Below are 138,989 nucleotides of genomic sequence, written 5' to 3'. Positions count from 1 at the left end.
AGAGTGTGAGATCTTCTCTGAACTGTGTTGAACTGCTGGAACACATAACAACTCTGGAGATTCATTCAATTCATTCTTTCATCAGTTCGGTCCACTTCATAACCCTCTTTTACTTAATTAATCGGATCACATATTACGTAATCCTTCTGTTCAATTTTACGTTCAACCTTTCACAAACACTCTAACTCTGAAATGTTCTGTCTCACCGCAAAGTTCTTTACACACATATCTCCCCTACATTTTTTAAACTTATCGTCTGACACCTTCCTGCAAGTGGTTGGGCTCCAGTGAGACTCCCCAAAACATCTACAAGGTTGAGCTTTTTGATGTTTGATGTCTCCCAGGCTGTTTAGGAGGCGGGTCACCTTGAGGAGAATATCCCCGAACAGGAGAAACACCTCTCTCAGCAATTATTTCAACTGACAAGTCAGAGAGCAAGAAATGTTTTATCGCTTGAAATACAAAATAAAACTAGAAAAAAGTAACAAACAAAAAGAAAAACCCTGACACAACAATATTCCCCCAAAAATACAGTTATTTATTTTTCTGATAGGAAGCTAAAACTTTGGTGGCAACTTTTCTCTAGCCGGACCACAATGTACAATACACACAGTACAAGACTAAACCCTGAGTGCAAGTGCAACTACAAACCAGTGCATCCACTTCTCTGTACAGCATGATGATATCTCCACAACAGTTGAGGAGTGGAGAGGAAAGGGGAGGGGAGGGGAGAGGAGGAGGAAAGGAGATGAGAAGACAGGAGAGAAGGGATTAACGGAGAGAAGATAGGAGAGAAGCAGAGAAGAGGAGAGAAGACGAGAGACTAGAAAGGAGGAGAGAGGAGAGGACACAGCCACTGAGGGCATTGCGTCTCCCCAGCAGGCAATCAGAAGGCTGAGCTGCTTAATTGAAATGCCTGAAATAGAGTCCCTCCATTAAGGCTAGGAGGCTGGGAGCCCCAGCCCCAGCCTCACACTCTACTGCGTCAAGAAAACAAGACGACGAGTATTGTCCTAAACCAAGCACAGATGCCACACAATCATAAAACTGAATAATATAAGGGTTTTGACAGAAGGATCTATGTAAAGTCATCAATCTTGTCTTTGTTGATTTAATGATACTTGCTGTAACACTAACAGGACGGTTATTTGATTGGGAATGACAGTTAAAAAAAAAAAAGACAGACAATAGGCCTATATGTCTCACGACGTTCAGAAATGCAGTGTTATTATGTATGGTTAGTGTCGGACTCTGTCTCTCCAGCCACCCTCAAGCACTGCGCTGACCAGCTGTCTCCGGTGTTTACCTACATCTTTAACACCTCCCTTGAGACATGCCATGTGCCAGCCTGTCTCAAGTCCTCCACCATCATCCCTGTGCCCAAAAAGCCAAGGCCAACAGGACATAATGACTACAGACCCGTCGCCCTGACCTCTGTGGTAATGAAGTCTTTCGAGCGCCTGGTGCTGGCACACCTTAAATCCATCACTGACCCTCTACTGGACCCCCTGCAGTTTGTCTACAGAGCCAACAGGTCTGTGGACGATGCAGTTAACATGGCCCTCCACTTCACCCTACAGCACCTGGACTCCCCAGCATCCTATGCCAGGATCCTGTTTGTGGACTTCAGCTCTGCCTTCAATACCATCATCCCCGCCCTGCTTCAGGACAAGCTCTCCCAGCTGAACGTGCCTGATTCCACCTGCAGGTGGATCACAGACTTCCTGTCTGACAGTCTCTGACTCCCAGTCCATCAGCACCGGATCACCTCAGGGCTGCGTCCTTTCTCCTCTGCTCTTCTCCCTGTACACCAACAGTTGCACGTCCAGTCATCCGTCCGTCAAACTCCTGAAGTTTGCGGACGACACCACCCTTATTGGGCTCATCTCTGGTGGAGACGAGTCTGATTATAGGTGGGAAGCGGCCAACCTGGTGACCTGGTGCAGCCAGAACAACTTAGAGCTCAATGCTCTTAAGACAGTGGATATGGTTGTGGACTTCAGGAGGAACACAGCCCCACTCACCCCCATCACCCTGTGTGACTCCCCAGTCAACACTGTGGAGTCCTTCCGCTTCCTGGGCACTATCCTCTCCCAGGACCTCAAGTGGGAACTGAACATCAGCTCCCTCATCAAGAAAGCACAACAGAGGATGTACTTCCTTCGGCAGCTGAAGAAGTTCAACCTGCCAAAGACAATGATGGTGCACTTCTACTCAGCCATCATTGAGTCCATCCTCACCTCCTCCATCACCGTCTGGTACGCTGCTGCCACTGCCAAGGACAAGAGCAGACTGCAGCGTATCATCCGCACTGCTGAGAAGGTGATTGGCTGCAATCTGCCTACTCTCGAGGACATGCACACCTCGAGGACCCTAAGGCGAGCGAGGAAGATTGTGGCCGACTCCTCCCACCCTGGACACTCCCTGTTTCAGTCACTCCCCTCCGGCAGAAGGCTGCGGTCCATCAGGACCAATACCTCACGCCACAAAAACTGTTTCTTCCCTTCCGCTGTTGGCCTCTTCAACAAGGCCAAGGAACCACACTGACTCTAATGACTTCTTGCTTAAAACACACTGCTTTTTGCACTTCATTACAATAATGGTATCTTGTACATTTGTATTTTTTTTTATATTTGTATTTTTGTATTTTATATTGTAATTTACGGCAATTTATATTTTATTTTATATTTAATTCTATTCTAATCCCACTTAGTACTGCTAGTTTATGTACCCTTAGTATAGATAGTCCACATATTTAAATTTTAGGTATATGTTTATTGTATGCACCTTCCTGCCAAAGCAAATTCCTTGTCTGTGCAAACTTTCATGGCGAATAAATCCCATTCTGATTCTGATCTTCGCTGAGGATATACGAAGCAAGCTTGAGAAACACGACGCTGCCATCTACTGGCGGGGTGATGTATCGCGGGCAGGTTTCGCATTTCTAGACGAGAAAACTGTTTTGAGTGTTCAGCTAGGATACTACTCAAAGAATTGTCGACCATTGACTGATATTGTAGGAAAACTGCACTGTAGGAAAACCTATTCACAATATATGCACTGTGCTGCTTTATGTGTGTCTGGTGGGGTGCAAGTGTTCAAAATGTGTTTAACATGTTATTTAAAAGCTTAAAAGTAAATGCAAATGTTTAACTGAGAAGTTTTGTATCATGTTTTCAGTGTCATTTCCTTTGCACTTTCACATTGGCTGTAAATTTAAGACGTTCGAAATCAAAACAATAAACCAAATCACTGTCTGGTTTTAAAATATGTTGACATAGTCACACTATGTCACACTTCTGACACACTTTGTCAAATTCAGAGTCTGAAAGAGTTGGTGAAACCTTCTACCTAGTAACAAATGACAGTGCATGATAGTGGCGGCTAATTGGTTACACTGATTTACCGACGTTGGTTTGTATAAGAACGCAAAAAGTTAGTCATTTCCTGGTCTAGTGTTAAATTAGCCATTGTAACCATAATGATTGTAACAAGCTGGTAGCATACAGTTTATGCTGTATGGTAACAGCCAACGAAGAAACCATGTAGGCCTAACCCCGTAAGTATTTTATTGTCCAAATAGCTTTATGAAGTCCGACTATGCGAAATAGCTTCTGAAAAAATGTGAAGTAAATAACTTGATATAGCCTAGTCCTAGCCTAAGTACACTTAACTAAAAATGTTGAATTGAATCTTAACTCTTGTTCGTTTACCGTTTAGGTTTACGATTATTTATAGTTAATCACTGGATTTTAATTGCTTAAATAAAAAAACTGTAGAAATGAGTATTCTACAACTTTTGACTGATGTTGTACCTGTAGTAGTAGTAGTAGTAGTAGTAGTAGTAGTAGTCCTAGTAGAGGCCTGGTCCGTGTACCTGGTGGCCATTGTTTTTTATATATTTTACAACCCGTTTTGACAAATGCAAAATAGGGCCGTAATATCGTTGTCACTTTAGTACCTCAAACCCACATTTAAGTATAATGTCTTGTTTTTGATTGTTTAGTTTTTGGGGGAATACTGAAATGATCATATAACACAAATGGTATAAGCAATTAATCGTTGGTTAGATAAAAAATAAATAAAAATAGGCTTGTTTTGTCCATTTCGGATGTCAGAACCAGATTATGGGGAAATGCTTGGTTTCCGTTGTCTTGTTTTATTTTGGAATAACCATGTAACACAAATGGTTTAACGAGCCATTTAGGCCTACTCGTTTGTTTGTTTGGTTCGCCGTACTATGCATACTGGCACTAGTGAAAAAGTGAAAGGGGGGGGGGGGGGGTGTAAGTGCAATGATTGGAGGTGTTATTACCTCCCAACTAGCTTTTTTTTTAACCTGTGATCTGTAGGCCTACTATCTTGACGATACAGCAGCAGGTTCTTTAGTAGAAGACACACACCAAGCTGGATGCACATGTTGACCGAGTTTGTTTATAACTTTATACCTCTCAACTGACTCCCAATATGTGGTCACAACAATGTGTTTCACAAGAAGAAGTTATTAATGGGACATGAAGCTGAATGAGACAAGCTAGTGGACATGTCTACCAGACAATGACAATATACTTGTGTTTGTGTGTCTCCAGGGTCAGCGATGTTGGTTCTACTCCTGTGTCTCCTAGTGCTCCTCATCCCTGGAGGCACAACTGCTGGTGAGTCTTTGTTTGCCATCAAGATGGAGAGAAACACCTGTGTTGACCAAACACATGTTGCTGAAAATATTATGTCTTCAGTGCATGTGTGTATACATGTTATTTACTGTTCAATTCTCAGGAAAGCTTTTTTACATTTGTGAAACGATGTCAATTGCTAGAAGACTGAATCGCGATTTAAATGTGAATCTGATTTCCCCCCCACCCCTACATACCATATTTAAATACTATGTAAATAGCTGTACATAACTTGTAGGCTACATATCTTGTAGCCTTTGACCTTGAAGAAAGTAATGAAAAATTCTCTAAAATATTCTCTTTCTCATTATTGTGATATTTAGCAAAAGTTAAATAATTTTAGTAATCCTAACGGACCTGAAACAGGAGAGGTTTAGTCTGATTTAACTTCAGACAGTGAGAAAAAAGTTATGTGTCTTTTTGCACAGTATATGTAAACTTCTGGTTTCAACTGTAAGTGTTTCAGACCTTCTGAGACAAAACAGTGAATAGTAAGGCTTGGTAGTTTTTTCCTTAAGATGTATTTATTTTTCTTAGACATCCCATCATGCATAGACAAGACTTTTATTAAACTCCCCTTGATATTCCCTTCTGTCTTGGTGTCTGTTCTTCCAGGAGAGTTTGAGCTGATTGGTTCACCTGACCCCATCGTTGCTGTAGTTGGTGATAAAATCATCCTGCCGTGTTCCCTGCAACCTCCCATCAATGCACAGTTCCTGACAGTGAAGTGGACCAGACCTGACCAGGAACATATACCGGTTCTGGTACATTTATACAGTAAAGGCCGTAACTTAAATTCCCTCCAGAATGCGTCTTACAAAGACCGGACAATGCTGTTTGAAGGAGAACTGGTCCAAGGCAACGTCTCCCTGAAACTCCTCGAAGTGAAGCTGGAGGATGAGGGCAGCTACACCTGTCGTGTTGTTAAGGACAGCCAGGAGAAGGAGACTGTTATCCATCTCAGTGTTGGTACGTTAGATAAAATAGAGAATATGTTAATGTTGAAGAGTTCCTGATTTCTCTGATGGTCGCATGTCTGTCTCTGTAGGCATGGTTTCTATACCAGTGGTATCCATCCTGGCAGTTTACGACACTGGGCTGGTTCTCCAGTGTGTGGCAAAAAGCTGGTACCCAGAACCTGAGGTGGAGTGGAGGGAGAGTAAGGGACAACTCCTCCATGCTGATGTCACACAGACAGACAAAGACCCTGACGGACGCTACACTGTGAGAAGCAAGGTGACTGTACAGAAGACAGACACCAACATGTTCACTTGCAGAGTTGAGCTGCAGGGACTCAACCAGACCAGGGAGACAGAGATCCTTGTTCCTGGTGAGGTTCTTTATTGTTATTCTTAAATTGTGCTTCATCGTTTTCTTTCTGTCTGGCAACTGTATCATGTTGACCTCCTGTGTCTTATAGATCAACTATTTCTGCTGAAAGGTGGCTCCTATGATTCAATAGTTCTAACAATAGCCATTGTTGCTGCAATCATTGTCATCTGCATCGTATTATTCTGCTACTTTCAGAAGAAATGTACATCATCAGGTATTACAATTAGCAAGACACAATCAAGTGTGTGTAGTTATGTCTTATGGTAGACATGGTATTTCCCCCTGTATTTCTAACAAATGTTTATGACTCTAAAGGGAAACAAGTTGACCGTGATGAGCCACAGAGCAGTGTCCAAATGCTTCCAGGTAGTGTGTGTGTGTGTGTGTACAGTATATTTGAGTTTGTGTGTTGAGGTTGAAGAGGGCCTCCTATTGGTAGAGTTCTTGAATGAGTTCTACTATCAGACTGGTGTGGTGCTCCTCTCCTCACCCCAGCCAGCCTCACTCACAACACCCACTATTCACCCCAGCCTCACTCACACCACCTACTATCCACCCCAGCCTCACTCACACCACCTACTATTCACCCCAGCCTCACTCACAACACCTACTATTCACCCCAGCCTCACTCACACCACCTACTATCCACCCCAGCCTCACTCACAACACCTACTATCCACCCTAGCCTCACTCACAGCACCTACTATTCACCCCAGCCTCACTCACAACACCTACTATCCACCCCAGCCTCACTCACAACACCCACTATCCACCCCAGCCAGCCAGCCAGCCTCATTCACAATAACTATTATTCAGACACTTTCGGAAGAAACCTACATCATCAGGTATTACAATTAGTAAGACAGTCAAGTGTGTGTAGTTATGTCTTATGGTAGACATGGTATTTCCCCCTGTATTTCTAACAAATGTTTATGACTCTAAAGGGAAACAAGTTGACCGTGATGAGCCACAGAGCAGTGTCCAAATGCCTCCAGGTATGTGTGTGTGTGTGTGTATATTTTGTATTTTTGTATTGTATTTTTATATATTTGTGTTTGTGTGTTGAGGTTGAGTAGGGCCTCCTATTGGTTGAGTCCTTGAATGAGTTCTACTATCAGACTGGTGTGGTGCTCCTCTCCTCACCCCAGCCAGCCAGCCTCACTCACAACACCCACTATCCACCCCAGCCTCACTCACAACACCTACTATCCACCCCAGCCTCACTCACAACACCCACTATTCACCCCAGCCTCACTCACAACACCCACTATCCACCCCAGCCTCACTCACAACACCCACTATCCACCCCAGCCTCACTCACAACACCTACCTTTCACACCTGCCGTTATTAGTATTGTTGGTGTTGTTGCAGATGAGTGGGGATGCTAATACAGACACTCTTTTGTCATCAGAGAGAGAAAGTCAAGTCAGCAATGGTCGTCGTGGTAGTGATAGTGGAGCCGGTTCAGAATGTGATGAAGACTCGTTTGATTGAAGACCATGCCAGAAGCCTACTCCCCACTACATATTATGGAACCTACTAGGACTGTCCTATCATGTGAGATCTATGAGAATATTTGTACAAATATCTTCCATCTCTCTTACATCCATCTCTGTTAAACCTGACAAATGTGCAGGTGTTTACGTGACGAGTGCAGTAGCACGTCTTTTACTACTTGAGCACATTTCATACAAGAATTGTATGAAATTCTTGTATGCTAGCGAGGCCAATGTAAAATGTTACATTTTACATTGTCACTATTATTGTTTTTATTGATTTTATGTAAAGCACCTTGAGCTACAATTCTTGTATGAAATGTGCTATATAAATAAAGTCTTACTTACTTACTTACTTACTTGTTTTGCTGTTGACTGTTTTGTATTTTGTTTTTACTATGTTCTTTTTAAATGTATTTGTATTATTATTGAGTGTACTTTATAAATCAAATTTACTTACTTACCTAATGCCCATTTATTTTTGTATCTATTTACGCCACACATTGTAGGGGGGGGGGGGGGGGGGGGTGAAGCTTGCCCGGGGGGGGGGGGGGGAGGGGGAGGGGGGGGCGACACCAGGGCTGCCCTGTATATATATACTGTATATAAGTCTATGCTAATGAGGTAAGCTGTCAATCAATGTAGGCTATGTCACAGTGTCATCGTACTCCCATTGGTTGATCGATATCAGAGTGCAAAGATTGACTTTCCATGCCTGGGGTTGGTTGCTATAACTACCTTAGTAAACAAATGGCTGCACACGCAGAGAATGTCTATGGGTATGTGTATGGAAGCCGTAGCCCACATCACGACTCCCTATTTGGAGCATGCAATACATCCCCATGCATCACACCCAACCATTATGAAATCAAAGATGCTAGGTGCAAGCCCAAGACAGCGCAGTGTAGACAAAGGCGTTAACTTCATTGTGTCAACCTTTATACTCGTTATAGCAGAGACTAAAATAACATGAGTACATATTTTAATAGTCATGTTGACTTTGTACAGTACTGTAGCCTTTCACAACCCAGTCCTAACCTATAACCTACCTATGGTAACATAATTTCAAGGTTTGCTTGTCACATTGTTATTAAGTGTAGCTAATTACAGTGGTGGTGAAATGCAAGGCACTAATTGGTCATCGCCGACCACAAATCCATTTGGTCGTTCCTGTGATGCAATCTCAAGCATGCCGTCATGTGATGTCAAGCATGCTGTTGTGGCGCTGGATGGTTACCAAGTGTTGATGATAAACAAAGATAAAAAGGGGGGTTGCGTGTGAAAGGATGTGGGAAGTTAAAGAGGACCAGAGAGGCAAGTTATTACCTGTAGCTGGGTAAATTCCGACTTACTTTCCCTCGTTAGGGATAGGTATTAGCTAAGGGGCGGTTGTGGAGCATGACGGCAGATCAAGGGACCGCAGGTTCAAAATCCCCGGTGTAAATCGCTTTGGATAGAAGTCTGCTGAATGAATCGGCTTTAGGCTATTATTGTTAGGCTAAGTTCTTCTTTCTCAGGGGGGAGGATGACGTACAAAACATTGACTACAGCCATGATGAGACGTGCAACAACACAAAACGACACTGGAATGGCTAGCGTGTGTGAGAATTTATGTAATTTGTTATCGATGTTTTGAGCTAAGTGACGGTTCCTAACCTTGTCTACTTAGTCGTTCAACAGTTTTAATCCACCAGGGGGCAGTCGGCCACTATTGACTGATTTACTGTGTCAATTGCTCGGGTAATCTCCAGTAATCCTGTTAATAAATTAGTTTTTGTGTGTCATACGTGTTGGTTTAACTGAAAAAATGCTGATGAGAAATGGTCTGTATCGTAGTAAGTAGTGAGTAGTAAGTAGGCTATCTTACTATTAGCGCAGTGAAGTTTTTCTCTTAAAAGTGCCTTGTTTCAGTGACGATCATCTACGAGTTTTAGGACTTTAATCAGTTTCGTGGATTTCTGAGTCTACCTCTGCTAACGCACAACTTGCAATTGTTAAATGATATGCGATGTTATAAGTTTTTTTTGTAAAAGGGTAAAATGCAGAAAACGTCTAAACAAAGAAATCCATCCAAATTCCACGCGACTACCTCCTCTCCCCGCCCCCTTCATCTGAGCCTTGTTTCTCATAGGTCAGTCCATCTAACTCGGCCTTGCTGATAGGCCGGCCTACGTGTCAAACGTCGCAGAGTCCATCCCTTCCGTTATCGGAATCTGGAAGACACAAGGAGCTAGTCTTTGACAACAGTTAAAAAGTTCATGTTGGACTTTTTAAAGGCATCAAACGGACATATGAAGGTAAATTGTTTAGTCGAAAACGATTTATTGTCTCTAGATTTATGTATTTAATTACGCGTGGTAGCCATCGCGATATCCGTAGGATATCTTAGGCATCTATTATCTATTAAATCTTTACAGTTGACAATTGAATTTATCATCATCTTTAAATTAAGTTTTTTTTATTGCGTTGGTGTAACGTTAACATGTAGGCTATACATTGTTCCAAAAAAATTGTTTCATTGAATTATGCGCATCTATATCGTAAAACTTGTTCATTATTAACTCTGAAGTGTTAACACATATACTCACATCCAGCTTTTGGAATCCGCGAATGATTTTATGATGGTACCTAATGTTCTAATCTAATTCCGCTATTCCCGAGTAGACTATTATCCCAGTTTGATAGGCTACCTGACTTTAAATAGGGATACAGACAAGTACAATCATAGACTATTGGTTGTATCTTAACACGTCTTGTCGCAACGTCGTTAATTTCACACTATTTAAACTTCAAACTCATAAAGGCCATTTCTATTAGGCGCCATTTCACAGACCAAGACGTATCCTACCATCGTTGAGCACTTTGCATAACAGTACTTCATTTACGCTTAGCCTACTTGCTGTGTCGGTATTCCAGACTTTTTTTTTTAAACGGGGGTCACTTCGGTCTCTCTCGAGAGGCCTCCTCCATTCATAGAAATCAAACACTGTATTGTGTTCATCTCCGTGGAGCCATTCACATGACAAGCATCTGGAGCACCAGTTCTCTCGCCCTCTTCGCCTCTGTGACTGACCGTGCAGAAGGCCAGCATGGGATTTCATCCATTAGCCCGTGGCATCTGTTGGCTGTTTGTGTGCGGTCGGACCAAGAGACAGCGCAGATTAAATTAGGCAAGGGAAGCGTGACCTACAGATAGCTGTAATACTTCAATCTAGTCCCGGAATAACCCATGCTAAGTGATAGAGTTCCACAAGACTATGCCAACTATCTTACATAACTAGTTTGACACCCTCAATCCTTTTTTAAAGGGGTTTGCCGTTTATTAATGTGATGCTCTTCTTTTTTTAAGCTTCTCATTAATAGAAGGAAGTCCACAGTGTTGCAGTGGTTCTAGTCTGCAGGGTTGCAGTGGTTCTAGTCTGCAGTGGTTCTAGTCTGCAGGGTTGCAGTTTGATCCTCATGGGTGACTGACTGACTGACTGGATTTAAACAGGGATGAAAGGATTACATAGACAGGGCTTCTGTGGAGGAAGCCTAGGAAGAAAGCTAGTGTGGGAATATTTGTGTTTCCCATAGTGCTGCTTTGAACAACACTGGTGCGTTCGGACCAGCCTCACGACATACGTGTAAATCAGGAAGCATGAGAATGGTGCAGTCATAACAGGAGGGCGCAGAAGTCCGTGCTAGCGTCAGAAAATAGGGAACCCTCTGATGTGAGGGAGGTTCTGTGTTTTGTAGAATCCTTCTCGGGTTTTTTAAAAGGTTCTCTTCAGGACTGTTACTTATGTGAATGTTCTACATGGAACCCTCTTTTCAGATAGTGGTTCTTTATGCTCCAGAAGGGTTCTATTTAGCGGAGGTCTTGTAGTTACACAGTGTTATAGACACACAGACACACACTCACACACATTTGGGGACAACATTTTCAAAACAAACGCAGCCCACTTTCTTTAAGGCCGGAGCAGCTTGTGAAGTTAACAGGCCTGTGAAAGCTAAGTGGAGGAGGTATATAAAGCTAGCGAGGCCTAATTGACATCCTCCCTTTGTGGCTTGACCACAGCCCCGGTGCAGGCAGATCTGGCGAGCTCCCTGGAGCTGCTGGTAAGCTTGTTAACAGAGTAGCTAGCTTCACAGACTCACAGGGAGAATTATTTCATTCCGCGTTCAGTGCCGCTGTCGTACAGAGTACAGCTTGGTCGTTGTTGGCCTGAAGTTTTCGAACTTTGGTCTCGGGATTAAAGAGGAATTACAATTCTTGAGGTTGAAGTTTAATCACACTTTCTTTTTCAAAGCAAGGAAGTGCCCTTTTCAAAAGTTTTTTTTGTAAATGAGAACGGCTCATTGATGCCAATATTATCGTATTAAACTGATCCATACAGGATGGTCACAGTCTCTAGTCAGACTAATCTGTCCATTAGTTATAGATGCTAGAAAGTTATTAGTTCCTCATGGGTTTGTTCGACAGAGAGACTGAGAGAGAGACTGAGAGAGACCAGAGCATGGGTCTGTCTGCATGGTAGCAGAGAGCCAGCCAGCTGTGATCCGCTCTATTACGCAACACTCCATCTCCTCTTGATGACTTCATGATGTGGAACCGAGATCGGACCACAGAGGAGGAGAGGACAGGGGAGGGGGGCCGGGGAGGGGGGCAGGGGGGGGGCACAGAAGTCAACCGGCGTGTGACTGAAGCACGGCCCACAGACTCAGGGTAGAGTGTGTGTTAGAGAGAGAGACAGAGAGAGAGAGACAGAGAGACAGACACACAGAGAGAGAGAGAGAGAGAGAGAGTATCTGGTTATAAACGCATCTCTCTGTTTTCTGGACAGTTTACCATGAGTGAGTTTGTCTGATTGAAGGAAGCCTGCTGTATGTATGTAGTGTTTTGAGGAACGTTGGTGTAGGCCTGTAGGGTGCATTGAAAAGCCTGTATCTATAGGAGCAGCCTGCTGGTGTTGTGGCAGCATGTCTGTGGTGGGGAGACCGCAGCAGAACACACCAGACCGCTCAGATTAGAGAGTGTGGAGGCTAAGAAGAGACCACAGCACATTTCAAACGCTCTCGGTCCAGCTTTTAACAGAACCCCACACTGACAAGACTCGTCTCGTTTGGGAGACTGAGAACTTAGAACTGAGCTACACTTTGGTTATTGTGAAATGTTTTAAAGATTATTTTTTTTGTTTAAATATTAATCGTCAGTTTATTTGCTACTGTCAGACACGAGTGATAGGATTTGGAGATGGTGCGTGTGTGTGTTTGTGTGCGTGTGTGCGTGTGTGTGTGTGTGTGTGCGCTCCTGATCTGGTGACCACATGTTGGCGTGTGTCTGGCTGCAGTTCACTAGCCACGCTCTCCCAGTCCTTGAGCATGCACCACAGGAACAGGAAGTGATGTCACCGGCCCACGTCCTGACACGGCCTCTGCTAATGGCTGTCCGCTGGGCCCAGCTGGAACCAAGAGGCCTGCGAAAGGCTTTCACAGATTTAACAGTGGAGCTGTTTGGACTGAAATTATAGTCTTTGCTAAATGCTTTAGAACTTAAGCATATTTGTCTCTGTTGGCATGCTGTGGTTGTGGATCTAGAACAGTCCATTACACAGAACAAGGCTTCTCTCTGTCTCACAGTGGCCTACCACTTCATAGTATAGTATAGATGTAGTATAAGTATAGTATAGAAATAATAATCCGTCAGTTTTGTTCTGAAGTGGAAGAGGATTTGACAACATTTCAGATTCCTTTAGTGTGTAAAATCATGTGATAGATTCTACACTATATGCTGCATTCAGGGTTGATGAATGTCTTGACCGTATTTTCAGTAGAAATACCATTGTTCCTTTCCCCATTGTGAGCAATAAGTCATAATGATTTCCCACTGTAGCTGGGCTCCTACTGACTGCTCCTCTCCATCCTAGTACCTTACCGACTGCTCCTCTCCTCCCTAGCATCTTACTGACTGCTCCTCTCCATCCTAGCACCTTACCGACTGCTCCTCTCCTCCCTAGCACATTACTGACTGCTCCTCTCCATCCTAGCACCTTACTGACTGCTCCTCTCCTCCCTAGCACCTTACTGACTGCTCCTCTCCTCCCTAGCATCTTACTGACTGCTCCTCTCCATCCTAGCACATTACTGACTGCTCCTCTCCTCCCTAGCATCTTACTGACTGCTCCTCTCCTCCCTAGCACCTTACTGACTGCTCCTCTCCTCCCTAGCATCTTACTGACTGCTCCTCTCCTCCCTAGCATCTTACTGACTGCTCCTCTCCATCCTAGCACATTACTGACTGCTCTTCTCCTCCCTAGCACCTTACTGACTGCTCCTCTCCTCCCTAGCATCTTACTGACTGCTCCTCTCCTCCCTAGCATCTTACTGACTGCTCCTCTCCTCCCTAGCACCTTACTGACTGCTCCTCTCTTCCCTAGCACCTTACTGACTGCCCCTCTCCATCCTAGCACCTTACTGACTGCTCCTCTCCTCCCTAGCACCTTACTGACTGCTCCTCTCCGTCCTAGCACCTTACTGACTGCTCCTCTCCATCCTAGCACCTTACTGACTGCTCCCCCTGTCTCCAGGAGTGCAAGCTGAGCATGGAGACCCTGAGCAGGGCGGAGCTGCTGAGCCTGCTGTGTGTGCTGGAGGGAGAGCTGCAGGCCCGGGACCAGGCCCTGCAGGCCCTCAGGGTGAGTCCACAGCCCACCTTCCCCTCCCTCAGGGTGAGTCCACAGCCCACCTTCCCCTCCCTCAGGGTGAGTCCACAGCCCACCTTCCCCTCCCTCAGGGTGAGTCCACAGCCCACCTTCCCCTCCCTCAGGGTGAGTCCACAGCCCACCTTCTCCTCCCTCAGGGTGAGTCCACAGCCCACCTTCCCCTCCCTCAGGGGGGGTCCACAGCCCACCTTCCCCTCCCTCAGGGTGAGTCCACAGCCCACCTTCCCCTCCCTCAGGGTGAGTCCACAGCCCACCTTCTCCTCCCTCAGGGGGGGTCCACAGCCCACCTTCCCCTCCCTCAGGGTGAGTCCACAGCCCACCTTCCCCTCCCTCAGGGTGAGTCCACAGCCCACCTTCCCCTCCCTCAGGGTGAGTCCACAGCCCACCTTCCCCTCCCTCAGGGGGGGTCCACAGCCCACCTTCCCCTCCCTCAGGGTGAGTCCACAGCCCACCTTCCCCTCCCTCAGGGTGAGTCCACAGCCCACCTTCCCCTCCCTCAGGGTGAGTCCACAGCCCACCTTCCCCTCCCTCAGGGGGGGTCCACAGCCCACCTTCCCCTCCCTCAGGGTGAGTCCACAGCCCACCTTCCCCTCCCTCAGGGTGAGTCCACAGCCCACCTTCCCCTCCCTCAGGGGGGGTCCACAGCCCACCTTCCCCTCCCTCAGGGGGGGTCCACAGCCCACCTTCCCCTCCCTCAGGGGGGGTCCACAGCCCACCTTCCCCTCCCTCAGGGTGAGTCCACAGCCCACCTTCCCCTCCCTCAGGGTGAGTCCACAGCCCACCTTCCCCTCCCTCAGGGTGAGTCCACAGCCCACCTTCCCCTCCCTCAGGGTGAGTCCACAGCCCACCTTCCCCTCCCTCAGGGGGGGTCCACAGCCCACCTTCCCCTCCCTCAGGGTGAGTCCACAGCCCACCTTCCCCTCCCTCAGGGGGGGTCCACAGCCCACCTTCCCCTCCCTCAGGGTGAGTCCACAGCCCACCTTCCCCTCCCTCAGGGGGGGTCCACAGCCCACCTTCCCCTCCCTCAGGGGGGGTCCACAGCCCACCTTCCCCTCCCTCAGGGGGGGTCCACAGCCCACCTTCCCCTCCCTCAGGGTGAGTCCACAGCCCACCTTCCCCTCCCTCAGGGTGAGTCCACAGCCCACCTTCCCCTCCCTCAGGGTGAGTCCACAGCCCACCTTCCCCTCCCTCAGGGTGAGTCCACAGCCCACCTTCCCCTCCCTCAGGGTGAGTCCACAGCCCACCTTCCCCTCCCTCAGGGTGAGTCCACAGCCCACCTTCCCCTCCCTCAGGGTGAGTCCACAGCCCACCTTCCCCTCCCTCAGGGGGGGTCCACAGCCCACCTTCCCCTCCCTCAGGGTGAGTCCACAGCCCACCTTCCCCTCCCTCAGGGGGGGTCCACAGCCCACCTTCCCCTCCCTCAGGGTGAGTCCACAGCCCACCTTCCCCTCCCTCAGGGTGAGTCCACAGCCCACCTTCCCCTCCCTCAGGGGGGGTCCACAGCCCACCTTCCCCTCCCTCAGGGGGGGTCCACAGCCCACCTTCCCCTCCCTCAGGGGGGGTCCACAGCCCACCTTCCCCTCCCTCAGGGGGGGTCCACAGCCCACCTTCCCCTCCCTCAGGGGGGGTCCACAGCCCACCTTCCCCTCCCTCAGGGGGGGTCCACAGCCCACCTTCCCCTCCCTCAGGGTGAGTCCACAGCCCACCTTCCCCTCCCTCAGGGGGGGTCCACAGCCCACCTTCCCCTCCCTCAGGGGGGGTCCACAGCCCACCTTCCCCTCCCTCAGGGTGAGTCCACAGCCCACCTTCCCCTCCCTCAGGGGGGGTCCACAGCCCACCTTCCCCTCCCTCAGGGGGGGTCCACAGCCCACCTTCCCCTCCCTCAGGGTGAGTCCACAGCCCACCTTCCCCTCCCTCAGGGTGAGTCCACAGCCCACCTTCCCCTCCCTCAGGGTGAGTCCACAGCCCACCTTCCCCTCCCTCAGGGTGAGTCCACAGCCCACCTTCCCCTCCCTCAGGGTGAGTCCACAGCCCACCTTCCCCTCCCTCAGGGTGAGTCCACAGCCCACCTTCCCCTCCCTCAGGGTGAGTCCACAGCCCACCTTCCCCTCCCTCAGGGTGAGTCCACAGCCCACCTTCCCCTCCCTCAGGGTGAGTCCACAGCCCACCTTCCCCTCCCTCAGGGTGAGTCCACAGCCCACCTTCCCCTCCCTCAGGGGGGGTCCACAGCCCACCTTCCCCTCCCTCAGGGTGAGTCCACAGCCCACCTTCCCCTCCCTCAGGGGGGGTCCACAGCCCACCTTCCCCTCCCTCAGGGTGAGTCCACAGCCCACCTTCCCCTCCCTCAGGGGGGGTCCACAGCCCACCTTCCCCTCCCTCAGGGTGAGTCCACAGCCCACCTTCCCCTCCCTCAGGGGGGGTCCACAGCCCACCTTCCCCTCCCTCAGGGGGGGTCCACAGCCCACCTTCCCCTCCCTCAGGGGGGGTCCACAGCCCACCTTCCCCTCCCTCAGGGGGGGTCCACAGCCCACCTTCCCCTCCCTCAGGGGGGGTCCACAGCCCACCTTCCCCTCCCTCAGGGGGGGTCCACAGCCCACCTTCCCCTCCCTCAGGGGGGGTCCACAGCCCACCTTCCCCTCCCTCAGGGTGAGTCCACAGCCCACCTTCCCCTCCCTCAGGGTGAGTCCACAGCCCACCTTCCCCTCCCTCAGGGTGAGTCCACAGCCCACCTTCCCCTCCCTCAGGGTGAGTCCACAGCCCACCTTCCCCTCCCTCAGGGTGAGTCCACAGCCCACCTTCCCCTCCCTCAGGGTGAGTCCACAGCCCACCTTCCCCTCCCTCAGGGTGAGTCCACAGCCCACCTTCCCCTCCCTCAGGGGGGGTCCACAGCCCACCTTCCCCTCCCTCAGGGTGAGTCCACAGCCCACCTTCCCCTCCCTCAGGGGGGGTCCACAGCCCACCTTCCCCTCCCTCAGGGTGAGTCCACAGCCCACCTTCCCCTCCCTCAGGGTGAGTCCACAGCCCACCTTCCCCTCCCTCAGGGGGGGTCCACAGCCCACCTTCCCCTCCCTCAGGGGGGGTCCACAGCCCACCTTCCCCTCCCTCAGGGGGGGTCCACAGCCCACCTTCCCCTCCCTCAGGGGGGGTCCACAGCCCACCTTCCCCTCCCTCAGGGGGGGTCCACAGCCCACCTTCCCCTCCCTCAGGGGGGGTCCACAGCCCACCTTCCCCTCCCTCAGGGTGAGTCCACAGCCCACCTTCCCCTCCCTCAGGGGGGGTCCACAGCCCACCTTCCCCTCCCTCAGGGGGGGTCCACAGCCCACCTTCCCCTCCCTCAGGGTGAGTCCACAGCCCACCTTCCCCTCCCTCAGGGTGAGTCCACAGCCCACCTTCCCCTCCCTCAGGGTGAGTCCACAGCCCACCTTCCCCTCCCTCAGGGGGGGTCCACAGCCCACCTTCCCCTCCCTCAGGGTGAGTCCACAGCCCACCTTCCCCTCCCTCAGGGGGGGTCCACAGCCCACCTTCCCCTCCCTCAGGGGGGGTCCACAGCCCACCTTCCCCTCCCTCAGGGTGAGTCCACAGCCCACCTTCCCCTCCCTCAGGGGGGGTCCACAGCCCACCTTCCCCTCCCTCAGGGGGGGTCCACAGCCCACCTTCCCCTCCCTCAGGGTGAGTCCACAGCCCACCTTCCCCTCCCTCAGGGGGGGTCCACAGCCCACCTTCCCCTCCCTCAGGGTGAGTCCACAGCCCACCTTCCCCTCCCTCAGGGGGGGTCCACAGCCCACCTTCCCCTCCCTCAGGGGGGGTCCCTGGGGAGGACAGGTCGAGGGACTAGCGGTGGAAACGCTGCTGAAGAGTGTCAGTGGGAGAGGATCTGACAGTCACAGGTTAAGATCCTCCCTCTGCTGTATGTCACTTTCAACAAAAGCGTCTGCTGAATTAATTGTTTCGTTATTACTCATTACACTATTTTATGACAGTAAAATATCCGCAATAGAACCTAGCCCTGATACAACAGGGCTGTTCCTCTACTAAGTCAGAGGGGGAGGGAGAAAGAGAGAGAGACCGGTAAAAAAAGTGGTCTCTCTGTGCGGTGCCTGTGTTGTGTCTAGACCACATTCCTCTCATCTTCTGGGATCAGGCCATCTAAGGCAAGAAGTGCTCCAGCTGGCCCAGCGCCTGCCTGCCTGCCTGCCTGCCTGCCTGCCTGCCTGCCTGCCTGCTGGACATGGAGCCTGAGCTCTCGTCTTCCTCTTCTCCTCTCCTCTCCTTTTTTCAACGTCTCAATTGTAAACAAAAAACTTTTTTGTGGCTTTTTGTGCGTCACCTGTAACGCCTGGTTTACAGTATTGCGTTCGTGAAGTTTAGAGGTATGGCTTGGGAGATGCAGTCACACATAAGGGATTGCGTTGAAAAGTTACTTACAGTCTGTAAAAACACGCGATAGTGTAAACCAGGCGTAATGTGTCACAGTCTGTGACGAGGGGCTGTGGTCAAGTCAGGCGGAGGGACGGGTCAGTCCTCCAACCCCAGCTCACACAGGGAGGGCAGTTTGTCTCTCTGTAAGCCATCACCCACAATGCTTTGCTCACTGTGACTCATGCCGTCTCGTCTGCCAAGGGCCACTGCCCTGCCTAAGCACAACCTGATTCTCAATACAGGAAGCAGTCACGATCACTTCCTGTTTTCTTTTTTTAAAGTCTCAGTTGCCATCGTGCAACTGAGAAGAAGGCAGAGGAGAGGGCAGAGGAGAGGGCAGAGGAGGAGGCAGAGGAGGAGGCAGAGGAGAGGGCAGAGGAGGAGGCAGAGGAGGATGCAGAGGAGGAGGCAGAGGAGGAGGCAGAGAAGGAGACAGAGAAGGAGGCAGAGGAGGAGGCAGAGGAGGGGGCAGAGGAGGAGGCAGAGAAGGAGGCAGAGGAGGAGGCAGAGGAGGAGGCAGAGGAGGAGGCAGAGAAGGATGCAGGGAGTGAACCTGATTGTGAGCTGAGCAGCATAGGCAAACAACTTCCCTTTATACCCACGTCACTGTGTGTGTGTGTGTGTGTGTGTGTGTGGGAGAGAGCGAGAGACCATCTGTGTGTGTGTGCGTTTGTGGGACAGAGATTTGTGTGTGAGCTTGAGAGACAGACCATCTGTGTGTGTGTGAGTGAGGGATAGAGCGTTTTTAAACATCTGAAGAGGGCATGTGTGTAATGTTGTTTCTCAGACGTGACACACAGGTCGTCACTGTTGAACCGAGAGAGGGGGGTGAGCACGATGCAATGTGTTGGTCATGGAGGGAGGTGAGGAGGGGGGGTGAGGAGGGGAGGTGAGGAGGGGAGGGGAGGCGAGGGGTGAGGAGGAGGGGGGGGTGAGGAGGGGAGGCGAGGGGTGAGGAGGGGGGGGGGGTGAGGAGGGGAGGCGAGGGGTGAGGAGGGGGGGGGGGTGAGGAGGGGAGGCGAGGGGTGAGGAGGGGGGGGGGGTGAGGAGGGGGAGGGGTGAGGAGGGGTGAGGAGGGGGAGGGGGGGAGGCGAGGGGTGAGGAGGGGAGGTGAGGGGTGAGGAGGAGGGGGGGGGGGCAGTGAGCACAGTGTTTGAGTAGGGTGAAGGAGCCACGGGGAGGAGAAGGGAGGAGGAAATGCCTGTAGGAGAGGGGAGGACCAGAGTGGAAGAGGAAGGAGGAAGTGAGGAGTGGACGGGGGAGGGGAAGGGAGGGGTCAGTCCAGCTGTCAGTGACCAGACTGCGTCCATGACCACCATACTGCGTCCATGTTGAAGACACTAGTCTCTGGGGTCTTCTGAGATTTCCTGTTCCTGCTCTGCTGTTCGTTTGATCTGCCTCTCAGCGTGTCCCCACGGAGCAGATCACATAACACACCCCACCACGCCCCTCCCTGGGCCGCACAGATGCCCACACAGATAGCATGAATGACGTCATACGTATTCCTCTGTTTGTCAGTAACACAGGTTGAAAGTATTCATATCTATGACTCTCCCAAGATAAGGAAGGCGGGTTTTTTACTCACAAACTTCAATAAGCTTATTATTAACTCGGTCCATGAACGAGCTGGCAGACTTCTGGTTCTGGAGTGAATCTGTGAGAAGATGTGAGGTTCCTCTAGGTTCTCTCTCATCTCCTCCTCTCTTCCTCTCCTGGTCCTCTGTGCAAAATGAATTACTGTTGCTTACGGTACAATTAATACTTGCCTAGTTGAATCTCAGTTGCCTAAAGTCAACATAAATGGAAAAACGTAGAAGTTTTTTTTATTTTACAGAGACCCAGACAGACCCTGTGACAGTAAAGAGAACTGTGATCAAATCAAACTTTATTAAACTCCTTTCTCCTCCTCCTCCCCTCCTCTCCTCCTCCTCCCCTCATCCCCTCCTCCTCCTCCCCTCATCCCCTCCTCTCCGCAGGCCCAGCGTAGAGACCTGTACATCCAGGAGCGTTATGGGAAGTATTCCCTGAGCGACCCCTTCCTGGCCCTGCAAAGAGATGGGGAGGCTGTGGGGGGCCAGGCACCATGGGGGCCGGGGGCTGTGGCCACCACCAGCCCCCTGGTGGTCCTCAGGTTGGTGGTGGGCCACTGCAGGACGATGCAGGAGAAGATGCTGGTACAGCTGGCTGCAGCAGAGACTCGACACCGCAGGGTGAGTGTGTGTGTGTGTACAGTAGGAGCAGGGTTTACATTTAGTCATTTAGCAGACGCTCTTATCCAGAGCGACTTAGAGTAAGTACAGGGACATTCCCCCGAGGCAAGTGTGACCGGGAATCGAACTGGCAACCTTCGGATTACTAGCCCGATTCCCTAGGGTTAGAGTGGGAGTTGGAAGAATTGTCTGTCCAATGCATGGCAGGGTGGGTGAGTGTATATCTGTGTTTAGGGTAGGATGAGTGAGGATGAGTGAGTGTGTGGTTATATGTGTGTGTGTGTGTGTGTGTACGCTTACTTGTGTGCATTGGGTGTGAAACCTTTTTCCTCAAAGCTGCATCAGCACCTAGAATCTTCAGGTTTTCCAAATCAGAAGTGAACGTAGGGATTGAATCTGCTCTTCCGTGATCGGGTCAGTGTGTCAACAAGACCAGAGAGTGAGCATGGAAGGACAGTCAAACAGCAGAATGCCCGGTGTGCTGTCAGTCACGTGTGTCTGTCGCCCCCTGGTGGTGGCCCCAGGTCATCGCAGACCTGGAGGAGGAGAGGCGCAGGCATGCAGAGGACACAGCGGAGGGAGACGATGTCACCTACATCCTGGAGAAGGAGAGAGAGCGTCTGCTCCAGCAGGTAGGGCCCTCGCTGCATAGCTACAACTTCCACATCTACACCAGTCAGAGTCCCAGGTGATTTAAGGTTGCTGGGTAGGTTAGGGTGACTGCTGTGTGACTACTCTGTGTCTTGCCTTGTGTGTGTCGGTCCTGTGTGTGTGTGTGTGGTTGGCCCTGTGTGTGTGTGTGTGTGCAGCTGGAGTTCGAGCGCGGCCAGGTGCGTCGGCAGGAGAAGCAGCAGCGCAGGCAGCAGGAGGAGGAGAGGAGCCGGCAGCAGCTGTCCCGAGCCCTGGCCTCCCGGCTGGAGCAGGAGCAGCAGGAGGCGCAGGGCCTCCGGGCCCGGCTGGAGGAGGAGCGGAGGAGGGCCCTGAGGATGGAGGCGCAGCTGGAGGAGCAGCTGGCTGAGTTCGACACGGAGAGGGAGCAGCTAAGAGCCCGTCTGAGGAAGGAGGAGGCACAGGGAGGGCGTCTTCAGGAACAGCTGGAGGAGATGAGGAGGGAGCTGGGGGCCGGGGGGAGGAGGGGGGGGGGAGGAGGATGGGGAGGGGAGGAGCGAGCAGGAGGAGGGGGAGGGGAGGAAGGAGCAGGAGGAGGAGGAGGAGGGGAGGGGGCAGGAGGAGGGGAGGGGGCAGGAGGGGGGCCGGGGCAGGCAGAGGAAGGTTCTGTCTAGGCAGGGCCAGATCTGGGAGCCGCCTGTCTCTCCTCCTCTGAGAGTGAACGGCCCCCACAGCCTCCACAGCCCCCAGGGTGTCCAGATCCTGGAGGCTGAGAGGCTGGCTCAGGACCAGAACAACGACCAAAACACACAGCTACCCCCCGGGCCTGCCCCTGCCTCCCCCACAGCCTCTAACCCAGCCTCCACCCCTGTCCTGGCTCCCCTTTCTATCTCCACCCCTAGCGCTACCTCCACTCCTGCCACTGCCTCCCCGACAGCCTCCACCCCTCCCCCAGCCTCCACACCGGCCTCCACCCCTGCCCCAGCCTCTACACCTTCCTCTGCCCAGCTCTCCCAGAGCAGCACAGTCCCCTCTCTCACTTCCTGCCCCAACCCCAGCGTCAGCCCTAACCCCAGCCTCAACCCTAACCCCAGCCTCAACCCTCACCACAGCCTCAGCCCTCACCACAGCTCCAGCCCAAACACTAGCCCCAACCCCAGCCTCAGCCCTAACCCCAGCCTCAGCCCTCACCACAGCTCCAGCCCAAACACTAACCCCAGTCTCAGCCCTAACCCCAGCCTCAGCCCTAACCCCAGCCTCAGCCCTAACCCCAGCCTCAGTTCTAACCCCAGCCCCAGCTACCAGTCGTCCTACCAGGCAGGCATCCACCAGCGCTTCCATGCTGCTCGCCACAAGTTTGAGGGCCAGGCTGACCCAGAGTCCCCTGTTCCCCAGGGCGCCCTGCCCCCTGGGGACGCACCTCCGTCACCCGGGCCCCCTCCGGAGGCCAGCCCCATCAGGCAGCTAGCCCGCAGCACCGTCACCCAGGTCCTGTCCCGCTTCACCACCCAGCAGGGGGCCTCCAAACCCACCTCCTCCAACAGCTCTCCCTTCGGCACCGACTATCGCCACCTGGCCCCCTCCTCCCCCGTCACCGCGAGGGCCTCGGGAGCCTCCCCTCTGGGGCTCCGCTCCCCCATCATCCCCCGCGCCGACCGGGGGATCCCTCCCCCCATCCCCCCCAAGAAGCCCGGCCTGGCTCAGTCCCCCGCCTCCCCCGGCCCCAGCCCCAGGGCCGGACACATGACGGAGCGGTCGGCCAGCTGTGCTCTCACCTCCAGCCAGGACGGGGTCAAGGAGCTGGACAGGGTGGTGTCGTCCACCAGCTAGCCAGCTCAGGGTCTGATACCAACACGTGTCAACTGTTGGTATCAGAGATGATTTGGAGATTGGAAACTCTTGAGATGAGGAGTTTTTTTTTTAAACACTGTAAACAGTATCTCTGTGGCTAGGCCCGGACCTCACCAGCATTGCTGTTGGTTGATCCTCGATGGTTGGAGGGGACGTGAGTGTGGTCGATCAGACTGGACTTTTCTAGCTAGCCCTGGCTGGTTCTATCTAGTTCTATCTAGTTCTGGCTTGTTCTGGTCTGATGTAGCTTGGCCTGGCTGTGTTGCTGCCCTGTTTAGTATGGGCTTTCCTTCCTACTTTCAAGTACTCTGAAGTACTTGAATACTCCAAGGTACTTGAAGTACTTCTGGGTACTTGAAGTACTTCTGAATACTCCAAAGTACTCTAAAGTACTCCTGATTGCTCAGAGGTACTCCTGAACACTGTCATGCATTATCATTTATTTATTTACATTGTCTAATTGATTTAACCATAGCACTGTATATCATGGGGGTTCTGCATCTGCTTGTGTTTATTTGGTTACTGATCTGGTATTTACAAAAGTAATAACTATGATTAAGGCAGGGCACTCACTGAGGGTGGATCATGCGTTGAAAGATCAACAGATCAACATGGATGTATGGATTTAACGAGGGGTTACACTCAAATGTGCCAACTTGCTGATTAAACGTGACTGTTGAGCGTGTCGTGAAAAAGGTGCTGATGATGCTTTTCGTCCAAGGTTTTTGTTCGTCCAACGTCCGAGTTTTATGTTTTGATATCGAAGACAACGAGGACAGGAACTGTTTTATATTTTAATTTCATAAAAACAGTGAGAGATTTTCAAACTCAATGCACATTGATTTCACATTCCAAATATCTCTGGGATTATTTATAGTTATAATATTAATACTACTATTGTTTAGATTTGGATGATTATGATTGATTATACCGTATGTTCAGTATATTATGTCCTCATAGCTGTCGTTTAGAAACATGTACAGTGTATTGTATTATACACATGAGAAAACATGCCAGTAGGACTATACATATTTTATCACCCAAATAGTATACTGCTCAGACTGCACAAAGTAACTGTATTTAAAAACATTGACATACTATATTTTGTATGTATGTATTGCTTAGCATCAGAGTATAAAACTCCTCTAAATCCTGCTTGTATGCGAAGGCAGAAGACCGGCTGTTCCTCCTGTCAGATAGGTACGGGGACGGGGTGTATATAGGACACAGGAAGTGACAGACAGAAAGTGGAGGCGGGGTGTGTATAGGACACAGGAAGTGACAAACAGGAAGCGGAGGCGGGATGTGTATAGGACACAGGAAGTGAGAGGCAGGAAGCAGATGCTGGGTGTGGATAGGACACAGGAAGTGACACAGGACGCGGAGGCGGGGTGTGTATAGGACACAGGAAGTGACAGACAGGAAGCAGAGGCGGGGTGTGTGTAGGACACAGTAAGTGAGAGACAGGAAGCGGATGCTGGGTGTACACAAACACCCAGGAAAAAGGAAGTGACAGACAGGACCTGCTTGGTCCCCTCAGAACCAGTATTTTTTTTAATTGAACAGACACTTTTATCCAAAGCGACAAGTAGTGCATATAGAAAGTAGAGCAGAATGTTAAGGATCAGAAGTGCGTGGTTCTAAAGGTACTGACCACTGAGTGGTCAGAGTCAACGAACCGTCTGTATTTACAAGTGAAAAGTAACGCCACCTCAGTGGCCTGTATCACATAGCAGTACTATGTTACATTGCATTGAGGAATCTCTGGAGCTGTTATTCATACAAACATACAGTATAATTCATGACAATAAAGTTTTATTTTATTGTGAATTGTTTACTGGGTCATGTGTTGAATTGGATTGTCAGCAAGTACAATAACCTAATTTATTACTCAGTGCACTCAGTAAAACTGCCCTAATTTAATAGGATGTAATATATCTTAACCTGAGCATTATGTCTTGCTGGTAGAGGTGGAAATGAGTGCTTCGTGCAGTTATCCACTAGATGGCACTGTCTGACTAACTGTAGGGTATAAATACAGGGGTCGGTTGTGCATCAAACCTCAGGCCTAACATTCACACACAAACACATGCCATACACATGCATAAACGCAGACAGTCGCAGGGATCCAATACAGGAGGTTGCTAGTAGAAATCCCATGTGCCTCACTTGCATCCGACATCAAACCATTCCGTCACACCAAAGACTCACAGTTGTCATTTTGAAGAAAACAAATAGGCTACTGGGTGATAAAACACATAGGAAACGGTAAGAAACCAAGGCAAACTGCAATTTGATCAAGGTCAAATAATTATGTTTTTTCTTTTCTGCGGTCAAACGACCAACGTTTAGCGCTCCTTGGCTAGTCTAGTTTTGTTTGGCAAACTTTTTTTCGCGCTGTTATTCAAACCCTAACGTTAGTGATATATTCATTTATCAGACTTTCATCCAAAGCGATGTAGTCTTCATAGGGTTTTTTGTAATCAAATAATAATAATAACACAAACAACCAAATGAATTAAACCACTTAACAATACCCATCTCATCGCTTTTTAGCGTAGCTGCATAACATCCATAACGTGTGTTATGGTACGTTTCTGTGGTTGTCAGGGCGACCACGGGCGGAGACAGAAGAGGTTGTGAAATTGCAGAGAACACGGAGGCCAGCGTAAGGAGAGCGCACGCTGTAGTGTCCCTAACTTTCTGGAGTTAAAACAGTTAATGCACACACATGGCAAAACACATCAATTATGTACAGCTACGAAGATCCTCACTGGAGAATCATGCGTGTGCCGAGGGAGTTTAGAAGAACATCGATCTCCCACGCAGAAGACCACGCCCGAACACAGTGAGCTAAAGGCGCAATGCTGTAACTTGTGTGGTTTATTTCATTAAGTGGTGGTTTTAAAGTATTGGCCTACTGGACGAGCCATGCTATATGTCGGGTCTGTATGTGTCTGGTGGAGGTTGAGTGTGTGGTGTGGGTTGTGTAGGCCCGCTGATTTGTGTGGTGTGTGGGTGTGGGTCTGTGTCTGTTCTGTATGTGTCCATGACAGAGGAAGTGTGTATGTTCTGTACTAGATGGATCCTCCGCTAAACTCTGTGACCCTGACCCTTCCTCCTCCTGCTCCGTGCTAGCTCACTGACGAAACACACGCACGCTAGCTTGCTGACGACACACACACACACCCCAAACGACTTCCTTCGGGGTGTGTGGAAGGAGCAGGTCACCTCCGCTCCGCTCACCTCATCAACATTCCAGCGTGGGCCAGTGCGCCGAGGGAGACGGCCTGCAGAGGAGACGAGCCTCCAGCAGAGACTCGTCCGTAAACACACCACCATGATGAGCTGTGAGCAGCCAGGGTCAGGCTGCTGCTGTCAGGGAGGGAGGGAGGGTGGGGGGACGGGGACGGACAGACAGACAGAGAGGCAGACAGAGAGGCAGACAGACAGAGAGGCAAACAGAAGGAGGACAGTAGGTTACAGAATGAGACAACGCCTTGTGATCTCAGACAGGCTCTGACATCAAGGTGAAGGTGAACTCACACAGCCTGTGGTGATTTAACGAGAGAGGTGACCCCCTCTCTCCCACCGCCGGCAACAAACCAAAAATATGCTGCATGAATGTTCTGTCCCCACTGTCTCCTGGACTGACAGGTGGGGGGTGAGGGGTGGCTGGTTCTATATCCGTCACAGGAAGTGACACGGGAACTGCTTCCACTGTGACATCATCCCAGACAGTGGACGGTAGTGCTCTCTCTGTGTCTCGGTCCACATTTATCCCAGGGCCATGAGAGGGCCTGGAATAGGCCCCTCGGGGTCCACAGCTGGAGGTTTGGATTGGAGGAGGGGGGGGGGGGGGGGGGGGGGCATCACCTGCTTCCTGTAAAGCAATTTGTTATAGAGTTGTCACTGTAGAATCTACACCCTGGCTCAGAGATAAAGAAAGACAGAGTCACATGTAATGAGGATCTGACACGCTGGGATGTGTGTGTCTGGTGTGTTTATGTGCGTGCGTGTGTCTGGTGTGTTCATGTGCGTGTGTGTGTCTGGTATGTTCATGTGCGTGTGTGTGTCTGGTGTGTTCATGTGCGTGTGTGTGTCTGGTGTGTTCATGGGTGTGTGTCTGGTGTGTTTATGTGCGTGCGTGGAGTCAGGTGGCTGAGCGGTTAGGGAATTGGGCTATCTGAAGGTTGCCAGTTCGATTCCCCGCCGTGCAAAATGACGTTGTGTCCTTGGGCAAGGCACTTCACCTTACTTGCCTCGGGGGGAATGTCCCTGTACTTACTGTAAGTCGCTCTGGATAAGAGCGTCTGCTAAATGACTAAATGTGTGTATGTCTGGTGTGTTCATGTGCGTGTGTGGGACGTACAATCACGCACATCAAATATCAGAGATCCTCCCAAAATGTATCATGCATGCCTATATATGTACACACACACCACCCCCACCACCACCACTGTCTGTAGTGGTGGGTGTATTTTAGGTATTTTAGGCAGCTGCATTGTTTCTGACCTTTAGTCTAATGCCCCTGGATTTGTGCTGATTAATATGACCCCACACACAGTCTCTCTCTCTCTCTTTCGCTCTCTCACACTCACACACACACCAGTAGTTCCTTAGGAGACAGATCTCTCCTTCTGGTGACATCACTTTTGTGAAGATAGTTCCGTTCTCAGAATCATCTCCTGTCGGCCAATCACAGGCCAAGCATGTGCTGACAAACACAGTTACCCCCCCCCCCCCCCCCAGGGCAGATTAGGGGGCCATTCAATCTATCGCCATGGAGATGTCAAGATCCTGTTTAAGGATGTGTCAAAGCTTGAAAACTTGACCTGCCATGGTTGAAGATGCCCCAAGCAAAAACGTTCTCCTCAACAGAGGCCAACGCCAACTGCTATCAAAATACGTGACCTCTTGTTTTTTTTACAATATTTTTTTTGAAACTATTTTTTTCTCTCATCAGTTCTTCCAAAATAGTTTTTCAACCTTTCGAAACTTTTCAACCTGACGACAGCTAGCAAAATATGTGACCTCTTTTCCAGGTCCGAGTTGTTGACCAGATCGGGGATTGTCTTTTGATTATACATGGCAAGGACAGATAAGTCACCTGAGATGGGTTGGTTGGTGTGTCAGACATTTTCAGACATGTAACTTACAGGCAGGTCACATATTCCGACGACAGCGATAAGCTTCAGATAAAAAAAACAAAGTTTCGATTAAAAAATTAAAATTAAACAATATTTTTACCTTCTTTTTTTCCCCCTGAATTTTCTATCCAAAATATTTTTTAAACCTTTCGAAACTTTAAAAAAATATTTATTTTTTCAACCTGACGACAGCTATCAATATATGTGACCTCTTGTTTCCAGGTCCAGTTGTTGACCAGATCGGTGATTCTTTTGTTTATACATTGCAAGGATGGTCCATGAAAACGTTTCCCCCACTGCCTCTCCTTCAGTAACAATATGTCCTGCTGGATTATCGAGTTAGTCCTGGACCTGAAATGCTGAGATGATTCATTGTGTAACGTCAACTCCCCCGCTAGAAGTGAGGGAGGTTTAATTAAAAGAAAAACTGTAAAAACAGTATAAACGTACATGTTTTAATTCATAACTAGAGGAACTCTAGTTAAGAATGTAATTGCTTTACGTGAAGAATTCATGTGATATGCGTTTATATTCTGAAATAGACTGTTAGCATTAACTATTTTAGTTTAAAGGTTATTAAAAAAAGTATTTAGTCTAAATTTGATTTATGATGATATATAATATTTAGACCTAGAATCTAAATATACCTTGGTTGGTATAGGCCACATACCGCTGTTAGAGATTGTTACAAAAGGGGCATGACGCGCTGACGCGCCAATCCAGTGTTGTGTCCGGTGCATCTTCGCCCTGGAGAGAAGGTGGTCTGAGTTTCTGTCTCGTCCTCAAATAGACTCCGGTTTTGGGAATATCCGTCTGTGTACATTCTACGAAGAAGACGAAAGTAATCTATCTAGTTCATGTGACATAATTTTTAGCGATTTGTTTTGTTTGGTGGAGGCTCTTTAAGCCCTGTGACGGACGCGTTTTGGAATGCGTAACAGGTGAGGAAAAGGTTTATCGTGGACAATCGAACTTTTACCTTGGGGAAATTTGAGAAGATGGACTTTGATCTCAAGTAGACTGCCACCTGCGATAATCCTCAACCTTGGATTTACTAAAGTAAGACTTGTGGAATATATCCATAATATTTTGACTGCAAAGTTTGCTATTAAAGATGGATGGAATATTTCAACGTGGTTGTCAAGATTTTTTTCTTTTCCAGTAATGGACTTCAGAACTTCTATTTGCACTTTACTTTAAAGACTCCTGGTCATACATTGTTTATTAGCTGTGGATGAAAACCCCTGAGTTTATAAGACCGTGACCATGGCACTCCGTTTGGCACCACGAAACAGCACAATTTACCGTCATCCCCCCAAACCCAGGTTGAGAATATTCTTCACCTTCATCTTGCTTCTACTCATCTTCACACCCAGAGTGGAATCTTCCTGGTGGTGAGTGGTTCTGAGAATGCTTTTTTACGGGTTCTATTAGCCCCTTTAAAACAATTTCGCGTCAGCTTTTTGATGTAATGTTGCCAATGGCGGAAGTACAGTCCAGGTTGAAATATGCGACGAATATGCAATAGGATATGTGAAAATTATTGTGTTAAAACATAATGAGACAAGACATAAAACACCTTTTGTTGGATATTCCTGTTATTTACCCAAAATACTTCGTTTGAACATCCAACTAAGTCTTAGTTTGTGTGCTGTTAGACGACCAGTAAAGTTATGATAATTCCGTGGGATACAGGAGATGGAGGGAGAGAGACAGAGAGAGAGAGAGATGGAGAGAGACAGAGACAGAAACAGAAAGAGAGCGACGTGGCAGACAGAATCCCTGGATAAGCAGATCCATCTAGATTACCCAGACGATCCATCCTGCTTCTGTGCCTGACAAGTAATTCGAGGCTGGAGCATCACACATCTCAAGCCAACTGCAGCTCCCACCTGAGCGGGTCACTTGGCCTGTACGCGGAGCTGAAACCACCACCAGCAGATCCCTCTGCAGGTCTCAGGAGGTCTGGGGGCTCCAGGGGGGCTCCAGCCCCCGCTGAACACCCAGAGCTGCCGGGTGTGTGGTGTTTATGAAGATGAATGGGCAGGGGGGTTTTCTCCCTCATCAGTCTCCCAGAGTGGGGGCGGCAGGTGCAGGCACTGGGGTGGGGAGAACACCTTGATGAATCCTCCAGAGGGGAAACTAGCCTGAAGGGGATGAGGGTCACACACACATTCTCACACACACACACACACACACACCTGCAACACTTTGTGTGCTGGCCCATCTCTGGGCACACACACACTCACACACACACACTCACACACACACACACCTGCAACACTTAGTGTGCTGGCCCATCTCTGGGCACACACACATTCTCACACACACGCACACACCTGCAACACTTAGTGTGCTGGCCCATCTCTGTGAACACACTCACTCACACACTCACACACACACCTAAAACACTTATCGTGCTCTCTTCAGTATTACACGTACATTCTGTCGGTGGACACCAGTAGGTGTGATTGGTCTGTTTCCCCAGAGTGTATCTACCATGTGATTGGTCTGTTTCCCCAGAGTGTATCTACCATGTGATTGGTCTGTTTCCCCAGAGTGTATCTACCATGTGATTGGTCTGTTTCCCCCAGAGTGTATCTACCATGTGATTGGTCTGTTTCCCCAGAGTGTATCTACCATGTGATTGGTCTGTTTCCCCAGAGTGTATCTACCATGTGATTGGTCTGTTTCCCCAGAGTGTATCTACCATGTGATTGGTCTGTTTCCCCAGCGTGTATCTACCATGTGATTGGTCTGTTTCCCCAGAGTGTATCTACCATGTGATTGGTCTGTTTCCCCAGAGTGTATCTACCATGTGATTGGTCTGTTTCCCCAGAGTGTATCTACCATGTGATTGGTCTGTTTCCCCAGAGTGTATCTACAATGTCTACCTTTTCAGTGGTTGGTCCTCAGGCTTATACAAACTCAAAACTGACTCAGATTTCTAACAGGCTCTGTGACCACAATGTCAGGAATGCAAAAGTCTCTAGGAATATTCCATCTAAGTTGTATTGTTGATATGTGTATACAATATTAGTTCCCCTTTTTGCTTCTGTTAAACATTATGAATAAACTGGCATGATGAAACTAGTGAGGAAAAACAGAGCATAGAGGAGGGGGGGGAGAGGGGAGAGGGGGGCAGCAAGAGAGAGAGAGAGCAAGACACACACACAGAGTTGACAGCACTCTTTCTCTCCAAGGGGAATAAATATTTTTCAAATCCTGATTTATATTGTTAGGGGATGATTTTCATAGAGACGATCCTCTAGATAAGCTCAGAGATATTGTTCTTCTGGACACATCATTCTCTCAAACGTCAGAGAGAGGCTGGACGAGAGGCTGGAGGAGAGGCTGAGAGGCTAGAAGAGACAGAGAGGTTGGGGGGAGGCAGGCAGACAATGGGAGAGGCTGGGGAGATGAAGGAAGGCTGGGGGAGGCTGGGGAGATGAAGGAAGGCTGGGGGAGGCTGGGGAGATGAAGGAAGGCTGGGGGAGGCTAGGGGAGATGAAGGGAGGCTGGGGGAGGCTCGGGAGATGAAGGAAGGCTGGGGGAGGCTCGGGAGATGAAGGAAGGCTGGGGGAGGCTGGGGAGATGAAGGAAGGCTGGGGGAGGCTGGGGAGATGAAGGAAGGCTGGGGGAGGCTGGGGAGATGAAGGAAGGCTGGGGGAGGCTCGGGAGATGAAGGAAGGCTGGGGGAGGCTAGGGGAGATGAAGGGAGGCTGGGGGAGGCTCGGGAGATGAAGGAAGGCTGGGGGAGGCTCGGGAGATGAAGGAAGGCTGGGGGAGGCTGGGGAGATGAAGGAAGGCTGGGGGAGGCTGGGGGAGGGTCGTTTGGCTCCAGGCTTATTCTCCTGAGGGTGTAAACATGGTGGTTGGGCTCTGTTCTGTTTTATTGCTCAGACAGGCACATTGTTGTTGGGAAACAGCGCAGCCATATCAGGAGTGGAAACTGTTGTCTGTGTGTTTGCGAGCAAGCGTGCGTGCTTACAGAATGTGTGTACCTGCACGTGTATGTGTGTGTGTGTGTGAACTTGGCGTGTCACAAATGTGACTGTGATTATGGGGTTAGGATATCCGGCAGGAGACCGAAGCCTGCAGCCGCGTGGGGGGGTTGTGTCATGTGACCGTGTCATGTGACCGTGCCAGCGCTTGGCTGGTGTGTGTGTCTTTGTCCCTGTGTGTGTGTGTGTGTCAGTCCAAGTTTGAGTGTGTGTGTGTGCCTGTAGGTACTTTAGTGATCCCCAAGGGGAAATTGCAGCAAGTAAGAAGAAAATAAGAATGGGAAATCAAAAACCCCAAATACACGTCTGTAGATGGTAAAACGCAGGGTCAAATCGGGTAGTACATATATGTACAAAACAGTTTAGCAAACAAGTTCATGCAGGTGAAACCCAGGGAGACACACAGGTGACCCAGGTGATGAATGTCCGTATATACCGGTAAATAAATACAGAACCCCTAACATAGTGAGAGGTGTTCCAAGTACTGTGAGTGCGTGTGTCTGCATGTGTGTGCCTGTGTGTGTGTGTGTCCGTGTGTACGTGCGCTCGTACATATGTGTGGTTTAAAGCTGTCCTTTTAGAAGTCCTCACTGTCAATTACTGGGATGTATAATTGGTTCACTCACCGTGAACATGACACCATGTGGTCGAAGAGCAATTGACAGTCCTGACCTGTAGGGGGCATCCTCCCCATTAAGGCCTCCTGTTAGGACTTTCCTACACCCTGTGAGTACTCATTACTCCAACAGTAGTTCAGAAAACAGGCTGGTATCTGTTTTGATTCATATGAAAAAAAGAAGTCCCAAGTCCATGTGTTCTGTATGTTCTGTTTGGGTTTTGTCAGGGTTCCCTAAGTTCCATTTGGATTCAGTTTGGGTTCTGTTCATACCATCTGGGTTCTCTCTGGGTTCCGTCTGGGTTCTGCTTGGGTTCTGTTCATACCATCTGGGTTCTCTCTGGGTTCCGTCTGGGTTTTGTTTGGGTTCTGTTCGTACCATCTGGGTTCTCTCTGGGTTCCGTCTGGGTTCTGTGAGAACCGCGGTGACAGCCTCGCACCTGTGCCTCGTGCCCCCCAGGTACATCGGGGCGCTGGGCGCCAGGGTGATCTGCGACAACATCCCGGGGCTTGTGAACAAGCAGCGGCAGCTCTGCCAGCGGCACCCAGACCTGATGCAGTCCATCGGGGAGGGCGCCCAGGAGTGGATCAAGGAGTGCCAGCACCAGTTCAGGCACCAGCGCTGGAACTGCAGCACGCTGGAGAGAGACCACACCGTGTTCGGGAGGGTCATGCACCACAGTGAGTACGGGGCTCAGGCCGTGGGGGGTGTGTGAGAGTGAGTGTGTGTGTCTGTGTGAGAAAGAGACTGAGAGAGTGAGGCAGAGAGAGAAAGACAGTATGTAAAAAATAGAGAGAGAGACAGAGAGGATTAGAGAGACAGAGAGAGAGGATTAGAGAGACAGAGAGGACCAGAGAGACAGAGAGAGAGACAGAGAGAGGATTAGAGAGACAGAGAGAGAGACATAGAGGACCAGAGAGAGAGAGAGGATTAGAGAGACAGAGAGGACCAGAGAGAGAGAGACAGAGAGAGAGACAGAGAGAGGATTAGAGAGACAGGGAGAGAGACATAGAGGACCAGAGAGAGAGAGAGAGGATTAGAGAGACAGAGAGAGAGACAGCGAGGACCAGAGAGAGAGAGAGAGAGGATTAGAGAGACATAGAGATGGAAGGAGGACGCCTCCACAGAGGTGTGGTGTCACCGTGTTCCTCTTCACCTTCCCATGAACGGGGCGAGTCGGAGAACGGGGTAGTTCTCTGAAAACAAGTAGCAGATAGAAAGATCCACACGAGCAATGTCTCAACAGTAATAGGAGATGTAAATATTTGGGTAGATGTTTCTGGCCGGCCGAGCAAGCCGTCCTCCCCTGCGCCACAGCGCCTGCGGTCTGCTGCGGTGCGTGAGCAGGAATGAGAGCGGGAGGCCGGGTGGACCGCCAGACCAAATAACCCTGAATCTCATCTCCTGAAACGAAAACACAGACAGTGACTGAGAAAGCTGCCATCTGTGCAGAACGGAAAAGGTGAAAGGGGATGTTCCAGGTCAGGTGGGTGTGTGAGCTAATAGTCACCATACAAGGATATGATCCACCCGGCACCACGGCTGTGCACCCCATCTTCTTATTAGGGTCAGGATAAACCTCTCTAGCTCATAATCATGCAGGTCATGTTGCTAGTAAACTCTCTCTGCTCTGACAAAGTTGTGTATACTCGTTCCCACGGTATAGTGGTGCAAATCGTAAAATGCTTCCACTAAAGGTCTCAAATGTAAATATAACTCTACTCTTCCTCACAACAGTATATCTTAACAATACTCCAGACCAGGCACGTAGGTTTGATGTCAAATGTGGGAGGGCTTCCTTGCTATAACTAAGGGTGCATGCTTTAAATATGATTTCCTCAATAAAAATGTAAATGAAGATTTTCAAAAAAAGTGGAAACCCATGCCTCTGCTCCAGACCCTCCTGCCTCATCTCCTGCCTCACCTCCTGCCTCACCTCCTGCCTCACCTCCTGTCTCACCTCCTGCCTCACCTCCTGCCTCACCTCCTGCCTCACCTCCTGTCTCACCTCCTGCCTCACTTCTCAGGTAGCCGCGAGGCGGCATTCGTGTACGCCATCTCCTCGGCAGGTGTGGTCTACGCCATCACCCGCGCCTGCAGCCAGGGCGACCTGAAGATCTGCAGCTGCGACAGTCAGAAGCGCGGCCAGGCCAGTGACGACAGGGGCGAGTTTGGCTGGGGAGGCTGCAGCGACAACATCCACTACGGCATCAAGTTCGCCAAGGCGTTCGTAGACGCCAGGGAGAGGATGGTGAAGGATGCACGGGCGCTCATGAACCTCCACAACAACCGCTGCGGTCGAATGGTGAGGCTGAGGGGTTCCTCGTCGGGAGAACCGAGGGGAACTCTGGGGGAAAAGGTTACACGTAGAACCCCTTTATCGTTTTCGGGGGGGGGGGGGGGGGAGGGAGGGACACACAACACACGTAATTGCGGTTCTGAACTTGGGGAAGAAACGGGTTCCATCTGGAATCTTGGTCTTTTATCAGTGCTCTTTTGTTGTTACCAATTACATTGAAACGACATGCTGGTGTTTTTAACTATTCAACACCAACCCCCACCCCCCAACCCCTACCATCCCAACCCACCCAGTTTACCAAGTAGCCAAAACTCCCTCACAGACACATATCCATTACCGTGGTATATAGTTATTGCCTGACATCACTCCCTGACCTCTGACCTCTCCAGGCGGTGAAGCGCTTCATGAAGCTGGAGTGCAAGTGTCACGGGGTCAGCGGCTCCTGCGCGCTGAGGACCTGCTGGCTCGCCATGTCCGACTTCCGGCGCACCGGAGACTACCTCCGCAAGAAGTACAACACGGCGGTGGAGGTGACCATGAACCAGGACGGGACGGGCTTCACCGTTGCCGACAGGAACCTCCAGGGCAGCACCAAGAACGAGCTGGTGTTCGTGGAGAACTCACCCGACTACTGTCTCATGGACAGATCCGCTGGTGGGTCCAGGGGGTGTCGATCAGCTTGTGTGATGCGTTGGTTTAGCAGGCGCTTTCATCCAAAGCGACGTACCGTGGGATGGGGGTTGGGGGGTTCTCTGGTGGGGGGTGAAACTGCAACATCTTGATCTGCTGTCAAATGTCTCTCTTTTCCTTTTTTCCCCACCTCAGATCATTATCTGGTGGTTTTAACTGGTGTAAATCCCCCTGGTTTCAGTCGATCAGATAAGCGTAAAAACATTTCACTCTCCCTCACTCAAGCTTCATTCAAACTCAGTGTGCAATATCCAGTATCCAATGTCCAGTGTCGATGTCCAGATTCATTTCACAATGTCTGGGAAGTTGTACAGACTTTTACACCAGTTCTGAATTTGATGGTAGCATAGATGAAGATGTGGATAGGATAAGAGGCAGATAGCATACCAGTGCACCGACCCACCTCCCACACTCATCTCATGAGGCCTCTCATTCCTTCACAGCTTAAAGGTCAATTATTTGACCCCTAGAATTACTCAGTAATTCCTGCTGTGTTTTCTTTCCTGTGGTAATCTGTGTCTCCCTCCTCCTGTGCTCCCACTCCAGTGGAGTAAGCAGACTCCCTCCGGCAGACAGACACGTTCTGACCGTCATACTGACAACACGGTCCTGGCTGTGGTGTTGCTTTGCCCACTTGACGTCCTGGGGGATGACGGTGCCCAGGAAGTGGAAGGGCTCTAGGGTGTCACTCACACAGGGTGCTGGGGGAGGGTGGGGCTGGGCTGGGCTCTCTCCGGAGTCCCCAACCACCTCCACTGTCTTTAGAGCTGTGAACTTCCAAGTTGTTTTCGGCTGCACCAGGTCACCAGGTGGTCAGTCTCCCACCTGTAGACAGACTCATCCCCAGGAGAGTGTGGTGTCGTGGGCAGGGATCAGGAGCGAGACTGGGGGGGACGGCTGGAGGTGCAGCTTAGAGGCTCAGAACTCTCTTCTGCGCTCATATCTATTGTGAAGGAATTCACACCCTCAGGACACTGCAGGATTGGTTTTCAAATCCTCCTGTGGTCATCACAGGTCACATTCCCAAACACCCCAAGGGTACCTCCCCTGGCCTCTGCTCTGACAGAGCTTTAACAGGGTCTCTCCTGGTCGCCGGTCTCTCTAATGTGGTCTCTGGTCTTAAACATGGTCTCTCTCTGGTCTTTGGCAACTATGGCGTCACCAGCATGTTCTAACCAGGTGTGTGGTCCCTGTCTGACAGGCTCTCTGGGAACAGCCGGGCGGGTCTGCAACAAGTCTTCCCGGGGGACGGACGGCTGCGAGGTCATGTGCTGTGGGCGGGGCTATGACACGATGCGGGTGAAGCGCGTCACGCAGTGCGAGTGTAAGTTCAGGTGGTGCTGTGCGGTGGAGTGCAAGGACTGTGAGGACACGGTGGACGTCCACACCTGCAAGCCCCACAAACGACCCAGCTGGCTGGACCTCACCTGATGACGCTTGGGGGGCCACCAATGCATTCTGGGTACGCACAGGTAACTGAACTGCATTGTGGGATGTCCAGGTCCGCTACCGCCCCCCACCAACACCACCAACCCCGCTTCACCTTTTCCCACAACTCCATCCTGACCTCTGTTTTCTTTGGGGCTTTCTTTTAAACCCGCCCATGATGGAGTCTACCGGAGGACGACAAGACTGAGGAGAAGGATCATGGAGTGAATTAAAAACTCAAACTAAACAAAAACCTGTTTTAAAACGATTTAAAGCAGGTGTTACTGACTACCTTGGAGTGGAGTCAGAGAGGGACACTCCTGTCTGTCAGGAGCGAGGCCTGTGCTGCTTGTATGACCATGACAATACTTCCTATCAGGCGTTGAAATGCAGACTGTTACGTGAACATGTGGCGTTGAAGTAGAATTTGACGGTGTTTTAGTGATGTACAGTGTGTATGTCTCTCATTATGCTAAGTCAAAGATTTTTTTGAAGCTACCTTTGGTTGATAGTGGCCTTGCCCTGTTGCCCTGTTGGTTTGAAAAATAAATGAAAAAAAGAGAGACTAGTACTAGAGATGCTGTTTTCACAGGTGTGTGCTCTCAGTAAAGCACCCTGCCATGCCTGTAATTATGTACTTTTGTATTGTGTACACGATAAACTGTCATGAAAACGTTCTTTCAAAATGGTTCCAGCATCCAACACGAGCTGTTTTAGAGGTCAAGACAGAATCACTGGGGAGTCGGGCTGCTGTTGCTACGAGAGATAAAAAATGACATTGTGAACAAATGTTTATGCGAAATTCAGAAAAAAACATGACTGGGAAGACTTATCTCTGGAAGGTTCAATTACACGTCCTCATGCAGACTCAGTGATGGACGGTTTGTGTCACAGTTTCCTCCTGTGCATTCATCACTAGTTTCCGAGTCTGTCTCCCATGTTATCACAAAAGAGCACTTTTCTCCTGCGTTGTTACACAAGCCTGGGCTGACTGGGCTGTGTGGAGTCCAGCTTCATCAAGAGCCCCTAGCAGAGCCAGAGAGAGATGGAGGACTGAAATAAAAACAGGACGTTGCACAAGGCGCTGTTTAGTTCCACAGAACCAGCAGAATCATCCGGAGGCTACTGAATCCAGGGCCAGCAGAGTCTTCCTGGAGGTTGGTCTAGGCCGGTACACAGATCTGTCAAACGGGAAATAAAAAGTGGACAAAATGTCCGATACGCTCAATATGACCATGTTTTTATTTGACCTTCAAGCTTCTTGACTTGTTCAGATCAGATATACGAGGTGACAGGAACTCAATCTGTGTCTCTCTAGTTAACCTTACAATACCATCACCATTTACATTTTAATCATTTAGCAGACGCTCTCATCCAAATCGACATGCAAGTAGTGCATAAGTAGTGCACCATTTCGGTGGTCTAAGTCGAAGAACGGCCTGTATTTACCTGCCATGTCAGAGGATGCAGCCTCTAGCAGGCTGAAGGAAATATCTTAAGGAAACTCTTGGAAAGAGTAAACTCAAATGTCATGGCTCTAACACTTTGATAATTGTAAGATATTACAAATAAAAATATAAAAAGAAAGTTCATAACAGGGAGAAAGAAAGAGAGAGATAGAGAGAGAGTGTTCTAGAGTTAGTTGAACAAGGTTATTGTCACCTTGGGAAGGACCTAAATATACTTTGAAATATACCCCTCTATATTAAACCTAGTTGATTCTTCCTGTCTCCTCCATTCCTTAACCCTGATTTGGAGTTGGTGCTCTGGGGGAAAGACTGTTGGGGAGGATGGTTGATAGCTGTGGTATTTTTCATAACTAGGTTAATTAAGTTGAACATGCGTCCAGGTTCTCGTCTGCATTGTTATTCAGACAGGAAAATAGGAAGGGAACAAGCTTTACTAACCCAACAATAGTAGGCTACAACCCCTTACATATAGGCTAGCCTATAATCATTTGTGTAAATAGTGGAGAATAGGCTAAGTTGACACAGAATGGTTTGGTAAAATAGTTCAGCCATTTGTAAAAATTCGAAGTTAGTTACCGTGATGACCAAACCGAAACATTTTCTCGGCTACGTCTGCCAGAATACCCGGCCTGAATCAACCTACAGTCCCCCCTCACACACACACTCCCCTGCCCCCTCAACCTGACGACATGCTCTATCCTGGTCCCAGGACCACAGAATGTGGAGAGGAAATACACTCTCCGTCTCCTCCGGGGAAGAACATCAGACAGGTCGGTCCGTCAAGGTTGTACGACTCCCAACAGCCGTCCGTAAATTTGTTTGTGTGCCAAGAAATACGAAGAAACGCGCTGATGTCAGTGTACTTTTAGACGTTGTTCGATTAATCCCTGGAGCGCGTGATGAAAAGTGTTGAAAACGCTTGATGGGCCGCCAGTCTAACTGTTTATTTTGGCCGTTGTGAGATTTTATGGTTCAGTAATAAAGGTTTTATATTAATTTAGTGGTTCTGACTGGGTTGTGGCCAAGTGACATAATATGCTGGGAGAGAAAGTTCAGAAAATCCCTACAATCTTCTCATGAGGTGATCTCCAGCAGGTGAACCCGGTGACCTAACGAAAACTGTGACCAAGTCAAATTAACGTTTACTACAAGGAACATCAGACATAGGCCTATCTTTTTATTTTATTTTACGCCAGTTGATTTAATACCTTACATAGGCTGATCAATGAATAGAGACAAATGCGGAAGTTGGCATTTGACAGAAAACAGCGGTAACCCAGAACGTGCTAAAAGCTAATAGCTATTGCTGCTACTTACGACAAACAAAATATGCGACCAATCGTAAAACCAAGTAATCATAATCACATGAGTTGCTATAAAAAAAACTCTTTAATCCAGTCTACATAATGACAACCAACTATGTAGACATAAAGCCACTTAGAGGCCAAATTTGGTTAATCTTGCCATTCACCGTAATGCATTCAGTTAGTCAAAGCTGATCCCATGTTTGTGTCCATGCATTAAAAATGTACTTACGTAAAATGCTCAAAGGCTCATGGGTAATACATGGATGCGTCTCATCGTTCAGGCCCTTGGGAGATTAGATATCGGGTTCGATAAACCACTTTGTTTTTGGTGATCTGTGCAGCAGAAGTCTAGCCGTGTCCTCTCTGGGGAAACCAGGACCCCACTATAACGCTTACATTTACCTACTTAATAAGTTAGCAGACGCTTTTATCCAAAGCGACATACAAATAGTGTCCATGGTAAGTGCAGCAGAAAGTGAAGGATCTTTACGTTTTGAACTGTGTTTCGGTGGAGTCAAGGAACGGTCAGAATTGTACCATGCACAGTGCAGCAATAACCTCAACCTCAGTAATCTTGACTGAATCACGTCTTCATGTGCCAACAGTTGAATAGTCAATAGTTGTGTTGTGTCGGCTCTGGTGGTTATACATGTAGGCTGGATTTGACAAGTTATGAAAAATACCACATGGTAATAATCTCATAATCAGTGCTACACATTCCTCTTCTGCGCCAGGATCGGCCTGGAATAATAAACACAATGCTAGCTGGTTGGTTTGGTCGCCTGTCCTTCTCCAACCCCAACCTGGAACAAGACCCAGACCAGCCAGACCACACCAGACCAGACCCAAACCAGACCCAGACCAGACCCAGACCAAGACCCAGACCAGACCTGGCCCACACCTGAGCCCACAGTCTGCTGAGCAGACTCAGACTGTGACTCTGGATAAGGGTCATTGGGGTGGAGGGGTGAGGGTGTCTGTGTGTGTGTGTCTCTGGGACATGCAGCCTGATTTATAGGAGTTTAGTGTAACATGTAAGTGACCTTCAGGGCATGTGTGTCTTCATCAGCATGTTGGTCTGGTAAGGTTGTTTTACTGTCTGACAGATGGGGTTTATCTGTGCAGAACGCATCTCTCTCTCTCCCAGGTGTGTGTGTGTGTGTGTGTGTGTGTGTGTGTGTGAGATACACGAGGGTGTGTGTTATGGTGCTGCCTGCTGAGAGGATGTGTGTCCAGCTGACCTGTCTCTTCAGCAGTCATCTGTCTAACCTGTCACCTGACTATATACCCTCTCACCTGTCTAATTTACCAGTCACCTGTCTATCTTACCTGTCACCTGTCGAGATACCCTCTCACCTGTCTGAACTAAGCTCTCACCTGACCAGGTTAACCCTTGTGTTATCTTCGGGTCATTCTGACCCATTAGTCATTGTGACCCACCTTCGTATTGCGACAAATTTACCTCATACAAAAACAAAGTGAAGCATTTTCTTTTAACTGTCGGGCTGTCTCAGACCCCCCACATTGGAATGGTTAAAAGAAAATTATTTTTATTTGTTTTTGTATTGGGTAAAATTGGGTAAACACAACGATGGTTCGTTATGAACCTTTGGGTCATGTGACCCGAAGGCAGCACGAGGGTTAAGACGTCTGTCTCTCCAAGAAGATCGATAATTCAAACCCAAATCAAGGATGTCATTTATTTATTCAACAACAAGACAACAAAAAGCCCCACAGCCCTTTAGCGTACATTCAAGAACCAATTTATTGTGAGCGCTCAGACTCAACGCATGGCGCTAGATCCACAATAACCCTCCTGTCTTCAGCATGACACTCTGCTCCTGAAGCTGGGGGCTTTTGAAGATTTCAGTATCTTCATGGAAAGGAAAAAACAAGAGCTAATAGCAAGAACTTTACACAGGATGAAGTCAGACGTAGTTTTGAGCACAAAGCCTGTGACAGTTGCTTTGGCACATCTGTTAGATGACGGTACTGTTAGTACAGATTAGACCAAGTTAGAACCATTGTCATGCTTTACACAATGACATTTGTTGTGGCCTACTCGTCATAAATGTGTATACTGTTTCTGCCTGAATCAAGACTGTGCAGGTCTTGAGTTTAGTATTGAGCAAAGTTGATGGTTTCGCCTTAGTGTAATGCCAGGAATTATTTAATGAACTGATTTTTCTTTGACCCATTAAAGAATCCCATTTAGTGAAAGTATAAGGATGTTTGTTGTAGGAAACAATTCAGTTAAACCATGGAAAATCTGAGAGAAAAAGGCACTTTATCAAGTATCCCATGTTACGAGGAGGGTCTTCAGAAGCTGTGATCATGAGTGTGGCCGGAAATGTAGCAGTCTGACACACAGGTGTGGTTCTGTACCTGGAGAGTCAGACACACTGTTCTAATGTCTACCAGGAAACAGAGGCAGGAGAGACACACTGTTCTAATGTCTACCAGGAAACAGAGGCAAGAGAGACACACTGTTCTAATGTCTACCAGGAAACAGGCTGGAGAGAGTCACATTACTCTAATGTCTACCAGGAAACAGAGGCAGGACAGAGTCACACTACTCTAATGTCTATCAGGAATCTGAGGCAGGAGAGACACACTACTGTAATGCCTACCAGGAAACAGAGGCAGAACAGAGACACACTACTCTAATGTCTACCAGGAAACAGAGGCAGGAGAAATTCACTACTCTAATGTCTACCATTAGCTGTAATGTAACTACGTGCAGGGCCTCTGTAAAACCCCACACACAAAATGTAAATATCTCCCTGCTCCAAATATTGAAATGTCCCAGAGGTATGAATTAAGTATGTAACTGGACCTCACTAAAACTCAAGACACTGGTTATTTCAGGGACAATCTAAGTGTTTCTTGTATCGTAAACTCAAATCAAACACCCTCCAAGTACTCCACAGCATTTTTACACTTGCTTTTAAACTTTTAATACCCCATACCTTCTCAGCAGCAGTACGGTGTCTTGTGAGACTGATGCTCTGCCATGACCAGTGATAAACACATTTAATTTTTTTGGGGTGTTATGGCTGAGGGAAGGTTACTACGGTGATATAGTGCTAAGGTGTCGTGCCATGGTAACGGGGCTGGGTGGAGGGGGGTTGGCGTGTATACACTGGAGACAGACCCAGCCTGTAAATCAGCACTCTGTTTGAACCCAGCCTCACAGACGTGTCTCCAGCCACTGTGTCAGACTGTCAGAAACAGAGACCCAGAAACAGATCATCTAGGAACAGTCATTCAACCCATACACCAAATCACCAAGACAGTCTCTGTCTCACTCACTCTCTCTCTTTCTCTCTCTCTGTATCTTTCTATCTCTCTCTCTGTCGCTCTGTCTCTCCATCTCTCTATCTCCGTCTCACTCTCTTCCTGTCTTTCTCTGCCACCACCTCTGTGTCCTTGTCTGTCACTCCAGTGACTCAGGAAGTAGCTGTGACATCACAGCAGAGGTAGCAGGGCTTAGAAGGACATGTGTCCAAGATGGCCGCCAGCTGTATCAACCACACTGATGTTCTGACTAGTACTGGCTCAGCATCTAACCAATCAATACATAGCGCCTCCAGATGAGGAGTCAGGTGGCTGAGCGGTTAGGGAATCGGGCTTGTAATCTGAAGGTTGCCAGTTCGATTCCTGCACGTGCCAAATGACGTTGTGTCGTTGGGCAAGGCACTTCACCCTACTTGCCTCGGGGGGAATGTCCCTGTACTTACTGTAAATCGCTCTGGATAAGAGCGTCTGCTAAATGGCTAAATGTAATGATGGCTGGCTTTGGAGACCTCCAGCTGGTTTAAACAGGGTCAGCGTCCCATTCAGAGTTTCCTTAAGTTACCAGAAATGATCGAGTCCTTGAAGTCCTTCTGAGTTGTATGTGGTAGATGTTTACTGGGAGGAGAAGTCTGCTTTAACAGTGGGGAGGGTCGCATGGCTGTGTCGCAGTGTTGATACGACGCAAGCCAACATCATCAGTAACACAGTAACACGAACGTTCATGCTAAAGACAGGAGAACCAACCCTCTTTTCCTCTGTGGAGCTGGAGTGTGTGTGTGTGTGTGAGTGTGTGTGCAATGGGGTCAGACTAGAGTCAGCTGGTGCCAGAAGCCGGACGGCATGAAGCTCTCCATCTTGTCAGCAAAGAAGCCCAACGGTGCGAAGAGAGTGCTGAAGAACTGCGAGGGAGAGAAGGAGAGGAGGAGGAAGAGAGAGAAGGAGAGAAGGGAGAGAAAGAGAGGAGAGAAAGAGGGGAGGGAGAGAAGGAGAGGAGGGAGAGAAGGAGGAGGAGGAAGAGAAAGAGAGGAGAGAAAGAGGGGAGGGAGAGAAGGAGAGAAGGGAAGGAGGAAGAGAAAGAGAGAAGGAGAGAAAGAGGGGAGGGAGAGAAGGAGAGGAGGAAGAGATAGAGTGAAGGAAAGAAAGAGGAGGGAGAGAAATAGAGGAGGGAAAGAGAGGAGGGAAGGAAAGAGACACACAGAGACAAAGAAATACACCATTACCCAATGCATGCAAAATCATCCCACACGCTTTATATACATTTTTCATTATATTTTTATTTTATATGTATTTTTTTATTTTTTATTATACAAGATCACAGGGGCAGCTGTACAGAGAATACCACAGCCTTGTAATGGCCTCTGCAACTGAAATTGGCTCAATATCATGCATCTGAAAAATGTTTAAACTAAAATAGTTCAATCCACCATAAACAGGCCTTTAATGTGTTTATGAAGCAATACTTTCCAGCTCACAACAGATGGCTCTGACAGGAGAGAAGGCTCTCCCTCCCTCCCTCCCTCCTCTCCCCTTCTCCTCCTACCCCTCTCTTCTTCACTTCTCCTCCCTCCCTCCCTCCTCTCCCCTTCTCCTCCTACCCCTCTCTTCTTCACTTCTCCTCCCTCCCTCCCTCCCTCTTCTCCTCTCCCTCACTAGTAGATAAGGAGGATGTACCACCACACTTTCCACACTTTCATCCCAGCAATCACAGAAACGTCACGGAAACATCACAGAAACTGTCCTTGACAGCAGTCCCTCCAAGGTCAAAAACAGACTTTCTCACCATCTGTTTGGTCTATTATGCAGACAATCTACTGTTTTATTATGTCTGACAATGCGTTTTTACAGAAGGTCTGCATGCAGACGGTCAATTTCCACATATAGTGGCGTCCCTCCCCTCTCCTCCTCCCCTTCTCCCCTCTCCTCCTCCCCTTCTCCCCTCTCCTCCTCCCCTTTCCTCCTCCCCTTCTCTCCTCTCCCCTCCCCTTCTCCCCTCTCCTCCTCCCCTTCTCTCCTCTCCTCCTCCCCTTCTCCCCTCTCCTCCTCCCCTTCTCTCCTCTCCTCCTCCCCCTCTCTCCTCTTGTTTCCTCTCTCCAATTTCCTCCTCTCTTCAACATTCAATTCAAAGAGGTTTTTCCTCAACAAAATATCTGCTTCTCCTCAACAGCTGACCCCCCACCCCCGGGTGGTGTGTACCGGCTCGGTCAGGACACAAGCCAGGCGCTGTGCCCTGCTGTAAAAGAGCTGGTGGAGACGTTCCCATAACAAGCCGGGGGAACGGCTGCCGGCCGGCCGGCGGGCTGCGCGGGCGGCAGGGGCTAGCGGCTGTGCAAAGTGAGACCTCATAAACACAGCGCCAGTAAACACAGGATTAGAGAGTGCTTTGGCTGAGCCAAACCAGCTAGAAACATAGACCCCCTCACCACAACAGGTTATAAATAAACAATAAAAGGATATAAATCATGCGCACGCATTTAAATGCTACACATCCTCAGGCCCTGCTGAGGATGCAGACAGGGAAGAGAGAGAGAGAGAGAGAGAGAGAGAGAGAGAGAGAGAGAGAGAGAGAGAGAAGGATGATGATAGAAATTGAGGTTAGAGGTTAGTAGAAGAGATAAGAGGTAGGGAGAGGGAGAAAGAAAGAATGAGAGGAGTAAAGAAGAGCAGAGAGAGAAGAGGGGAGAGTGGAGGGGAGGAGAGAAGGGGAGAGGGGAGGAGAGGAGGGGAGAGGAGAGAAGGGGAGAGGGGAGGAGAGGAGGGGAGAGGAGAGAAGGGGAGAGGGGAGGAGAGGAGAGGAGAGGGGAGGGGAGGGGAGAGAAGGGGAGAGGGGAGGAGAGAAGGGGAGAGGAGAGGAGAGGGGAGGAGAGGAAAGAAGGGGAGAGGGGAGGAGAGAAGGGGAGAGGAGAGGAGGGGAGAGGGGAGGAGAGGGGAGGAGAGGAGAGAAGAGGGGAGAGGAGAGAAGGGGAGAGAGGAGAGAAGGGGAGAGGGGAGGAGAGGAGAGGGGAGGAGGGGAGGAGAGGGGAGAGGAGAGAGGGGAGGAGAGGAGAGAAGAGGGGAGAGGAGGAGAGGAGGGGAGAGGGGAGGAGAGGAGAGAAGAGAAGAGGGGAGAGGAGAGGGGAGAGGAGAGGAGAGGAGAGGGGAGGGGAGGAGAGGAGAGGAGAGAAGAGGGGAGAGGAGACGGGAGAGGAGAGGAGAGGAGAGAAGAGGGGAGAGGGGAGAGGAGACAGGACTTACTGCTTTGGCAAAGACGCCCATGAGCTCTGGGAACTGGTGTGTGAGCATGGCCAGCATGGCGGTGAAGGAGCAGAGGCCGGCCGTGAACAGGATGAAGAAGGGAAGCTCCTTCTTTGGGTACACAGACACCTCGTGGAAGGCTGGCGAGAGAGAGGGAGGTAGACAGATAGAGAGGTAGAGGAACATAGAAGTAGAGGGAGATAGAGCGAGGTAGAGCAATAGAGAGAGAGGTAGGGAGAGGTAGAGGGAGAGGTAGAGAGAGACATAAGTAGAGCGATAGAGAGAGAGGTAGGGAGAGGTAGAGGGAGAGAGCGAGAGGGACAGAGATACAGGAAGCAGAGAGACAGGTGTTTAAGCAGTGTGACAGGATCATGTTGATGACCATCTTGTCTTCAAGCCAGAGAGAGACCATTTCTGGGTCTCTCCTACTCACAGGGAAGCAGCTCTCTGTCGGCTGACTCTGTGCAGCCAGGGTAGGGGTAGAACAGGTGCCCCTTCTCCAGGGGGTAGGGAATGATCCGGAAAGCTGTAGCAGCAGAACACAGAAAAACACAGAGACAAATCAAACACACCCTGGTAAGATAACAGACTGTGGAGGAAGGAGCAACTTTAGAGCAGCTGTGTGTGTGTGTGTGTGTGAACGTACTGCATTCCCAGGTGCAGTGCAGCAGGTTCAGGTGTGTGTGCGCGTGCGTGTGTACGTACTTCCTTCCCAGGTGCAGTGCGGCAGGTTCAGGTGTGTGTGCGTGTGTGTGTACGTACTTCCTTCCCAGGTGCAGTGCGGCAGGTTCAGGTGTGTGTGCGTGTGTGTGTACGTACTTCCTTCCCAGGTGCAGTGCAGCAGGTTCAGGTGTGTGTGTGTGCGTACGTACTTCCTTCCCAGGTGCAGTGCGGCAGGTTCAGGTGTGTGCGTGTGTGTGTACGTACTTCCTTCCCAGGTGCAGTGCAGCAGGTTGAGGGCTCCCTCTGCTCTCTTCCAGTGCTGCAGGTGGAAGAAGGCGTAGGCCACGGCCTCGCTGTCCCCTCGCTTCAGGATGTGCTCTGGAGGCAAGATCAGGCTCTTCATCTCTAGCAGGTACTGAGGAGAGAGGAGACACCGTTCATAATGGTACCAGGCCCATCATCTCTAGCAGGTACTGAGGAGAGAGGAGACACCGTTCATAATGGTACCAGGCCCATCATCTCTAGCAGGTACTGGGGAGAGAGGAGACACCGTTCATAATGGTATCAGGCCCATCATCTCTAGCAGGTACTGAGGAGAGAGGAGACACCATTCATAATGGTACCAGGCCCATCATATCTAGCAGGTACTGAGGAGAGAGGAGACACCGTTCATAATGGTATTGGGCCCATCATATCTAGCAGGTACTGAGGAGAGAGGAGACACCGTTCATAATGGTATCAGGCCCATCATCTCTAGCAGGTACTGAGGAGAGAGGAGACACCGTTCATAATGGTACCAGGCCCATCATGGATCAGTAGACTCATCCTAAAGGTTAGCATAGAATCATCCTATAAGTCTGTATAGACTAACTATCGTTTTGTAGATGTTTAGAGTCTATCAGTAACGGTCTACAGCTCTTCAATCCTAAACCTAGAGAAAGCACACTCATTTCAAACTCCATTCAAACTCATTCCTCACATTCATTAAAGCAGCGTCTCTTTCCTAAATCAACACCTCGTTCACCATCCACAGTCCCTCGTCCACCATTGGGCAATCCCCTTGCCGACCACTGCAACCACAGACATGACTGAGGTATTTGTTGAGAGCCCTATTTTGCAACTGTTCAAGTGGGAACAATCCCACCGAAAGCTGTATGTGTGTGTCTGTGTGTGTGCGTTATTGTGTTGTACGAGAGTGTGTGTGTATGAGTGTTATTGTGTTGTACGAGAGTGTGTGTGTATGAGTGTTATTGTGTTGTACGAGAGTGTGTGTGTATGAGTGTTATTGTGTTGTACGAGAGTGTGTGTGCATGAGTGTTATTGTGTTGTACGAGAGTGTGTGTGCATGAGTGTTATTGTGTTGTACGAGAGTGTGTGTGCATGAGTGTTATTGTGTTGTACGAGAGTGTGTGTGCATGAGTGTTATTGTGTTGTACGAGAGGGTGTGTGTATGAGTGTTATTGTGTTGTACGAGAGTGTGTGTGTATGAGTGTTATTGTGTTGTACGAGAGTGTGTGTGTATGAGTGTTATTGTGTTGTACGAGAGTGTGTGTGTATGAGTGTTATTGTGTTGTACGAGAGTGTGTGTGTATGAGTGTTATTGTGTTGTACGAGAGTGTGTGTGTATGAGTGTTATTGTGTTGTACGAGAGTGTGTGTGTATGAGTGTTATTGTGTTGTACGAGAGTGTGTGTGTATGAGTGTTATTGTGTTGTACGAGAGTGTGTGTGTATGAGTGTTATTGTGTTGTATGAGTGTGTGTGTATGAGTGTTATTGTGTTGTACGAGAGTGTGTGTGTATGAGTGTAGGCATGTGTGTTATTGTTATTTTGTGTGTGTGTGACTATGTCTAGTGTGTAGTAAGCCAGAGCCATGTGGTAGGTACAGTAGACCAGTATGCTTTGTAGCATTGCTAGGAAGGGTGTGTGTGTGTGTGTGTGTGTGAATGTGTGTGTGCGTGTTTGAATGTGTGTGCGTGTGTGAATGTGTGTGTGTGAATGTGTGTGTGCAGGCTAATCTGTGTAGTTATTCCACACTGTTCCTAGTAAAATCCACACTCCAACCCTAACCCTAACCCTGACCACCAAAATACTACGCACTTCTAATCCTTGATTTTCGTAATCTTTCCCATATGCACTACGCCTTTTAGTTGCTTTGGATAAAAGTGTATGGTAAGTGTTGAACCTGTCACACGGGACGTCCAGCCCTCCAGTGCTCCAGACCGGGCTGCCTGGACCCCGCCTCACTGCCTCACAGCCCCAGGGTTCAGGGCTGCCTGGACCCCGCCTCACTGCCTCACAGCCCCAGGGTTCAGGGCTGCCTGGCCTCACTGCCTCAGAGCCCCAGGGTTCAGGGCTGCCTGGCCTCACTGCCTCACAGCCCCAGGGTTCAGGGCTGCCTGGACCCCGCCTCACTGCCTCACAGCCCCAGGGTTCAGGGCTGCCTGGCCTCACTGCCTCACAGCCCCAGGGTTCAGGGCTGCCTGGCCTCACTGCCTCAGGGTTCAGGCTGTCACTTTGGGAAGGTTACCCCAGAGTTAATCCTGTCTAATCCCCCCCATGGTCACAGGCTTAGCCAGCCAGCCCGCCGAGATGGCCCCCTCCCTCTCCCCCCTACCCCCCTCAGACCCAGGGGCCCACATCAGGGCAGGAGAGACAGGGCAGGGGGTGAGGCTGGAGAGACAGGGCTGAGAGAGGCTGGGCTAGGGTCAAAGGCTGGGGCTGGAGTATCCTGGGGTAGAACAGTGTTTCTGCATGCATGAATAAAGTAGAGTCTGTTAACACACTCCACCCCAACGATAGGAAGAGCCCAGCACAGTGTCACCATCCAAGTGAGGCAGGAAGGAGGGAAGCAGGGAGAGAGTGTGTGTGAAGGTCGAGGGGTTAAGGGTTAAGTCCAAAGCCTCAGACAGACAGCTGTGCCCCCTGGCATGAGTACGGGTAACACCTCGGCCCTCTGCTCTGCCCCTCTCCCCCCCTCCCCCCCCCCCCCTCCTCTGCCATCTCTTTGATGAAGGGATTGAGTTTCATCTGTGTTCCCCTTTTATCCTGGAACACTCATAAGCCTCTCTCTGATTTTAATCTTCGGCATTTAGCACAACGGAACACATAGAAGACAATGACATCAGCCTCCTTCCCCCCCTCCCTTCTTTCCCTCTCTCCTTCTCTACTTCCATCACTTCCCACATATCCTCGCCCCCTCCCTCCCTCCCCCCTCCATCATTGGACAGCTGAGGTGTGTAGGGCATTTAGTGCAGTCTGCTCATGTGATGTAGCATTATGTCCATATACTGTAATCCAGCGGGACCTGCTAAAAGGGCAATCAGAGCACAGCTAACACCGCTAGCTGAGCTAACACCGCTAGCTGAGCTAACACCGCTAGCTGAGCTAACACCGCTAGCTGAGCTAACACCGCTAGCTGAGCTAACACCGCTAGCTGAGCTAACACCGCTAGCACAGCTAATACCACTAGCACTGCTAAGACCAATAGCACAGTTAAGAGACCTAGCACATGATGTGTTCACACCAAACGCGAAGCGAATTATTGGGGCGAATGAAGCAAATTTTCGCTTTGCGTTCATTTGTGTTTCTTCGCGCGAATCGTTAAGAGCCAACCGTTTTTTTTGGTCATGAACCATGTCCAAAATGAGTACTATAAACAAATACTAAGTTGTGTCGTAGGCCTATAGCAGCAGCACACAGACAGCTACAATACTCTTGTCCTCCATTTATTCTCAAACGCCAATTACATCTCTACACTGGTAAACCTTCGCGACACAGCGTCACGCAAATGTAGTGGATTATGCAGACATCCCAACCTGCAGAGACTCATTTCCGGGAGGTAGCCCCCCCCCTCCCCCGGGACGCAATCCGGACGCATGATGTACCCCCTCAACCTGCACGTACCCCACCCTGCGCTGTAAATGTAAAATTTCAACTCAATCGAAAGACGCGATAGATGCGAATTCACATTGACTCGACATGTAATTTCGCCAGGCGAAACGAGCAGAAGACAGTTTCCCCCCAGTCACACGCCCCACGATGCCCTGCCTGACCATCGCAGAGCGCACATCAATCCAGCTTTCATTCCTCCGCCTGTCCAAGGGTGACAGGAGACGGTGGGAGCTCACGTAGTCGAGACCGGGGGAGAGATCATGCGTATGTGTGTTTGGGGGGGGGTCTTGTTATCTGAACCATAAAATGCAGTAGGAGAAGCAGGGAACTACAGCCCACCCACAAGAGCGAGCGCTCTGCTCCAGTCCAGCGAGTCGGCGGTATCTGCTTGGACGGGGATAGCTAGCCGGGTGGCTGCGCTACAGGGCCCCACTCGGCTACACGCGCATTCATCACCCCGCAACGTCATGCAAAACAAATACACCCTCCCCTGACTCTGAATAGACCCTCAGCTCTCTATGGTGTTAAATCACACAACTGACCATGACTTAGATAGAACCCTCCTACAGCTTTCCACAGGGAAACGATCAGGATGGGTTTGGGGGTCAGGTTGAAATCAGGCCCACCCTGCGCTGTAGCGCTGTCTCTGTTATTCGTGGCAAATGGAGGAAAGAAAGGGGGAGGAGGGGAGAGGAGAAAAGGAGGGGAGAGGAGTGGGGGAAAAGGTGGTTGGGGAGGGAAGGAGAAAGAAGAAGATAGAAGAGGAGAAGAGAGGAAAGAGGAGAAGAGAAGAGGAGAGGGGAGGAGCAGCAGGATGGCCCTGGGCGGTGGAGAGACAGAGGAGGATGAGGGCTCTCACATCAAAGCCTGGATCAAAGGCTTCAACACACACACACACACACACCTTTCTGTCTCCAACAGGAGAGCAGGGACGCAACACACACAACAAACGCTGACAGGAGTCAAGCCTGTGTGTGTGACACCCAACACTAATCCCTGTGGGAAGAGTCCAGTAGGGATCTACAGCTGCAGAGCACCAGGGTGTGACTGCAGAGTGGCATCCCTACCCCCGTCCCCATCCTCCGTCCTCTGGCCCTGCCCCTGGCCCCAGCAACCCTACCCCTACCCCCGTCCTCTGGCCCTGCCCCTGGCCCCAGCGTCCCTACCCCTGCCCTGCCCCTGGCCCCAGCAACCCTACCCCTACCCCTGTCCTCTGGCCCTGCCCCTGGCCCCAGCCTCCCTACCCTTACCCCCGTCCTCTGGCCCTGCCCCTGGCCCCTGCATCCCTACCTAACCCTACCTAACCCTGGCCTCTTCCACAGACACTAAAACTGTACAGTAGACTAATTAACCATGGACAAACACTATATTGTTTATAACACTACCACAACCCCACTCTCCTCTGGCTGAGTCACAAAAGGGAAGGAGACGGCTCCTCACAGGGCAGGGAAGGAGACGGCTCCTCACAGGGCGGGGAAGGAGACGGCTCCTCACAGGGCAGGGAAGGAGACGGCTCCTCACAGGGCAGGGAAGGAGACGGCTCCTCACAGGGCAGGGAAGGAGACGGCTCCTCACAGGGCAGGGAAGGAGACGCCCAGAGGGTCCTCCCCAGACACTCATCCTTCACTGTGTTACAGAACTCACAAGGAGATAGGATTCAAGGAATCAAGCACGGGTTGATTTAGATGTGGTCTATGGCTTAATATTGGTTGGGTATGAAGCCTATACCGCCCTCATGTCTGGACAGCTACAGAACGCAAAGCAATACTGCCATCTGCTGGCAAGACAAGGTTAATAGTTCTATTGGCATTTCTAATACAGAGTCAAAAGGACAGTCTGCATTTAAAACAATTTGCAACAATAATAATCTCTAAACAACAATGCAACCAAGGCTGACCCTTGACCTGCACAGTGTCTGGGACTGACCTTTGGCACGTGTGGGTTGAACTCCACAGCTCTGTGTATGGCTTCCACGGCGTTCATCTCTGCTGTGCTCAGACCCCTCCTGGAGGCTGCCTCTGGAGAAAACCTGGAGAGGAGAGGGGAGGGGAGGAGGAGAGGAGAGGGGAGGAGGGGGGAGGAGAGGAGGAGGAGGAGGAGAGGAGGTGGGGAGGAGGGTAGGAGGAGGAGGAGAGGAGGTGGGGAGGAGGTGAGGAGGGGAGGAGGAGGAGGGGGGAGGAGGTGAGGAGGGGAGGGGAGGAGGTGAGGAGGGGGGAGGAGAGGAGGGGGGAGGAGAGGAGGAGGAGAGGAGGAGGAGGAGGAGAGGAGGTGGGGAGGAGGGGAGGAGGGTAGGAGGAAGGAGGTGAGGAGGGGAGGAGGAGGTGAGGAGGAGAGGAGAGGTGAGGAGGAGAGGTGAGGAGGAGAGGAGGAGGGGGTACGAGAGGAGGAAAGGAAGAGAGGAAAAAGAGACAAGAGGAGGAGATGGAGGAGGACAAATAGAGAGGAGTTAAGAAAGACAAATCAGGAATCAGCAATAACGCTGTTCTAGGCACTGTACACCCCCCCCCCAATCAAAACAAAAAGTATGACTTTTCTGATGCGTCTCAGTTGCACTACCTCGATATCAAACACATTCTCACAACATTCCACAACTCGATGGCTACAGATCAAGGAGCAGTGAGTGACACCGACGTGCCCGGCGTCAGAGCCACACAGACCTGAGAGGGAGACCAAGCCGGGCCGACGTACTTATCTGAGACAGCCCGGGCTTTCAGCAGAGCGGATGTGTAGCATATCGTAGCGGACTTTGGCAAGCTGATATCTACAGCAGAAGGGACGCAAGAGGAAGGAATGTTGAGACCGTGCGTGTCCGCATGCGGCTGAGACACCGAGGCCACGGCGGGAAGCCCCGCCCCCGCCCGGCGCTCACACCCAACACCAGGCGGGCGCTTGGCGGTCTTACCGTCGTATTTGGCGAGGACTGCTTGCACGTCCGCGTACGCCTGAAGCTCTAACAGCGCCTCCAAGAGGTTTTCGTGTATATTTAACATCCCCAACAGAGGGAACTCTTTCATTAACTGGAGAGGAGGAGACAACAGTTACAACCTGTCTACTACCATGTCCTGGGGGTCAGGGGGGTTAGGGTGTGAGGAGCTGGGCGGGGTGCTGGTTGCTAGGAGACTGGAGGTGCAGGTTAGGAAGCAGGGAGAGTCACTCACATCTCTCATCATCTTCACCGCTTCCTTTATCCGGCCCAGCTTGCGAGCACACATAGCCAGCCTTCGTTTGATATATACCAGTAAGTTGATGTCTTTACCAGCTATGAGAGAGAGAGAGAGAGAGAGAGAGAGAGAGAGAGAGAGACAGAGAGAGAGAGAGAGAGAGAGAGAGAGAGACAGAGAGAGAGAGAGAGAGAGACAGAGAGAGAGAGACAGAGAGAGAGAGAGAGACAGAGAGAGAGACAGAGAGAGAGAGAGAGAGACAGAGAGAGAGAGAGAGGGGGAGAGAGACAGAGAGAGAGACAGAGAGAGAGACAGAGAGAGACAGAAAGACAGTTATGTCTCCCAAATAACACACTGCATCACACGCTAAGCAACACAGTAACTCTGGAAATCTGAATGTCTGGATCCAGCATGGTCATGGTCTTCCGTGTGTGAGTGGAGGAGTGTGTGTGTGTGTGTGTGTGTGTGTGTGTGTGTGCGTGTGTGTGTGTGTGTGGAGCCTCACCGCTCCGCAGGGCCTGTTTAAACAGCCTCTCAGCCTCTGTGATGGTGGCAGCTTCCTCCTCAGCCAGGAGAACGTACGCAGCAGCACACCTGCACACGCACACACACGCACACACACACACACACACGCACACACACACGCACACACACGCACACACACACGCACACACACACACACACGCACACACACACGCACACACACACACACACTCACGCACACGCACACACACACAGTGTTATACTACAGTTAGAGTTAGAGAAAGCAGTTGGAGCAGAGTTGGAGAGGTGGAACCTACTCATGGTTGAGCTCGATGGCCTGGTACGCTGCTCTGATCCGGGCCTGTGGACTCCTCTCTCTCCAGCCCTTCTGCATCACTGTGACACACACACAACCGCAGTACTGAAACCTTACTGTGTAACTGCAACACAGACAGGGACACACACACACACCTGTACAGTATGGAACCATGCCGTACCTCAACAACACAGACAACAGCTGAAAACACGTTGTAAAGACTATTCCTCCCAGGCTGTAACTCTGGGTAACCAGACACGGTGTGAGGGGACAGACACAGTGTGAGGGGACAGACACAGTGTGAGGGGACAGACACGGTGTGAGAGGACAGACACAGTGTGAGAGGACAGACACAGTGTGAGAGGACAGACACAGTGTGAGGGGACAGACACGGTGTGAGAGGACAGACACAGTGTGAGGGGACAGACACGGTGTAAGGGGACAGACACGGTGTGAGAGGACAGACACAGTGTGAGAGGACAGACACAGTGTGAGGGGACAGACACGGTGTGAGGGGACAGACACGGTGTGAGGGGACAGACACGGTGTGAGGGGACAGACACGGTGTGAGGGGACAGACACAGTGTGAGGGGACAGACACGGTGTGAGAGGACAGACACGGTGTGAGGGGACAGACACGGTGTGAGGGGACAGACAAAGTGTGAGAGGACAGACACAGTGTGAGAGGACAGACACAGTGTGAGGGGACAGACACAGTGTGAGGGGACAGACACAGTGTGAGAGGACAGACACAGTGTGAGGGGACAGACACAGTGTGAGAGGACAGACACGGTGTGAGGGGACAGACACGGTGTGAGAGGACAGACACAGTGTGAGAGGACAGACACAGTGTGAGAGGACAGACACAGTGTGAGGGGACAGACACAGTGTGAGGGGACAGACACAGTGTGAGGGGACAGACACGGTGTGAGGGGACAGACACGGTGTGAGGGGACTCACCCGTGTCCTCTGGCTTCAGCTGCTGGGTGTCTCCAGTGAAGAAGGTCTGGTGGTCTTGAGCCGACAGGTTCATATCATAGTATGTGAGAGGCTCCTTCCCTGTCACCCAGGTGTACCTGCACAGAAAGGTGCTTATTACTAACACACACTACCACACAGCAATACACCTGTCACCCAGGTGTACCTGCACAGAAAGGTGCTTATTACTAACACACACTACCACACAGCAATACACCTGTCACCTGGGTGTACCTGCACAGAAAGGTGCTTATTACTAACACACACTACCACACAGCAATACACCTGTCACCTGGGTGTACCTGCACAGAAAGGTGCTTATTACTAACACACACTACCACACAGCAATACACCTGTCACCCAGGTGTACCTGCACAGAAAGGTGCTTATTACTAACACACACTACCACACAGCAATACACCTGTCACCTGGGTGTACCTGCACAGAAAGGTGCTTATTACTAACACACACTACCACACAGCAATACACCTGTCACCTGGGTGTACCTGCACAGAAAGGTGCTTATTACTAACACACACTACCACACAGCAATACACCTGTCACCTGGGTGTACCTGCACAGAAAGGTGCCTTGCTGTATACACACTTATACACAGTAGTACACATATTACTAATAAACAGGACAAAATAAATCAATACAAAGATTTGTCTGGTTGCAGAGTAACTAAGCCCCAACCAAACTGCAGGGCTTCAGAGGATAGTGTTGTGACAGTATGTGCACAGACCTACCTGCTGTATTCAGATCCCCTGAACAGGTTTAAAGGATTCCTCCAGACCTTGCACTCTGCAAAAAACACAGTTCAACCACATGATTAAGTCACCTGCAACACCCGCCTGGTTCAGACAACATCTGGAACATTTGGGCTGTCTTGAGCTCTTGAAGTCATAGATTTACATTTACATTTTACATTTAGTCATTTAGCAGACGCTCTTATCCAGAGCGACTTACAGTAAGTACAGGGACATTCCCCCGAGGCTAGTAGGGTGAAGTGCCTTGCCCAAGGACACAACGTCAGTTGTCATGACCGGGAATCGAACTGGCAACCTTCGGATTACTAGCCCGACTCCCTCACCACTCAGCCACCTGACTCCACCTTTAAACTTCCCATGATGTCGTTGATCGTAACATCTCACAGATTGTTTTCATTCTGTGCACAGTATGTCAACATGAGGTGTATGACAGGAGCAGGAACGCACAGGCTCAGATACACACTCCACACATGGCCAAAGGGCACCGAGAGGAAGACTAGCATATTACTTGTTGTGATAACTGCAAATTTGAACCTATGAAATTGTTTGATGTAACACTTAAGATTTTATGGTGACTCTGACTCCTGAACTGGTTAGGCTACTGTGTTCTATAGCGCTGAAATAAGAGCTTGTATAGACTTTTGCTTTAGTTTTGATTGATGATCTGCCTTTTATAAGAGACATGACTGGCTTTGCGACATCACCGCATGTTGGGACACATCACCTTCCAAGTTATTAAGGGAGTCAGGTGGCTGAGCGGTGAGGGAGTCGGACTAGTAATCCGAAGGTTGCCAGTTCGATTCCCGGTCATGCCAACTGACGTTGTGTCCTTGGGCAAGGCACTTCACCCTACTTGCCTCGGGGGAATGTCCCTGTACTTACTGTAAGTCGCTCTGGATAAGAGCGTCTGCTAAATGACTAAATGTAAATGTATTAGAATGTCATATTGAGTCATGTTTGTATCCATAGGGGTCCAGAGCATTTAAATGCAAATCAAGAAGTCGCAGGTCCAAATCCCCCCCACCTCCAGAGAAAAGCATCCGCTAAATGAAGACATTATACCTTACGTCATCGAAAGCGACTTACGAGAAGGAGTTAAGGTTGAACCTGCAACTATAAAATCTGCAATATTTTACCAAATATTTAATCAAATTAAACAACGTCCTTTACAGGGACGGTGCGCCTAGGCTCTGCCTCCTCGGTTGGCAGAGGAGACCTTTTATTTGCAATGTTTCATTCAATATCTGCTATCATGTTCTGGAATACTGTCTGTAGGAGGCCGGTGGCTGAGCAGAGTCCCTACCTGAGACACTGGGCCTGGGCTCTGGTTCCCTACCTGAGACACTGGGCCTGAGCTCTGGTTCTCCGTTCACGGAGGAGAACAGCCCGGTGGAGGAGCTGCTCTCCCCCCCCCCGAGCAGAGGGCGCAGGTGGCTCACGGACACCTGCTCGATGAAGGAGGTACCGTACTTCCGGAAGTACCACCACTCGAATATCTGGGAGGAGGGAAGGGGGGGGGGGAGGGTTGAATGAGAAGATGAAATGAAAGTGGGAGAGTGTGTGTGTGGGAGAAGGAGAGAGGGGGGGGGGGGGTGATGGAGAGCAAATCAGATATAGAGAGGCTGGCAGGTGAAACAGTAGGTTGCTGTATCTTAATACACCTGTATGTTTCTAGAGAACCAGACACAGTCAAATCTATGTGCATGTTTTGTCAGTCAGCTACAGCCCTGTGATGTGGACCATAGTCAGTGATAAACAGATCTATATGTGAGCCTTTATGGGTGTAATCAGATCACTAATCATATGCTGAGAGGGGAAACTACACTCACGATCACAAACTCACCAGAATTAAACCCGAAATTAGGGACGATGTTCCAGTGAGTGCCACATAGAACTTAGGTGTCAGGGTATTCAGGAACACAGACGCTAAAATAATAGGAGCAAATGTGCAAAATTATTTCCTTTTTATGAAAAAAAGTCACATAATATTACCATTGTAGTAGAGTAGTTTACATATAGTAGGCTACTGATATTCCTTAAGTCGAGTTATACAGTGTTACACCATAGTGTTGCTGAATGAATGAACAATTCATGTCTGAGTGTTAGTAAGCACCAAATGTCCAATCACGACGACGTTAATAAATTAACTACAACAAGGAAAATATTGCTGCTGTTAAATGAGTGGTTAACTAAGCAAGTCAGCTAGTAGCACGACTCGTTCCGAAGACAGGTCCACCGAGCTGTCAAACATTCTCACGCTGTCAAACGTATTGTGTACAGCGAGCTACATCGCTAACGATACATAGCTTTAGCTAGCCAGGTACTTATTGCATTTACCAACCTGAGGTGAGCGTATCTTGCAGTTTCAGAGGGCTCCTCAGAATATATATCATGGTCAAAACCATAACAAACCAAACCCCGCATATGTACGTCCATGACCATGAAAGCCATGATTTTAATTTATCTGTAAATCCAAGAGATTGAGGATTACTGTTTGTAGCGTCCTCCATCATTTTCCGGATGTCTGTAAACAGAGGGGTCACGTGATGCAGCACACATCCGCTTCCTAGTCCTGTCAGGGCAGCGGCGCTTAGCCAGACAAATAGACTAGTTTGAGGCTTTAGAGATCATCTCAACGATGGCTGATTTTGAAGAACAACTCACCGAGGAGGAGAAGGTATCAATACTGAAATTATGATGAGATTTGAACATCATTGCAAATGTTAATTGCGTGTGTTTATTGTGCATATGCGTATGTTTAGCGAGCTGTCTCGAGAAGCTAGCCTAGCTAGCTACAACTATCTATTGCTAAAACCTATGAAAGCTAGCATTAGCTATTTTTGACAGTTTATTTCGGGCTTTTATTTCCGGAATCAGTTCGTTTTTGGACTTTAAGATGTACGTTAACTAGGCACTCTGCTAAACAAACCATCTTTCGCTGTCGCTTTCTGAATGCTTCCTGTGTTTTTGGTTTGTTTCCACGAAAATTGATTTCTAAGTTTACCAGATATCAAGATGGCTAGCTCTAGCTGACTTCCTGCTAGTCTTCAGTCTACATGTATACATTCCTCGGCAGTTTTCAAACCCTGCCGGTAGTAATAACATCAAAATTACCCAGATGTCAACACTTCGACTAATTAACCTGCAAGTTTCCTGCCCCTAGAGCAAATTGGGGTGGTTTTTTAAAGTTGTATATATCAAGAATGAGAACCACTCCCTTGTTAGTTCATGGCTAAATACTACTTTCGGGAGTTTTCCCAAACGCCAGATATTTCAGACAACATGCATGTACACGTCCAGGCCTCCTGGCCTCAGCCCTCCCCTGCCGTAGACCCAAAACTTCATACCATCTGGATGTTAAAGATAGCACTCCGTCTTTGTGCTTAACGCTATGCCATTTCAGATTGTTTGCAGAGAGGAAAAAACTATTTTTCTGGCTGCTTCCTCATTTAAATCTTTGTCAAGCACTCAGTGTACATGTTAAACTAACTGTGCATGGATTGGAAGATTGCACCAGATAGTGGAAACACAACTTATACTGTACTTTTTTTGTGAGTGTGTACAACCGATCATTGGGGTTGTGACTGTAAATGTTGTGCAAACTTGAAGTTACGTTCCGCTTTACTGTCAAACTGTCTGCTGACCAGACAATCAAGCAGTTGAGACATTAGCTAACCGAAGAAGTCTCCACCCAGCTCTCCTGTCTCTGGCTGACTTCCTGACACCACATGATCACTCAGGCGTTAGAGAATCTAAGAAAAGCTTTGGGGCTGCCACCCTGCCATCTAAGGAGTGGCCACACACAGCAGCCTCACGCCACCCAGATGACTGCTCTCTGTCTCCCTCTAGTGGCCACACTGAGAACACGCGCCTGCATTGTGTCAGGGGACACAATCCCTATTGTACCGTGTCTATTGACTGTCGTTCTGTAAATCCAAACACCTAACCATCACGTTTCCTTTCAACCAGGTCCGCATTGCGGCTAATTTTGTCCTCCATGCCCCACCTGGAGAGTTCAATGAAGTCTTCAATGGTGAGTCAGTATAGAAATCTCTGGAGGGGTTGTCTTTGTTGCACTGTGTGTACTTGCAGGTACAGTAGGCCTTCACTTTGTCTGGAAACAAAGTAGACATACCTCCCTAAAGCCTGCGGGTGGGTGCAGCTCTTTGATGGGTGCAGGTCTCTGATGGGTGCAGGTCTGTGATGGGTGTAGCTCTTTGATGGGTGCAGCTCTTTGATGGGTGCAAGTCTCTGATGGGTGCAGGTCTGTGATGGGTGTAGCTCTTTGATGGGTGCAGGTCTCTGATGGGTGCAGGTCTCTGATGGGTGCAGGTCTGTGATGGGTGCAAGTCTCTGATGGGTGCAGGTCTGTGATGGGTGTAGCTCTTTGATGGGTGCAGCTCTTTGATGGGTGCAAGTCTCTGATGGGTGCAGGTCTGTGATGGGTGTAGCTCTTTGATGGGTGCAGGTCTGTGATGGGTGCAGGTCTGTGATGGGTGCAGGTCTGTGATGGGTGTAGCTCAGGGGTAGATCATTGGGCTCCAGATCAAGGTTGCAGGTTTAGATCCCGCCTGTGCATTGCCTCGGATAAGTGACTGCTAAATAAGTACATTATTAAGGGGTTCAAGCCCCTAAACCCTGTTGTTTTTGTGTTGGAATTATTCTAGCTAATGATGCTGGTTGTCTGTTTCAGATGTTAGACTACTCCTCAACAATGACAATCTGCTCAGGGAGGGAGCTGCACAGTACGTTCTGGATCATCCTTTATTCGGGTTTGGGTCTGTGTGAAGTTGGTAGTTCTGTGCATGAAAGTGTTCCATTGTTGTTTTGTTCATGTTTTTTCCCTCCTTTCAAACAGTGCCTTTGCACAGTACAACATGGATCAGTTCACTCTGGCCAAAATAGATGGTCAGGAGGATCAGGTGAGTCATTGTGGAGGAAACATTTTCAAGTCCAAATTTGTTTTCCTCTTTAATCTGCGAAGAGACTGCAGGGATGTGTGAATTAGTGTTATCAAATTAGGTGCACGTGGTAATGAATCTGTCTCTCGCTCTCTCTCGCTCTCTTTCACACTTCACTCACAATTTCCATATGTTCTCTCTCTCTCACTCCCACATACATACTCTCCCACTGTCCTTTTCATCTCTCTCACTCTCTCTCTCTCTCCAACCCCCCTCCACCTCCTCACCCTCTTCAACGCCCCCCCCTTCCCCCCCCTAGGTTCTCATCACGGAACACGGAGACCTGGGCCACGGCCGGTTCTTCGACCCCCGCAGCAGGCAGTCTTTCAAGTTTGACCACCTGAGGAAGGAGGCCAGCGACCCCCAGCCCCACGAGGGCGAGGCTGGCCTGCAGGCCTGGAGAGACGCCTGCGATGACGCCCTCAGGGCCTACGTCAAGGAGCACTACCCCAGCGGAGTCTGCACCGTGCGTACTACCACTACACAGGGTTAGATAGGCTACTGTAGGTTTAGAGAATCAAGCATACGTTTCGATAGTTTTGTTATAGGTATAGAGTATTTATTATAGGTTTAGATAGGCCGCTAGGAAAATGTCAAGAGAGCAAAGAATTAGAAGGAATTAGTTCATGAATTTACCTTGGGCCCTTTCCCTTAGTATATGGCTTGGGATAACAGCGTTCATGAATACCTATGGGATAGTCTGTATAGCTGTGTTACAGGATATCTAGACGAGATGATTATCTGAAAAGTTAAGTATCCCAGGCTGAGGACAGAAGCTCTCTAAAATGCATCATCTCTCATAGGTTTATGGGAAAACTATCGATGGCCAGAAAACCATTATTGCCTGCATCGAAGGCCATCAATTTCAACCCAAAAACTTCTGGTAGGTGGACTACATTCCCAACAGATGACTCATTACTGTCATCACGATTGTTTGCATATATTGTTAATTCAATAGGCATGAGTTAAAAAATATATAATAATGACAGAATAACAAACCCAAGTTCCCCAGGGATGGATTAAACCTAGTCCTAAACTATAAACCTTTTCAATTGAGATCTTCATTGAATTCTCTCTTATTCTAGGGTTGTCTGGGAAACAGACACCTTTAAGCAGGGGTGGGCAACCCTGGTTCTCAGGGGCCGCTGTCCTGCATGTGTGAGATGTTTCCCTGCTCCAGCACACCTGTTTCAAATGAATGGGTCGTTATCAAGCTCTGTGGAAGCCGGGTAATGACCATTCATTTGAATCAGTTGTGTTGGAACAGGGAAACATCTAAAACATGCAGGACAGAAGCCCCTGAGGACCAGGATTGCCCAGGATTGGGGTGTCTGTCCATATTTATTTAGCAGGTAAACAAAAACGATCCTGTTTTCTGTTCTCAGGAATGGTCGTTGTCGGTCTGAATGGAAGTTCAGCGTCTCCCAGTCCACAGCTCAGGTTGTGGGAGTCCTGAAAATACAGGTAACTGTTTTACAACCGTAGTACAGGTAACCTGCAGTAACAACCTGGGGTGCGTTTCCCGAAAGCGTCGTAAGCCTAAGTTGATCGTAGAATCCATCGTAGGACGAATCTTAGTTTTACGGGCCGTTCCTAAAGACATCGTAGCTAAAGTGTCTCTTGAAAATTCTTAACTCTTGAAAGTGCATAATTAGCCTACTCCTTACGAGCATGTTTGGGAAACGCACGTAAGAAATATCGCTGGTTTCGTTATTTGCTCGATCATTGCTACGATCCATCGTTATAGGGAAACGCAGCCGTCTGGTAGCTAATCTGGACAGGCTGGGTCTTCCTCCAGTGGGGGTGTAGAAGGTGAATGGATAGTTGTTTTTGTACTTTTTTTCATTTGAGGCCTGGGAGTGAAACTACATTAGATAACAAACCGTTTGTCATTTAACAGCCACTTTCATCCAAAGCAACATGTAGAAAGTACAGTAAACAAATCAAAGTGTGTGTGGTCGAGGAGCGATCTGTATTTACCAGGTACAGAAAGAGGCTGCGGTTGTGTTGTGGTCTCAGTTGTGTGTCTGTGTTTGTGTGTCTGTGTTCAGGTGCATTACTATGAGGATGGAAACGTGCAGCTGGTCAGTCACAAAGACATCCAGGAGTCCATGACCGTCAATGTGAGTTCTCTGCTCTGAGGGGAGGGAGGGCTCTGCTCCGGGGGGAAGGAGGGCTCTGCTCCGGGGGGAGGGAGGGCTCTGCTCCGGGGGGAAGGAGGGCTCTGCTCCGGGTGGAAGGAGGGCTCTGCTCCGGGGGGAGGGAGGGCTCTGCTCCGAGGGGAGGGAGGGCTTTGCTCCGGGGGGAGGGAGGGAGGGCTCTGCTCCGGGGGGAGGGAGGGAGGGCTCTGCTCCGAGGGGAGGGAGGGCTCTGCTCCGGGGGGAGGGAGGGAGGGCTCTGCTCCGGCGGGAGGGAGGGAGGGCTCTGCTCCGGCAGGAGGGAGGGAGGGCTCTGCTCCGGCGGGAGGGAGGGAGGGCTCTGCTCTGAGGGGAGGGAGGGAGGGCTCTGCTCTGAGGGGAGGGAGGGAGGGCTCTGCTCTGAGGGGAGGGAGGGAGGGCTCTGCTCTGAGGGGAAGGAGGGCTCTTTTGCTAATGAGACAAATGTGCATTTTTTGACGAATCTGTGCATTTTCTGTGTACACAGAATGAGGCTCAAGCTGCAAAGGAGTTTGTGAAAATCATTGAAGATGCAGAGAATGAATACCAGGTATGTTGCTGTTAGATGGTCAATGGGCACACTCCAAATTCCCACCAAACAGAAAATTGATTTAAACTGAATTTCATGCAAACGTTTAGCCTGTAAGAACCCATGGAAAAGAACATTAGAAAAGGTATTTGCTGGATTTACTGATGGAAAGAGAACTTAATTCCCCTCAGAACGTGAAATAAACTTTTTTTTTACGTCGCTTTGGATAAAAACATCTACTAACAAAATGTAAATGTGCCATCAGTGAGTCACTTGATCAAAATGAGTGTCTGATAAAAGAATAAAATGTCAAATTTGAATGTCTTGTCCAGACGGCCATCAGTGAGAACTACCAGACCATGTCCGACACCACCTTCAAGGCCCTGCGTCGCCAGCTGCCAGTCACACGCACCAAGATCGACTGGAACAAGATCCTCAGCTACAAGATCGGCAAGGAGATGCAGAACGCCTAGGGCCTGCCCTGCACCTAGCGTTACTGTACGAACTGACACACAGAGGGGGAAGTAGAGGGGGAGAGAGAGAGAGACAGAGAGAGAGGGAAGTAGAGAGAGGTAGAGGGAGGTAGGGAGAGGGAGGGAGAGAGGAATTGAGGCATATTAACAAGCAGGTGATCTGGCGTGTGATGTTATGTTGTTTTGTTTTTTTTCTGACTCAAGAAACCACGTTTTTGTTTTGTCGGATTTTGATGGCTTTGCATTGAAATGTTTGTACGGTTTAGCTCTGGGTCATTTTACAATTTATTTTAAATTTTGTTGAGAACAAACGATGCCTTCAGAGACACTGTGAAAGTTGGGGTCCTACTCTCTCACACCTAGCTCGTCCACCTCACACTGACACACAGACCAAGGAAGTCACGGCCCCCTCACCCCATCATCCCCTCACCCCATCACCCCCTCACCCCATCATCCCCATCACCCCCTCACCCCCTCACCCCATCACCCCCTCACCCCATCATCCCCATCACCCCAGCCATCTCAGCATCCTGCAAACACCTCTCTCACCATCTTCCATCACTCAAAACATCCTTTTACAGCAACAGGACAATATGCAACCTGAATACTTATCCTCTATAACTTATGCATGCCCCCCCCCCCCCCCCCCCACACACACACACACACACCACCTCCCCCCTCATGTATGTGCGTTCCTGTCTGGAATCTTGAAGCTCAGAACTACCCCAACGTCCTTGTTTACCTGTAGGCTTGGCTAGAGAGAAGTCGGCTACCTCCCTTATTTGCCCTTGATGACTGAATATCTGTCCCGATTATATATATTTTTGTAGTCTGGTAAAACAGGCTGGCAGTCATGGGAAGATGACTCAGAGCTTAGTCTGTCAGGCTGGTTTATCTGTTATATTGGACTGTCAGGCTGGTTTATCTGTTATATCAGACTGTCAGGCTGGTTTATCTGTTATATTGGACTGTCAGGCTGGTTTATCTGTTATCAGACTGTCAGGCTGGTTTATCTGTTATATTGGACTGTCAGGCTGGTTTATCTGTTATATCGGACTGTCAGGCTGGTTTATCTGTTATCAGACTGTCAGGCTGGTTTGTGTTATATCAGACTGTCAGGCTGGTTTATCTGTTATATCAGACTCACATGATGTGGACCCATCCAGGCCTGCTCACCTCACTCCTCTGGCCTTTCTTCAGCTTGGGCTGTATTTTTTTATGACGAAAAAATGTAAGAACAGACATTTATTATTCAAACGGAATAAAGTAATGTTGCACCAAATACTGTTTTAATTATTGTGATCATCAGAGGGTTGTTTTGTCACAGTATGAAAAATAATCTATCTTAAAAGGAATTGATGTTGGATGGAAGTGAGTTGGTGCCAAATGTGTACTTTATGTAAATGCTGCAAATATTTAACCAGTCTGGTTGCCTGCTACTGTTCTCAGATAACGTTTTTTGCTTGTCAGGTGAGAGGAACACGACAGTCACCTGCTTCCTATTATGCAGAATACTTCAGAGGCAACCCTGTTCAATAAAGGTGATCGTTTATGACTTTTCATAAAGCACACTGATTATTGCTGATAGCCTACAGCAGTTTGTATCCACACCAGACATGTCATCTGTATTTCCTGTGTACCATAGTGTGTTAAACTGTTATGATAGACATTAAACGAATATTGTGCATCAGTTGCCTCAGTGAAAGTCCCTTATTAACCATAGACGCACTTCAGAATTGCATTCCTGTTATTTCTGTTGAATCGTTCCACATGCACACGGTAGCTCCATGTCTTATGTAACAAGCGTATGGGTCGTCGATAACTTCCTGACTTTGTGAGACACGAACTCTTATCTTAACGCATCAAGGAAGACGAGCCGTCACTCAATAAAAATAAGAACATTAAAAGGAATGATAGTCATAAGGAGTATGGCAGTTATTGTTTTGTTAGGTTGGGTGTCTTTACTATAATTTAATTTAAATACTGACAGTAGGCTACGCAGTAAGCTGCGTCTTTCAGACCTGCCCTATCCCCGTGACATATTGGATCGTTTCAGCAGCCCTAACCAAGCTCAGACCTGGTAAAGTACGGATGGGTGTCCATATGCGACGTTGAAGTGATGCGGGATATAGAGATTTGGTCAACTGCGCGAAGGTACGTAAAACGCGTTCATCAACAGCACTGCCAGAATGCCCACTCTAGCCTACGACTGACGTCAACTATTTGGGCCGTGGACATTATACTTTGGACTTTACCAATAAATAATCACATAGCATTTCTAACAACCTGAATTTAGACGCAACATGCCATCATTAAAGGACTGTTTGGAATCCGGACTTGACTTCGTTGAATTTCTGGGAAACAGAACATCGAAAACGAATAAGAAGGAACTTCGTGACATTTATAACTTGGAATTTAAAAACAGGTAAAGTATCTTTAGATTCTTACGGAAGCGTATTTGGGCTAAATGCCTATTCCCCCATTATAAAAAAAATATGTTCAACTGTTTATCTTGTATTTTCCAGAGATGGATATATATACCCTAACTTCTCCACCGTTATCTATGCCCTTCAAAAATTCAACAAAGCCTACATCAAGAAGGGGAGAGTACACATAAACGTCGAATCTCAGGTACGACAACTGGAACGCGTTTTATAAGCTGTGCTGTACATCCACACGCCATGTAGTAAGCATAAATTCATTTATTTGGGAATATGATTAAATCCGTCAACTAAAAGGTTTGGATTTAAACGCTGGTTATAGCGGGGGACGTTGGCATTGGAACGGACATGTCCGAACGGTACCACTGCTAAAACTCGGTCTCCTGTCGATGATGTAGTGGATTAATTACTTCTTGAAGGGTACAGAAAACATTGGAGAGTGTTGTCTTTAATTCAATAAATAATATATGAAAGCATTGTGGATAGCAGGGTATAGCAAAAGCAGAAAGCGCGCAGAATGATCAACTTTCTACAGTTTGTTGCTTACAGAAATGTCCCCCCCAACATAAGACAGTCTTAATTTGATATCACAACGACGCAGCTGCTTCTGGTGGGGAACAGAACCTTGGCAGTCTTTTCAGTTTTCCTCAAAGTCCACACAGCCAAGGTTCAGCTCTGCCAAGTTTCCCCAGGCTGTAGTGACTACACACACACACACCCACAAACACACACAGTCACACACATCAAAATAGACTCGGCCTTGCTGACAACCTCCTAACCTGGCTAACTAAATATTAAAACAATGAAGGGAAGAATGCATTGAGCAGACATGATCACACAGGTACAGATATTGTAATATCTCCAACAATGTGAAAGGTTCGGGTTTACTATGGGGACCAGTGGAGGAGGCCACAGGGGGGCCAGAAGGGGAGCCCAGGGACCCCCACACCTCATGTGGTTGGAGGGGCAAGGAGCTCGACCTCATCCTCTGGCTCCTACCCCGCCCGCGACCCAGACACCTTGCTGCTGACTCCCAAGAAGCGGCTGGCTAAAGAGGTCCTCAACAGGCTAAAGATGAACAGGTGAGTTGTGTTGACCAGATCACCTGACCAGGTGAGTTGTGTTGACCAGATCACCTGACCAGATCACCTGACCAGATCACCTGACCAGGTGTGGGGTGGAGGTTTCCTGAACTTGGATGGCAGTTTTCAGATGAGTTGTTGAAGAGTATGAAATGTTTCTGAAATTCTAGTTAGACTTTCTAGTCGTTTCGTTTCCATCATTTGGCATGAAAAAGATTATTGCTTTTAATCTGTCTGCCTGTCTGTCTGGTCGTCTGTCTACCTGTCTGTCTGCCTGTCTCTGCCTCTCCAACCATCCATCCCTCCATCCCTCCATCCCTCCATCCCTCCATCCCTCCCTCCATCCCTCCATCCCTCCCTCCATCCCTCTGTCTGTCTGCCTCACAGGAAGGAGCTGACCTTTGACAAGGGGGGGATAGTGATGACCTCAGATCCCGCGGTGACCGACGGCAAGATCCACATCAGCGTGGGCCGCCTGGGGCAGCTGTTTGCGGTGAAGTTCCACATCCTGAACGAGGGGAAGGGCAGTGTCCACTTCACCCTCTACACCGCCTTGCATCGCATGAGCTGTTTCACCCTGCTGGACGAGAGGAGGGTGACCCGGACTAGCCCTCTGCTCCTCAGCCCTGGTGAGGAAACACACACACACACACACTCACACACACAGCAATGCACACACATGTGAACACACACTACTCAACCATCTACACAGTGTCTCCCTCCTCACTCCCCCCCCTCCCTCCCTTCCTCCTCTCCTCTCCTCTCCAAGGAGAGAGCTACAGTGTCTCCCTCCTCACTCCCCCCCCTCCCTCCCTTCCTCCTCTCCTCTCCAAGGAGAGAGCTACAGTGTCTCCCTCCTCACTCCCCCCCCTCCCTTCCTCCTCTCCTCTCCTCTCCAAGGAGAGAGCTACAGTGTCTCCCTCCTCACTCCCCCCCCTCCCTCCCTTCCTCCTCTCCTCTCCAAGGAGAGAGCTACAGTGTCTCCCTCCTCACTCCCCCCCCTCCCTCCCTTCCTCCTCTCCTCTCCTCTCCTCTCCAAGGAGAGAGCTACAGTGTCTCCCTCCTCACTCCCCCCCCTCCCTCCCTTCCTCCTCCTCTCCAAGGAGAGAGCTACAGTGTCTCCCTCCTCACTCCCCCCCCTCCCTCCCTTCCTCCTCTCCTCTCCAAGGAGAGAGCTACAGTGTCTCCCTCCTCACTCCCCCCCCTCCCTCCCTTCCTCCTCTCCTCTCCTCTCCTCTCCAAGGAGAGAGCTACAGTGTCTCCCTCCTCACTCCCCCCCCTCCCTCCCTTCCTCCTCTCCTCTCCAAGGAGAGAGCTACAGTGTCTCCCTCCTCACTCCCCCCCCTCCCTCCCTTCCTCCTCTCCTCTCCAAGGAGAGAGCTACAGTGTCTCCCTCCTCACTCCCCCCCCTCCCTCCCTTCCTCCTCTCCTCTCCAAGGAGAGAGCTACAGTGTCTCCCTCCTCACTCCCCCCCCTCCCTCCCTTCCTCCTCTCCTCTCCAAGGAGAGAGCTACAGTGTCTCCCTCCTCACTCCCCCCCCTCCCTCCCTTCCTCCTCTCCTCTCCAAGGAGAGAGCTACAGTGTCTCCCTCCTCACTCCCCCCCCTCCCTCCCTTCCTCCTCTCCTCTCCAAGGAGAGAGCTACAGTGTCTCCCTCCTCACTCCCCCCCCTCCCTCCCTTTCTCCTCTCCTCTCCAAGGAGAGAGCTACAGTGTCTCCCTCCTCACTCCCCCCCCTCCCTCCCTTCCTCCTCTCCTCTCCAAGGAGAGAGCTACAGTGTCTCCCTCCTCACTCCCCCCCCTCCCTCCCTTCCTCCTCTCCTCTCCAAGGAGAGAGCTACCAGGTGGAGGTGCAGTACCGCCTGCATCATTACGGACACTTCCCTGCCACCATGTACTTTGAGTTCTGCCCAGACCGGCCCGGGTCCAAACCCTTCTGCATCCTCAGGGAGATGGAGGCCTGGGCTCGGGGCGCACTGGGGGTGGAGCTGGGGCCCGTGGAGCCCTACCGGCCTTACCAGGTGGCCATCCGCAGGCCTGTCAACACCGTGATCGTGGAGGGGGAACCCCCTGAGAGGTGATGAGCGAAGGGTTTACGGTTGATGTTTTAGTCATCAAATGTTTTTATCCCAAGCGACATGCAAATGGTGCATGTTAAAAGTACCAAGTAAATTCAAACAGGATTTTGGTGGTCTGACTCAAGGAGCTCATCTTTTCTCTGTTCCTCACAGTTCTGTGGTCCATCATCTCAGACCGAGCGTGAAACTTGGAGACTATATTTATCCTCTTTACCTGAAGGACTTGTCCAGGCAGAATATGGAGGATTCAGAGTACTTGTCAGATGCAGCCAGACAGAAACTGCCATCTGTCAGGTGAAAGAAGACCCTCATAAGACGTTCAGCTTACTCACATTGCTCTCTACCGAACCCTGACCCATTAAAGAGAGACATCTGACACTCACAACGATGCATTTGTGGATTAAGAAAGTAAAAGTGAATCACACATTATTTTGCATTTTTTTTCATCTGTCAACACTCCCTGGCCTGGCCTGTCTGTCTCTCTACCCTCCCTGTCCTGTCTGTCTCTCCACCCTCCCTCTCCTGTCTGTCTCTCCACCCTCCCTGTCCTGTCTGTCTCTCCACCCTCCCTCTCCTGTCTGTCTCTCCACCCTCCCTCTCCTGTCTGTCTCTCTACCCTCCCTCTCCTGTCTGTCTCTCCACCCTCCCTCTCCTGTCTGTCTCTCCACCCTCCCTGTCTTGTCTGTCTCTCCACCCTCCCTGTCCTGTCTGTCTCTCCACCCTCCCTCTCCTGTCTGTCTCTCCACCCTCCCTGTCCTGTCTGTCTCTCTACCCTCCCTGTCCTGTTTGTCTCTCCACCCTCCCTCTCCTGTCTGTCTCTCCACCCTCCCTGTCCTGTCTGTCTCTCCACCCTCCCTCTCCTGTCTGTCTCTCCACCCTCCCTGTCCTGTCTGTCTCTCCACCCTCCCTCTCCTGTCTGTCTCTCCACCCTCCCTCTCCTGTCTGTCTCTCCACCCTCCCTGTCCTGTCTGTCTCTCCACCCTCCCTCCCCGTCCCTCTACCCTCCCTGTCCTGTCTGTCTCTCCACCCTCCCTGTCCTGTCTATCTCTCTACCCTCCCTGTCCTGTCTATCTCTCTACCCTCCTTGTCCTGTCTATCTCTCCACCCTCACTGTCCTGTCTGTCTCTCCACCTTCCCTCCCCGTCCCTCTACCCATCCTCTCTGTCCCTGCGTCCGTCTGTCCCTCAGAGCCCTCCTCTTCTGTCCCGTGAGGATGAAGAACTACTCCCAGCGCTTCCATCTGCTGCTGCACCTGGAGGAGATCCAGATGGAGGTGGACATCAGGAGGTATGACCTGCGTGGTCAGACCATGACTCAGGATCACACAAACAAGAAGCTGCTGACCCTCCGGGTAAAGAGACACAGACTTCCTGCATTTACATTTACATTACATTTATTCATTTGGCAGACGCTTTTATCCAAAGCGACTGACAAGAAAGAACTTTACAAAAAGTGCATAGGTCAATGATCATGAACAACGAGCCCTAAAACATTGCAGGTAGCCAAAATTTGAAGCATACATTGTGAAAAGCACATAAGTGGCGGTGGGTAGAACCAAGTTCTAGTTCTACCCACTGTAGTTAAACAAATTACAGTTAAACAACGTGATCCCCGAAAGTGTACCTGGAGGAAAGCAAGCAACAACACATTTAAAAAACTATTTCCTGTCTCTCCATTTAGTCTCTTTTCATTTCCTGCCTCTCCCTTTCCTCTTCCTGTGCTCCTCTGAGTTCTGAAAGCATGAGAGCCATGTCGATAATCCCACCAGGGTCAAACACTGTTTGCATCACCATGAAAAGTGTAGGTGCACTTGATGTGTGTTACATCACCTAGAGCTAAGCTACCAGGCAGTGCAACCAATCCCATCCATAAACGTAGATTTAAATCCAACAGCCCCATGTGTTTTTTCCCTGCCAGGTGCCAGGTGTGGCTGAGAACAGGCCGTCTGTCCTCCGAGGAGACTGTCTGAGGGTGTCTCAGTCGGAGGAGAAGGTCCAGCCAATCACCGTCTACACAGGCTACGTACACAGAGTAGAGCTGGACAGAGTTAAAATGGGCTTTTCTAAAAGGTAGGACTCTAGCTTCCAGAACCTGACCCTAAACCCTGACCCTAAACCCTGACCCTAAACCCTGACCCTAACCCTAAACCTTGACCCTAACCCTAACCTTAACCATAGCCTTAGCCCTAACCCAACCCTATCTGCATGAATGTACAATAAATCATCTGTTGTTTTGGAGCTGTATTGGGGTCCGACTTGTTGAACAGTCTCTGTCTGGTCAGAACCCAGACTTCTGGAGGTCTTCCTCAGTAACATGTCTGTGTCTGTAAGACTTCCAGAGGTCTTCCTCAGTAACATGTCTGTGTCTGTAAGACTTCCAGAGGTCTTCCTCAGTAACATGTCTGTGTCTGTAAGACTTCTGGAGGTCTTCCTCAGTAACATGTCTGTGTCTGTAAGACTTCTAGAGGTCTTCCTCAGTAACATGTCTGTGTCTCCCAGACTTCTGGAGGTCTTCCTCAGTAACATGTCTGTGTCTGTAAGACTTCTGGAGGTCTTCCTCAGTAACATGTCTGTGTCTGTAAGACTTCTGGAGGTCTTCCTCAGTAACATGTCTGTGTCTGTAAGACTTCTAGAGGTCTTCCTCAGTAACATGTCTGTGTCTCCCAGACTTCTGGAGGTCTTCCTCAGTAACATGAAGTTCGACGTGGAGTTCACCCTCAACCGCTACCCCCTGAAGCTCCAGCACCGGGCCGTGGACCTGGCAACCCTACACCGGCTGGATGACCTGCTCTTCCCCAAGGCCTCTGCCAGCACCAAGCCCCCCCTGCCCAAACTCAGGTCCGGTTCTCCCTCCTGTTCTCCCTCGCATTCAGGGTTCTTCTTTGCATCTCTGGTTCTCCCTCCCTTGCATGGTTCTCCCTCCCTTTCCTGGTTCTCTCTCAGTTCTCTCTCGCATGCGGGGATCTTCTTAGCATCTCTCTGTACTAGTTGTAAGAGGTGTGTGCTGGGTTTGTGGTGCTGTGTTAATAGAGGTGTGTTCTGGGTTTGTGGTGCTGTGTTAATAGAGGTGTGTGCTGGGATTGTGGTGCTGTGTTAATAGAGGTGTGTGCTGGGTTTGAGGTGCTGTGTTAATAGAGGTGTGTGCTGGGTTTGTGGTGCTGTGTTAATAGAGGTGTGTGCTGGGTTTGTGGTGCTGTGTTAATAGAGGTGTGTGCTGGGATTGTGGTGCTGTGTTAATAGAGGTGTGTGCTGGGTTTGTGGTGCTGTGTTAATAGAGGTGTGTGCTGGGTTTGAGGTGCTGTGTTAATAGAGGTGTGTACTGGGTTTGTGGTGCTGTGTTAATAGAGGTGTGTGCTGGGTTTGAGGTGCTGTGTTAATAGAGATGTGTGCTGGGTTTGTGGTGCTGTGTTAATAGAGGTGTGTGCTGGGTTTGTGGTGCTGTGTTAATAGAGGTGTGTGCTGGGTTTGTATCCAGGATGTTTAACCGTCAGCTGGAAGACAACCCCGAGCAGCATTCTGTGATCCAGCACATCGTGGCCGGAGCCTCCAAGCCTGCCCCCTATCTCGTCTTCGGACCACCAGGCACCGGCAAGACCATCACCCTGGTGGAAGCCATGACCCAGGTACAAGAGTGCCTGACTAGAGTGGACTAATCTGGGCTGGGCAGTGATGAAGAAAGTGTTTTGTCCGTCTTTTCATTAACAGAGTGACTTGGACTTCGTTCAATTGGGTTGTAGATTTTAGAATGTTTTTTAAGTGTTATCAATCTGCAGATTGTGAGAGTAAACCAGACCCCTGACAATTAATGACAACACAACACCAGGCTTAGGTCTCAATCATGTGTGTCAGCTCTGGAGGCTGGAGGCCAATTTTTTTTAGGGCACAAGAATGTAAAAATAGATAGTGACAGTCAGGCAGTAATGAGGGAGTCAGATGGCTGAGCGGTAAGGGAGTTGGGCTAGTGATCTGAAGGTTGCCAGTTCGATTCCCAGCTAGCCAAATGACATTGTGTCCTTGGGCAAGGCACTTCACCCTACTTGCTTCGGGGGGAATGTCCCTGTACTTACTGTAAGTCGCTCTGGATAAAAGCGTCTGCTAAATGACTAAATGTAAATGTATTAGAATGTCATATTGAGTCATGTTTGTAAAGAAAAGAGATTCCCAGGTCCCAGCCCATGACCACTCTCAGGGCAGAGAGAGATCATAGGTGAAGCTCTCCCCCTCGTCATCACACAAGACATTCACCCAGGACTTTTTCCTGACCCCGAACCCGACAATTGTGTCTAATTGTCAACCTGACAATTACATGTTCAAACATAGAATGCACAGAATCGCTTCCTTACTGGGTCTCAGTGAGCAGTACATTGATACAGTAGAACAGGCAAACAGGTGAAGACGTCGTAACTCATATACGTCCTCTTTGCGCATGTTTCCTTCTTACTGTCTCCTAAAAGTCTGGACATAGTGCATTCCACGTCTATATTCGCTCAGTGAGGGGCCTCACTGTATGACCTCTTGACCTCACGAAGACAAAAGCCTCATGTATGTAGAAAATCTGACCATCAGAGGGCTATTGCCAGGGTCCAGAAAGAGAAACCTCAGAACAGAGGCCAGGGTCAAGAGCCAGTTCTCCTAACTTATCCCTTGGGGAGTAACCGTGTCCTCCGACGAAGGAGAAAAGGGAACAGAGATCAGGTCGAGCGGACAGTGGAGAGATAGGGAGCTTGTGCACATGATGAGTCATGGAAAAGGGAACTGACTGTGGGTGAATTGTGAGGGTGGTATTGGGAATTTGCTCATGTTGACTATAAATATGTGCTGGATCTTAGAAGTCTGTAGCATTTTCTGTATTCCTGTATCAACTGCAGCTTTGCTGAATAAACCATAAACCTACCTTGAATTAGAAAGATATTACACTATTCCACACTTCTCTCGACCAAAAACCTTCTGATGAACAAAAATATACTACAATCATTTAACAATCCTGTGTCTCCTCTGCCTTCCCAAACCCTAACTCACCACATCAGACTAAAGCGTGTTGTTCCCCTTCCCTGCGTGTGTCCCAGGTGGACCAGGCCGACCCCAAGTCCCACATCCTGGCCTGCGCCCCGTCCAACAGCGCCGCGGACCTGCTGTGCGAACGCCTGCTGGGTCACCTGGACCCTCACCGGGTCCACCGGCTGTACGCCAGCAGCCGTGCCCCCGGTACCGTACCCAAACACCTGCTGGTGAGGACCCCCACCCTCACCCTCAACCCCACCCTCACCCTCACCCCCACCCTCAACCTCACCCCCACCCCCACCCTCACCCTGGAGCTTTACCCCATCCCCCCATAGGGTAATGGCGTAAAGCTCAGTGGTTAGAGCATTCAACTGTAGAACTAGAAGTTGCTGGTCAGAATCTCCACCTCTCACAGCTGTGGATAAAAGCGTCCGCTGGATGAATACATTATTAGTACATGATATGGCTCCTCTAGTAAACTCCTCAGCACTACACTGTGTTCTGGATATCGTATTCTAGTTACAGTAGTAAACTCCTCAGCACTACACTGTGTTCTGGATATCGTATTCTAGTTACAGTCTGGATCTTTGTGGTTGTAGAGGCACTGCAACTGGGACGCCACCCAGGACTGCTTTGTGCTCCCGGCCAAGAAGGTCCTGATGCAGTACAAGGTCCTAGTGACCACCCTGGTGACGGCTGGAAGGTACGGGGAGTGGTTGGGTGAGGGGGACGGGGGTGGGATGGGATGGAGAAGGAGGGTAGCGGGTAAGGGGGTGTTGTGGTAAGCGGTAAATACAAATGTCATTTAGTTTTATCGCTTTTAAGTTTGACTTATAAGTTTCAAATATAAGTCAACTCCTTAGTTATTTATTATGGATCACATTTAAGTAAACTCATTCATTACAGAAGTGCAAGTACAATATCTGTCAGTTTGACCATGGTGGGAGCAGGCACGGTCTTTGTCCTCTAGTCAAGGATGGACCTCATTTCAGAGATCCTTGGGTGTTCAGGATGAACGTCCGGTTCTTGGATCTGTGTGTGTTCATGTCCCTGTTTCATATCTGTCTCTCACTTCTTTATGTCCCCCTGTCCCCCGTCCTGTCTCTCTGACCCTGTCCTGTCTCTCTGACCCTGTCCTGTCTCTCTGACCCTGTCCTGTCTCTCTGACTCTGTCCTGTCTCTCTGACCCTGTCCTGTCTCTCTGACCCTGTCCTGTCTCTCTGACTCTGTCCTGTCTCTCTGACTCTGTCCTGTCTCTCTGACCCTGTCCTGTCTCTCTGATCCTGTCCTGTCTCTCTGACCCTGTCCTGTCTCTAAGTCCTTGTCGCCCTGTCCCTCTGCTCCAGGCTAGTGTCTGGAGGGATTCCGGCTGGTCACTTCTCCCACGTGTTCGTGGACGAGGCAGGCCAGGCCGTGGAGCCAGAGTGTGTCATCGCAGTCGCAGGTGAGAGACAGAGCTCTCAGGTTACCCCCCCTACATTTACATTCACATTTAGTCATTTAGCAGACGCTCTTATCCAGAGCGACTTACAGTAAGTACAGGGACATTCCCCCGAGGCAAGTAGGGTGAAGTGCCTTGCCCAAGGACACAACGTCAGTTGGCATGACCGGGAATCGAACTGGCAACCTTCGGATTACTAGCCCGATTCCCTCACCGCTCAGCCACCTGACTCCCACCTGACTCCCCCCTAGACTACCACTCTTCTACAATGTATGGTTTAAAACAGGCTTTAAAACACAGATTCTGTTCTGTACATCTCTCTTTTCTCGTCTTTCCCTCCCTCCCTCTTGCTCTCTCTTTCTGTTTTGTTGTGGAAGAAGTTTTCTCTTCAGAAGGAAAAAACTCAAAGATAGAGTCAGAGACGGAATATCTTTCAAAGTCAAGGTGGCTTGATGATTTATTCAGCACGATACCAGTGGTACATAGAAGATACAAAAAGCAATCACATTTCTCTACACATCCCATTATATAGACAGAGGAACAATCCCCCGCCCTGCCTGATACTATTTCACAACCTTTTGGAAGTTTCTACAAGGTTCTTCCCACAGTTTGACGAAGACCAAACCTGTCCTTGATCACCCCAATCATGCGTGCGCATCCCCTGGCCCCTAAAGTGCTGATGAACTCCTCTCAATGTTCTACTTGGTCCTCAAACCCCAGTTCACCCCAATCTCAATCTCAACACACGCCACCACTTAACCAGCCCTCCATCTACAATCTCTCCTTCTCTTTACTTTTTGAGGCATGAATCCGGGAATAGGGGGTATTCTTAGCTCTTATGTTCTCACTTCTGAACGATCCCAGCTGCTTCCCCCCTGGAACCCCACTAGTTCACTGTTCCGAAGCCTTGTTGACTCTCTAGCAAGCCTTTGTTATATAACTCTTACCCATAACAACCTCACTATTTGAGATACACACACAGAGTCCCCCAGCCCTTAACACGCATTCCAGTCTAATCCTGTTCTCACAGTGTAGCTCATACAATTTAGGCATACATTTACATTTAGTCATTTAGCAGACGCTCTTATCCAGAGCGACTTACAGTAAGTACAGGGACATACAGGGGCATAGATTCTCCTCTTGGGCCCACCACCTCTGACTACTGTGACGGAAAATTCAATACGTTTGTACAACACTTCAGATTAACAGAGTACTCTGTGACCCGTCATAACGGAGGACATGTAAGCTGTAAACTACAGGTCGTTCAGAAGAGAGGTGAAGAACCATCACACATGCACTGCCTTACATGAACTTAGAACAAAGGATCTTCAAGATGTTCCATCAATCAATATAGCGATCTCTGTGATTGGCCAGCACTACTCAGTGACAGTTTGACTCCACACCAAGTGTCCCACAGTTCTTTGATGTCACACTCTAAATGAGGATAGTAAAGTTACCTTTAATGACACACAAACAGAACACAGGACACAATCTCCTTGGCATAAAGGTCAGCTCCCTTTAGGCCACGGGAACTCAAGAATCCCCCAACCTCCGTGCCTCTGGCTTCTTAGTTAGGTATCATAAATACCTTAAGACAATCTGACTTCTTTCCCTACAGAGCAAAGTATCCTACAGAGCCTCATCCTCTTACACTTCACTGTCTACATAAAACACATACATTGTAACTATGTCCTAAAATTCTATGACACTACCACCTGGACGCCTGTCACCCTGCCCAATAATCAAGAAACCACGATAGTTTCTATTTTGTTCATTATGTGTCTCTCTCTCCCCCACCCTTTCTTCCTCCCCCTCTCTCTCCCTCCACCTCTCTCTCCCTCTCTCTCTTTCCCCCTCTCTCTCCCTCTCTTCCTCTCTCTCCCTCCCATCTCTCTCTCTCCCCCTCCCTCTCTCTCTCTCCCCCCTCTTTCTCCTTCCCCCTCTCCCTCCCCCTCTCTCTCTCCCCCCCTTTCTGCCTCCCCCTCTTCCTCTCTCTCTCCCTCCCATCTCTCTCTCCCCCCCTCTCTCTCCCCCTCTTTCTCCTTCCCCCTCTTCCTCTCTCTCTCCCTCCCCTCTTCCTCTCTCCCTCCCATCTCTCTCTCTCCCCCCCTCCCTCTCTCTATTCCCCCCTCTTTCTCCTTCCCCCTCCCTCCCTCCCTCCCATCTCTCTCTCTCCCTCCCTCTCTCCGTGTCCCAGGTCTGCTCCGGGCAAGGGGGGGTCAGCTGGTTCTGGCCGGTGACCCTCAGCAGCTGGGCCCCATCCTCCGCTCGCCCCTCGCTCTCCAGCACGGACTGGGTGAGCAGCCGCACGCAACACTGTCTATTATCTACACATAAACGCATGTAACACTGTCTATTATCTACACATAAACGCATGTAACACTGTCTATTATCTACACATAAACGCATGTAACACTGTCTATTATCTACACATAAACACATGTAACACTGTCTATTATCTACACATAAACACATGTAACACTGTTTATTATCTACACATAAACGCATGTAACACTGTCTATTGTCTACACATAAACACATGTAACACTGTCTATTGTCTACACATAAACACATGTAACACTGTCTATTGTCTACACATAAACGCATGTAACACTGTCTATTGTCTACACATAAACGCATGTAACACTGTCACATCTACAATCAGAACCAGTAATACGTGCAGGATATTTTTGTTTGTCAGAATGGTTTGGGTCAAAAGAAAAAGTCGGAGTGGAATATCTTTCAAAATCAAGGCAACCTGATGTTTATTCAGCGATGCAGCAGTTGATACAGGAAGACTGAAAAAGCTAGAGACTCCTAAAGTCCAGCACATTATATAATCAATATGAGGAAATTCCCCTCCCTCCATACTTTTATTTCCTAATATTGCATCATAATCTTTCCATAGTTTGTTCCCTTTTTCCATGATTCATCATATGTACAAGTTCCCTATCTCTACATTTACATTTAGTCATTTAGCAGACGCTCTTATCCAGAGCGACTTACAGTAAGTACAGGGACATTCCCCCGAGGCAAGTAGGGTGAAGTGCCTTGCCCAAGGACACAACGTCAGTTGGCATGACCGGGAATCGAACTGGCAACCTTCGGATTACTAGCCCGATTCCCTCACCGCTCAGCCACCTGACTCCCTCCCCCTCTAATGTCGGCCCGACCTTCCCTGATGTTCCCTCTGAAGGAGGACACATACTCAGAAAAGGAGAACTAGCTCCTTTTCCTGGCTCTCGTTCTATGGGTTTCTCCTTCTAAACTCTGGCAATAACCCTCTTTCCTGTCCCCTGAGAGTGTGATGATTCCCAATTCTGGCAACATTTCTCATGAGAAATGTAAACAAGATTACACCCCCTCAGATAATGGCACGTAGACCTCGGCCTTCCCCACTGTTTATGTGTAGCCGGTGTGAATCGGTGAAACTCACTCCTCAAGTATGTAACAGGCCACCCTCGTCAATGAATAGCTAGCTTTTTTGGGGGCATAGCTGGTAGTGGTGGCGCTTGGGAAGTCAGAGATGGCATGTGGGGGGTCAGATGGCTGAGCGGTTAGGGAGTCGGGCTATTAATAAGAAGGTTGTTGGTTCGATTCCTGGCTGTGCAAAATTACGTTGTGTCCTTGGGCAAGGCACTTCACCCTACTTGCCTCTGGGGAATGTCCCTGTACTTACTGTAAGTCGCTCTGGATAAGAGCGTCTGCTAAATGACAAAATGACAGATCCTCGGTGAAGGGTGAACACGGTCCGGAAAACTCTGACGGAACTTGCAAGACCACGTCTGTTACATACACGTCACATATTACATTTAGTCATTTAGCAGACGCTCTTATCCAGAGCGATTTACAGTAAGTACAGGGACATTCCCCCGAGGCAAGTAAGGTGAAGTGCCTTGACCAAGGACACAACGTAATTTGACACGGCCAGGAATTGAACTGGCAACCTTCAGATTACTAGCCCGATTCCCTAACCGCTCAGCCACCTGACTCCTTATGGGACATCCTTCCTTCTAACCTTTAGTCCGTACAATCAATCAATTCATGCAACGACAACTCCTAAAATCTAACACATTATATAGTCAATATGAGGAAGTTTCCCGTCCCTTCATAATCCTATTTCCCAGTGTTCTCCCACAATTTCTCCCAGTTCCCTTCACCCTTCCATGAGGCAGCCTTGTGTCCATGGTTATTATAAGTCTACGGTCAGTTTGACCTGCTCTCTCTGTTCCCTTTCTTCTCCAGAGGAGAAGACAGAGACTCAAAACAAGAGGCCTAGATCCTCTCCTTGGCTTCTGGCCCATCCTCTTCTCCTTCTAAACCACAGGAATGTGTTGTTTCCAACTCGTGACGCCTTTCTCTGAGACTAGTCAAAAACATGATGCCCCTGGGGCAGATGCAGTGCAACCCGGGAGTCAGGTGGCTGAGCGGTGAGGGAATCGGGCTAGTAATCCAAAGGTTGCCAGTTCGATTCCCGGTCATGCCAACTGACGTTGTGTCCTTTGGAAAGGCACTTCACCCTACTTGCCTCGGGGGAATGTCCCTGTACTTACTGTAAGTCGCTCTGGATAAGAGTGTCTGCTAAATGACTAAATGTAAATGTAAACCCAGACCTCAGCCTTCTCCCCTACTCCTGGACATCCCCACATACTAGCCTGTAGGACCTATAACCAATCAATGTTACGTTTCAACACACGGTTACACATCAACACACGTTACACTGTTACACTTCCTGTTGTCAACACACCTGTAGTCAACACACGCCTGTTACACAACTCCATGTCAACCTCCCCCCCCTCCCCCAGGCTTGTCTCTGCTAGAGAGGCTAATGAAGCACAACTCTTTGTACCAGAAGACTGGAGAGCTGGGACACTACAACAGCCGCTTCGTCACCAAGCTACTCCGTAACTACAGGTGCGCAACTCTACATCTGATGTATCTTTACCTCGTTCAAAGTACTTTTTACTTTGTTTTCCAATCATTCGATGTATGATTGTGTTCTGTAGAGCTCGTCTTTTCCTCTGTCTCTCTGTTTTACTCTGTCTCTGACTGTTTTTTTCCGTTCTTGCGAACTCGTTTGACGTCATTGCCCAAGTACGGTTCCAATCCAAAGAACACAAGTCACCAAGAACACCAAAAATACCCGGAAATGTTCTTGATCCGCCCCTTTTAATGAGGATGCATCGGATGGTGACTTGGTCAGCAAGAAACCATCTGATTTCCCAGAAGTCATTGCGAGAACACACGCATCTCAAATCGTTCCTCGTCCTCGCGGTCTTGCAAGACCGTTCTCGCAAGACGCTTGGCAAGAACGTTTCTCAAGAACGCAAGTACGTTCTTAGCGTTCTTCGGATTGATAAACAGCCTCTGTCTATCTGTCTCTGTTCAGGTCCCACCCTGCCATTTTGGAAATACCCAATCAGCTCTTCTATGACAACGAACTACAGGTGTTTGCTGACCAATGGGAGCGCGACACGTATCGCAACTGGGAATACCTGCCTAAGAAGGTGACCTATTTGAAGACGAAGTTACCCTCAAATGAATCACAGTATTCAGCATCAACTTTATTTTGCTGTCCTTCACTCTCTATTCCCTGAGACAGAATCCATCATGATGACTATATAGTTGTATATAGTATATAGGTATATACCAACTAATTCAGTCGATGTTTCTGTCATTATCTTCATCTCAGAAAAATGGGCACTATTTTCAATTGGATGCATTAAATGAATAAATTGTAACATAACCAAAGCAAGGTATTACAGCATTTGGAATCATTCTGGTGGAAACACCCCGATCACCTTAATGTATCTAGACACCCAGATGAGTGCAGGACAGATTCCCAGTGCTTCCTGTCTGTGTGTAACCTTCCTGTTCCTCCCAGCGCTTCCTGTCTGTGTGTAACCTTCCTGTTCCTCCCAGGGCTTCCTGTCTGTGTGTAACCTTCCTGTTCCTCCCAGCGCTTCCTGTCTGTGTGTAACCTTCCTGTTCCTCCCAGCGCTTCCTGTCTGTGTGTAACCTTCCTGTTCCTCCCAGGGCTTCCTGTCTGTGTGTAACCTTCCTGTTCCTCCCAGTGCTTCCTGTCTGTGTGTAACCTTCCTGTTCCTCCCAGTGCTTCCTGTCTGTGTGTAACCTTCCTGTTCCTCCCAGTGCTTCCTGTCTGTGTGTAACCTTCCTGTTCCTCCCAGGGCTTCCTGTCTGTGTGTAACCTTCCTGTTCCTCCCAGCGCTTCCTGTCTGTGTGTAACCTTCCTGTTCCTCCCAGTGCTTCCTGTCTGTGTGTAACCTTCCTGTTCCTCCCAGTGCTTCCTGTCTGTGTGTAACCTTCCTGTTCCTCCCAGCGCTTCCTGTCTGTGTGTAACCTTCCTGTTCCTCCCAGCGCTTCCTGTCTGTGTGTAACCTTCCTGTTCCTCCCAGCGCTTCCTGTCTGTGTGTAACCTTCCTGTTCCTCCCAGTGCTTCCTGTCTGTGTGTAACCTTCCTGTTCCTCCCAGGGCTTCCTGTCTGTGTGTAACCTTCCTGTTCCTCCCAGTGCTTCCTGTCTGTGTGTAACCTTCCTGTTCCTCCCAGTGCTTCCTGTCTGTGTGTAACCTTCCTGTTCCTCCCAGTGCTTCCTGTCTGTGTGTAACCTTCCTGTTCCTCCCAGCGCTTCCTGTCTGTGTGTAACCTTCCTGTTCCTCCCAGCGCTTCCTGTCTGTGTGTAACCTTCCTGTTCCTCCCAGTGCTTCCTGTCTGTGTGTAACCTTCCTGTTCCTCCCAGGGCTTCCTGTCTGTGTGTAACCTTCCTGTTCCTCCCAGTGCTTCCTGTCTGTGTGTAACCTTCCTGTTCCTCCCAGTGCTTCCTGTCTGTGTGTAACCTTCCTGTTCCTCCCAGTGCTTCCTGTCTGTGTGTAACCTTCCTGTTCCTCCCAGTGCTTCCTGTCTGTGTGTAACCTTCCTGTTCCTCCCAGCGCTTCCTGTCTGTGTGTAACCTTCCTGTTCCTCCCAGTGCTTCCTGTCTGTGTGTAACCTTCCTGTTCCTCCCAGTGCTTCCTGTCTGTGTGTAACCTTCCTGTTCCTCCCAGTGCTTCCTGTCTGTGTGTAACCTTCCTGTTCCTCCCAGTGCTTCCTGTCTGTGTGTAACCTTCCTGTTCCTCCCAGTGCTTCCTGTCTGTGTGTAACCTTCCTGTTCCTCCCAGTGCTTCCTGTCTGTGTGTAACCTTCCTGTTCCTCCCAGGGCTTCCTGTCTGTGTGTAACCTTCCTGTTCCTCCCAGGGCTTCCTGTCTGTGTGTAACCTTCCTGTTCCTCCCAGGGCTTCCTGTCTGTGTGTAACCTTCCTGTTCCTCCCAGCGCTTCCTGTCTGTGTGTAACCTTCCTGTTCCTCCCAGCGCTTCCTGTCTGTGTGTAACCTTCCTGTTCCTCCCAGGGCTTCCTGTCTGTGTGTAACCTTCCTGTTCCTCCCAGCGCTTCCTGTCTGTGTGTAACCTTCCTGTTCCTCCCAGGGCTTCCCAGTCATTTTCCACGGCGTGATGGGGAAGGACGAGAGAGAAGCCAACAGCCCTTCCTTCTTCAACGTTTCGGAGATCGAGGTGCTGGTGGACTACCTCACCAAGCTCATGCAGACTCAGGGCAAGAAGGGCCTGCCCAAACTGTCCCCTAGAGACATTGGCATCATAGCCCCCTACAGGAAGCAGGTGAGAAGACAGGCCTCACAGCTGTAGAGCGCTGAGATCTCTGAAATCTTTATTGCATTTTAAGTATCATACATAATGTAGGCTGGTGTGTATGTTGGTGTGGAGCATTTAAACTGTACTATAATTTGGTTTATTCAGGTAGAGAAAATTCAGAAGGCTCTGAAGTCAGTGAAGGAACTGAACCAGTGGAACGACATCCAGGAGCTGAAGGTCAGTTTCTGATGTTCGGCTACCGCGCCCTACATGGCCTGTGTGGGAGGTTCTGGTGTTCCATATGTGTTCCTCAGTGTTCCATATGGGTTCCTCAGTGTTCCAAATAAGTTACTCTGTGTGGTGTACATGTGTGTTCATGTGTGTGTACGTGTGTGTGTGCGTATTCTTGTCTCCGCAGGTGGGCTCTGTGGAGGAGTTCCAGGGCCAGGAGAGGAAGATCGTCATGGTTACCACAGTACGCAGCAGCATCAACTACGTCAAGATGGACCAAGATTTCAACATCGGCTTCCTGGCTAACGAGAAGGTCTGTCAGTTATTCAGATATCCTCTACCTTAAAACCCACAGTATGGCTTTGCATGCAAGTACGCGAGTGTGGAATTGTGTGATTGTGTGTGTGTACAGACACAAGTTTGTGTGAGTAAGTGAACGTGTGTCAGTGAATGTGTGTGAATATGTCTGCGTTTGAGAGTGTGTGTATGCGAGTTTGTGAGTGTGTTTAAATTAGTGTGTGTGAGAGACTCCTGATCCCTGGTCTCCCCTGTGTCATGTGATCTCCCCAGAGGTTTAACGTGGCTATGACCCGTGCCAAAGCCCTGCTGATTGTGGTGGGAAACCCTGTTATCCTCAACAAGGACCCTACCTGGGAGAGGTACGAGCCTACAACAGTGTACCTCGGTTCAGAACATCAGATCACCTGCATAGACATAGGGCGTTTTGGTCTGGTTAAAGATACCTTACAATAGAAAAGAACTCAATACAATAAAATGGAACTGGAACTTCTTTTTAGAATGTGTAGAACACACAGATCAAATGTTTCTCAGTGTTCCACATTCATTCCAAAGTGTTGCCCAGCGTTACAAGTGGTTCCACGTGATTCTAAACTGTTCTAACCACTGTGTTTTCAGGTTTATCAGGTACTGCGTGGATAACAAGGGGTACACAGGGTTCAACCACGCGGACGCTGAGGGAGAGGACGATGTGGTCTCACGCCTGGCATCCCTGAAGATCCACGTGCAGTCTGAGAGTGAGCAGCCAGCCTGTGAGTGTTAGCATCCAGCCTGCTAACACTGTTAAAGTTAGCATCCAGCCTGCTAACACTGTTAGAGTTAGCTACAGCATCCAGCCTGCTAACACTGTTAGAGTTAGCTACAGCATCCAGCTTGCTAACATTAACAAGAGTAATCTACTCAGTTTTAAGTTTCTCTGATCTCTCCTCCTCTCTCCTTTCCCTTTACTGTCTGTGTGTCTACCTGTGTGTGTGTCTGTGTGTTCATATGTTTTCATGTCTGCCTGTGTGTGTGTTTCCCCAGGTGAGTCAGATGAGAGCCCCTTGCAACAGTTCATCCATCCAGAATGGAGGAATGAACACTAGCCTCCTGGTGACATCACAAAGCGACACCAGAGTGAGAGCTTCATTGTGGTTGCTGTGGGCAACAGATGTAACTGTTCCACCTGCTTGCTTCACAACAGAAGACTGTTGATGAACTCTGACCCCAGCAAGCAGTTAAATAAACTGCCACCAGTGATGGAACTATCTGAAATATGTCACAAGCCTTTTTAATGAGATGTTCTCCAACAGGCCATGCCAGAATATCCTATTACTGGAATAGGTCATCTATTTTCAAATACGTTTTGATGTAGTTTTGGGGTTTCTGTGATTTTTAGCCTTTTTTTTTTTCTTTTTTAAGAATGAGACCACATATAATGCAGCAACATGCGTGCTCACTTGTTGTGTTTACTAGGGTGAAGATCTGACATGTGGGACTTTTATACACAGGAAGTCTGTTTCTCAGGAATTCCACTATCTCTGCCTTATCTTTCACACAAAAGAATGTTTACTCCTTATTCAATTACATGCACAACTACGTTTGTCCAACAATCTCCCAAACAAAGCAATGACTCGTACTGCTGGGTCTGCACACTCTGACATCATCATGCTGGGTCTGCACACTCTGACATCATCATGCTGGGTCTGCGCACTCTGACACCATCATGCTGGGTCTGCACACTCTGACATCATCATGCTGGGTCTGCACACTCTGACATCATCATGCTGGGTCTGCGCACTCTGACATCATCATGCTGGGTCTGCACACTCTGACATCATCATGCTGGGTCTGCACACTCTGACACCATCATGCTGGGTCTGCACACTCTGACATCATCATGCTGGGTCTGCACACTCTGACATCATCATGCTGGGTCTGCGCACTCTGACATCATCATGCTGGGTCTGCGCACTCTGACACCATCATGCTGGGTCTGCGCACTCTGACATCATCATGCTGGGTCTGCGCACTCTGACATCATCATGCTGGGTCTGCGCACTCTGACATCATCATGCTGGGTCTGCACACTCTGACATCATCATGCTGGGTCTGCGCACTCTGACATCATCATGCTGGGTCTGCGCACTCTGACATCATCATGCTGGGTCTGCACACTCTGACATCATCATGCTGGGTCTGCACACTCTGACACCATCATGCTGGGTCTGCACACTCTGACATCATCATGCTGGGTCTGCGCACTCTGACATCATCATGCTGGGTCTGCACACTCTGACACCATCATGCTGGGTCTGCACACTCTGACACCATCATGCTGGGTCTGCACACTCTGACATCATCATGCTGGGTCTGCACACTCTGACATCATCATGCTGGGTCTGCACACTCTGACACCATCATGCTGGGTCTGCACACTCTGACATCATCATGCTGGGTCTGCACACTCTGACATCATCATGCTGGGTCTGCACACTCTGACATCATCATGCTGGGTCTGCACACTCTGACACCATCATGCTGGGTCTGCACACTCTGACACCATCATGCTGGCTCTACGCACTCTGACATCATCATGCTGGGTCTGCGCACTCTGACATCATCATGCTGGGTCTGCGCACTCTGACATCATCATGCTGGGTCTGCGCACTCTGACACCATCATGCTGGGTCTGCACACTCTGACACCATCATGCTGGGTCTGCACACTCTGACATCATCATGCTGGGTCTGCACACTCTGACATCATCATGCTGGGTCTGCGCACTCTGACATCATCATGCTGGGTCTGCACACTCTGACACCATCGTGCTGGGTCTGCACACTCTGACACCATCGTGCTGGGTCTGCACACTCTGACATCATCGTGCTGGGTCTGCACACTCTGACATCATCGTGCTGGGTCTGCACACTCTGACACCATCATGTTTTTCAGACTTGTATAAATCGATCCTGTGGAAAGGTAGGTTGTTGATGTTGATGAACTGGAAAATAACATTTTCATGTGAACATGTGTTGGAATGACTGGATGGTTGTAGCTTAGTGGTTAGAGTATTTCACAGCAGACCAAGAAATCACAGGTTCAAATTCCCCCTCCCCTTTTAGGTCTGCTAAATTAATACATTGTTATAATATTTGCAAAGGCCTACATATGATAAAGAAATAATGACTGACAGATTGATTTGTTATCATGTTCTTTATTCCAATCCGTCAGTCATTTATTTGCTGGAGTTGTACTCAGTTCTCAGTATGCGGCAACACAATGTAACAGCGAAACTCCGTCTAATAAAGGCATAAGAGTCAAGGATCCTCTTAGCTGTGCCTTTAATAACAAAACTGTTATAGATGCATTCATGAATCATGAGTGAAACTTTACAAAAATGATAATAATACATTAGCAATTCAATAGTGTTGCTGGTGAAATGACAAGGTCCAGTAACGATGGCTTACTGATTCATACTACATGCAGCAGTTTGTACACTTTGTAGAAACCAATGTATACTTTGAATAAACCAAAAGGTAGGCATTTCTACAATAGTAGAAATGCATGAATATACGATTATATATTATATACGATTATAATACGGCACTTGCACATACACCATAGATTTCACTCTATTTTAGCTAACATAAGCTTCACACTAGGTAAGCACGCTATACATCTGAAATTACAGCATATGCTGTAGAATATGAAGTTACATAACACTGACAATGACAGTACAGATGAAATGTAAAAAAAAAATATGGCAGTAAATGAAATACATGTCAGCTCATTGGTCTGCTTGAGAATAAATTGCTGCTTTAAGGACCCAAGAGCTACTTTCTGTACAGACAGGTGACTTCCTGTTCAAACAATCACTTCCTGTTCAAACAATCCACCTAGGAGGTGCTAAAAGAACTCAAAAGACAGAGGCAGGACAGGACTCATTCATCTTAGCAAGACAAAGTGAGAACAGGAAGCTTAAATGTTGAAGTCCTATCTTGTGATGAAACCAGACAAGTGTGGATCTACAGTACCTTTGGCACACAGTCTGCATAGTGGTAATGTTAGATTGGGAAATTAAAATACTCTGTCAAACTCTTCAAAGCCTGATCACTTGTGATTGCTTTCCAGTCTTCTGGTATATCAGCTGGTAAGGCATTATGTATTCCTGAATACTCCTCGCTATGCTTCGCAAAGAGGTAATTCCAGTAGTTTGTGACAGTGTTGTCTGGGTTTATGGTCCAATCTTTGAAATATTCTTTATATTTCGGAAACAAACAGAAATTCCCTTTTGTTTCAGCACAATGGAATTCCTCTTTACCCTTGATGAGATTTGTGCATACATCTCCACAAAGTTTTCCTGACTCGTTTGTTTGATACCCGCCAAGTCCCACAGGTCGGTGGATTACAGAGGAATGTGTTGAATGACCCTCTATCTCTACATCACATGGGGTCATGCAGAATGGACACATCTTACCACAGCCAAACATCTTCCTCATCACTTTTTCCAAAGGACATTGCTTTAATTTGCTCAACTTCTTTTTCACATCTGAATCTGTATAGAACTCTTCTCTTAGAGAATCCTCCATTTCTTTGACAGACAATGTCAACATTTTGAGGAAGTCTTCTTTCTTGACAACCCCTGAAGTCAACCCTGTTGTACCATCGGGAATGACCAGCCAGGCTGACAGTTGTCTACGTAAATCCTGAATTAGCATGTTTAAATTCTGATCCTTCATGTCATCTTCATTTTCGCTCTTCAAGGACTTGTCAACAGCGTGGTTAATCTTTCTACAGATGTTCTCCAAAAGTTCGACCTCCATGTTTACAAGGAGGTTTCCATCTGAAAAGTGTGCCACTGCTGCATTAAGTATGCACTCAAAAGCAAATCCCTCATAATAATCAATGCACTTTGTAAATGCACAGAAGTCTGCTAATATCAGCTGCTTAAAAATGCTAAACTGAAAGTGTTTCCGTGTACTAATATTCACATCACCATTGATCGACTGAAGAACTTCCAGAATGTCTTGTCCCAAATGTTTGTAGATGTATTCTCTAACAGCAGGTTTAAAACAAAGCTCTGTGAACTCATCAGCCTTTCGTTTGCACAGATCTTTCCTCTGGTAAAGGTCCTTAAAGTCAGCCAAATACTGAGGCTTCAGGTCTTCCAGATTTTGTTGTGGGTCATTATTTCTGATGAAAGCCTCATGCATGCTCTGGAATTCCCTCGCTGCATGCCCACAGATGTGTATTTTCAGAGCCGCAGATATCTCAGCACTGATGTGCAACTCACTGTGCCAAGCAAGGTTCTCATCTATTAATTCAAGTAATTCTTTAGTCTGAGTGCAGTGATAGTCCATTCTTTCATTCACCTTTTTCTCAATAAAGGTCTTGGACTTGCGTATGATTTCATCAGCAAACTGTTGTTTATTTTTTCTTTTCATCTTTTGATTTCCATATCCTTCTCTGTCCACTGTCTTCTTGATATACTTTTTCAAAACATTTCCATCTTCCTTCAATTCAAATTCCTCAATCCCACATTTGTCAATAGGATTTGCCTCAGTTAGCATCTTCCAAATATTTGAACCAGTGTTCATCAAGTTTTTTTCTAGAGCCCTATAGACATCTTCGGAAACATTGTGACGCTCCAAACCGCCAAACAACAACCCCCTTATGGTTTCGTTCCACATTTTTTTGAATTCTTCTTTTACTTCCTTGTTGGACATTTGGTGGTTTTCTTTACTGCATTTCTTAACAAGGTCAGACACTTTTTTCTCCACAGTATCTTTATTGTTTCTGTTGTTGATCCCTAATGTGCATCTTCTCATATCCACAGCCACTTGCAGTTTTCTCTCAAGAGTTCTGTTCATGAGCTTCTTTTGGTGCTTTGCACTAATCTCAAATTCTTCTCTGTATTTCTCAATCAGAGCAACATTTCCTTGCTCACTGTTGTAATATTTTGTCACTTTGTCGAGAAACTCTGTACCTGCCTTTTCTAACTCTTTGTCTAAATCAGTTTTCAACTGGTGTAAAACACTGTCCAGGCCAGATATTTCCTCAGAACTTTTCAAGCCGTAGTTTAATACCACAATCTCTGCCTTTACCAGCCAGTTGTACATGTGTTTTTCAAAGGTCCCCTCCCATTGGTTGAACTCCACACACAGCTTGTTGTATGCCTGAGCCACAAGGCTATTGCGAAAGCTGAAGATGAATTTCTCATGCTTTATAGCTGTCCACAAATGTTGTAACCACTCACAGAAATCTGGGATGGTTTCTGCGTCCACAGTTAGCTTTTTGAACGTATTGCTCAATTGCTGTTTAAGTTGGTCTACAGCTGCACTGTAACCCTCATTGACTGGTGCCATGGGTGGACTACCATGCCATAAACCAGGGATGTTGCAGTTCTCTTCAGGTTTGTTGGTGATGATATCAGTGAAAGCACATTCATCAATATTTTCCATCCTGCTTGCAACTTTTGTCATTTCATTCAGCTGTTCCAACAGGAGATTCTGTTCCGTAAGGTTTTTGTCAGGAGCAGAGATATCGGTTACATTCTGGTGCACAAACTGACAACAGGGTATCTTCCTGGACTCTTTCATCCGGAGGAAAGCATGAGCTACGATCTGCAGAGTGTCTTTCATGTCTGCGTTGTTTTCCATAGCAATGTTGACAATGGAGATGTCACTCAGTCCAACCACCAGTGTGGCCAGCTCATTATCATGTTCATAGTTGTTGGTTATCTGTGATAAATGCAGAGCCTTCAAGCCCTCTGTATCGATGACCATGATAAAGTCACACTTGATCACATGTCTGAATTCGTCTTTGACCTTGATGAGCTGCATGAAGGCTCCTCGGGTGCATCTTCCACTGCTGACAGCAAACTGAACACCAAACATGGTGTTAAGAAGAGTGGACTTCCCTGAACTTTGGGACCCTAGAACTGAAACTACTCTGATCTTGTTGTTGGGTTTGATGAGAGAGTCAAGCTCTTTAAGAACATCTCTTATCCACTTTATTGGGATGTTAGACGCATCTCCATCCATGAGTTCTAGTGGAAAACCTGCCAACATTAATTCAGCACAGATTTTTGGAAGTTCTTGAATTTCCTGTTTCCTCTCAGAAGTGGTATCTGCATGGACCAGGGATGCCTCATACAGCTGGGCAAGTTCTCTTATGAAATGTTCCGTACCCAAGGAGCTGGTCAAGATCATCTTTTGTAAATTGGATCGAAATTCTTTATTCTCAGTGGCTTTCAGGCTTTGCTCTCTATACTGCTTCCTGAGTTCATACTGCTGACTCCTCGACTTGTGGTCTAGAGTGATCTTCATCCACTTGAGGAAATACATGCGCTCCTCTGTTGAACTTTTCAAACCCTTGACGAATTCTCTGATGCCTTTACTCATTCCAATTTCCATTTGCTTCTTTCTCAGTTCATCTTTCTCTTGTTTTAGTTCTCTTAAGTACACCTCAATGTTTTTGGAACCTGCTTTTTTTCTCTTACACTCTTCCTTCTGTAGTTCAGTGAGTTTTTTCCAGGTTTCTCCCTGTAGAGGTAGCTGGATGCTCTTGTAGTTGGGTATGTCAGATACCTTATTTGTAATTTGGGCTGCATTAGCCTTTGCTGCCTTGCATAGACCTTTGTCTTCATCCACGAGGATGTCAACATTTCTTGCAAATTTTGCGATACTGTGTACTTTAATTTTGAGGGGTTTTGCCTTCAAAAGCTCTGTGATTCCAAGCGAAAGCTTTTCCACAAGATCTGCATCATTCATGGTTTTGTTCCTATTTATAAATTGAGCACTGTATTTCTGGAATTCGGCAGTTTGTTTCTTGAAATAGTCTTTATCATTGCTCAGAGACTGAGAGTTAGACACAATGAAGAGTTTAGTTTTCTCTTTGAGTTTCATGTCTGGAATACTTTTATTCAAGTCCAGATCATCACAAAACACAAAAAGGGCAGCTGAAGTTTGGCAGAGAAACGTAAACTGTGTTGGAAAATCCTTGAGATCTCCACGAAGATTAGCCAGAGCTAAAGCCTCAGGGAACACATCTATGTTTGCATTTCCACTTGGCAGATACCAACTAATTTCCACCAATCCATTAGAGATCATCTTTGGGATGTTTCCACCTCTCATGTTATGGTGCACAAATGTGTTGTGGCTCTGTTGGGAATTGCTGAGAACTTCATTGAGAAACTTTGACTTTGACAAGCTGCTGGCTCCACATCTAACAAAAGAAATCATTGGGAGGGCAGTATCTACAATACCTTTCTCCACAAATTCTTGTTGGTCACCAGGACAGTGAGGTCTAAACTGCTTAACTATATCCCTCATGGCCCACAACATCAAAGTGCTTTGATGTGTTTCAGGGTTGGGCAGCAGGAGAGGAACAGCAAACTGACAGAAGGACATTTTCTGACTGAGCTCCTGCTGTAAGATACCATCCGAGCAAAGAAACAGAGCAGTTATGAGGTCCAGAGGGTTAATGTCCTTTAGACCAAATGGCATCTCCTCATTCCTTGATGCAAGCCTGCATTCTGATAAGTGTTGGCCAGTGCAACATTTGAGATTTCTAGCAGTCATGTTCGCCATTAACAGCTTCTTTAAAAAGAGCTGTAGTTGTGATGGAAGGTGTGTTCGAACTTTTTCAGGCCAAACATTCTCACCAATCTGTCTAACTCCTTCCATTGTGAGCTTGTTCGTACGATGATCTGTAAGTCCCAAGTTGTCTAGTACACTCTGCAGACTCAAGTCTGCAATAAAATAGACAGAATTAAATAAGATACTGTTCACAGTTGTCAAATGGTCATTATTTTGTTTTTTAAAGTCGCAATTGGTATTTTCTTCAGGTTTGAAAAGCTGACTTACTTGTGCGTTGTTGTGTTGAGGTTTCTCTCAAGCTTGTACTGCCATTTTGTAGCATGGTGACTACATTAAAGGTGTATAATGTTCCTGATTTGAGGCCGGAAATAACAGCACTGTTAGTTTTACTTTTCTGTTCTTCTTGCTCTTTTAGCTCTGCGTTGCAGGAATACTTAATGGTGAATGAATATGACACATTGTCCATGTTAACTGGTTTGTACCAAGACAATTTGACAGATTTGTGGTCAACCTTCTCCACCCTCAAGTTTTCAGGAGAAGTTGGTTCTGAAAAAAGGACATTAAGTAAACCATCAATAACAACATGCACCTGAGGTGAGGGAGGTAGAACAACTCTTACAAAACCACACAGACAGAAAGCAAACATTTGCAAAACAATCTTTGCTCTCACCTGTATACTGTTTTGTTTGAACAAACTTGCTAAGTTGTTTATTGTCTCCAATGGTTGCAACTCTAATGTCATACTCTGTGCCAGGCATGAGGTTAGTTATGTCATAGGATGCCTCATCAACAATATTGTGGCTAGAATGTCCACAAGAAGCCCATTCAACTCTGAACTTTTGTGGTTGTTCTTCTGGACAATCAGGTGGTGGCCAGCTCAGTGATATTGAGGAAGTTGTTACTGAGTGAACAGTTATGTATCTTGGGGACTCAATACCTGAAACACAAACAATGATAAGCAGTTAGTTGCCGGTTCGATTCCTGGCCGTGCAAAATGACGTTGTGCCCTTGGGCAAGGCACTTCACCCTACTTGCCTCGGGGGAATGTCCCTGTACTTACTGTAAGTCGCTCTGGATAAGAGCGTCTGCTAAATGACTAAATGTAAATGTGATTTGCAAGTAAGAACAATGTTAAATCTTTGCCCCAAGTGGCAAATCTTTTTTGAAGAAATGTGCGAAACATGCCTTATTGAGGTACTCTAACTTATCAGAGAGGGGTTGTGTATGATAATTGGATGTGCATGAGTGTTTGAGGAAGCCCTAAAATAATTATTTGCCTGAACCACAACTTTTTACTGGAAATAAGTTATTTGAGTCTGAAATTGGGTTGTGTAGTTAGTTACTCTTCAACACACAAGTCATACATTTACATTTAGTCATTTAGCAGACGCTCTTATCCAGAGCGACTTACAGTAAGTACAGGGACATTCCCCCGAGGCAAGTAGGGTGAAGTGCCTTGCCCAAGGACACAACGTCAGTTGGCATGACCGGGAATCGAACTGGCAACCTTCGGATTACTAGCCCGACTCCCTCACCGCTCAGCCAACTGACTCCCTAATACTAATTCCTGGTTCGGAATGAATCCGAGCCAGGGGACAACCGAGACAACTGTCAGGTTGACAGGTGCAGGGATACCTAATTTACAACAATTTCAAGAAGGCTCAAACAATGTGTACATGTTTCCAAAGGTAAATTTTGAGATCTGTAAAATGGGTATTGTGCATCTTACTAGTGTATATGGTTGTAGAGACAGGTTCACTTTGTCTTCCATTGTTCATCACAGCTGAGACTCCAACAGTGTACTGCTTGTCAGTCTGCAGGTCAGTCAGTGTTGTGTGGCAGACCTCAGTGTGTATTGCCAGAGGCTCTGTCCCTGGACTGGTGCAGGTCATGATGAAGTGGTGAGGAACATATTCCATTTCTGGAGCTTTGGACCAGCGAACATCAAAGGAAGTTGCTTCAGAACTGCCAACTGTAATGTCCCTGGGAGGCGGGACCACTGAGAGAAATTTAGATTTGTTTAAAGACTTTTAAAGGCAGAAAGAATTGATAAAACATATGAAAGTCAAAGACAAGCATAGTTCACTTTACCTGTGTGAGTAGCTGCTAAGACATATTTACTGTATTTGCCATGGTCCCCTTTTGAGGCCACTCTGAACTCATACTTCTGACCAGGTTGGAGTCCAGTTATTTCCACTTTGTACATGTCAGTTACTTCAAGACTCTTCAGTTCTCCATCACTCTCCCAGGCCACCTTAAATGCCCTGGGTCCTTTCAGGCCCTCTGGACGCCCCCACCTCAGAGTCACTGAATTGGCCTTAACAGACAGGAAGCTGATCTCTCCAGGAGGGGGCAGCACTGAGAAGGGACAGAGGGATAGGTTCAGAGGGGCACAGCATGAAGAACTGCAGAACTAAAGGCAACACAACTGCACACTTTGTCATTATTTTAGGTGATAAATGTGTGATTTTAAGAAATGGTCTTTGACGTTCAATTTCCCAGGACACAAACCTACAATTATTTGAGGCTGGTTCCTCTGTTCCCTTGCCCTGTAGATACATAAACCAAAAGGTTTTTGAATCTGTCAAAAGACTCATCACATTACATTGCTCTCTTTAGTCTTTAGAACTCTTAATCCGACCTGTGTCAACTACAGTGCAAACGATTTGCACTGTAGTAAGTAATACATTTACATTACATTTAGTCATTTAGCAGACGCTCTTATACACAGCGACTTACAGTAAGTACAGGGACATTCTCCATGAGGCAAGTAGGGTGAAGTGCCTTGCCCAAGGACACAACATCATTTTGCATGGCAAGAATTCAACCGGCAACCTTCTGATTAATAGCCCCATTCTCTAACCGCTCAGCCATCTTACTCCCTAATAGTAATAATAAATCTGATCCCAGGATCTGATACCTTTGTGCTTACCAAGTAGCAGTTGCTTGCCATGTTCAAAATATGCCTTTGTTCAAAATTACATTGCGTTATATTGTACACCTGATAAATTAATCACTTAATGACTTTTGTTGTTTACAAATGTATTAATCCAATGTTTCTAATCTCATATTTCCTGTATTGCAAAAGGTCTAGTTCAGAGGTAGAGGGTTGGACCCGCAGGTTCAAATCTCCCCATGTACGTCGCTTTGGATAAGGGCCTGCTAACTAAATACATTTTATTGCAAAATCCTTTATAATCTTAACAGAGTTTTCTGTTCAATGGAATAAGAACAAAAACCAAACTACCTTTCCCCCAGGTAATTCTGTCTCATGGCGGATGTTGTGTCCTTGATGCCGCGTTACTGAACACTGACTACAGACGAACATCTGGTCAGTCAAGCAGAACACCTCCAGAGGTTTGCAATGTTCCTCACAGGGCTCCAGACCTCTTGGCACATCCACTAGCTTGTGTTTGTTGTAGCGTGCTTCAGTGTAGTGCTTCCTGACGTGAGTCTCACAGTAGGAGTTACTGCAGGTCTGGCAGGACTTCACAGCTTGTGTCTCAGTGTTAAAAAACTCAGAACAGGAGTCACAGAGCACATTTCCTGACCTATCGTTAATAAGAAGAAATAAGCATACGGTCACTTGTTTTGACTTATTGATTCCTACACTGACTCAGAATTAAGCTAAAATAACAGTAAGTACACACCCCAATTTCAACAATACCCTGCCAATATTTCAGCCAAACACTCAAAGTGATGCATGAACATGGCCGATTCTTATACACAAATCCTTCCTGTATACATCAGAGTGCATTGAAGCACTCAGACATTATGAATTTCTTTACCTGGAACTGAACTTGTCTTTGCCTTAAACAACCTGTTTGTACCTGGCCAAAACCACTTGGATTTTTCTTTCTTTACTTTTAACGATCATTTATTTATTCTTATGTTGTTGTCATTTCTGTTACAACAATTTCCTTTATGAAATTCTACCTCATCTTATGACCTGTATTGCTCTGATTACCCCTGTATGACCCTACTTGTCTGCCTACGCGTGATCCATAAAAAGACTGTACTTGGATTCAGTTAGAGTCCTGAGTGTGTTCATTACAACTGAAGACCATTTATGACATCTATTTTAAGATTCCTTACTTAAAGTGAATGGGACGGTCAATGGATTTGTCACTCGGTGCTGTACTGGTAGTTGGTGATTCTGGTCTGGCAAGACGGTCTCTGCAGATCTGAGTACTGATAGTGACAAAGAAAGCCATCAATCAATTCTTACATTTAGTCATTTAGCAGACGCTCTTATCCAGAGCGACTTACAGTAAGTACAGGGACATTCTCCCCGAGGCAAGTAGGGTGAAGTGCCTTGCCCAAGGACACAACATCATTTTGCACGGCCGGGAATCGAACTGACAACCTTCAGATTACTAGCCCGATTCCCTAACCGCTCAGCCACCTCCCTCCCTGAATTCTTACATCCAAATAAAATCAAATCTTATTTGTATAGTCCTTTTTACAAGCACTGTTACAGAGGGTTTCATATATGCCGATAGAACTGCACCTAAACCAACATTAGACTCTTAATGAAGACAAGGGAAAAAAATTGTAATTAAACTATTATTTACCTTTCTTGGATCACACCTCCCTCTTTGAAGTTACTGGGTTCCTCCATTGACCAGTCACTCTTCATGGACATATAACTGGTAGATTCCGGTCTCTCTTCATCCATCCTAAAACAATGCAGCAATATAGTCTCAAGAATTAACAAAAACATTCAAAAACAATTTTTGATAATGCAGTCACATGCAAACACATGATCAACTCGATTTATCTAAGGGAGGATTTAATAGGCTTTGCCTTGATTTCAGAACTAGCTGTCCTAGTCTACTAGTCATCTAGTAGACTAGGACATCTCTCTGAATACCTAGCTAGAATACTACCTAGATTTGTCTTCATACACAACCATCATGTAGAGATACCAGTTTCTGTTTCTGATGAAAGTTCTTCTTTCCAAGTTTCAGTTCACAATTTCACAGCCTGCAGTACTTTCTGTATGCACTTAATTTTTTTTTGCTTTGGATAAAAGGGTAAATCTTAAAAGAGCAGTGCCAGGACTCCATTAAGATTCAGACTTTGAAAAAAAAAAAAAAAAAAAATACATGCACAGACACAAAACAACTAATTATTTATTTTAATATTGCCCTTCTCCAAATATAAACATTTCCCCTGAGCTATGATTTATGTCTGAATCTGGACCGAGCTGTAACTTTGATTCTGGTTGCGGGCCTGGTTAAAACATAAGGGATATCAACCATTGGTTTTCTTCTCTGAATGTCAGTAAAGATTTTGCAAGAATTTGCATATAGGCTATTCCCTTGCATATACTTTCTTGTTGTGATGTTTAATAACAAAGTGTGGGGGACAGATTTGCCTTTTTCATGGGTGGGACATGTATAGCTGACTGGCATCCTCCTCCATCCTCCACTGAACTATCATTCATTAAGATAAACATGGTTCTGATAAAACAAAATATTAAATCAACCATATTGTGACCAAGCCCCCACCCCTCGCCCCTCGGCTTGAAGCAACGGCCCCGGTGGATGTAGGTGGTATTGCATTTCGTGTTTGACTTCCGACTCTTCCGGTCGTTTTTATTCTATTAACTCCAGTCAACATTTACAAAACTATCTCCCCCAATAATTTTTGTTCGATTCTCGAACCTGGCTCATACTACTAGCTTTTTCATAGAATTATTTTTTTGAAAGTTTGAAACCAATCTGAAATGGGTAAACTAGCACCCCATTTATTTGCTTACGTCAATAAAAGTTGCCTGCAAATGTGCTCGCGGATACTAACAGGGCACGAACACAAAATTTTTCACGGCCGGGAATTGAACTGACAACCTTCAGATTACTAGCCCGATTCCCTAACCGCTCAGCCACCTCCCTCCCTGAATTCTTACATCCAAATCAAATCAAATCTTATTTGTATAGTCCTTTTTACAAGCACTGTTACAGAGGGTTTCATATATGCCGATAGAACTGCACCTAAACCAACATTAGACTCTTAATGAAGACAAGGGAAAAAAATTGTAATTAAACTATTATTTACCTTTCTTGGATTGACCAGTCACTCTTCATGGACATATAACTGGTAGATTCCGGTCTCTCTTCATCCATCCTAAAACAATGCAGCAATATAGTCTCAAGAATTAACAAAAACATTCAAAAACAATTTTTGATAATGCAGTCACATGCAAACACATGATCAACTCGATTTATCTAAGGGAGGATTTAATAGGCTTTGCCTTGATTTCAGAACTAGCTGTCCTAGTCTACTAGTCATCTAGTAGACTAGGACATCTCTCTGAATACCTAGCTAGAATACTACCTAGATTTGTCTTCATACACAACCATCATGTAGAGATACCAGTTTCTGTTTCTGATGAAAGTTCTTCTTTCCAAGTTTCAGTTCACAATTTCACAGCCTGCAGTACTTTCTGTATGCACTTAATTTTTTTTTGCTTTGGATAAAAGGGTAAATCTTAAAAGAGCAGTGCCAGGACTCCATTAAGATTCAGACTTTGTAAAAAAAAAAAAAAAAAAATACATGCACAGACACAAAACAACTAATTATTTATTTTAATATTGCCCTTCTCCAAATATAAACATTTCCCCTGAGCTATGATTTATGTCTGAATCTGGACCGAGCTGTAACTTTGATTCTGGTTGCGGGCCTGGTTAAAACATAAGGGATATCAACCATTGGTTTTCTTCTCTGAATGTCAGTAAAGATTTTGCAAGAATTTGCATATAGGCTATTCCCTTGCATATACTTTCTTGTTGTGATGTTTAATAACAAAGTGTGGGGGACAGATTTGCCTTTTTCATGGGTGGGACATGTATAGCTGACTGGCATCCTCCTCCATCCTCCACTGAACTATCATTCATTAAGATAAACATGGTTCTGATAAAACAAAATATTAAATCAACCATATTGTGACCAAGCCCCCACCCCTCGCCCCTCGGCTTGAAGCAACGGCCCCGGTGGATGTAGGTGGTATTGCATTTCGTGTTTGACTTCCGACTCTTCCGGTCGTTTTTATTCTATTAACTCCAGTCAACATTTACAAAACTATCTCCCCCAATAATTTTTGTTCGATTCTCGAACCTGGCTCATACTACTAGCTTTTTCATAGAATAATTTTTTTGAAAGTTTGAAACCAATCTGAAATGGGTAAACTAGCACCCCATTTATTTGCTTACGTCAATAAAAGTTGCCTGCAAATGTGCTCGCGGATACTAACAGGGCACGAACACAAAAGTTCACATTGGCCGATAGCCGATTTACCTGGAGCTGAAAGAAATGGCTTGAGTTGCCTGCCCTGTTGTAGCAAGTTTAGCAAATGGTTGTCACACATACATGAAATGTTCTTAATATAGTTTATTCCCGTTATTTTAAAATAGATTTGATTTTTCGTAAAAACGTTCATGACATGATGGCAAATATTATATTATGTTAAGCGTGAGCATAGATTGTTGACATGTGATTAATAGTACTTTAACTGATAACCACAATAGGAAATGATATATATATTTAAATAATATTAGTCTTGGCTTCAGAAGCTTTTGTTAAACACACTCATTATTCTTTTTTTTGATCGTGTCAAAGCCAGACTGCTTTTGTGGGACAATGAAGGTCCTCAGTGACTCTATGTTTCACCCACACTTATATCTGATGGAAACGTCTTGTATATAGTTCTGTTAATATGCCCCTTTCAAAGGCACGTTCAATAAAGTAGATTATATTTTAGACACACTTCTCAATTTATTACATTATTACCAAGTCTTGTTAGATCACGTTAAATCCATTAATAGGCGTTTGGGTTAGGGTTAAACCTACAATACCAATTGAACATATAAAACACAAGCCACATTTCTACACTGATGTTAAATTGAAGGCATTGTGATTTTCGTGGCATTTCGTTTGAATATAAAGTTGACAGTAAGCTATGGTAAGTCTGCATTATGGAAGATTTCTGTTACAAAATAACTATTAAGCTTTCTTTGCCTGGCGAGAACAACGACGGACCTAAGTGTTCATGTTAACAGTTTATTTAATCCGATACAATGCGTTGGAAATCATACTCAAATCACGAAGAAAAAAAACAACATATGTGATGAGTTCCATCTAGACTAGCCCTATATTTAGCCCTATAGCCTATTTCTAAAAAACAAGTGAAAGGAATACTATACAGTGACAGCATACATTTCCGTAAAGTTTGCATCATGTCTCTGATTCTTATCGGACTTGTACCCCATTCTGCCACTGCAATACCTTAGCTCACACGCTCGCAACCATATAAATCTATGCTCGCGACTGGTTGTCGCAAAGTATGACGTGTACAGCTAGTTGCAAGCGTGCACGAGGTCTCGGAGCTAGGGGGAAAAAGAGCCACTGTTTAAAACTAGACCGGAAGAGTCGGAAGTGGAAAGAAGGCGCGGTACAGTTTCGTACTCTCGCTTGCCTCACTGCGCCACTGAGCACTTTTCATAGAAATGAATGGGGACGCCATCTTGGAAGACAAAAGTTGCTTCCTCTAGTTATATTAGTAACTCTATGATTGTGACAGATCACAGTCGCTAGAGTTAGGATCCTACTTTATCTGTCCTGAGCCAGTCATTACAAAACTTAACAAAATTGGACAGCTGACTGAACATTAACGAATTTATCTCATTCTTACCTTTTTACAGGAGAGGTCATGTGCTCCTTGGTATGTTCTACCGGAGTTCCTGCCATGTTTGTTTGGATTGCTTCCAAACAAACTCTAGTTGAACCTTCTGACCCAAGAAGCACCGAATCACGATTTATGTCTGCAAATTTACAATTCACAAACTACCATGTCAAATGGAGGGCGATGGATACCGACCTTATTTTAAGTTATCCTATCACGTGACGCACTTCAGACTTGGGCTACGTTGGCTACTGTAATGCGCAGACACAACAATAAGATAAGATCAGTTTGAAGTCATTTTTAATCACTATGAACGGCCCAAATCTATAAAAACCGAATCACCTGTTAAGTTTACGCAACCTAATAAACACAGCACAATAGATATTTGAATAATAATAATAGGCTAGCAGTTATCACCTACCTTTCAGAGACAACCAGGATCGAATTGTCCCCAAATTAATTTCACTTTCACTTATCGTGTCGGCTCCGCCTCTACAGTAGGCTAATACAGACAACAACTATTTTTTTCCCGATGGATTATCATAAACATCCTCTCCTGCATGTGGACATTGTACCTATTTGACTCCATCATTTCCAATTACTGTGTTTTATTTCGTTTTTAATTTCATTTTATAGAAGCTACACAAACACACAGTTATGAACGATAACTATAAACGATACTATATTGTATTTGCTAAGCCTGAAACATCTGGATGCAGTGTGGCATGATGGGTTATATGTCCTCAGAATATAGGCTAATTGATCAGGATGACCTTGTGTTACACTGAGAACCATAGACTGCAATTAAGGTATTTTTACAGTCTATGCTGAAAACACCTGTTAATTAAAGACGCATACGTGAATGTTCCTTTTGTGATCATGAAAACGACACACCTATCATTGGTTTTACATTTAGTCATTTAGCAGATGCTTTTATCCAGAGGTTTTAAGTCATGTAGCTTATTGGAATGAGTAAACACGCAGTTAACGGACATACACACTAATACCAGACCCAAATTCTTCCATTACTTGTCTTATTTCGATTTAAAGACGAAAGTGTTCACATAAGCACTTGTAGTGCCACTTTTCTGTTAGTACTGCCCTCTGATCAGCTTCCTGTCTGTGACGTCAAATTGGGATGACCCATGACTACGACCAGCAACGATAATCTGCATGATGTGCTTCTACAAACATTAAACTGAAGGATAGGCTACGACCACGTCTGGTTATTCTTGTCTCAAAAATAGTTTATTAACATTGTTCATGTTCACTTAAAACATTCAATACAACACTGTAAGTTTACAAAGCCGTCTTACAATGAGCTTTACTATGAATCTGGATTGATATACTATATCATCTTAAATACTTTCAGAAAAGAGATGTTACACCTACACAGAGCATAAACGGGTTCCCAAAGTTAAGTGTGTTAGTGCGTGTGTGATGTACAGTGTGAGTGAGTGTTTGTATGTAAGGGTGAGTGACTGTGGTTAAGTGTAGGTGAGTAGGTGTTGGTGTGTGTGTGTGAGAGAGAGAAAGAGAGCGAGAGTGAGTTTGTGTTATAGAAACCAGGGTTGCTCATGCAGCATTATAAAGATAAGGTTAGCTTTAGCGTAGTTAGCATACATAGCGCGGAGCGTCACATCTCCAGGTGAAGCCTTCTTTGATCAGACTGACCCAGCATCTGATGCTGCTCTCTCAGTCTGGGTGCTCTCATGACATCTTGTCCTTCTCTGCTTTCACAACAAACCCTTGGCATCATTCACACTGGCATGATGCTGCAGTTTGTGACCATCATGCTATACACACACAAACACACACGTAGAAGCAAATCCCCATGGTTACTAAGCAGTTTTCAGGTGTGCTTTTAGGGACAAGGAGAGTTATATGCATAGTTTAGTTACGCCTTTTGTGACGTTGTGCTTTAATATATCCACAATTTATCATTAACTTGAACTGAAATTCTGCTTCTCTGTGTGGACAATCATCAACTTAAGACCAACCAAAGGCATTCCAACATGCTGTTCTGTTGCAGTTTGTCTGCCAGCCAGCAGGGGGAGCCACTGTTCTCTTCTCCACGGTGGTTAACACACGAAACTGAAGATTGGAATTTGCCAACATCGTCACAACCTCGGATCACTATTTCACGCGTCACACACGTCGATTGAGCACCCAAGAGCCTTTGTGAATTTTGAAGTAAATGATTCATGGATGCGCAAAGGCTTGTGGTTAAGGTCAGTCAGTCAGTCAGTCAGTCAGTCAGTCAGTCAGTCAGTCAGTCAGTCGACGTGTTGTGTCCTTTTATGTATTGACCCCAGAGCTGCTTCTGCCCATCTACCCACTGCTCTTCCCCTGCCTCCTCCAGGGTCACACAGCAGGTGACCCGCCAAGTCTGACCAGCACGCCATGAAGCGGCGGCCATGTTGGGACTGAGAGCCAGGGATGGGAGGATCAGACACACAGGATTATGAGAGCGCTTTGATGAATTCTAACAAAAAGGCTCTCTGGGATTTGTGGAAAGCTGCTTAACATCGTAACTCAGATAGGAATGAACAGAGTTGAAGTGTTGTCATGTCTACGTCCGCGCTAGCTGCCCCTGGTCACCAACTCAGACCTGGTGGCCCAGGTCTGAGTTGGTGGGTTGCTGGGTTTTAGTGAGAGAGTAGAGAGAGGAGAATAAAGAGAGAGTAGAGAGAGAGAGAGTAGAGAGAGGGGGAGAGAGAGTAGAGAGAGGGGGATAGAGAGTAGAGAGAGGGAGAAAGAGTAGAGAGAGGGAGAGAGAGTAGAGAGAGGGAGAGAGTAGAGAGAGGGAGAGAGTAGAGAGAGTAGAGAGAGGGGGAGAGAGTAGAAAGAGTAGAGAGAGGGAGAAAGTAGAGAGAGGGAGAGAGAGAGTAGGGAGAGGGGGAGAAAGTAGAGAGAGGGAGAGAGAGTAGAGAGAGGGAGAGAGAGTAGAGAGAGTAGAGAGATCGCAAAGTCTACAGTGGCGTTTGTATTCAATGTAAATACCTGGGTCTGTTCCTTTAATAGCCTTGGTCCACGTGGTCGTAAAAATAAAGCAGGAGAGATTCCCTATCAAGAGTATATGTTGCTAGATGACAACTCTCAGAGCCAAAACCAACCGACAAACTACCTCCTACATTTTGTGCTCTTCTGACAGTTTAAATGATACCTTAACATTTGTGCAACACTAAGCCCAGTACTGTCACAACCTCTGTGTTGAGAGGACACCTAGAAGCCAGAGCCTGTCGCTGTCCTGGTGTCTCAGCCCGCTAGTTAGTAACCCTGACAACGACCCTAACCCTGACCCTAATAACCCTGATCCTGACCCTAAGCAGGACGTGGCCTGCGGGCCATGCGAGGTGTCTGATGGGACTGTGTCATCAGGTCGCCCCCCCCTCCCTCCCTAACGCCACCAGCCCCTCGTCTACACGGGAACGCCAAAGGCACACGTCTGGCCTGGTAAAAGAAGGCACTGGAAGAAGACTAACAAACCCTAACAAACTTTCCAGTCATTTCTATTCTGGAATGCAGTCAGACCTGAACCCAGGATCTGGGATCTAGAACCAAGGATCAGCTCCGACATGGCCACCCAGTGCCACAATGATGTAACCCTGGCAACCGAGATACCACACAAAGACATTCTCCTTCTAGAACAGGTGGGTTTACATTCTAGTACTCTACACCCACACCTGCGTTCAAGAACACAAACGTAGGTTATAGTTCTAACACACTTGAAGTTCTCATTAAAAAAACAACAACAGAAACACGTGTGGTTCTCATTCTAAAAACAGATTCTCGTTATAGAACACAAAAGAAAGTTGTCACTCTAGGAGAGAGGGGGAGAAGTACTCAACAGAAACCTCCAGACAAAAACAAACAGGGGTGGTTTCCCAGAAAAGATAAATTGACCATGTGACAGCACTTTGAACACGTCTCCTCCCTGGCCCCCAGCCTGCGTGCAGAGGTGAGTCATGTAGCGAGGGGCAGTCTGGACGGCCCTGTCTGTCTGGACGGCCCTGTCTGTCTGGATGGCCCTGTCTGTCTGGACGGCCCTGTCTGTCTGGACGGCCCTGTCTGTCTGGACGGCCCTGTCTGTCTGGACGGCCCTGTCTGTCTGGACGGCCCTGTCTGTCTGGACGGCCCTGTCTGGCTGTTCTCAAGCCCAGGAGGCTGGTACAAGTGTACAGTTTGAGTGTAGTTGGGCTCTCTGCTTTCAAGCTTCTGAGGCATCACAATACCGCTGTCGTGTTTGGGGTGTGGACTAACCTTTTAATAAATGCTACGATGTGCTAACCAAGAACAGAGCCAAAGGTTTAAAACCAGAGTGTTTTACTCAGAGATTTCAGCAGTGTGTGTGAGGTGAGGTCCAAAGTGCTTGTCCTACAAGCCTTACAGAGATGTCAACAGCACTGCCTCTGAAAGAAGGCTCTGGCCTTAACGGTGGTCATCTAGCAAGAAACGAGAGCCTCTTCACCTCAACTAGTCTGGTTCCCTGGATCACCCCACGAAACAAGGTATCATTCAGAAAGATTTAACCAAAGATTAAAGGGGGAAAATGGTCTCCTGGGAAAAACAAGCTAACGTTGCAGACAAACACAAACTCTTCTCAGTGGACAAGTGGATGAAAAACCGGAACAGGAATATCGTCAGGAAAAGGACAGATCATGTCATTGAAGGAAACAAGCTAAACACAAGCAGTTGAAACAGCCATTTTGAACCTGCGTCGTCCTAAAACCCATCCTTCCACTGTTCCTTCCAGGATTCAGCATGTTCATCCGCTTGGCGTAAAATGTGAGATACGTCATACAGTACGAAGCTGTGTGGTACTGCTCAGTCACTCTTGTGTGTTGATGTTGATGTTGTTGTTGATGTTGTTGTTGTTTATGAGCTGTGCTGACAGCTCATAGCAGCAGACAGCCGGATCTCTTCTTGCGCTTGCGGACCTGCAGCGCCGCCCTAGTGGCCATCTCAAACACCTCGCGCACGCCGTCCTTGGTCTTGGCGGAGCACTCCAGGTAGCCGAAGGCACTGATGCGGTTGGCCATGTCCCTGCCCTCCTCAGGCTTCACTGGCTCCTACACACACACACACACACACACACACACACACACACACGCACACGCACACACACGCACACGCACACGCACACGCACACACACACAAGCAAACATGCACACACAGTCAGCTCTTGAAACTTTGTGAACAAACATCCATGTTTTAGAACAATATAGTGCCATAAACACCACCCATTAAACTGAACTACAAGGACTACTACAAAACATATCCTAGGTATGCGGTAATATCTGCCTACAAAGCCGTACCTTACATAACATTAGCTACTAATCAGAGAAGTCCACAGCCATGGTTTTTGGACGTTAAGTTCCATGAAGATACTTTATCCTTGATCTTATCTGAGTACATGTTATCAGTACATATATTATCTTAAGTCCATGATCATGTTTTTGGCATATTGTTTATCTAAAGGTTTACTGACCTAACCTTTAGTCTAGTCTGGTCACCCTTCAACACCCTGACAGACAAACCTTGGTCGTGGAAAAGCAAGATGCTAACCCAAGTGTATGTGATACTGTAGGTGTGTGTGTTATACTGTGTGTGTGATACTCTAGGTGTGTGTGTAATACTGTAGGTGTGTGTGTTATACTGTGTGTGTGTGTGTGTGTGATACTGTAAGTGTGTGATACTGTAGGCATGTGTGTGTGTACCTGCTTCATCTTGGCCAGCTCTCTCCTGGTGTGCTCATCGTTCCTCAGGTCCTTCTTGTTGCCCACCAGGATGATGGGAACGTTGGGACAGAAGTGCTTCACCTCAGGAGTCCACTTCTCCGGAATGTTCTCTGGCGGAACACAGGGAGGTTAGAACATAAGGAGGAAGTTAGAACACAGGAAGTTAGAACACAGGAGGTTAGAACACAGGAGGTTAGAACACAGGAAGTTAGCACACAGGAAGTTAGCACACAGGAAGTTAGGACACAGGAAGTTAGGACACAGGGAGGAAGTTAGGACACAAGAAGTTAGAACACAGGAAGTTAGGACACAGGGAGGTAGGACACAGGAAGTTAGGACACAGGAAGTTAGGACACAGGAAGTTAGGACACAGGGAGGAAGTTAGGACACAAGAAGTTAGAACACAGGAAGTTAGGACACAGGGAGGTAGGACACAGGAAGTTAGGACACAGTTCAGGAGACCTCAGGCAGCTGGAGAGCCAGGAGGGAAACTAGGTGACAGCTCCCTGACTTCCTTCTGATCTTTACCCATACCGGGCTTCAAACTCCGGACCTCTGACCTCCGAGCGCGACTACTGACAAGCTACGTCACCAACAAGCTAGCTTTTCGCTAGCGCTGGATGGGCTGTTTTTATACTGAGGAGGAGTGAGGTAAATAATTCCCCTCGGCTACAGCTACTAACACCGTCATAATTCATAAAGCTTCCTGTTCAAGGAAAGGGATCATCAGGTCCATTGTTATCTTTGAGTCACATATGCTTCGGGATACAGAAAACCCCACCAAGATGAAAATGATATAATTTTAGATTTATACTGATGTGGGGGCGATGGGGATAAGGAGATAAATCAAGTAGCAATATATAGTTATGGAAAGACGATAAGATTACAATGAGACACTGTTTTCCATTTTAAAACGAGGTTGGCAGACAGACATAGTTTGTGAAGCAGCGCTTCAAGTGTGGGTGGCTGTATCCTGGACACCTACCTAAGCTGTCAGGGCTGTCGATGGAGAAGCACATGAGGATGACATCTGTGTCAGGGTAGGACAGAGGCCTCAGCCTGTCATAGTCCTCCTGGCCTGCTGTGTCCCACAGTGCCAGCTCCACCTGAACTCACACCACAGAAGAAGAAGACAGGTGTGAGGGCAAGCAAGACCACCAGGCAGAGAAAATAATGTGTTCATCTAGCAGGCACATTTATTCAAAGCAAAGTACAGGCCAGGAATTTAACCTGCAATCTCTTGATCTGCAATCCCATGCCCTACGGCAGAGCTATAACTCTAACCCCTGACGGAACTACACACACACTCATGTTAGAAGACATACACAAAACAAATTAACACATTTCAACTCCACAAGAGTTACTATTTGATATTGATCCCGAGGCTTCTTCTCTCAGATAAGTTAACCCAGGAAGAATGTGACAGAATGAACTGCTAATGCAGCTAGCGTTCGCCCCAGGCGCATGGTGTACTGTACAGCAGAACAACATATCTTTTAGAAACCCATAATGTCCTGTACTTTAAAACTGGAGATGTTTCTAGAGCATTATGTACATGACGTGGAAACAGCTGATATTTATAAAGTACTACAATCCAGAATGAGAGAACTGCATAGAGCGTAATGTACTGTACGTTACAACAAGATATTTTTGCAAAGTTATAATGTACAGTATGTAAAACAAATATATATATTTAATAGAATTGATCATACATCAGAACAGTACATCTTTCAAAAACAGAATGAAGTCTACATCAAACAGCAGATGTTTACAGAACATTGTGTAGGTTCCTCTCCCTCTACATCTCCCCCCCAGGAACCAGGAAGTCAACAGCGCAGCGAACCATGCAGGCTAAACAAAGCCCGACACATTCCACCTGCTTGCGGTCATCTAAGAGGGCGAGAAGCACGCGAGAGCTGCACCCTGACTGGTCCTCTGTCTGTTTCTGGAGGTATAATGTTTGTGTTGGTCTGGTATGTGTGTGTACGGGTCTGGGGTGTGTGTGCAAACCTGGTGTGTGTGTGTGAGAGAGAGTGTGAAGGCCTGGTGTGTGTGTGTGTGTGCAGGCCTGGTGTGTATGTGTGTGTGCGGGTCTGGTGTGTGTGTGTGTGTGAGAGTGTGGGAGGGTCTGGCGTGGGTGTGCAGGCCTGGTGTGTATGTGTGTGTGCGGGTCTGGCGTGTGTGTGCAGGCCTGGTGTGTGTGTCTATCCAGCACAGAGGTTCGTTAGCTGAACGTCTCGTTACCTCCTCAGCCACTCACAGACAGGATGAGGTCTGGCTTTATCCAATCACACTGCTGATTAATTCAATTAGGGAAATCAGGCGATTAGAGGTTATAAAACTAGATACCTTCTGTTCTCTCCTATGTATGTGTGTGTGCATGTGCGTGTATATGTGTGTGTGTGTGTATGCGTATGTGCTTACTAGAGTAAAGCTTTCCAGTGAATCACTCTCCATTACAACCTCTTCTGTGAGTGGTCTGAAGTTTGATGGATTCTCAAGTAAATTTAAAAGAGCTATTAACTAAATGTGTAGTTAATTGAGTAGTTATGTCACCAGGCCGGTGCGATGGCGGAGGGGAGTGAGGAGGGATGTTGGCGGCTCTAGAACAGCATCCAGGAGCCAAAGCTTTGAGGAGGAGAGTGAGAAAATACTTTGGGGATGAAAAAACAGCATAAGAAAGAGAGAGAGAGCGAGCACCACTTCCTCTGAGGAAGAGGATTGGCAGGCTGTGTGGTGAGAACACTGATCTTATGGTCAGTGGTCAAAAAAAGGGGTTTGTTCTGAGAGGCTGCAGAGGGACACAACAGTCAGGCCGGGGTCAGCGCATTTCCTTTCCAAATGAGAGGCCCTATCGCCCCCCCAGTCCCTCCCGCAGGAAATGAGAGGCATTTCTCGGAGCAAGGGAGGTAGAAGGAGGGAGAGAGAGAGAGACGGGGGAAGGGGTTCCTGGTCTGAACAGGAAGCCAGTGAGAACATTCATTTCCTGTTTCCTGTTTTGCTGAGTGGGATCCTGTGATGGTCAGAGCAGGAGAACAGAGCTGTCTGACCTCTGATCCTTGAGTCTTGTTGAGCACGCCAACACCCTCTGACTCACCGCTCGTCAGTGCACAAACACTCCCGCCCAAACAAAACAAAACAAGTTCAAAATAACACGTAGCCAGATCAACATCTTTCACATCTGGGGGAGTCTTTAAATCACCAGGTAAGTTCTGGAAACCTTGCTCCCTTGTCTTCTTCTACCTGAGACCCCCCCCCTGTATATACATTTTATTTATCTTATTTTACCGATCTCATCTTACCTTCAACTGTGCTGTCGGGATATATATAAATATATTTTTTTTTAACGTCATTTCTAGCAACAAACTTGATTGATCAATCGATCGTTTCCCCACATGCCCCGCTTCGAGGACACATCACACACCTGTTTTCCGTCGACCTCGATGTCGGCGATGTAATTCTCGAACACGGTGGGCACGTAGACCTCGGGGAACTGGTCTTTACTGAAGACGATGAGCAGACAGGTCTTCCCGCACGCTCCGTCCCCCACGATCACCAGCTTCTTCCGAATGGCCGCCATCGCTGTGGAACAAAGTGACACCTCCAATCAGCTTTAGTGATAGACTCACCTCAGACCACCTGGGTTAGCAGACAGGAAGACCGAAAAGGGTCTTCACACAAATCTGTTTAACAACAACAAACTGTCGAATTGTAAGCGTGTTCTACTCATGTGTTTTCTACAAAGAAAGCTCCGGAACGTTCAGAGGCCCTGTACAGGTGAGGACTGAACCGTCTAGTCGACTGAGCTGTGTGTACTACTCTGAGCTCTGCAAGACAAGGTGAAACACTCTGAACACCTGTCTGTCTCAACATCCTCTCTGGAGGGGGGTTCTCACAAGGCCAGCAGGAGACAGAAACAGAAAGGAACAGAGAGAGAAAGAAAGAGAGAGGAGGAGAGAGACAGCTGCAGTGACAGACGTTGAATCCTCAATGCTAAATCTAGATTACTGAGACCCATGGGGAGAGAGGAGGAGGGGGGAAGGACAGGACAGGGAGGGATGAGGGGGAGGAGGGAGGGAGGAGAGTGGGGAAGAGAGGGGGGGGTGGATGGAGGAGAAGGGAGGAGAGGGAGAAGGGGGTTAGAGAAAAGGAAAAGGGAGGGATGGATGGATGGGATGAGTCTGCCAAAGTGGATGATGGACGAGGCGTGGTGTCTGAGCAGCTGTGGATGAAGTCATGAGCCTGACTCCTTCTCCAGGCCTGAGGCTCAGAGAGCAGGCTGCTTCAGCAGGTCCTGCAGAGACCCTCCATCAGAACTCCCTCACAGACCCAGCCTCAGCCCCTAACCCTCCATCAGCATCCCTCACAGACCCAGCCTCAGCCCCTAACCCTCCATCAGCACTCCCTCACGGCCCAGCCTCAGCCCCTAACCCTCCATCAGCACTCCCTCACAGACCCAGCCTCAGCCCCTAACCCTCCCCAGAGCAGTCTGGGCCCAGAGCAGCAGCCTCCGTGGACGGATGGAGACAGAGAGTCAGAGAAAGAAGCGAAGAATTGTTTATGAATCATGCATGGGGATGGGTGAAGAGCCATTGAAAAAGAGCATAGGGATTTATACATAGCTTAGTGGTTAGAGTACAGATCAAGAGGCCACAGGTATGTATATTTGTATCTTTGGATAAAAGTGTCTGCTACAAAAGTACATTATATTACAATATTGTAGATTGTGAACACATTAAACCAAGAGCAGAAGAGTACATAGAGAGTATTATGTTCTGTACATTATATAACACCCAGGGGTTGAAGGGTGAGTGCAGGGACTGTCCAAATATTTAGAGATGGGTTAGTCCTTGATCTGCACAGGGAGGAAGATTGAGAGAAGCTATACAGAAGACCCACGCTGTGAAACAAAAACATGCCACTTCCTGTGCAAAGCTAATAGTTATGAGGTTGGAGCTAGGGCTAAGGTTTGTCCTGGGGCTAGAGGCTGGAGCAGGGCCATAGGGCTGGGGGCTAGGGGCTGGAGCTAGGGCTAGGGGCTGGAGCAGGGCAATAGGGCTGGGGCTAGGGGCTGGAGCAGGGCCATAGGGCTGGGGCTAGGGGCTGGAGCTAGGGGCTGGAGCTAGGGCTGGGGGTAGGGCTAGGACTGGGGGTAGGGCTGGGGGTAGGGCTGGGGGTGGGGGTAGGGCTGGGGGTAGGGCTGGGGGTGGGGGTAGGGCTGGGGGTGGGGCTATGACAGAGGCTTAGTAGAGGCTGAGGGTGGAAATGATCTCTGTGCAGCTCTGTTTGTGCAGGCCTGGGCAGAGCCTGGACAAACAGCCGCCCACCCCCACCTAAACACACATACACAGCTGCTCTCTTCACAGAGCCAACATGATAAGATAGCACATGTCCAGATAGCTAGCGCTCATAGGTAGACCTTCTTGCTAGCGCTCCTGGAATGGAGATTGAGATGACGAATGATTGGTCGCTACCTTGCAAGTCAGCAATCTTCTGCACCGAGTTTAACCAGCACATTCATTCATTAAGATGGATACAACAAGATAAGTACATTTACATTTATTCATTTAGCAGACACTTTTATCCAAAGCGACTTCCAAGAGAGAGCTTTACAAAAGTGCATAGGTCAATGATGTACAATGTGCATTTCAGTAAAAAAAATTGTGAAACGCTCAATTCAAGTTTAGCATGTTATTCTTGACACAATCCTTTATTGTGGCCTGGATTAAAAAGCTTTAGGATTTTGGTTACTAATTCGGCCCTATTGCAGCATGGCTGAATTAATTGATGTTAGTACTAAAACAGGGAATGCCAACTGTAAAAAGCCTCATTTCTCTAGAGCACATACTGAAACTATTTCTCCCATAAATATGTACTTTACCTACATGGGTATCATGAGTGCATTCTGGCTCGTTTGACTACAGTAAAGGGGATTCAATTTCCTTCCCTAAACACAAGCCTTAGAGCCAAGTATTGTATCAACAGGGGGGGGGCAGGGGGGGCAGGGGGCGGCAGAGGAGAAAGGAATGAGAAAGAGAAGAGACAAGAAGAGTGAGAGAGACAGACAGAGAGGGAAAGAGACACACAGATGAAGACAAAGAGAGAGGAAGAGAGAAAAACAGGACAGATATTCACAGATAAGGTGGGGTCAGATGGCTGATTGGTTAGGGAATCGGGCTATCAATCAGAAGACAATCAATCAAATGACGTTGTGTCCTTGGGCAAGGCACTTCACCCTACCTAACATTACTTGCCTCGGGGAGAATGTCCCTGTACTTACTGTAAGTCGCTCTGGATAAGAGCGTCTGTTAAATGACTAAATGTAAAGATAAAGACAGAGGTGGAAAGAGGGAGAGACAGATATGACGAGACCGAGCATGAGGGAAGAAACTTGGTGAGCTTTCACAAGCTAGAAAATAGAACAATACAAACTACAGATCCCAACAGTACAAACTACTGATCCAGAACATATAAACTACATATCCCAACAGTATTGATCCCAGCAGTACAAACTTCTGATCCAGAACATATAAACTACATATCCCAACAGTACAAACTACATAATCCAAATATTACTGTTATAACTGTCCCTGCAGACAACATTTAGAAATCAGATTTGTCTCGGCTAGTCCCGCTTACTGTAAGCTAAAACCAGACACTTGTTTTGTTAAGGTACTTCCTGTTTTGCTCGTACCATACATTCAGCATCTCTGGATGCCAGAACTGATAGGTCAACTGACGTTAATGCTCAGATCGCCTCCTGATTGGACAGTAATGAAGACTTGAAGGCGCAATTGGTCAAACTCACACACCAATGATGAGTGGACAAAGGAAAATTCCACCAGTGAGAAAGCAGGGTCAAGTTTTAAACAAAGAACATTAACTTCGAATGGAACTTTTGAACTTACATTTCACATGTAGATGTGAAATGTAAGTTCATGTCTCAACAACAACCCTGCTGACTTCTCTAGAGAGGTAGATATGGCACAGTCTACACAATAATACTGTTAGCTGGACCACATGGGGTTGAGGGGCAGGTTGGTCAGTAACGGTAATCCTGAGACTCAGAAACATTACAGGTCTTTTAGAAGGCTCAAGAATTTACTCCACCTCTCTGAGCCGCCGAGCTCAGAAATGGGTCAAAGTTCACGCCATGGACAACTTCTGGCTGGCTGGTTTACTGGCCGGCTGGTTTACTGGCCGGCTGGTTTACTGGCCGGCTGGTTTACTGGCCGGCTGGTTTACTGGCCGGCTGGTTTACTGGCCGGCTGGTTTACTGGCCGGCTGGTTTACTGGCTGGCTGCCTGATAGGAGCTCAGCACCATGCATGACTCAAGTAGGTATCTCCACCGCTACCTTGATACTGGCAGATACTCCTCACAAAAGAAGTTTGCGGCTGCAAACTGTTCTGCTTCAAATTCAGGTTAATTTAATATACTTTATTTTCCTGTGTGAATATGCTACATTTCTCAAAGGGAGAGAGATATCAGTGGTCCCTTTCAAAGAGCAGTTACGTTGCCGCTTTAAGACGCAGCATCTTGGCTGTAAAAAAATATTTGTGACAAGTCAGAACACACAGAGGATTTGCGTTATATGGTCGAGAATACAAGGGAAAGGGAAAGCCTACAAAGTCACGCTGTCGTGCATTTGACGCCATTGAAATGCACGACAGCTTGACTTTGTAGGCTTTCCCTTGAAAGGTTTTTCATATTTTAAATCTAAATGTGTTAATTTTTCTTCCTAAAACCCACTAGAGGACACTATTTAAAAGGATATTTTGAAAAATGTCTTCTGGGGGAACATGCCCCCAGTCCCCCCTAGTATTGCTGGGTCACAGGAAAAATAATAGTTTTTTTATCTAGGGGCTTAGCCCCCCCCAAAGTGGTAACCTAAATTCGCCCCTGCGGTAGATGATTATTTTACCGGAGAGGTAGGCCTGTTCTATTGGCTTTTTTTGACGAGGTGGCGAGGACTTGAGTATGTGTCATGATGAGTCATGTTAAGATACCAGACTAGTCACTTCAGTTTAGTATCTCACGGGAAGCTCACGGGAAGCTCACGCTAAGCGGCCGGGCAGGGCCGACGGGTTGGCAGTCCCGCCTATGTTCTTTACCGGGAAGGGGGCACCCGCAAACCGCATTCCTTTCCAAATCACAGAACAGCAGCGCTCAACAGGCGCAACTCACCGTTCTTTTTTCAGTTCACAGATATTAGGCTAACTATTTAGCGAATGGTAGCCCATGATTGTTTCTGATTAGTCGTGAATGATTGACTTGTTTAGTTTCCTCTTATCTGGCACTTTGCACTGTTGCACTATGCGCGGAGTAATTGCAATTCCTACCAAAACAACGCCCTATCCTTGTTTTAGTTAATCCGATTTCTGTCTTGTTTTGGTCCCATGGCAATAGTCGACATGAACATGTAGTCCAAAAGCGAGTAAGAACTCATTGTCGAATCAGCTCTGGAAGGGTAAATCAATGATCACGACAGAGAATTACGACTAATCCAGTATCCTATGCCTGATCGAGAAGAGAGTAGGCTACCGACTGTCCGTTGCAGCCTTGGGTATGAACTAAGTAGGTTTTCTCTTCAGAAACAAGTGTATCAACAGTTGTGGCTGTGGGCTAACAGTTGTCAAATCAAATAAATGGTTCGACAGACCTCAAAAATCACGGAAAGACCGAGAGAATATAACTCGAAAAACTTATCGGCTGTCAAACTGTGATCTCGACAAGGCCACCACCTATTCCTGGGAAACCGGAGTACTGTACATTCCGCTCACTTATTCCCCAAGAATGTTGGGGGAAAACACCAAGCATACGCTACTTTAGGAGTAAGACATTTCAAGACGAAACGTACCTTGTCAGCCGCCTGATTAGATTTTAGTCCCGACTTGCTTTTCCTCCGGACCGTGACACCCTTGCTGCAGTAATCGGTAAATTACGAAGAGGGTGCTAAGTAACGGGGCAGACAAACATAGGATCCTCCCACTGATCGGTAGAACGACTGTGGCGGTGCAGCCGTTGGAATCGCGGAGACCCCACTCTCCTCCCCGCCCCCCCCCCTTCACAAGCCCAATGACATCATCCGCAGAGGGCAAGTGGTGGGTACTGGTCGCGTGTTCACAGGCCGTAGAGGTAGCCTATTATGTGGAATAAACACAAGTCTCCACAAATTGGAATATGATCGTGAAAAGAGTAACCCGTGGACATTATTCTTTAATTACCCAATGTTATTTCCACGGAGAACCCCCCTCCCCCGCAAACGACTAATTTCCTGAGGAAAGATTGTGTTGGTGACAGTTGCGCAACATTTAAATCTAAATCCGTGAACAAGTCCTCGCTTTGTTTCAATAATCGAGGGACACAAGAATTCACCTAACCATATTCAACACCTCCAGCATGTAGCCAACAACATGGATTAAGCTGTGTGAAGTTTGAATATATGCGAAGATGATCAGACACTCACTAAAATAATGTTTTATTTAGACACTTAACATGGTCATCCCTGGGCAAACGAGTTATTTGACTTGATTGACTTGTCATCCATCTTCCTGAACAGGTTACTTTGTGTTATTCATGAAATTGGGAGCTACATTTTTCTCATGTAGGCTACAGAGAAAATCCTCTGTTGATTTATGGGGTGTAACCAAAATTACAGACGTATTGTCTCAAAGGATAGCTTGTGTAGAACCCTATGTGAAGTTTTAAGGCAGGGTAGATGATGTTTTGAGAAGCACCTTTTGTCATATTTGCATATCTTGAAAACAATCACTAAATCAAATGTTCTGACAATAAAATGAATCAGATATCCGTTGTCATAGGAGGACTGTAATAAACAAAATCATGGCACTCGGGCCTAATGCAATGAATGGACGGTCTACTTACCTGTCCTCACCGCAGTTGGCACTTTTTGTGCTTGACACGCAAATAAAAGAATCAATCAATCGACAGTCACAGAGTCGACATTAAATCTAATAAAAGGGACAGTTATATTTATTTCAAATTTGGTACACATTCCTCTACCCTAATCGGGTCAGTCGTTATCTAAAACTTACAATGATATGATAATGATCATAGAATAAAAATTAAATGATAAACAAATATTTCTCAAACATCAAACAAGCTTTAAAAGCTACAGACGACCTAGATACCATAGCTAGGCTACTCATGACAACGTAGGCCTCGTCTTAACAAGGGAAACCTAAAACATCTCGAGGTACACAGTTGAGGTCACTTCTAACATGATTAAACTTGAGTGCTTTCGAGAAGACGAAAACAAAAACACGCAGATCTCAATTCACCCCTTAAGCATATTAAGGCAGTTGAGTGAAGCTCATGTCATGCTGTAACAACGAACACCAACCCAAACTCAAACTGCACCTCTGATCTGAACAAGCGTGACTAAACGGAGAACAGTCTTCCTGGGCCTCAGCGGAAGGATACGGTAAAACTGTTCTGTATTCGTTTAGCAAGCGCTTATATCCAAAGTGTTATCGTTAGATCGATCTCTGCTACACGGACAGATCAAGCAAACTTTCTAGCATGTTTCTGGGATCCCAAAACGACATTTGATTGCACACCTCCCTCAGGAGATGCACCTCTAGGTCCGATTTCAGGCATGTTTACATTATTGTCAGACACAATCATCCACCTTTAAATGGAACAGAAACAAGGTAGCCTTTAGAAAGGTAACATACATTTTTTAACATGATGAAACAAGAAAAAAGAAACAAAAAAGAAACATAAAAAAGAACCAATAAGACAGTTAAGTAAAGTGCGTTCTGTTATTCGTCCTGTTTCGTTAAATGTGAACCGTTTGGTCTCCAACAGGGGAGGTTTCATGATGCAGCACATTCCAGCGCTTCACAACGGTCAGACATCAAGCTGCTGAACGACGGCCAAAGTAGAACTTCAAGCTCACAATCTTTGTTTTCTATGCCCTCCACATCCATAAATAAATAACATAAACATAATCATCTGCTTTCACATTCTTACTCCTGGCTTTCTTCCAGTTCCTTTTCCAGCCACTAAAACAACGTTCTCACTAGGTAAAGATCCTGAAGTGAGATCTCTCTGAGGGAGCGATGCACGGTAGATCTACGACACTACAGGGGCTTTTGTCTCGTTGTACAGTTGCTCTCAGCACCCAGCTGGTCTGGAGGCTGGGGGGAGGTTATGCCATAGGAGGGCCGGTTCCATGAATCTCAAACAGGAAGATGTTTGGAGGGAGCCTGGGGGAGGTTGGGGAAGGGGGCAGGCCGGGGGGAGGAGGTTGGGGGGGCAGACCGGAGGGGGGGGAAGGTGGAGGAGGGGGGCCAGAGGAGGTTGGGGGCCAAGCGGTTGGCTTCCCCATGAGGGAGGTGTCGTCTTCACTCCCCCTTGTCCAACGCTACGGACGGGGTATGGGCGGGGGGGCGGCGAGGTGGTGATGGGGGGGCGGGAGGGGGAGGCGGCGTTGAGCACCGTCCTCCGAGCGCGGCGGGTGTGTCCTCTCTAGGTTGTCAGGGCGACCTGTCATGTCTCCGCCACCTCGTGTTCCGCCAGCGGGATCACAAACACGGTGATGTCATCGCCTGAGCCCAGTCTGTCATTGGGCAGCCTCCAGCCCCGCTCCTTCAGCACGCCGCGTGACCTCATCAGCAGGTCTTGGGCCGCCAGTGTGTACCTGTCGCCGTGGAGATACAGTTTACATCATGAATCACCACGGAGACGGAATTAACCTTAAATATCCCCATGGAGATGGAATCTACCTTACATATCACCATGGGAATAGAATTGACCCTACAATTTCCCTAACATATCACCATGGAGATACTAATGAATCTGTATCTTTTTTTGTAGTTCTAGTGGTCATAGCACTGGTGAATCACTGTATATACTGTTGAGATATTAACTCCTACCCACTAAGCCAGCTAGTGCAGGAAACTGTTCAAGTTAGACATCTAGTGGTGATACTAGTACTACGCATACCTTTTACCCTTGGCTTGGATGGCATTTACATATGGGGACACACACACATATACATGCAGGTATCAGCAAGAAGATATATTTGTGACATCTAGAATGTTCTGGGTCTGTACCTCATGGGTTAGGGTTAGACATGTAGAATGATTTACCTCATGTGTCAGGGTTATACATCTAGAATGTTTTGTACCTGTACCTCATGGGTTAGGGTTAGTCATCTAGGACGTTCTACCTCACGGGCCAGGGTTAGACACGTAGAACGTTCTGGACTCTGTACCTCAGGGGGTCGGTGGGGTCGCAGCAGGCCAGAAAGCCAGACACGGCATCAGCGGCGTCCCTGTCAGTGGTCACGTCCCACAATCCATCTGTGCCCATGACCAGGACGTCATCGGGGCCATGCTTGTAGTCAGACAAGTCGTACACCTTCACCTGGAGAAGGTGAGAAGGTGAGGAGGTGAGAAGGTGAGGAAGTGAGAAGGTGAGGAAGTGAGGAGGTGAGAAAGTGAGGGGGTGAGAAGGTGAGGATGTGAGAAGGTGAGAAGGTGAGGAGGTGAGAAGGTGAGGAGGCGAGAAGGCGAGGAGGTGAGGAGGTGAGAAGGTGAGGAGGTGAGAAGGTGAGGAGGTGAGGAGGTGAGAAGGTGAGGAGGTGAGAAGGTTCAGGAAGTGGAGTAGAAATGTACAGTCAGAAGGACTATCGTATACTAATATTTAACTATGTCATATTGTAGTCGAGGTTATTGTTGCACTGCAACTGGTACAAAGAGAGACTGTTTCTTGGCACTAACCACTGAGATAGCGTTCAAACTGTGAACTCCTTGTCCTTGATTGTCTGCAGCATTTACTATGTTTTCTTTGTCCGTTGATTTGGATGAAAGATTCTGCTAGATGTATAAAAAGTAAGGCAATATAAAATCTCAATCCAGTGCACTGTAGTGAGCTGTACTGTCTCACTGTAGTGAGCTGTACTGTTTCACTGTACAGTGAAATTCATTTCCATCCCTGCCTTCAAAGAAACCATTTCACGCATCCTCACTGAACCCTGTAAATGCTTTCTCACCTTTCAACCCCTCCCCTCAGTATCTTGTTGTCTATTCATCCCCATGGTTTGTCTTTAGTCTGTCCTCCTGTTGTACTTATGTTGCCTGCTTTGTTTTCTCCTGCCTGTATCCTTTGTTCATACCTGCCAGTGTCAGTCTGTGTCTTGATTATGGTTGTTGTAAATAATCTCTGTCTTGCTTTGTGCTTTTAACATTTTTATCCCCCCTGACTCCCAATGTTATTAAATACCTGCTTTGCTTAACCTGCTTGTTTTTTGTTGTTGCTTTGTGCTTTTTTCTGTATGTCTGTACTGCTGTGGTTGTGTACCGTTGTGCTTTTTAACCTGAGTTTTTTTCCTTAGACCCCTTCCCCTCTCCCTCAAAAAGCTTGTGCTTTTTGTCAGGCTATCACTGGAAATAAGAATGTGTTCTTAATGATCTTGCCTGGGTAAATAAAGATATAAAAAAACAAAGAAAAAACGGTTTCACTGTAGTGAGCAGTACTGTCTCACGTGCCAAAGTATTGACAGTTTGGGATTCCGGGCTGTAGAACCAGCACCATGAAAACAACGTGTTCATTCAGCGGACAGCAGGTAGAGGGGGGAATTTGAACTCATAACCTCTTGATCAGCAGTCAAAAAGCTGTTCCCCATGCTGTCCCCCAGCTGACACCAGCAGTGACCACAGTGACCACAGTGACCAGAGTTACCACAGTGACCACAGTGACCACAGTGACCAGAGTTACCACAGTGACCAGAGTTACCACAGTGACCAGTTACCACAGTGACCACAGTGACCACAGTGACCAGAGTTACCACAGTGACCAGAGTTACCACAGTGACCAGTGACCACAGTGACCACAGTGACCACAGTGACCAGTGACCACAGTGACCACAGTGACCACAGTGACCACAGTGACCACAGTGACCAGAGTGACCAGAGTGACCACAGTGACCAGAGTTACCACAGTGACCAGAGTTACCACAGTGACCACAGTGACCACAGTGACCACAGTTACCACAGTGACCACAGTGACCAGAGTGACCACAGTGACCAGAGTGACCAGAGTGACCAGTGACCACAGTGACCAGAGTTACCACAGTGACCACAGTGACCACAGTGACCACAGTGACCAGAGTTACCACAGTGACCAGTGACCACAGTGACCACAGTGACCACAGTTACCACAGTGACCACAGTGACCAGAGTGACCAGAGTGACCAGTGACCACAGTGACCAGAGTTACCACAGTGACCACAGTGACCACAGTGACCACAGTGACCAGAGTTACCACAGTGACCAGAGTTACCACAGTGACCACAGTGACCACAGTGACCAGAGTGACCACAGTGACCAGAGTTACCACAGTGACCACAGTGACCAGAGTGACCAGTGACCACAGTGACCAGAGTTACCACAGTGACCAGAGTTACCACAGTGACCAGTGACCAGAGTTACCACAGTGACCACAGTGACCAGAGTGACCACAATGACCAGTGACCACAGTGACCAGTGACCACAGTGACCAGAGTGACCACAGTGACCAGAGTGACCAGTGACCACAGTGACCACAGTGACCACAGTGACCAGAGTGACCAGAGTGACCAGAGTGACCACAGTGACCACAGTGACCACAGTGACCACAGAGACCAATGACCACAGTGACCACAGTGACCACAGTGACCAGTGTCTCACCTCAGGACAGCAGGAGAGGAAGGGCTTGATGTGGATGTTGGAGTTAAACACCTTCAGGTCATGATCTCCCAGACCTCGTGTAACTCCGATGGTGGCCATGACACGAGCCTGAACACACACACACACACACACCATAATGTGGGTTAGTACCTGGAGGTGTGCTTTGGATTTTAGGAAAATACTCTTAGAGGGATCCCTGACTCAGGAACATTTCTCCTATGAAGAATAATGACTACACACACGCACGCACACCTGCACGGCCTTCCACACACACCTGTATGGCCATACGCACATACACCAACATTAGAGGGTTTTGGGGTGGTTTACATGCAGTTCTATAGGCACATGTGAAGCATTTGCACACACACACACACACACACACATACATGTACACCTGCATGCCCATACACAGTCAGATGCCTGGCACAATGTTCAACGTTCATGTTCATCTCGATCAACAACTTCACCTTCTTTCCTTCTCCGTATATGAGAGGAAACTTCAGGTCGTCTTCCACGATGGTCTTGTAGGCCCTGCAAACACAGCGGGACACATAACCAGGATTAACACAGCACTGGAGCCTGAAAAATAGGACAGCGATTTTTCCCCCCCCTCACTCCAATCTTTCCATAATCTCTTTATGTAATTGATAAACTCAGTTACCTATCATACCAGTTTACATTCACTCCCTCTACACTGGAGCGATGGACACTAGGCCACAGTAAAGCTCTGTGTCTCAGAACAGGGGCAGGTCACTAATGGTGATGCATGGTAGTTCATGTACTCTTCATGTGAAGTGTTTTCTGTGCTTGACGGGTGTGTTACCAGCCGGTCATGGTGTGGTCTCTGAACAGCATCTTCTTGCCCAGCTCCTTGTGTTGGATCCTCCTGGGGAACTCCATGTGTGTGAAGTCATTACCCAGCAGCTCAGGCCTAAGGAAGCCCTGCAGGGACACACAGAACCACGAACACAACGATGATGTTTCATTTACATGACATGCACCTGCGTGGTGACAGGTTGGAAATAGAGAAAAGAAGAGTCGGGAAATCGTCTTGGAGGCAAGAGCGTGCCAGCGGTCTGTTGATGAAACCCAATCCTTGGAAACGATTTGATAATCTCCTGAGTTGCAGGTGAAGATTAAAGAGTAGCGGGAGACAGAGTAAGCAGTCTGCCAAACTAGGCTGAGAGTTGGCCCAGAGTGGGTTGCTTTCACTCGATCTCAAGAACAAATAATAAACAAACTAAAAAACACTCCCATTGACGACTAGAACCCTCCCGCTCGAAACCCGTGGAAACACAAGCCGGTTCGCTAGATAGCGGCAAGGTTCCAAGAATCCTGAACGGGTTCAAGAACCACAGCTAATTGGTATATAAGGAGTAGGAGAGACACTAAGAAAACAGCACCAAGCACAGGAAGGAGGTCTGGGCTTCTTCACTGCTGTATAACCAAAACAATGGCGGGGAGGGGGGGGGGGGGGGGGGGGACCGTTATATAAATGACAGAAATACACGAGTCTCTCCAGAGTTCCCCCAGGGCTCGACTCCCACTCCTTGACTCAAATAGAACCAGCAGCTGCAGCAGGGGACTGTGGGCGATCCAGGGCTGTGGTTCAGAGCACTCGCTCCCCCTCTGACAGGAAGTGTCAGGGACGCAGGAAGTGTCAGGGATGTAGGGACGCAAGGGCGTAGGGACGTAAGGACACAGGAAGTGTCAGGGACGTAGGGACACAGGAAGTGTCAGGGACGTAGGGACGCAGGAAGTGTCAGGGACGTAGGGACGCAGGAAGTGTCAGGGACGTAGGGACGCAGGAAGTGTCAGGCACGCAGGGATGTAGGGACGCAGGAAGTGTCAGGGACGCAGGGATGTAGGAAGTGTCAGGGACGCAGGAAGTGTCAGGGACGTAGGGACGCAGGAAGTGTCAGGCACGCAGGGATGTAGGGACGCAGGAAGTGTCAGGGACGCAGGGATGTAGGAAGTGTCAGGGACGCAGGAAGTGTCAGGGACGTAGGGACGCAGGAAGTGTCAGGGACGTAGGGACGCAGGAAGTGTCAGGCACGCAGGGATGTAGGGACGCAGGAAGTGTCAGGGACGCAGGGATGTAGGAAGTGTCAGGGACGCAGGAAGTGTCAGGGACGTAGGGACGCAGGAAGTGTCAGGGACGTAGGGACGCAGGAAGTGTCAGGGACGTAGGGACGCAGGAAGTGTCAGGCACGCAGGGATGTAGGGACGCAGGAAGTGTCAGGGACGCAGGGATGTAGGAAGTGTCAGGGACGCAGGAAGTGTCAGGGACGTAGGGACGCAGGAAGTGTCAGGCACGCAGGGATGTAGGGACGCAGGAAGTGTCAGGGACGCAGGGATGTAGGAAGTGTCAGGGACGCAGGAAGTGTCAGGGACGTAGGGACGCAGGAAGTGTCAGGGACGCAGGGATGTAGGGACGCAGGAAGTGTCAGGGACGCAGGGACGTAGAAAGTGTCAGGGACGCAGGGACGTAGGGACGTAGAAAGTGTCAGGGACGCAGGGACGTAGGGACGCAGGGACGTAGAAAGTGTCAGGGACGCAGGGACGTAGGGACGTAGAAAGTGTCAGGGACGCAGGGATGTAGGGGCGCAGGGACGTAGGAAGTGTCAGGGACGCAGGGACGTAGGGATGCAGGGGACGTAAGTACGCAGGGACGGCTCCTCTGCTACTCATGGGGAAGGGGGGGGGGGTTAGTTAAGTTTCTTTTTTAACTAACTTAGAGGTTGGATGGCTCACACACAGGTGCACACACACAGACACACACGTGCACACACACAGACACACACACAGCAGGTAATGTGGAGGAGCCTCTGAGCTCACCAGGTACTGCAGACGCTGCCTCTCTGATTCTGGAGTAAACTCGTTGGACATCGGGATTACCTCATCATTGCGGATTATTATGGCTCTGTGGGAAAAGAGAGAGGGTGGGAAGATAGAGAGAGGAGTAAAGGGAGAGGGGGAGGGAAGGACAGAGAGAGAGAGGGGGATGGAAAGAGAGAGGGAAGGATGGAGGGAGGGAGATAGGGAAGGAGGGAGAGAGGGGAAGATAATGGGAGGGAAAGAGAGAAACAGGGAGAATAAAGAGAGAGAAACAGGGAGAATAAAGAGAGAGCGACAGAAGAGAAACATCACAGGAGGAAGGTTCAGCTCAGGGTTAAAACTTTATGAAGGTTCCAGCCCATCTGCTTAATGACACTGCAGTTGCACCACGTATACAGCAGAGGGCAGAAATCGTATTCTGATTAACACTAACCCTTCTGGTTTTAGAGTGTGACCAGTGTGTGACCAGTCCTGTTGTCATACTGGTTCTTGTGTGTGACCAGTGTGTGTGACCAGTGTGTGTGACCAGTGTGTGACCAGTGTGTGTGACCAGTGTGTGTGACCAGCGTGTGACCAGTGTGTGTGACCAGTGTGTGACCAGTGTGTGTGACCAGCATGTGACCAGTGTGTGTGACCAGTGTGTGACCAGTGTGTAACCTTACCTGCTGTCTCCTGCGTTGGCGACGTACAGCTTCCCCATCAGGTGAACAGCAGCCAGGGCACAGCAACCCCCTGAGATGGCATAGGAGGCCTTCTCCTTCTCTATCAGCTCATCCTGCAGCACACACACACAGCAGGTCACACTCGACACTACGTAATCAACAGCTTCCACACACAAGAGCTCAGGGGTTAGAGCATTTCAGTGAAGGTCAAGACATCCCAAGATCAAATACCCCCTCCTCCCCCCTCGTACGTTTCTTTGAATAAAAGCTAAATGAACACATCGATCAAAGGAGTAAATATCAACACGTTGTCGGACGTGTGCAAACAAAGACATCCCTCCAGACTCACCATCTGCTTGAAGGCGTTCTCTATGACTCCCATCACCAGGCTCTCCAGACTAACCGTCTTCTCCATGTGGAAGCGGATGGTGGCGTCGCTGACCCCATCGCCATCCTCCGCCGAGCCCTGGCCCGCACCCTTCTTCACGTCCGCCTGGTAGGGGCTACCGTTCTTGGCCAGGCAGATTGGGGGAGCAGCGGTGGGGTTCTCCAGCAGGTGGGCGATGTCGCCCAGCCGGTCCCTGATCAGGCGGTGGAGGAGTTTGGAAGCCACGATGGCCGCGCCGGAGCCCGCGTGGCCGTCGAACACGCCCCAGTAGAACATGGGGATCCCCGTTCCGTCCTGCAGAGGGATAGCACACGTCAGACTGAGACACTCTGTCTGTACGCTTGTGTGTGTGTTTGTCTCTGTGTGTGTGTTTGTCTCTGTGTGTGTGTGTTTGTCTCTGTGTGTGTGTTTGTCTCTGTGTGTGTGTGTGTTTGTCTCTGTGTGTGTGTGTGTGTTTGTCTCTGTGTGTGTGTCTGCTGTGGCGTCCTTTGAAGGTAGACCAACAGTTAAGCAGAGGAGATACTTTCTTTCTGTTTGGCTCAGCCTGTCTGCAAGATTGGCAAAAGCACACACATCGTTCACTCAAGTAGAAGTACAGATACTCATGTTTAAAAAATCTATGGTAAAAGTTGAAGAACTGACTACCATTTTCCACTCAAGTTAAAGTAAAGAAGTATGGGCTCTGACATGTACTTCAGTAAAATGTAGCCATTACTAATGATCTTCTTTGAGCTGGGGATGTAAAGCCCCACACAGTGGTAATTCATAGTGATTATTGTACATTGTGGCTCCATAGTAATTACAGTGAGCTAATCCTCTCGTCCCAGCAGCCCCTGGCCCATGGGGTACAGGACAAAGCTGGATTAGGACGAAAGAAGATACCAGTTCAGGCATTGCAGCGCCACGGTAACCCCAGCAAACAGGGCAACCCATAAAACTCGTACATCCCATAATACCTGGGAACCAGCTGATGATTCAGATGCCCTTTCACCTGTGTGCTAGAAAAGCATTTACGTGGATGTTTTTACCTCATACAGCTGAAGGCGTTTATCCAACTCTCAACGACTTGCAGAATTATAAAGTCGGTGACCTAAATGGGCATGCCAGTAAAGCCTTCAGAGGGAGCAGTGACACTGAGGGCAGTGTAGTGTAGTGTGACACCAGTGCCCCTTCAGTGGGTCACAGTTCAGGGATTGCTGCTAGGCTAGCTAACATGAAGGGACTGCTGCTATGCTAGCTAAGCTAGAGGGACTGCTGCTAAGCTAGCTAAGATGAAGGGACTGCTGTTAGGCTAGCTATGCTGGAGGGACTGATGCTACGCTAGCTCAGTTACCAGCATGGAGCAGGCCTGGGACATCTGTTTATCCCTCCTCTGACCAGGCTGGGGGAGGGGGGAGCTCTCAGAGATTATGTAATTGATTTAGGACAGAGGGGTAGAAGTGGTGGAAGGGGCAGGGGGCTGGAGGGGGAGGGGGCTGCGTTTGTGTGTTTGTGCTCTGAGAGGGGCTGTCTTGACAGGCTCTTGGACTGCAGACTGTCGACTGCTGAGCTCATTCATTTGAAATAGTGAGAGAGCGTATTCTTTCGTTGAATTTTGTCTTGTGGAGACAGCAACAGTGATATGGCCATCTGGCCTGTAATTATATCTATCTGTCTGTCTGTGAATATTTGTATGAATAATATAATCCTTTCCTCCCTCAGTTGCATCCTCTGGCCTGTCCTGTCCCCTGGCTGTACACCCTCCCACTGACAGTGTAGCCCACCAGACACATGATCTGGCTCCTGATCGAATTTGTTGTTCCAGAAATGTCCTCCCTCGTTTCTGCGTGATGAGGATTTATGATCCCCCAGGTCTGGTACCGTTCCTCAGCGTTCTCCGTCTCACCCCGGTACAGAGACCCCCGGCTCCTCAGTGTTGCCGGCATAGAACGATAAGAGGTAGAGAACCCTTGTGTTCCTCACAGTTCTCCATAGAGAACGACAGAGGTAGAGAACCCTTGTGTTCCTCACAGTTCTCCATAGAGAATGACAGAGGTAGAGAACCCTTGTGTTCCTCACAGTTCTCCATAGAGAACGACAGAGGTAGAGAACCCTTGTGTTCCTCACAGTTCTCCATAGAGAACGACAGAGGTAGAGAACCCTTGTGTTCCTCACAGTTCTCCATAGAGAACGACAGAGGTAGAGAACCCTTGTGTTCCTCACAGTTCTCCATAGAGAACGACAGAGGTAGAGAACCCTGGGCTTCCTCAGGGTTCTCCGTGGAGAACGTGTTCCTCACCCCGTTGTCCTCCAGCATGGTGGAGTTGCGCTGCTTGCCGCTGGTCTTCCTGATCAGCAGCTTCTCACAGCAAGCCTGGTCCTCGTTCAGCATGCTCTTCCCTGCATTGATCACCCTGGAGACGGACAAGGGTTAGCTAGGAGTCCACGCATACACACACACATGCACGCACGCAGTCTTCACAGTATGCACCTTCCTGCCATAGTAAATTGATGAGATGGGAGATGATGGGAGGATAACAGCTTCACAGTGATGTGTGACTCTATACCTCTCTGCACCCCACTCTATTCTGTGGTACTGTACTGCACTACGATGGACTGTCAATTAATTGCACCGCGCTATGCTGCACAATAATGTACTTTACTATAATGATCTGGCCTGCAGTATAGCACACTACAATCTACTATACAATTCCCCACTATAATATCCTATACCAAACTATAAGCTACTATAAGCTTTTTGAAAATATTGAATGTTTAGAAAAAGTTTTTTGGAGAAAAAATGTTTTTTACTTTCCAAAAAGATAAAACAAATAAAATAAAAAACATTCACAAAAAAAATAAAAATAAATGTTTCAAAAGCTTGCAAAAATATTTTCGACTAGCTATCTCCTAGAAGGTTTTTTTTTTTTTTTTTTTTTACTATATCACATCCAAACCTATTGTTTAAACTAATATCAAACATCCAAACATTTGGAAAAAGACGATATTGATATGTCTCTGGTGTACTGCACACTGTGCGCTATGTGTTGCTGTGTCATCTCAGTACTGTAGTCAGAGTGTGGAGGTGACTCCAGGCCACTGCAGAAAAAGTTATCTCTGCTTCTCAATCTGCCTCCCTCCCTCCATCTCTCTTCCTCTCTCTCAGTCCCTTTACCATCTTTTTATTCTTCCTTCTTCCCACCCTCCCTCTTTTTCTTTCTTTCTATACCGCCCTCCCCCACTCCATCGCAGTGGCATGATGGAGTCTGTAGTAAACCTCTATACACTGCTGTTTCCAGGATGCTTGAGGACAATGTCTGAAATTGTCCTTGAGATGATTTATATCCAATGTACAATTTAAATCCAATAGTTCTATCATTGAGACTGAGAAGTGTTGCGTAACTCCAGGCCACTGCATTGAGGAGGTGACTCCAGGCCACTGCAGTGAGGAGGTGACTCCAGGCCACTGCAGTGAGGAGGTGACTCCAGGCCACTGCATTGAGGAGGTGACTCCAGGCCACTGCAGTGAGGAGGTGACTCCAGGCCACTGCAGTGAGGAGGTGACTCCAGGCCACTGCAGTGAGGAGGTGACTCCAGGCCACTGCAGTGAGGAGGTGACTCCAGGCCACTGCAGTGAGGAGGTGACTCCAGGCCACTGCAGTGAGGAGGTGACTCCATGCCACTGCAGTGAGGAGGTGACTCCAGGCCACTGCGGTGGGGAGGGAGAGCACTGCATTAAACTGTTCTCTGCAGCCCCCTTCACTGTGTTAAACAGCACAGTTCTCTCTTTGTTAAACAGCCCCCTTCACTGTGTTAAACAGCACAGTTCTCTCTTTGTTAAACAGTCTCCTTCTCTCTGTTTAACAATCCCTTTCTCTCTAAACAGTCAACGTCTCTCTGTGTTAAACAGTCCAGTTCTCTGTGTTAAAAACTTTTGCTTTTAAGAAAATATTTCCTTCATTCAACATCTGCTTTTGTCCAAAGCATCATAGAAACATGCAGAAGATCAAGGATCAGGAGTCAATAGTTCAGACAGTATTTTGGTGCTGATAGTCCGACACTTTCAAAGTGTAAGATCTGAGATGACATAGCTGCTACTGTACAACGATCGATCACTTCCTCCTAACCTGGGGAGACAACTCATGTCCGACTGTTACGCAACACTTCTCAGTCTCAATGATAGAACTATTGGATTTAAATCGTACATTGGATTTTAATAATCTAAAGCACAATTTCAGACATTGTCCTCAAGCATCCTGGAAACAGCAGTGTATAGAGGTTTACTAGAGACTCCATCATGCCACTGCGATGGAGTGGGGGAGGGCAGTATAGAAAGAAAGAAAAAGAGGGAGGGTGGGAAGAAGAAAGAATAAAAAGATGGTAAAGGGACTGAGAGAGAGGAAGAGATGGAGGGAGGCAGATTGAGAAGCAGAGAGAATGAGAGACAGAGAGTGTCATGTATTAGCAGTCCAATATGTTGCACTTGCTTGTCAGTTAAAGACTTTGCTAGCAGAGTGTGTTAACACACTAGAAAGGCTGCCCAAATCTGGATTATAAAAAGCCATCTAGTTTCTAATCAGTTGAAAGCTGCAGTGAAAGCCAGAGAGAAGATCTGTGCATAAGGGCAGATGATAAGAGAGGACTACAAGTGTGCTGTCCTCTGGACTTTCAGGCCTTGCTCAACACAGGGTTATCTTTACAGCACGTTGGCAAATATTTGCGGGCACCGTGAGCAAGACCAACTCTTTTGTCCATCTCTGGTTGGTTCAGGGGTGGAAGGGTTAAAACCGTAAGCAGGAAGGATAAGGTTACAAGGTTACGTTTTCTGTTAGTCCCATCTCAACTGACGTTGTTTGAATCTAAGTTTCAAGATTCCGAGGGCCAGTTTGGACCAGTTATAGACAAAATCTGATCAGCCTTGTTTTAAAGTGCCTAACTTGTGTTCAGAAGTTAAAGCTACCCTCAGATGTGGCTCCAGTCATATGGCAACATGTGACTAACAGAGAAAGACATTGTTAGAGTTGTGTGTGTTTGACTCCCCCTTACACACTCTCTCTCTCCCTCTCTCTCCCCCTCTCTCTCTCACACTCACACACACACACACACACACACACACACACACACACACACAGCCACACAGCAAGGACAATTAAAAAAGAGGATGCTTCTGGCTCAAGTCACTTCCTCATTTTTGAGAATTTGAAACCAAAACGTTGCTTTTCTTCTGAAATGACGATGCCACATCGTGACCTATGTTTTATCTGGGGGGTTTTTCTCAACCATCTCAGTGACCAGACTGAGAGACCAAATAACCAACACTCGATTTCCTGTCACACCCTCAGCTTGGAACTGAAAATAAGAAAGGAGGGACTCACAACCACAATGAACCCCTCTCTCTCTGTCTAGGTGTCTGTGGTTTCCTACTCATGGGTCTGTAGGTAAACTTTACTGCCCAGCAGGTTTCTCTTACTATTCAGAGATTGTTGATCTCTGAATCATAAAGTTGTTGTTGTGGTTGGTGTGGAACACAACAACATGCTGTTTCACCGGTTAACCTAAGGTGACATTGAGGGACACTAAACCGTTAAAGGTAAGTATGTTACTAGTTGGAGGCAACGGGGGACGGGTTGTTTCCATCCTTATTCTATAAGTATAACTTATTTTAGAGTTCTCTTCCCCTGGAACAGATTTCATGTTCCAACCGAGGGGGGCTGTCGCTGTCTTGGTGTGTGGGGCTGCATCAAATACCCCTTTTTTGCTCTGTTAAATTGCTGCACCAGTCCACACTTGACCGGTGGGGATCTCATTCTATTATGACTGTAACTGTTAGCTGCTCCTGGCATTCTCTAATCCCTGCTCTCCTCTCTCTGTCCCCCCCCCACACACATCCCTTGTGGTGTGGGGGGTTTGAGTTGTCAGCACCTGCCTGGTCGTCGGTCGGCCAACGCTGGACCTGGTCGCGAGTCTCCCGGTCCTGTCCTACATCTATAAAGTTGAACAATGGATTTTGGTGTTTCAAAACCCATCGACACTGTATGACTATGTTTAGCCTGTGTTCTGCTCCTCTCTCTCACCAACCGTCTCTGGAGGAGGGGATCCCTCTCTGAATTGCTCCTCCCAAGGTTTCTTCCATTTTTTGTCCTGTTGAGAGTTTTTCTGGGAGTTTTTCCTTGTCTTCCTTGAGGGTTTAGGTTGGTTGAGGGGCAGTTCTATGGGCGTATGTGAAGCCCTCTGTGACATGCTTGCGTGTAAAAAGGGCTATACAAATAAATTTGATTTGATTTGATTTAAACCAGACACCCTAAGCCTGACAGCGCAACGTAGGTAGGCTACATTTTTTGTCCAAGAGGACCACACTCTACGGTAATCATGCTGCAGATGTTTCTACCCACGCTGTGTACGTAAGTCTACAACAAAGAAAAGTGAACTGACAGTAGGCCCACATCTCTCACTCCCCAACAGCCCTGAGGCTTTTAAGTGGCATGTGATAAGAGAATGTGGGCAGGGCAGTTCTCTTTTAGTAAGGAGCTGGTATCTAGTTGAGGCTAGTGCGCCCTGCCCAGGTGGCTAGGGTTGAAACCAGTTTGTGTGTGGGTAGACAGAATGGTACCTGTGTGTGTATGTAGGTTGGTATCAGTGTGTGTGTGTGTGTGTGTGTGTGGGTGTGTGTAGACAGGGTGGTACCAGTGTGTGTGGTTGTGTGTGTGTAGACAGGGTGGTACCAGTGTGTGTGGTTGTGTGTGTAGACAGGGTGGTACCAGTGTTTGTGGGTGTGTGTCATTCAGAAAGCTCAATGAAAGTGTTGCATGTGAGATACTGAGTCTCTGCAGAGGGCTGTCACTGTGACCCAGACTGAGGCAGGGTCACATGCTTCTCTCCAAACACAGATGAAACGTTCGAGGCGTGTTTGATTAAACTATGTACCACCTCTCTGTGACGGTTATACCGGTTAGGTTGGTAGATTAGACAAATGTTGGAAAATAAAGAACAACCCCTCAGTAACAAGGTGAAGGAGATAAACAACAACAACAACATGGCCGCCAGAGCACAACAGGGTGAGAACGTAGACATGTTGGTGTGGTCTAGTCCCTTTACATTAGAAGATCAAAGATCAGTTTAGATAAAGATACAACTATAATAGTTCATTCACGATTTGTTGAGATTTTTTTTACCCCAAAATGTTTATATATATATTTAAAAAAATATATGTTTTTTGTGAATCGCTAGAAGACTGAATCGCGATTCAAATGTGAATCGATTTTTCCTCCACCCCTACTAGGCATTGTGAACAAAATTAGCCTGACGTTGTCATACTCATAATTCTAGTCAGATACCGCTCCGTTGGGCTGTGAGTTTGGGGCGTGTTTCAACCGAACCCGAAAAAAAAGCATCTTCACTCAATTGGATAGACCTACAAAAAATCAGATCAACGTAGTATGTTGTTTGTTGAAAACAAATTAAACCCAAGCGCTCTTTGGTGACGTGGTTGATTACGTTTCTGTTGATCATCTGTCCATCATCGTATAAAGCCCGCCCTGACAATTTAATTGGTCCGAACAGCTCCTGTTCGGACATAGTTTTCCCCCAACCGAGCCACCCCAGACCCAACTTCCCGACCAAAATTGTTTGTGGGCGGGGCTAAGTTCGGCTGACACCCAGGCTAGGACAAAATAATACTACAGTGCAAAAACAACATCTCAAATCAGTTAACTGCTGTGCAATTTGGAAAACGAAGCGCTGAACAATGATAGCAGGACAGATCTTCCTGAGAACTTCTATTCCCTGTGAGTCACTGTGCTTCTGGAGAGTGGGGGAGTCAGATGCTGGGTTATGCAACAGCAACCGGGCCTCTATTACTGGGCCAGCGGTCCTGTTGTTAAGTGCTTGACCGCAAATAATCTTGGCCAGTGAGTGAGTGTCTATGTGTGTGGGACAGAGAGAGAGAGAGAGAGAGAGAGAGAGAGAGAGAGAGAGAGAGAGAGAGAGAGAGTATGGGGAGAGAGAGAGAGAGAGAGAGAGGGAGAGAGAGAGGGATTGAGAGAGGGACAACAAAGAAAAAACTAACAAAAAGACAGAAAGCAGGAAAAAAGAAGGAATGAAAAAGAGAGTGATATATCGTAGCTGATTCAGCCAAAGCACTGTAAATGCTAATATCACGTGTTGTTATGGAACAGGTGTACAGCTGGCTTAGTTACTCCAGACAATGATTTGCAGGAGCTAGCAGCACAAAGACCTGAAGGCGCAGTCAACAACAGGGAGAACATCCAAAATCAAACAGAGAGTTATTAAGTCACAAACAGTCTTCTAAATGAATCAAATCTCAAATGTTTTACAAAATGATCTCAAGTAGGTTATATTCTTCTTTATTGTCAGTTAATAGAGGAGGCCAGCATACACTGATGTGACAGGCTGAATAACTCATTCATTACTGGCCCATTTTACTGTATGATAACCCACTCTCAACTGAGCAGTATACATGATAACCCACTCATAACTGTGCAGTATATTGCATGACAGATAAGCCCTTGGGATGGATGGATGCTAGGAGATGAGCATCTCCATCTATTCCTCCCTCACTCCCCCTGATCTTTTCTGCTTCCCTCCATTTTCTCTGCTTCAATACAACTCAATTTCTCCCTCCCCCTGTCCTACCTATTTCCCTTTCTCCATCTCACTCACTCACCCCTCCCTCCCTCCCTGCCCCATCCCCTCCATTCCCTTGTACTCTCCATCCCTCTCTCCCTCACTCTCTCCTCTTCCTTTTCCCATCCCTCCCTCCACCAGTTAGTCCTGCCTCCCCCCTGACCAGTCCCTTGTGCCAGACTCTGTGACTCAGCAGTTGGTCATCTGTTACTCCACAACCAGAGAGGGATGGTCTTCACGCAGAGCCATTTCTCCCAAGCATGGGCTTCAGCTCTGCTGCCCCCCCAGAGCCCCCTCACCGTGGCCAGACCCCAACCACCAGTACCCCCCACCCTAACCACTACCCCCCCCTCCCCCTGACCAGATTTCAGTCCTAAATATGGGAGTCAAACGTGGGAGTCAGGTGGCTGAGCGGTTAGGGAAGCAGGCTAGTAATCAGAAGGTTGCCAGTTCGATTCCCGGCCGTGCCAAATGACGTTGTGTCCTTGGGCAAGGCACTTCACCCTACTTGCCTCGGGGGTATGTCCCTGTACTTACTGTAAGTCTGCTAAATGACTAAATGTAATGTAAATGTAAATATATATATATATAAAAACATGACCATGTACCCTATGTTCATGTCTAAAGGTAATCCGAATTTCGTAATCGCTCTCTCTCTCAATCTCATATAGCCTACATACACGCACGAGCACGCATTAAATGCTTGAGGACATTCATTAATTAAACGTTATCAGTTGAACATTCTGATCTTTTTTGAATGATCAACCAACGACATTCAACAATTCCCCTTCAACAGGACCTTGAGTTCCTCGTGTATGTTTTTGCCTGCATATCCTACCTTCTCTTCCTGACAAACCACTAGAACGAGAAAACCGACTGAACTGTACCGGAAGAATGAACCTGTGCAATGCAGTGAAATATTTTGACGAGATTGCACTGGCAGAGAGGAGGCCGACCGTCGGGTCGTAATGTTACGACGTAACCAAGCAGGATACAGCATTCTGTGTTCCGCTGCAGAGAAGCCAGCTGCCGCCTCTACAGCGGTTTAGTTACACAGGGAAATGTTAATTTCAATTTAGCAACAGGCCATTCAATACATTCACCATAGTAGCGGATGCCCAGCGTGCTCGTACATGATAGGTTTATAATATAAGGCTGTATCGGCTACTGTCTGTTCCATCGCTTTTATTCAATGAATGATGTCATGTCGATCAACTCACTCTGCGTATCCCGTCCGCCAAGGAAGCCTGCTGTCCGTTTTTAACGTGAGCACTGGTCGCGTAGCATGTTCCGTCGAGTATTGGAGGAGCTCTTGGGTTAGGTCTAGAAAGTCGGGTCGACCGTAGGGAAACCGTGGAGGTAGACCGTCCGGACCGCAGTTCTGAACGTTCCCAGAGCCGTGCTGATGGTGGTGGCCGTGTGGCATCATTCCTCCCACTAGCGTGGACATCGCGTTTTTAACTTTGCTTATCATTGCGGTATGAATGTTAAATGACAGAATCTAGCGTTGCAAAAACATCAGGGGAAAAATAAGATGAACCAACGACGAAGATCATTTCAGGAAGCGATATTCCGCGGCCCCAGCATGTGACGCTTGATAGACAGTGTTTTCCTCATTCAAAACAGAACCCCCGTTCACCACCACCAGTCAGCAGCGCGTGAAGCAAAGAAATCGGTTCTTCCGCGCGGGCGGGGATTTCGTTGGCTCAGGATAGGGACTCAGCGCAAATCGTCGACGGTCAGTGGGTTGGGATGAAACGGGCTGGGTTCACACAAGGCGGGTTCATGCCCCCCCTTCTCAGTGACGAGGATCTAAGCACCGCGGTTTAAGCAACAGGGTCAACCGTAGGCTATGCTGCAGTGGCGATTTTAGACTTTTTAGGGGTGCTCAAGTACACCTACATTTTGTCTCAGCACCCCTACAAATAATAATAATACTAATTTTTAATTGAATTATTATGAATTATTATATTAAATCAGTTTTAGTGCTATAACGTCTTAAAACAATGTTTATTTATTGTTGACATTTAGTCATTTTGCAGACACATCATTTTCGTTTCATTTAGTTGACACATCATTTTCGTTTCATTTGATGCTGGTGGTTCATGAGGAAAGGGACTTTCTTAGTTTTTTCATTCATTCAATATTTTGCATAATAATAAATAAATGCATTAATTGTTATCCAGTGAAATTAGTGATTTATTAACAAGGGGGTTTAACACTTTTGCAAGCCACTGTATCCATGTCACATTCTCATTGGGGGCTGAGCCCCCCTAAAGGTCTGATCCTAGAATCGCCCCTGCTGCAACACGTAACGCATACTATAGCCCCCCAAAACGATAAAAACGCACTGGATTTGAATATCCTGACCTTGAATTCAAAATAGCTGACAAGTTTTTTTCCCTGCCTGTTTCTGAACCCATACAGTTGAATTGCAGGCCAGGAACCCCCCAGGTAAAATCATCATCACTATTATCACTATTATCACATCACTATCATAGATAGCACACAGAACATAGTAATCTATGTTCTGTGTGCATGTATGTTATGGCCCCCCAGTGGTGGAATCAACTCCCCACCTCCATCAGAGACACTGACTGTCTCTCCACCTTCAAGAAAAGGCTCAAGATGCACTTGTTCCGGGAGTACAACGGTACTTAGGAAAGATTTGCTGGACCTGATGTTAGTTTCCTCCAGGATCACAATGACTCTTATTGAGAGACTTGTTGCTCTTGTTGGTTAGTTGTAACTGATTTAAAATTCTTGTACTCGCTGTGAAATATATTATTGTTGCTTGCTTTCTACAGGTACACTCTCGCACTTTTGAGGTTTATGTTGTTTAATTGTAACTTGTTTAACGACATGCTCTTATGGTTCTTGCCTTTGGCACTTATTTGGTTTTTCACAATGTATGCTTCATGTTTTGGCTACCCACGATGTTTGGGGCTATCTCGTTGTTATGATCAGTGTCCTATGCACTTTTGTAAAGCTCTCTCTTGGAAGTCGTTTTGGATAAAAGCGTCTGCTAAATGAATAAATGTAAATGTAAAGTCAGGTTGCTTTGCGTTGCAGTCTGACCCTGTGTTGTTCTGTGCATCTGACAATAAAAGACTTGGACTCGAACTTGAGGTAAAATCATCATCACTATTAGTCCACGTGGAGGAATGTGAGAGGAGTCACCCTATCAATCACCCGATTTCTTAGGATCCACACAAGGACCTCGGCAGTGATGGTTCCTCACACAAGAACCAAAACAGTGACAGTTCTCCAAGGACATCAACAGGAATTGTTCATCAGACAAGGACATGCCAGTAGTAGAACCTTCTTAAAGAATTGACTCAGGCAATCACAGTTTATTATGTAATGTATTCATTTAGCAGACCCTTTCATCCA

At 47.9% G+C, this 138,989-nt stretch overlaps 9 protein-coding genes and 2 long non-coding RNA genes across 17 annotated transcripts; 6 read left to right on the top strand and 5 right to left on the bottom strand.

Annotated features, from left to right (window-relative positions):
* The first annotated feature begins 3,481 nt into the window (after window positions 1–3,481).
* On the top strand, window positions 3,482–7,929 carry LOC136949308 (butyrophilin subfamily 1 member A1-like). 2 transcript variants are annotated; one of them, XM_067243565.1, is made up of 8 exons: window positions 3,482–3,559; window positions 4,590–4,655; window positions 5,289–5,642; window positions 5,722–6,003; window positions 6,094–6,219; window positions 6,321–6,371; window positions 6,950–7,000; window positions 7,418–7,929. In XM_067243565.1, exons 2-8 carry the CDS (start codon window positions 4,598–4,600, stop codon window positions 7,498–7,500), a joined length of 1,005 nt encoding a protein of 334 aa, XP_067099666.1. In that variant the 5' UTR covers window positions 3,482–3,559; window positions 4,590–4,597; the 3' UTR covers window positions 7,501–7,929. The 2 variants fall into 2 exon arrangements, with proteins under 2 accessions (XP_067099666.1, XP_067099675.1); XM_067243574.1 differs by lacking the exon at window positions 6,094–6,219.
* A 1,746-nt stretch (window positions 7,930–9,675) lies between these two features.
* Window positions 9,676–25,119, top strand: LOC136942189 (CTTNBP2 N-terminal-like protein). The gene is made up of 6 exons (XM_067235055.1): window positions 9,676–9,799; window positions 14,072–14,179; window positions 20,602–20,835; window positions 21,360–21,467; window positions 21,645–21,956; window positions 22,102–25,119. Exons 1-6 carry the CDS (start codon window positions 9,761–9,763, stop codon window positions 23,272–23,274), a joined length of 1,974 nt encoding a protein of 657 aa, XP_067091156.1. The 5' UTR covers window positions 9,676–9,760; the 3' UTR covers window positions 23,275–25,119.
* Window positions 25,120–29,702: 4,583 nt separating this feature from the next.
* Window positions 29,703–37,817, top strand: LOC136947502 (protein Wnt-2b-A-like). The gene is made up of 5 exons (XM_067241984.1): window positions 29,703–29,839; window positions 33,526–33,746; window positions 35,094–35,371; window positions 35,755–36,019; window positions 37,257–37,817. Exons 1-5 carry the CDS (start codon window positions 29,712–29,714, stop codon window positions 37,484–37,486), a joined length of 1,122 nt encoding a protein of 373 aa, XP_067098085.1. The 5' UTR covers window positions 29,703–29,711; the 3' UTR covers window positions 37,487–37,817.
* A 4,128-nt stretch (window positions 37,818–41,945) lies between these two features.
* st7l (suppression of tumorigenicity 7 like) lies at window positions 41,946–59,563 on the bottom strand. Of its 4 annotated transcripts, none has more exons than XR_010876576.1 (15): window positions 59,392–59,560; window positions 58,894–58,976; window positions 58,387–58,546; window positions 57,030–57,084; window positions 56,263–56,378; window positions 55,304–55,382; window positions 55,009–55,097; window positions 54,501–54,601; window positions 54,031–54,359; window positions 53,269–53,371; window positions 47,715–47,865; window positions 47,221–47,313; window positions 46,788–46,927; window positions 42,919–44,455; window positions 41,946–42,876 (listed from the first exon to the last, which is right to left on the bottom strand). XR_010876576.1 is itself a non-coding variant. In XM_067234821.1 (15 exons), the coding sequence occupies exons 1-15, from the start codon at window positions 59,561–59,563 to the stop codon at window positions 44,360–44,362; spliced, it is 1,626 nt and encodes a 541-aa protein (XP_067090922.1). In that variant the 3' UTR covers window positions 41,946–44,359. The 4 variants fall into 4 exon arrangements, 3 of the variants coding, with proteins under 3 accessions (XP_067090922.1, XP_067090909.1, XP_067090931.1); XM_067234821.1 differs by having other exon boundaries at window positions 41,946–44,455; window positions 54,031–54,103; window positions 54,245–54,359; window positions 59,392–59,563; XM_067234808.1 differs by having other exon boundaries at window positions 41,946–44,455.
* Window positions 59,564–59,619: 56 nt separating this feature from the next.
* On the top strand, window positions 59,620–65,629 carry LOC136945656 (F-actin-capping protein subunit alpha-1). The gene is made up of 10 exons (XM_067239617.1): window positions 59,620–59,727; window positions 61,020–61,083; window positions 61,744–61,795; window positions 61,909–61,972; window positions 62,271–62,477; window positions 62,815–62,894; window positions 63,397–63,475; window positions 64,063–64,134; window positions 64,655–64,717; window positions 65,029–65,629. The coding sequence occupies exons 1-10, from the start codon at window positions 59,689–59,691 to the stop codon at window positions 65,167–65,169; spliced, it is 861 nt and encodes a 286-aa protein (XP_067095718.1). The 5' UTR covers window positions 59,620–59,688; the 3' UTR covers window positions 65,170–65,629.
* Window positions 65,630–65,637: 8 nt separating this feature from the next.
* LOC136945664 (uncharacterized) lies at window positions 65,638–66,859 on the top strand. The gene is made up of 2 exons (XR_010876852.1): window positions 65,638–66,114; window positions 66,289–66,859. It is a non-coding gene; the product is annotated as an uncharacterized lncRNA (long non-coding RNA).
* A 361-nt stretch (window positions 66,860–67,220) lies between these two features.
* On the top strand, window positions 67,221–86,636 carry mov10a (Mov10 RNA helicase a). Of its 2 annotated transcripts, none has more exons than XM_067242497.1 (23): window positions 67,221–67,323; window positions 67,466–67,594; window positions 67,695–67,800; window positions 68,487–68,692; window positions 69,080–69,321; window positions 70,521–70,767; window positions 70,922–71,062; window positions 71,957–72,119; window positions 72,686–72,837; window positions 73,435–73,605; window positions 74,243–74,390; window positions 75,834–75,995; window positions 76,368–76,471; window positions 77,115–77,212; window positions 79,407–79,505; window positions 82,015–82,123; window positions 82,599–82,716; window positions 84,690–84,881; window positions 85,020–85,091; window positions 85,273–85,398; window positions 85,656–85,744; window positions 86,001–86,119; window positions 86,406–86,636. In XM_067242497.1, exons 1-23 carry the CDS (start codon window positions 67,289–67,291, stop codon window positions 86,465–86,467), a joined length of 3,090 nt encoding a protein of 1,029 aa, XP_067098598.1. In that variant the 5' UTR covers window positions 67,221–67,288; the 3' UTR covers window positions 86,468–86,636. The 2 variants fall into 2 exon arrangements, with proteins under 2 accessions (XP_067098598.1, XP_067098597.1); XM_067242496.1 differs by having other exon boundaries at window positions 67,223–67,323; window positions 86,001–86,134.
* Window positions 86,637–86,735: 99 nt separating this feature from the next.
* On the bottom strand, window positions 86,736–87,326 carry LOC136948359 (uncharacterized). Its single transcript, XR_010877235.1, has 2 exons — window positions 87,198–87,326; window positions 86,736–86,859 (listed from the first exon to the last, which is right to left on the bottom strand). It is a non-coding gene; the product is annotated as an uncharacterized lncRNA (long non-coding RNA).
* A 1,388-nt stretch (window positions 87,327–88,714) lies between these two features.
* LOC136948291 (interferon-induced very large GTPase 1-like) lies at window positions 88,715–103,102 on the bottom strand. Its single transcript, XM_067242495.1, has 11 exons — window positions 103,069–103,102; window positions 102,657–102,786; window positions 98,539–98,643; window positions 98,060–98,155; window positions 97,212–97,515; window positions 96,480–96,513; window positions 96,056–96,322; window positions 95,694–95,963; window positions 94,635–94,901; window positions 94,232–94,510; window positions 88,715–94,116 (listed from the first exon to the last, which is right to left on the bottom strand). Exons 2-11 carry the CDS (start codon window positions 102,710–102,712, stop codon window positions 89,429–89,431), a joined length of 6,366 nt encoding a protein of 2,121 aa, XP_067098596.1. The 5' UTR covers window positions 102,713–102,786; window positions 103,069–103,102; the 3' UTR covers window positions 88,715–89,428.
* A 3,854-nt stretch (window positions 103,103–106,956) lies between these two features.
* On the bottom strand, window positions 106,957–117,368 carry LOC136951874 (rho-related GTP-binding protein RhoA-D). Its single transcript, XM_067246520.1, has 5 exons — window positions 117,248–117,368; window positions 111,813–111,970; window positions 109,374–109,494; window positions 108,368–108,498; window positions 106,957–107,719 (listed from the first exon to the last, which is right to left on the bottom strand). Exons 2-5 carry the CDS (start codon window positions 111,966–111,968, stop codon window positions 107,546–107,548), a joined length of 582 nt encoding a protein of 193 aa, XP_067102621.1. The 5' UTR covers window positions 111,969–111,970; window positions 117,248–117,368; the 3' UTR covers window positions 106,957–107,545.
* Window positions 117,369–118,355: 987 nt separating this feature from the next.
* On the bottom strand, window positions 118,356–137,320 carry ppm1j (protein phosphatase, Mg2+/Mn2+ dependent, 1J). 2 transcript variants are annotated; one of them, XM_067242498.1, is made up of 10 exons: window positions 136,817–137,320; window positions 129,253–129,367; window positions 126,936–127,268; window positions 126,587–126,699; window positions 125,925–126,009; window positions 123,910–124,028; window positions 123,554–123,617; window positions 123,087–123,194; window positions 120,632–120,783; window positions 118,356–120,055 (listed from the first exon to the last, which is right to left on the bottom strand). In XM_067242498.1, the coding sequence occupies exons 1-10, from the start codon at window positions 137,068–137,070 to the stop codon at window positions 119,905–119,907; spliced, it is 1,494 nt and encodes a 497-aa protein (XP_067098599.1). In that variant the 5' UTR covers window positions 137,071–137,320; the 3' UTR covers window positions 118,356–119,904. The 2 variants fall into 2 exon arrangements, with proteins under 2 accessions (XP_067098599.1, XP_067098600.1); XM_067242499.1 differs by lacking the exons at window positions 118,356–120,055; window positions 120,632–120,783 and adding an exon at window positions 120,797–121,235.
* Window positions 137,321–138,989: the final 1,669 nt, after the last annotated feature.

This window comes from Osmerus mordax, chromosome 1, assembly GCF_038355195.1.
Source record: "Osmerus mordax isolate fOsmMor3 chromosome 1, fOsmMor3.pri, whole genome shotgun sequence".
Lineage (NCBI taxonomy): Eukaryota > Metazoa > Chordata > Actinopteri > Osmeriformes > Osmeridae > Osmerus > Osmerus mordax.
This window is presented reverse-complemented; position numbering and strand designations above follow the sequence as displayed.

Bases quoted from the DNA above. Each gene is read 5' to 3' on its own strand.
- st7l (XM_067234808.1), bottom strand. From the start codon at position 59,560: ATGGAGGACGCTACAAACAGTAATCCTCAATCTCTTGGATTTACAGAT. The intron at 58,547-58,893 runs GTGAGTTTGTGA...CCCTCCTCCCAG, and splicing joins TAATTTCGGGTTTAATTCTG to ATATTCGAGTGGTGGTACTT. The intron at 54,602-55,008 runs GTGAGGCTCCAC...TCTCTCTCATAG, and splicing joins TAAACAGGCCCTGCGGAGCG to CTGGTAAAGACATCAACTTA.
- LOC136947502 (XM_067241984.1), top strand. From the start codon at position 29,712: ATGGCACTCCGTTTGGCACCACGAAACAGCACAATTTACCGTCATCCC. The intron at 29,840-33,525 runs GTGAGTGGTTCT...CGTGCCCCCCAG, and splicing joins AGAGTGGAATCTTCCTGGTG to GTACATCGGGGCGCTGGGCG. The intron at 33,747-35,093 runs GTGAGTACGGGG...CTCACTTCTCAG, and splicing joins CGGGAGGGTCATGCACCACA to GTAGCCGCGAGGCGGCATTC.
- ppm1j (XM_067242498.1), bottom strand. From the start codon at position 137,070: ATGATAAGCAAAGTTAAAAACGCGATGTCCACGCTAGTGGGAGGAATG. The intron at 129,368-136,816 runs GTGAGTTGATCG...GTCCGTCTCCAG, and splicing joins TGGCGGACGGGATACGCAGA to GGTGATCAATGCAGGGAAGA. The intron at 123,195-123,553 runs GTGAAGTTGTTG...GTGTGTGTTCAG, and splicing joins TATACGGAGAAGGAAAGAAG to GCTCGTGTCATGGCCACCAT.
- LOC136949308 (XM_067243565.1), top strand. From the start codon at position 4,598: ATGTTGGTTCTACTCCTGTGTCTCCTAGTGCTCCTCATCCCTGGAGGC. The intron at 6,372-6,949 runs GTAGTGTGTGTG...ATGACTCTAAAG, and splicing joins CAGTGTCCAAATGCTTCCAG to GGAAACAAGTTGACCGTGAT. The intron at 7,001-7,417 runs GTATGTGTGTGT...TTTTGTCATCAG, and splicing joins CAGTGTCCAAATGCCTCCAG to AGAGAGAAAGTCAAGTCAGC.
- mov10a (XM_067242496.1), top strand. From the start codon at position 67,289: ATGCGGGATATAGAGATTTGGTCAACTGCGCGAAG. The intron at 71,063-71,956 runs GTGAAAGAAGAC...TCTGTCCCTCAG, and splicing joins CAGAAACTGCCATCTGTCAG to AGCCCTCCTCTTCTGTCCCG. The intron at 74,391-75,833 runs GTACAAGAGTGC...CGTGTGTCCCAG, and splicing joins TGGTGGAAGCCATGACCCAG to GTGGACCAGGCCGACCCCAA.
- LOC136945656 (XM_067239617.1), top strand. From the start codon at position 59,689: ATGGCTGATTTTGAAGAACAACTCACCGAGGAGGAGAAG. The intron at 63,476-64,062 runs GTAACTGTTTTA...GTCTGTGTTCAG, and splicing joins TGGGAGTCCTGAAAATACAG to GTGCATTACTATGAGGATGG. The intron at 64,718-65,028 runs GTATGTTGCTGT...TGTCTTGTCCAG, and splicing joins ATGCAGAGAATGAATACCAG to ACGGCCATCAGTGAGAACTA.
- LOC136942189 (XM_067235055.1), top strand. From the start codon at position 9,761: ATGTTGGACTTTTTAAAGGCATCAAACGGACATATGAAG. The intron at 20,836-21,359 runs GTGAGTGTGTGT...TGGTGGCCCCAG, and splicing joins CAGAGACTCGACACCGCAGG to GTCATCGCAGACCTGGAGGA. The intron at 21,957-22,101 runs GCCGGGGGGAGG...CGGGGCAGGCAG, and splicing joins AGATGAGGAGGGAGCTGGGG to AGGAAGGTTCTGTCTAGGCA.
- LOC136948291 (XM_067242495.1), bottom strand. From the start codon at position 102,712: ATGGCAGGAACTCCGGTAGAACATACCAAGGAGCACATGACCTCTCCT. The intron at 96,323-96,479 runs GTAGGTTTGTGT...GTCCCTTCTCAG, and splicing joins GGAACCAGCCTCAAATAATT to TGCTGCCCCCTCCTGGAGAG. The intron at 94,511-94,634 runs GTGAGAGCAAAG...TCCTTTTTTCAG, and splicing joins TCAAACAAAACAGTATACAG to AACCAACTTCTCCTGAAAAC.
- LOC136951874 (XM_067246520.1), bottom strand. From the start codon at position 111,968: ATGGCGGCCATTCGGAAGAAGCTGGTGATCGTGGGGGACGGAGCGTGC. The intron at 108,499-109,373 runs GTAGGTGTCCAG...GTGTTCCGCCAG, and splicing joins CGACAGCCCTGACAGCTTAG to AGAACATTCCGGAGAAGTGG. The intron at 107,720-108,367 runs GTACACACACAC...GTGTGTGTGTAG, and splicing joins AGCTGGCCAAGATGAAGCAG to GAGCCAGTGAAGCCTGAGGA.